Below are 143,694 nucleotides of genomic sequence, written 5' to 3'. Positions count from 1 at the left end.
GAAGCCAAGACTAAGCCTTAGCCTTCTGATTCCCGTTGTCCATCTGCCAGAGCTAAGAGGAAGCCATAGGAATGCCAACCAAGGATGCATCGAAGGAGAGCTCGCAGAATTGCTGGAGAACCAGGAGCAGGCCACGCAGCAGGAGCGATACCTGAACTAAGCTGCAGAGTTGGCCTGCGGGACACCCCTTCCCCCGCTGGCCAACACCAGACGCAATAGTTGGCACCGCAAAACTGCTAACACAGTTACCAACCGTAGCCCCTGGCCAAGGTCTCACACACACAGTAACTCCATTCTCCAGCGTCTTCTCTGGTTCCTGCCTCCTTATTTTGCTAACCCTTCACTCCAAATCTGGTTAGGTACAGGAGATCAGTGGAGTCCACGTCACGCACCCAGGTCCTACTGCAAGAGAGGCTGAAAGCAAGGGTCTGGTAATTTAGCTATTAGAGTGAGAAGTACCCGTGTCATCCATCCACCAGGACTCGAAAAGACGGTGAGTTTCCCAGACTTTGAAAGGGGATTCAAGTATCTGGTGGCCAGAACTAGGGTTCTTGAAATTCTGAGTGGGAGTAAATGCGGGCTCAGGAGCTGCTGACTCCCCACCAGCCCCTGCTCTAGGAGTCGGAAAGCAAATGCCGTTGGCCCCCCTTTCCTGCTTCCGGGAGGTTGTGCCCTCCACCAAGCCCTTCCAAGGCGCACTCTCCTCGGCTCTCTGCTCTTTGCAAGGTGGATGCAATCTGCGGCCTCTATACTGGGTCTGATTCACGGGCGTGTGGTACTGTATCATATTGTAACAAAAATACAGAAAAACCACAAGGATGGAGGCCTCCTTGAGCCCCCACTCTCTATTAGCAGCCTCAGGCTATGACTAGGGTTACATGTGGAGTCCACATTGCCTATGGAAGATGCTGGGGGCGGACTGCCTCTCCTGCTGCTGCCCACGTAAGTCTTTCTCCTCTTATCCTCCCCCAGACCTGACCCCCAAGGCAGTTAACCAGACATGGTTTGGAAAGGCAAGGGCTCCCCATGTAAGTGTGCAGGGACCTCACAGGACAGGAGCCGCCCCCTCTCTCAAATACCCTCTGCCTGCGTCCTGTCTGCAGAAAAGAAAGGCAAGGGCTCCCCATGTAAGTGTGCAGGGACCTCACAGGACAGGAGCCACCCCTCTCTCAAATACCCTCTGCCTGCGTCCTGTCTGCAGAAAAGAAAGGCAAGGGCTCCCCATGTAAGTGTGCAGGGACCTCACAGGACAGGAGCCGCCCCCTCTCTCAAATACCCTCTGCCTGCGTCCTGTCTGCAGAAAAGAAAGGCAAGGGCTCCCCATGTAAGTGTGCAGGGACCTCACAGGACAGGAGCCACCCCTCTCTCAAATACCCTCTGCCTGCGCCCTGTCTGCAGAAAAGAAAGGCAAGGGCTCCCCATGTAAGTGTGCAGGGACCTCACAGGACAGGAGCCACCCCTCTCTCAAATACCCTCTGCCTGCGCCCTGTCTGCAGAAAAGAAAGGCAAGGGCTCCCCATGTAAGTGTGCAGGGACCTCACAGGACAGGAGCCACCCCTCTCTCAAATACCCTCTGCCTGCGTCCTGTCTGCAGAAAAGAAAGGCAAGGGCTCCCCATGTAAGTGTGCAGGGACCTCACAGGACAGGAGCCGCCCCCTCTCTCAAATACCCTCTGCCTGCGTCCTGTCTGCAGAAAAGAAAGGCAAGGGCTCCCCATGTAAGTGTGCAGGGACCTCACAGGACAGGAGCCACCCCTCTCTCAAATACCCTCTGCCTGCGCCCTGTCTGCAGAAAAGAAAGGCAAGGGCTCCCCATGTAAGTGTGCAGGGACCTCACAGGACAGGAGCCACCCCTCTCTCAAATACCCTCTGCCTGCGCCCTGTCTGCAGAAAAGAAAGGCAAGGGCTCCCCATGTAAGTGTGCAGGGACCTCACAGGACAGGAGCCACCCCTCTCTCAAATACCCTCTGCCTGCGTCCTGTCTGCAGAAAAGAAAGGCAAGGGCTCCCCATGTAAGTGTGCAGGGACCTCACAGGACAGGAGCCGCCCCCTCTCTCAAATACCCTCTGCCTGCGTCCTGTCTGCAGAAAAGAAAGGCAAGGGCTCCCCATGTAAGTGTGCAGGGACCTCACAGGACAGGAGCCGCCCCCTCTCTCAAATACCCTCTGCCTGCGCCCTGTCTGCAGAAAAGAAAGGCAAGGGCTCCCCATGTAAGTGTGGCAGGGACCTCACAGGACAGGAGCCACCCCTCTCTCAAATACCCTCTGCCTGCGCCCTGTCTGCAGAAAAGAAAGGCAAGGGCTCCCCATGTAAGTGTGCAGGGACCTCACAGGACAGGAGCCACCCCTCTCTCAAATACCCTCTGCCTGCGTCCTGTCTGCAGAAAAGAAAGGCAAGGGCTCCCCATGTAAGTGTGCAGGGACCTCACAGGACAGGAGCCACCCCTCTCTCAAATACCCTCTGCCTGCGTCCTGTCTGCAGAAAAGAAAGGCAAGGGCTCCCCATGTAAGTGTGCAGGGACCTCACAGGACAGGAGCCGCCCCCTCTCTCAAATACCCTCTGCCTGCGTCCTGTCTGCAGAAAAGAAAGGCAAGGGCTCCCCATGTAAGTGTGCAGGGACCTCACAGGACAGGAGCCGCCCCCTCTCTCAAATACCCTCTGCCTGCGTCCTGTCTGCAGAAAAGAAAGGCAAGGGCTCCCCATGTAAGTGTGCAGGGACCTCACAGGACAGGAGCCGCCCCCTCTCTCAAATACCCTCTACCTGCGCCCTGTCTGCAGAAAAGAAAGGCAAGGGCTCCCCATGTAAGTGTGCAGGGACCTCACAGGACAGGAGCCACCCCTCTCTCAAATACCCTCTGCCTGCGTCCTGTCTGCAGAAAAGAAAGGCAAGGGCTCCCCATGTAAGTGTGCAGGGACCTCACAGGACAGGAGCCGCCCCCTCTCTCAAATACCCTCTGCCTGCGTCCTGTCTGCAGAAAAGAAAGGCAAGGGCTCCCCATGTAAGTGTGCAGGGACCTCACAGGACAGGAGCCGCCCCTCTCTCAAATACCCTCTGCCTGCGTCCTGTCTGCAGAAAAGAAAGGCAAGGGCTCCCATGTAAGTGTGCAGGGACCTCACAGGACAGGAGCCACCCCTCTCTCAAATACCCTCTGCCTGCGTCCTGTCTGCAGAAAAGAAAGGCAAGGGCTCCCCATGTAAGTGTGCAGGGACCTCACAGGACAGGAGCCGCCCCCTCTCTCAAATACCATCTGCCTGCGTCCTGTCTGCAGAAAAGAAAGGCAAGGGCTCCCCATGTAAGTGTGCAGGGACCTCACAGGACAGGAGCCGCCCCCTCTCTCAAATACCCTCTGCCTGCGTCCTGTCTGCAGAAAAGAAAGGCAAGGGCTCCCCATGTAAGTGTGCAGGGACCTCACAGGACAGGAGCCGCCCCTCTCTCAAATACCCTCTACCTGCGCCCTGTCTGCAGAAAAGAAAGGCAAGGGCTCCCCATGTAAGTGTGCAGGGACCTCACAGGACAGGAGCCACCCCTCTCTCAAATACCCTCTGCCTGCGTCCTGTCTGCAGAAAAGAAAGGCAAGGGCTCCCCATGTAAGTGTGCAGGGACCTCACAGGACAGGAGCCGCCCCCTCTCTCAAATACCCTCTGCCTGCGTCCTGTCTGCAGAAAAGAAAGGCAAGGGCTCCCCATGTAAGTGTGCAGGGACCTCACAGGACAGGAGCCACCCCTCTCTCAAATACCCTCTGCCTGCGTCCTGTCTGCAGAAAAGAAAGGCAAGGGCTCCCCATGTAAGTGTGCAGGGACCTCACAGGACAGGAGCCGCCCCTCTCTCAAATACCCTCTGCCTGCGTCCTGTCTGCAGAAAAGAAAGGCAAGGGCTCCCCATGTAAGTGTGCAGGGACCTCACAGGACAGGAGCCACCCCTCTCTCAAATACCCTCTGCCTGCGTCCTGTCTGCAGAAAAGAAAGGCAAGGGCTCCCCATGTAAGTGTGCAGGGACCTCACAGGACAGGAGCCACCCCTCTCTCAAATACCCTCTGCCTGCGTCCTGTCTGCAGAAAAGAAAGGCAAGGGCTCCCCATGTAAGTGTGCAGGGACCTCACAGGACAGGAGCCGCCCCTCTCTCAAATACCCTCTGCCTGCGTCCTGTCTGCAGAAAAGAAAGGCAAGGGCTCCCCATGTAAGTGTGCAGGGACCTCACAGGACAGGAGCCGCCCCCTCTCTCAAATACCCTCTGCCTGCGTCCTGTCTGCAGAAAAGAAAGGCAAGGGCTCCCCATGTAAGTGTGCAGGGACCTCACAGGACAGGAGCCGCCCCCTCTCTCAAATACCCTCTGCCTGCGTCCTGTCTGCAGAAAAGAAAGGCAAGGGCTCCCCATGTAAGTGTGCAGGGACCTCACAGGACAGGAGCCGCCCCCTCTCTCAAATACCCTCTGCCTGCGCCCTGTCTGCAGAAAAGAAAGGCAAGGGCTCCCCATGTAAGTGTGCAGGGACCTCACAGGACAGGAGCCACCCCTCTCTCAAATACCCTCTGCCTGCGTCCTGTCTGCAGAAAAGAAAGGCAAGGGCTCCCCATGTAAGTGTGCAGGGACCTCACAGGACAGGAGCCGCCCCCTCTCTCAAATACCCTCTGCCTGCGTCCTGTCTGCAGAAAAGAAAGGCAAGGGCTCCCCATGTAAGTGTGCAGGGACCTCACAGGACAGGAGGCACCCCTCTCTCAATACCCTCTGCCTGCGTCCTGTCTGCAGAAAAGAAAGGCAAGGGCTCCCCATGTAAGTGTGCAGGGACCTCACAGGACAGGAGCCGCCCCCTCTCTCAAATACCCTCTGCCTGCGTCCTGTCTGCAGAAAAGAAAGGCAAGGGCTCCCCATGTAAGTGTGCAGGGACCTCACAGGACAGGAGCCACCCCTCTCTCAATACCCTCTGCCTGCGTCCTGTCTGCAGAAAAGAAAGGCAAGGGCTCCCCATGTAAGTGTGCCAGGGACCTCACAGGACAGGAGCCACCCCTCTCTCAAATACCCTCTGCCTGCGTCCTGTCTGCAGAAAAGAAAGGCAAGGGCTCCCCATGTAAGTGTGCAGGGACCTCACAGGACAGGAGCCGCCCCCTCTCTCAAATACCCTCTGCCTGCGTCCTGTCTGCAGAAAAGAAAGGCAAGGGCTCCCCATGTAAGTGTGCAGGGACCTCACAGGACAGGAGCCGCCCCCTCTCTCAAATACCCTCTGCCTGCGTCCTGTCTGCAGAAAAGAAAGGCAAGGGCTCCCCATGTAAGTGTGCAGGGACCTCACAGGACAGGAGCCACCCCTCTCTCAAATACCCTCTGCCTGCGTCCTGTCTGCAGAAAAGAAAGGCAAGGGCTCCCCATGTAAGTGTGCAGGGACCTCACAGGACAGGAGCCGCCCCCTCTCTCAAATACCCTCTGCCTGCGCCCTGTCTGCAGAAAAGAAAGGCAAGGGCTCCCCATGTAAGTGTGCAGGGACCTCACAGGACAGGAGCCGCCCCCTCTCTCAAATACCCTCTGCCTGCGTCCTGTCTGCAGAAAAGAAAGGCAAGGGCTCCCCATGTAAGTGTGCAGGGACCTCACAGGACAGGAGCCGCCCCCTCTCTCAAATACCCTCTGCCTGCGTCCTGTCTGCAGAAAAGAAAGGCAAGGGCTCCCCATGTAAGTGTGCAGGGACCTCACAGGACAGGAGCCGCCCCCTCTCTCAAATACCCTCTGCCTGCGCCCTGTCTGCAGAAAAGAAAGGCAAAGGCTCCCCATGTAAGTGTGCAGGGACCTCACAGGACAGGAGCCGCCCCCTCTCTCAAATACCCTCTGCCTGCGCCCTGTCTGCAGAAAAGAAAGGCAAGGGCTCCCCATGTAAGTGTGCAGGGACCTCACAGGACAGGAGCCGCCCCCTCTCTCAAATACCCTCTGCCTGCGTCCTGTCTGCAGAAAAGAAAGGCAAGGGCTCCCCATGTAAGTGTGCAGGGACCTCACAGGACAGGAGCCGCCCCCTCTCTCAAATACCCTCTGCCTGCGTCCTGTCTGCAGAAAAGAAAGGCAAGGGCTCCCCATGTAAGTGTGCAGGGACCTCACAGGACAGGAGCCGCCCCCTCTCTCAAATACCCTCTGCCTGCGCCCTGTCTGCAGAAAAGAAAGGCAAGGGCTCCCCATGTAAGTGTGCAGGGACCTCACAGGACAGGAGCCGCCCCCTCTCTCAAATACCCTCTGCCTGCGTCCTGTCTGCAGAAAAGAAAGGCAAGGGCTCCCCATGTAAGTGTGCAGGGACCTCACAGGACAGGAGCCGCCCCCTCTCTCAAATACCCTCTGCCTGCGTCCTGTCTGCAGAAAAGAAAGGCAAGGGCTCCCCATGTAAGTGTGCAGGGACCTCACAGGACAGGAGCCACCCCTCTCTCAAATACCCTCTGCCTGCGTCCTGTCTGCAGAAAAGAAAGGCAAGGGCTCCCCATGTAAGTGTGCAGGGACCTCACAGGACAGGAGCCGCCCCCTCTCTCAAATACCCTCTGCCTGCGTCCTGTCTGCAGAAAAGAAAGGCAAGGGCTCCCCATGTAAGTGTGCAGGGACCTCACAGGACAGGAGCCGCCCCCTCTCTCAAATACCCTCTGCCTGCGTCCTGTCTGCAGAAAAGAAAGGCAAGGGCTCCCCATGTAAGTGTGCAGGGACCTCACAGGACAGGAGCCGCCCCCTCTCTCAAATACCCTCTGCCTGCGCCCTGTCTGCAGAAAAGAAAGGCAAGGGCTCCCCATGTAAGTGTGCAGGGACCTCACAGGACAGGAGCCGCCCCCTCTCTCAAATACCCTCTGCCTGCGTCCTGTCTGCAGAAAAGAAAGGCAAGGGCTCCCCATGTAAGTGTGCAGGGACCTCACAGGACAGGAGCCGCCCCCTCTCTCAAATACCCTCTGCCTGCGCCCTGTCTGCAGAAAAGAAAGGCAAGGGCTCCCCATGTAAGTGTGCAGGGACCTCACAGGACAGGAGCCGCCCCCTCTCTCAAATACCCTCTGCCTGCGCCCTGTCTGCAGAAAAGAAAGGCAAGGGCTCCCCATGTAAGTGTGCAGGGACCTCACAGGACAGGAGCCGCCCCCTCTCTCAAATACCCTCTGCCTGCGTCCTGTCTGCAGAAAAGAAAGGCAAGGGCTCCCCATGTAAGTGTGCAGGGACCTCACAGGACAGGAGCCGCCCCCTCTCTCAAATACCCTCTGCCTGCGCCCTGTCTGCAGAAAAGAAAGGCAAGGGCTCCCCATGTAAGTGTGCAGGGACCTCACAGGACAGGAGCCGCCCCCTCTCTCAAATACCCTCTGCCTGCGCCCTGTCTGCAGAAAAGAAAGGCAAGGGCTCCCCATGTAAGTGTGCAGGGACCTCACAGGACAGGAGCCGCCCCCTCTCTCAAATACCCTCTGCCTGCGTCCTGTCTGCAGAAAAGAAAGGCAAGGGCTCCCCATGTAAGTGTGCAGGGACCTCACAGGACAGGAGCCGCCCCCTCTCTCAAATACCCTCTGCCTGCGCCCTGTCTGCAGAAAAGAAAGGCAAGGGCTCCCCATGTAAGTGTGCAGGGACCTCACAGGACAGGAGCCGCCCCCTCTCTCAAATACCCTCTGCCTGCGCCCTGTCTGCAGAAAAGAAAGGCAAGGGCTCCCCATGTAAGTGTGCAGGGACCTCACAGGACAGGAGCCGCCCCCTCTCTCAAATACCCTCTGCCTGCGTCCTGTCTGCAGAAAAGAAAGGCAAGGGCTCCCCATGTAAGTGTGCAGGGACCTCACAGGACAGGAGCCGCCCCCTCTCTCAAATACCCTCTGCCTGCGCCCTGTCTGCAGAAAAGAAAGGCAAGGGCTCCCCATGTAAGTGTGCAGGGACCTCACAGGACAGGAGCCGCCCCCTCTCTCAAATACCCTCTGCCTGCGTCCTGTCTGCAGAAAAGAAAGGCAAGGGCTCCCCATGTAAGTGTGCAGGGACCTCACAGGACAGGAGCCGCCCCCTCTCTCAAATACCCTCTGCCTGCGTCCCTGTCTGCAGAAAAGAAAGGCAAGGGCTCCCCATGTAAGTGTGCAGGGACCTCACAGGACAGGAGCCGCCCCCTCTCTCAAATACCCTCTGCCTGCGCCCTGTCTGCAGAAAAGAAAGGCAAGGGCTCCCCATGTAAGTGTGCAGGGACCTCACAGGACAGGAGCCGCCCCCTCTCTCAAATACCCTCTGCCTGCGTCCTGTCTGCAGAAAAGAAAGGCAAGGGCTCCCCATGTAAGTGTGCAGGGACCTCACAGGACAGGAGCCGCCCCCTCTCTCAAATACCCTCTGCCTGCGCCCTGTCTGCAGAAAAGAAAGGCAAGGGCTCCCCATGTAAGTGTGCAGGGACCTCACAGGACAGGAGCCGCCCCCTCTCTCAAATACCCTCTGCCTGCGCCCTGTCTGCAGAAAAGAAAGGCAAGGGCTCCCCATGTAAGTGTGCAGGGACCTCACAGGACAGGAGCCGCCCCTCTCTCAAATACCCTCTGCCTGCGTCCTGTCTGCAGAAAAGAAAGGCAAGGGCTCCCCATGTAAGTGTGCAGGGACCTCACAGGACAGGAGCCGCCCCCTCTCTCAAATACCCTCTGCCTGCGTCCTGTCTGCAGAAAAGAAAGGCAAGGGCTCCCCATGTAAGTGTGCAGGGACCTCACAGGACAGGAGCCGCCCCCTCTCTCAAATACCCTCTGCCTGCGTCCTGTCTGCAGAAAAGAAAGGCAAGGGCTCCCCATGTAAGTGTGCAGGGACCTCACAGGACAGGAGCCGCCCCCTCTCTCAAATACCCTCTGCCTGCGTCCTGTCTGCAGAAAAGAAAGGCAAGGGCTCCCCATGTAAGTGTGCAGGGACCTCACAGGACAGGAGCCGCCCCCTCTCTCAAATACCCTCTGCCTGCGCCCTGTCTGCAGAAAAGAAAGGCAAGGGCTCCCCATGTAAGTGTGCAGGGACCTCACAGGACAGGAGCCGCCCCCTCTCTCAAATACCCTCTGCCTGCGCCCTGTCTGCAGAAAAGAAAGGCAAGGGCTCCCCATGTAAGTGTGCAGGGACCTCACAGGACAGGAGCCGCCCCCTCTCTCAAATACCCTCTGCCTGCGTCCTGTCTGCAGAAAAGAAAGGCAAGGGCTCCCCATGTAAGTGTGCAGGGACCTCACAGGACAGGAGCCGCCCCCTCTCTCAAATACCCTCTGCCTGCGCCCTGTCTGCAGAAAAGAAAGGCAAGGGCTCCCCATGTAAGTGTGCAGGGACCTCACAGGACAGGAGCCGCCCCCTCTCTCAAATACCCTCTGCCTGCGCCCTGTCTGCAGAAAAGAAAGGCAAGGGCTCCCCATGTAAGTGTGCAGGGACCTCACAGGACAGGAGCCGCCCCCTCTCTCAAATACCCTCTGCCTGCGTCCTGTCTGCAGAAAAGAAAGGCAAGGGCTCCCCATGTAAGTGTGCAGGGACCTCACAGGACAGGAGCCGCCCCCTCTCTCAAATACCCTCTGCCTGCGTCCCTGTCTGCAGAAAAGAAAGGCAAGGGCTCCCCATGTAAGTGTGCAGGGACCTCACAGGACAGGAGCCGCCCCCTCTCTCAAATACCCTCTGCCTGCGTCCTGTCTGCAGAAAAGAAAGGCAAGGGCTCCCCATGTAAGTGTGCAGGACCTCACAGGACAGGAGCCGCCCCCTCTCTCAAATACCCTCTGCCTGCGTCCTGTCTGCAGAAAAGAAAGGCAAGGGCTCCCCATGTAAGTGTGCAGGGACCTCACAGGACAGGAGCCGCCCCCTCTCTCAAATACCCTCTGCCTGCGCCCTGTCTGCAGAAAAGAAAGGCAAGGGCTCCCCATGTAAGTGTGCAGGGACCTCACAGGACAGGAGCCGCCCCCTCTCTCAAATACCCTCTGCCTGCGTCCTGTCTGCAGAAAAGAAAGGCAAGGGCTCCCCATGTAAGTGTGCAGGGACCTCACAGGACAGGAGCCGCCCCCTCTCTCAAATACCCTCTGCCTGCGCCCTGTCTGCAGAAAAGAAAGGCAAGGGCTCCCCATGTAAGTGTGCAGGGACCTCACAGGACAGGAGCCGCCCCCTCTCTCAAATACCCTCTGCCTGCGCCCTGTCTGCAGAAAAGAAAGGCAAGGGCTCCCCATGTAAGTGTGCAGGGACCTCACAGGACAGGAGCCGCCCCCTCTCTCAAATACCCTCTGCCTGCGTCCTGTCTGCAGAAAAGAAAGGCAAGGGCTCCCCATGTAAGTGTGCAGGGACCTCACAGGACAGGAGCCGCCCCCTCTCTCAAATACCCTCTGCCTGCGTCCTGTCTGCAGAAAAGAAAGGCAAGGGCTCCCCATGTAAGTGTGCAGGGACCTCACAGGACAGGAGCCGCCCCCTCTCTCAAATACCCTCTGCCTGCGTCCTGTCTGCAGAAAAGAAAGGCAAGGGCTCCCCATGTAAGTGTGCAGGGACCTCACAGGACAGGAGCCGCCCCCTCTCTCAAATACCCTCTGCCTGCGTCCTGTCTGCAGAAAAACAGTAGCCTCCTAGGCCCTGCACAAGCCCCAAAGAATACGTTTATTCAGAGAAGTGAGAAAAAGCAGGAGGACAGGAAAACGGTCAAGCAGGACAAAATAATAATAGTTTGGCCATGAAACAAAGTCAGGGACCTTTGGTTCCTCCTCGAGGGCTACGGATAATATTCTTGGCCATGCCCTATGAGCTGTTTGGCAGATACAGAAAGCCCCACCAGGTGGAAGATGTTAACCAGCATAATGACAGCACACGGACAGACCCCAGACCAGTTGGAACCAGAAGGTTAATGATTCTGATTCTCGATTACCTCACCACCAGAATCAGAAGAACGTCCATGAGCCGATCACGCATCCCACAAGCCCCCTTCCTCATTCTGTCTTCACAAACCTTTCCCTGAAAATTATCGAGGACTTCAGGTCTTTTGAGCACTCACTGCCTGGATTCCTTGATTATCGCCCGCAATAAATGCTGTGCTTTCCTTGAGCACAGCCTAGGGTCAGTAGACTGGTTTTACTGTGCAAGGCTGAGTGGCCCCAAGTTTCGGTCAGTAACAACCGGATCGAGGTGTGAATTTCCCAAGAATCCAGTAGGAGAGAGAGCACTTAGGAGGGAGAAAACCACACCTGTCGGTCAGTTGATGGCTCTTCTCGCCCCAGTCTATGGACTCTGCCTTGGCTCATGTCCTGGGGTGATAATCTGTGGCAGCTCAGTCTCCTGCTCCTTTGAAGACATGAGCTTTTGGGCACCTGATTTAAATATTTTAAACAGATTCACTTATGTAGAATCGATGGTGTCAGAAGCCTCCATCACCTGATGTCTCGTTGTCACCAAGTTATTATCCTTTGTTGTAAACGGGTAAACTCAATAAAGCAGGGAAATGACTAGCCCTGCCCCCAGCATGTGACTGGTTCATGAAGGTGCAAAGATTAGTACCTGGGTTTCCTGACTCCCCAGCCAGAATTATTGTAGACTCAAAGATTTTAAGTCAGAAGGGACCTTAGGATCCCTCTCATTTTATAGGTGAGAGCACCATGGTCTAGGTGGATTAAATGACTCAGCACACGTTGGCAAAAAGCTGGTGAGAGGCCCAGTGGACACCAGTTCAGGCACGCACTGTGGCTTTGAGAATCACACAAACTAGGTTCAGATTCTGCCTTCACCTCATTGCCAACCAGTCCATCCCTCTAAAATGGGGACTGTGCTGTGCTAAATCACTCAGTCGTGTCTGACTCTTTGCAACCCCATGGACTGTAGCCCATCAGGCTCCTCTGTCCATGGGATTCTCCAGGCAAGAAGACTGGAGTCAGTTGCCATTTCCTTCTCCAGGGGATCTTCCTGACCCAGGGATGGAACCTGAGTCTCTCAAGTCTCCTGCATCGGCAGGCGGGTTCTTTCCCACTAGCACCACGTGGGGTCAAAGGGGCATAGTCGCATCCATTTTGTAGCGGTGTTTAGCTACCAAAGGAAATACAAACTTTAAACTTCAAGCAGTAGCTAGCACGTAGCGGGCATGTCTTAGGTGCTAGCTCCTCTTTGCTCATCCCCTCTGGACTCCTAGTCCAGTGTTCTGGTGGCTGATTTGCCTTGATGGTCCCTAATACTCGAGACACCTCCCGTCCCCTGCCTTGTGGGGGAGGGTTAAGCCAACCTCCTCATTAACCACAATGACTGATTAAGTGTCAGCTGGTAATCCTAAAAACATCCCATTATTGAGACCTAGTAGAATCCCCAGTCGAAATCCAGGAAACTATCCTCAAAAGAGCCAGATGACCAAGCTTTTCCTCTTGTGTCTCCTGCACGGAGATTTTATAAGCGGTGATTATCATTGTCATTTTTTCCAGCTTCTCATTTTTGGGGGTTATTTACGGTCACATCCTACAAATACGTGCCTCCCGTGCATTCTCAGGGTGGTGACTCGGTTGAGTGTCCCTCCCTGGTCCCTCTCAGCTCTGATTTTTGGCTCAGTGATATCTCATTATATTCTAAAGAGCTACCCACAAAGCAGAGCACCACAGATGCAATTAAATCTGCTTCTGTAGCCACACCGCTCTTAAGCAAAATATATTGATCGCCAAAGCTTCGGACCCACTTTAATCAAGTAATCTAAACAAGGCTTAAGCCTCAGAAGCCGAGCGATGTGCCCGACTTCAAAGCGCTTTCTTACACTGAATTAATTTATCCAGGATGTACTGATGCTCCCCGCAGCCTCGTGGATTATAATGTTAGAGGTCGTGATCGGGGCTCTGATAATACCCTCGAGGCCCGGCCTCTATTGACTGTCATGTAAAAAGACACAAAGGGGAGGCGGTGCAGGGGAGGGGGGGGTTGATTGAGTAGGACTGAGCCGGCCCTGTCCCCTGCCCCCTGAGGGCGCTGCTCTCTGCCCCTGGCTCCACGGCTAGTTTCCGGGATGGGATGGGGAGTAGCCAGGGTCTGCGTCCAGAAGGGCTGCATGAACTGGGGAACTGCTGCAGGATGCCCCAGCTGAGGCTGAGTGGAAGCCAGAGGGATGACGAGTGTGTTTGTGTGTGCGTGTATGTGTGTGTGTGTACGTGTGTGTGAGCGCGTGTATGCGTGTGTGCGTGCGTGCGTGCGTGTGCGTGCGTGTGTTGTGGGCTGGGAGGGAAACCGGACGTCTGCTGTTCTGGAGGTCAAGCTGCCAGTCACCCTCCGGCCGTACGTGCCCCTCCCACCATTCAGCCGGAGAACTGCCCCTCCGGACCACGGTCCCGTTCCAGATCTGGAGCCTCCGACCTTGTTACTCACTCATTCAACAACGGATTGAGAACTTGCGATGTGCTCAACATTATTCTAGGGCCTGAAGATACACCCATGGGTAGGAAGGAAAAAACCCACAGTTTCGGACTTCTCCGGTGCCCCAGTAGTAGGGATGCCCCTGCTAATGCCGGGGACGCAGGTCCGACCACTGGTTGGGGAAGACCCCACACGCCACGGGGCAAGAGACGCCCCCGCAGTGAGGCCTGCCCACCGCGCCCAGAGAGTAGTGCCCACTCCTGCAACTGGAGAATGCCAGGCACAGCAACAAAGACCCAGCACAGCCCCGATAAATAAGTGCATATTCTTTTAAAACCCATGGTTAGGCGCTCAGTCGTGTCCGACTCTTTGTGACCCCCTGGATTGTACCCCACCAGGTTCCTCTGTCCATGGAATTCTCCAGGCAACAATACTGCAGTGAGTAGCCGTTCCCTTCTCCAGGGCTCTTCCCAGCCCAGGGATCGAACCCAGGTCTGCTGCATTGCAGGCAGGTTCTTTACCGTCTGAGTCACCAGGGAAGCCTCCCAGAAACCCATGGTTTCATGGAATTCGATTTCCACTGGAGCGGATGGGAGAAAACTGACATGTTACATTTTCACTTATTGATTTGGTGATAGGCTGACGTGGGAACATACCCTAGAGGAAATAAGACAGGACGCAGGGACAGGGGGTGTGTGCGTACAGGTCGAATGTCAGGGTGAGTTCAATTCAGTTCAGTTCAGTCGCTCAGTCATGTCTGACTCTTTGCAACCCCATGAATTGCAGCATGCCAGGCCTCCCTGTCCATCACCAACTCCCAGAGTTCACTCAAACTCACGTCCATCGAGTTGGTGATGCCATCCAGCCATCTCATTCTCTGTCATCCCCTTCTCCTCCTGCTCCCAATCCCTACCAGCATCAGAGTCTTTTCCAATGAGTCAACTCTTTGCATGAGGTGGCCAAAGTACTGGAGGTTCAGCTTAAGCATCATTCCTTCCAAAGAACACTCAGGACTGATCTCCTTTAGAATGGACTGGTTGGATCTTCTTGCAGTCCAAGGGACTCTCAAGAGTCTTCTCCAACACCACAGTTCAAAGGCATCAATTCTTCGGCACTCAGCTTCTTCACAGTCCAAACTCACATCCATACATGACCACTGGAAAAACCATAGCCTTGACTAGACGGACCTTTGTTGGCAAAGTAATGTCTCTGCTTTTGAATATGCTATCTAGGTTGGTCATAACTTTCCTTCCAAAGAGTAAGCGTCTTTTAATTTCATGGCTGCAGTCACCATCTGCAGTGATTTTGGAGCCCAAAAAAATAAAGTCTGACACTGTTCCACTGTTTCCCCATCTATTTCCCATGAAGTGATGGGACCAGATGCCATGATCTTTGTTTTCTGAATGTTGAGCTTTAAGCCAACTTTTTCACTCTCCACTTTCACTTTCATCAAGAGGCTTTTGAGTTCCTCTTCACTTTCTGCCATAAGGGTGGTGTCATCTGCATATCTGAGGTTATTGATATTTCTCTCGGCAATCTTGATTCCAGCTTGTGCTTCTGTTCAGTCAGTATGAAAATCTATGGGTCCTTATTGAAAAGGTGACATCTGAGCAAAGACCTGAAGGAGGTGGGGGAGGGGCAGCACAGACTTCTGCGGAGGAGCAGGCGCAAAGGCCCTGAGACAGAGCTGTCTGAGGGTTTGAGGGGCAACAAGGAGGCCAGGGTGGCGGGGACAAAGTAGGCAAGAGGGGAGGGAGGAAGCCATGACATCAAGGGCCAGATGCAAGCGAAGACGGCCAGTGTGTTTAGTTCCCTCGGCACAAGGACCGGTGCTCCTCTTTGGCTCCTCTGGGAGTTCTGATATTCACCTATTATTATCACACTGGTGTAAGGCCTGCATCCAATTCTGATCGCTTATAGCCTCGCCTCATAGACTTCTAAGGTTCTTAGTTGTTCTCAGTTATTAGACACTCTTGTGTATTATCATCACCTTGTATCCCAGGAGTTAGCAGAGACTCCCTGCCCTTTGAGATGCAAATGAAATGGAATCCAGCGCTACTCTGTGTGTGGTCACAGCCCTACTAGACTTCCTCCAATCTCTTCCACTCTCTGGGGAGTGAAAATGGTGACTGACTCGGTGTTCCTATTCTCCCCTGACTTCAGACTCCTCTGAGTTACTGATCACGTTGCTCAAGTGTGGGCCCCGCCCCCCGCCAGCTCCCATATTATTAACAACTCATTCTACGCAAGGCATTTGTAAGTAGAAGACTTCACTAAGGCTTTAGAGAGATGCAGGAAGGAAAGATGGAGGGAGGTAGAGGTCACTGAAAAGGGAAGGAAAGAAAGCACATATGCCTTTGCGTTTATTATTTGTCCATTTGCAACAGGAAGACTCTCCCTTGTGCCCCTTCTCAACCAAGCCATGTTCCTAAATAAACCCTTTCTCTTCTTCCAAATCCCTCACTCCTCACTTCTCCAGGTTCATTCCCTTTGCTTCTCATTCTCTCTCATCTTTCCAACTCAATTCCCAGTCACTTTTGCAAACAAAAGAGTTCTTCACCCCTACAGCTCAGAGCTTATCATCTGTAGGTCATCGGTGGGACAGTCGCTCCCGGTCCCTCTTTTGAGCAACGCAGAGAAACCGACCTGGCTTTGAACTTCATCCCACCCTTCTCCCAGCCACCGGTCTCCGCTATGCATGAGTGTATCGCCTGCAGGAGGAAGAATCTACCACAAGCAGCCTTGGTTTTAAGAGCTTTAGTTCTTCTCTTTATTATTAATGATGAGAAAACGGATGCGATGTGAGATTAGATGGATAAATAACTATCCCAATCTAGCACGGTTAGTAGCCAGGAGAGAGGAGATTTGAATCCAGGTGTGATGAAGGCAAATTTATGCCATTTCCACTACAGCATCACGAATTCAATGAAAACCGCGTTGTTATACCTGCCTAGATCAGCTACATACATTCACAGAGTGTTTCCTCAGCGGAAGCACCAGGCTGGGAAGGCTGATGGGGGCATGAGGATGGAGAATAAATGGTCCCTTCATCAAAGTGATCCTTCCTGTCACAGGGAGCCAGGCCAGATGGTCGATGAACTAAAGTGAAAATTCAGGAGATACAGGAGAGCAGGATAAAATACTCCAAAAATCCCTTGCTGCTGCTACCGCTGCTAAGTCGCTTCTGTCGTGTCCGACTCTGTGCGACCCCATAGACAGCAGCCCACCAGGCTCCCCCGTCCCTGGGATTCTCCAGGCAAGAACAGTGGAGTGGGTTGCCATTTCCTTCTCCAATGCATGAAAGTGAAAAGTGAAAGTGAAGTCACTCAGTCGTGTCCGACTCTTGGCGACCCCATGGACTGCAGCCTACCAGGCTCCTCCGCCCATGGGATTTTCCAGGCAAAAGTACTGGAGTGGGGTGCCATTGCCTCCTCCTCCAAAAATCCCTTACCTGTCTATTAAAGAAGGTGGCGCGAGTGGTTAAGAACCATCCTACCAACACAGGAGACGTAAGAGACGCAGGTTCCTTCCCTGGGTTGGGAAGATCTCCAGAGGAGGGCACGGCAACCCACTGCAGTCTTCTTGCCTGGAGAATCCCACGGACAGAGGAGCCTGGCGGGCTGCAGTCCATGGGGTCGCACAGAGCCGGACACGACCGAAGCGACTGAGCACGCACGAAGGAAGCGGGACAGCGGTGCTCATGAACTTGATTGTGAAATCCTGGTGAGTTACGTACCTGCTCTGTGCCTCATTTGTTTTCAGTTGTAAAATGAAGATAATAACGGTGCCCTCCGTACAGGATCACTGCAAGTTACGTGAACTAATACCCGTAACATACTTAGTGCCGGCACACAGCAAGCCCGCAGTAAATGTGAGCTGTTGTGATTAAAAAATGCATGGTGTGCTTGGCCAGGAATGATGTTCTTTGATAAATGTCACCGTCCCCTGTGGACGGGGAGGAATGAAGCAGCCTCCTCCACGCCACAGGGCCATTTCTGGCAGAGGCAGGGATAGAATGATGGCCTTTGGAGGCTGGTCTGCTATTGTTCCCTATGTTCCAACTGAGAGAAATCAACTTGAGATCATAGAACAGGGAAGGAAAGAAAGCAAATATACATCCCTCTGCATTTATTTCCTGAGAGAGCAGGAAAGACTGCCAGGCAAGTTTATAGAAAAGGTGGGGTCGACCTCTTTTAGATGATTTATTTATTTTTAATTCTTGATCATGTCGGGCCCTCTCTGGTTGCAGACAGGCGGGCTCCTCCTCGCCGCGGCGACTGGCTTCTCATAGCCACGCACCAGGCTTCCTGTTGCAGAGCATAGGCTCCGGGTGCGGGGGCCTCGGTGGTTGAGGTCCACGGGCTCAGCCACCTCGTGGCATGTGGGGTCTTCCTGGATCACAGACCAAACCCACACCCCCGGCATTGGCAGGCAGAGTCCCAACCCCCGGGCCACCAGGGAAGCCCGGAGGGACTGATGTGAGATGGAGCAGATCGTGTTTAGGAAAGCAAGTGTGAGGAACAGCAGCAGCAGCAGCGAATTCTGCACCAGACTCACGCTCCGCACTCTGAATGGCGGTCCCATTCGGACGCATGCTGGCCAGGTAGGGACTCCGTTCCCCAGTTCGCCTTGTGGCCGAGGGGGCAGCCATACTGAAACATTCTCACCAACGCAATGTGAGCAGAAGAAAGGGGTCCCCTCCCAGGCTGGCACCGTCAGACTTGGGGTGTGCCTCCTCCATGCCCCCTCCCCTCTCTCGCTGACAGCATTGATGGGTCAGGGCAGCAGCACCCTAGTGCCGGGCTTCTCAGGCTTCCTGGGGAGACGGGCTCCGCAGGCCCGTCTAGCTGGGGCGGTGCTGCACGCCCACAAGACATGCCTGTGCACCCGCTGTGTCTCAGATACGAAAGGATGACGCAAGGGCAACCCTTGCTGGATGCCTTATAATTTGCAGGCTCTTCGTATGTCTTGGAATAATTCAGATCCAAGTAAATGCATGTTCTGAGGCTCAAATGAAATTACAGGCATCGAAGTGCTTTTTGAAAAAATATGGTAAGCGAATTTTAGTTTATGAAGCAGCTAGAGGTGAGAGGAGCCTGAAGGAAGGGTTCAGGGAGCCCCATGAGGCCGCAGAGACCCTACAGGGCAGTGAGCAAAGGCCTAGACTTGGGAGTGAGACCAAAATGCTTTCTGCGCCCAGAGTCACAAATCCCAGCTGAGTGGCCTTGAGGGGAGGAACGAAGCGTACTCTCCATGAGGGAAGACTCTTATGGTGACAGTGCAGGATTGGTAAGAAGGTCTGCGAGAGGGTACATGAAGACCTGAGCGCTCCGGTGTGCCAGCCAGCAGGAGACATTCAAGCAGCTGGCACATCCAAGCGGGGTGATTTGAGAGACTGTGATAAAGAGCAGTTTACACCGGTGGGTGGAGACAGGGAAACGAAGGGACTGCAGTCTCGGGTCCGGGCTGAGGAGCAGCCCTTACTGCCCTAGGCCTGAAGTGGGGAGAAGCATAGTAACAGTCATCAGAGTCCAGAAGCTGCACTAATCCAGGCGGCAGGAAGGAGAAGGCCACGCAACAGGAAGAGTGGCTGGCACGCAGATGGACACTGCTGGCCTGTGGGGTCTCTGCGGGGAGAGGACTGGGGAGTACAGATGCCCACCTTCCTCTCTGCCCACCCTCCCACTGCCAGACTCGAGCGGGAGGCAGAGGAAGCCAGGACCCTTGATCAGCGCAGAGGAAGGAAAGGCACCGGGTCCAGGGATGCTGTCCCCCAGTCCAGCACACGGAGCTGCCTAACTTACAAGAGCACGAAAAAAAAGAAGAGGGAGGGAAGAAAAAGAATTTATAGTCTGTAGATGTAACTGCAAATGAGAAGTCCGCATGCTTCTTCCGAGGCACCACTTAGCTGAAAATTGGACCTCCCGGATGCCGGGCTGCAGGTCTGTTCTCACCTCGAGCAGAGAAGATGAGCAAAGGCTCTTTCTGTGCTGGCCTCTTGCCAGGCCCTTTTCCACCTCTTTATTCCTTGTTCTCTGCTGTCCTTGCCTTAGAAACCACCATCTGGCGGCAACCCGCCTAAAGGAAGGGATCGGTGAGCCGAGGACCCGGGGTGCGTCCCCCGCTGCCTTAAGAGATGATTAGTGGCTGCTTGTCGGCAGATGCAGCTCGGTGGCATTTTAATATCCAAATGTCCCCCCACCCTCAGGAGGGAGGCCGCGGATGACTGGAGGCGTTTCACACAGAGAGCGGTGATTGCGGCAGCAATAATTTCCTTCAACAGCCATTCAAGCACTTCTGAATGTGTTTTAAAAAAGAAAGAGAGGAGGAAAGGGGAGGGGGAGGGGCAGGAGTCCTCCCTGTTTCCTGGCAAAAATCAGCGTTCACGCAGCGAGCTTGAGTTGGATGGGACGTTAGCCTCAGCGTGGCTGTGGTTTTGAGTGCCTTGTCAGTGACTACCTTTCAGCCCGGAGACATGGGCAAGGGCAACTTGGAGATGAACCAGGGCTGTCCCCAGACCCCAAGATACAGCCCCGGCCGAGTCTAGCCGTCTTTAGGGTGGGTCACGCCTGGTCTGCCCGTGGGTCCCGAGTGATGCTGCGTCAGGCCTCCGGGAATAAATGACTCTTCTCAGTCGAGCCCCTTCAGTCCACAGAGCAGCCGGTTCTCTGGCCAGAGCCTGTGCTCGGACCTGTGGTCCATTTATCAAAAGGCAGGCAGAGTGTGGTTGAACTGTCATTCAGACTCAACAAATACTTACGGAGGGTCTACCTGGTGCCAAGCAGGGCTCCAGGTACTGCAGTTGCAGCAGGGAAGGTCTGCAGAATAGTAACAGCTGGCAAAGCCCCATGATGACCAAGCAGAACAGAGGTCTGGGACAGTGTCCTGGAGGCCCAGTGGGTTCGTGGAGGCCAGGCACCCACTCTTAGGTGCTGGATCATAGCAAGGCCAGGGGTCGTCTGGGTCAGGGTGCGGTCAGCTGTGGCAGCAGGGGGCACTGAGCCTCAGAACAGGAGCTGCCAGTTGGCCTGGAATCACGTCAGCCCCTTGCCAATTGCGATAGGCCCACCGGTACGTGGCAGCTGAAAAATACACAATGCTCTCTCCCATGTGGACTTTATGCTTTCTTTCAACCATCAAGAAGCAGTCAGCTGGTCTTTTCCATGCTTATTGCAGGGATGTTGTTTCAAAGTCTTGCCAAAGGTAGGGGCAGCTCTCTTTTCTGTGCCAGGTCTTCGGAGACTCACCTGCCAATGCAGGAGATGTAAGAGACTCAGATTCGATCACTAGAGGGGAAGATCCCCTGGACGAGGCATGGCAACCCACTCCAGGATTCTTGCCTGGAGAATCCCATGGACAGGGGAACCCTGGGAGGGTGGGGGGCTACAGTCCCTGGGGTCGCAAAGAGTCGGACACAAATAAAGCGATTTACAATACACACACGTGCTCGTCTGAATTACTCTTAGATCAAGTTGCCAAATGTCTCCTGAACATCCAAACGTGCCAACAGGCTTGTAAACAGGAGAACAGTTTGCAGAACAGCATATGACTCATTTGCATAAAAAGGAAGGTATGTACAAATGCATATAATCCTACACGAAGAATATGTGCACACACGCAGCTGCGGCGAATGTTGGAAGAAGACATGTTTCCGTCATTTCCTTCAGACTTCAGAGGCAGAAAAGGCTCTCTTACCTTCGAGAAATGTGTTATGAAACCTACCTGGTTTCCTTTTTTTTTAAATTAATTTATTTTTTAATTGGAGGATGATTTCTTTACAGAATTTTGTTGTTTTCTGTCAAACCTCAACATGAATCAGGCATAGGTACGTATGTGTCCCTTCCGTTTGAACCTCCCCCCCAGCTCCCTCCTCCCACCCCTCTAGGTTGGTCCAGAGCCCCCGTTTGGGTTTCCTGAGACAGACAGTGCATTCGGTGCCCCTCCTGGGGACCTCGGATGCCAGCTTGTGTCCTCATTTTCATCGTGGTGGGCGCCTCTTGAGAAGAGTGAGTCTCAACCTTGGCTGCAGTTAGTCTCACTTGGGCAGCTTGAAAAAGTCCTGAGGCCCCGGCCACACCCCAGAGCAATTAAGTCAGAACCTCTCGGGGTGGGGCCCAGACAACCTATTTTTGAAGGATGTGCAGCTGTGTTTCAGAACACTGCTCCAGGGACTGTGCTGGTAGTAGAGTGGATAAGAATCCAACTGCCAATGCAGGGGACTCGGGTTCGATCCCTGGTCAGGGAAGATTCCACAGGCTGGGCAGCAACTGTAGGCCGTGCACCACAGCGGCTGAGCCCATGAGCCACAACTACTGAACTCTGCATGCTTAGAGCCCGTGCACCGCAACACAGAGTAGTCCTGACTCACCCCAACTAGAGAAAGCCCACGTGTAGCAACAAAGATCCAGCGAAACCAAGATTAAAAAACACAACACAGCTCCAGCCTTAGGTCTGAATCCTGCCTTTCCCTCCCTTACCTTTATTGACATTTTCCTTGGATTTGATTTTTATTTATGTGTAATTTTTTCATTTGATTTTGGGTATCTGTAAATTGCCACAAGTCCTCTCTGGAACAAGATATAAAATAGACAAAAATTATAAATACATATTCAAATCACATGGCCAGAGCTGTGTAGTTTCAGTGGGGAGAATATTCTCCATATATGAGGGGATGTGGGAGAGCTGAAATCCCATCACGCACCTGGGCGTGGGACCAGTCTGCCCCCCCAGAAAAGCCCTCCTCTCGAAGATCTCAAAGGAAGACATCCTTTGGCCCAGTAGCCGCCCTTGTAGACACCGTATTTGTGGGTGGGAGTAAGGTCGAGAGAATTCAGATTCTGTAGGAAATAAGTTCCAGAATGCGTCAGCGTATTTTCTTCCTGGTTATTTGAGGACAACTTGACCTGCTAAATACAGCTCATGTGTGACTGGGAGAAGTTGGATGTGATGCCTTCCCGAGGGGAATCTCCCCATCGTCATTTGCTAAGTTCGGGGCTGATTGGGATAACTACCTCCCACGGGAATTATGCTCACTGTTTCTCAGGTGGGAGCCAGGGGGCTAGTGCCAGGGTGGGGGAAGCAGGTGGTCCATTCTCTCTTTCCACCCAGATTACCCTCTTTTGAATGTTCACCTTATGCATCTGCCCCTGGTATCTTGCAAGGAGTCCATGCCTTGTGGGTAAGTAGGGTTGGAGAGGAAGGCTGACTTCTGCCCTGAACTGCAGTTGCAAATTCAAATGCCCACGGAGGGCAGAGAAGCAGGGGTGCGGGAGTGAAGACTTAGGGTACAAGGACAAGGAGCGGGTGGGGTTGAAGGGATCACAGAGCGCTTGACGGAAGTGCCGCCTCCTGGTGAAACGGGGGTGGGAGCGGCTGAAGGGCAACAAGTAGGATTCTGGAGAGAGAGGGTCCAGAGGAGAAAAGCCCCCTAAAGAGAAGGGACAGATCCACTTTGAAAGTTTGCCCAAGGGCACCAGTTGCCATGGGCTCAGGTGGGAGCTTTAAACTCAGATGCCTCACACACCTGTATCTTCAGTCACAGGCAGGACCAGGCAAGGCAAGGGAATGTCGGTCAATAGCCCAGTGGCAACTGAAGAAAGAGTGCTCTCTGGAGCAGTAGGGACTCCGGCCACGTTGCTGCAGATTCCTGAAAGTCCTCCCAGGAGTCGCAACGCCCCTTGCCCACCAGGCAGCCAGTTCTTAGATAAGTCCTGGGCAGAAGTAACCAGGGCACCTGAAGGAAATCAAAGCTCACACTGCTGAGAGCAGGAACTTCCAGAACCCCTGAGACTGATGTTAGCCAGCTTATTGCCCAGGAGACTCTACCAGAGAACTTAAAAATAGCATCTTCTCTAATTGCTTGAGTCTCTGGGTGTTTAGTAACCATGTCTGGCAGGGACTATACCCGAGGCAGGCTGGCTGTGGGGAAAGACATTGTTAAAATAAAACTATTAGCTTAATAGGTTTGATGAAAAGAGTGGCGGATCGGGAATTTCCCCTTGCAATGTCTTCTCCAGTCCAAACAGTTCTTGAAACCAGTGGGCCATGTTAGTTGCTGACTAAAATGTCCCAGTATCTCTCAAGTTGTTTTATTTTTCTTATGAGCCGAACAACCATTACCTCTGAAAACAGCTGGAAGTCCCAGAGTTTCCAGTGTCAAATAGGACCACGTGTCACTACCTCTTTTTCACTCCTGATTTATTTATGATGCTTTGTTCCCTAGTGACTATGCACACACACGTGCACATCACAAGCATGTGGGCACACTCACATGTGCACGGTCTTGCCATCTTTCAGGGAAAAGAAGCATCTGCTGATGAACTGGAAGCATGGAGTTGTGAAGACGGTTGGCAAGGCCAAGGGTTCTGTGATGTCAACATACTGAAGAACGTCAAGCCAAGAATAGTCTGAGCATAAAGGATCAGGATGAGGTGAAATTCGCTGAGGGAGTGTATTAAAAATGAGTGCTGGGACTTGCCTGGTGGTCCAGTGGTTAAGACTCCATGCTTCCAATGTGAGGGGCACGGATTCCATCCCTGGTCAAGGAACTAAGATCCCACATGCTGTGAAGCAAAAAAAAAATATAAGAAAGATCATCATAGATTGCTCATATTTTTTTTAAAAAGTCCTTTCAGGTCTACTTTTGATGGGTTTAAAGATGGCCCAAAGAGTGTCTGCGAAGACAGGTAACGATTACTGTCTTTACACCACCACGCTGCTGGTCAGTGTCTCCAAAGAGAATTACGTGACCTGTCAGGCCAGAAAGGGGAATAGTTTTGTTTTTCAGTGGCTCAGTCGTGTCTGACTCTTTGCAACCCCATGGACTGCAGCATGCCAGGCCTCCCTGTCCTTCACCATCTCCCGGGGTTTACTCAAACTCATGTCCATTGAGTCGATGATGCCATCCAACCATTTCATCCTCTGTCGTCCCCTTCTCTTCCTGCCTTCAATCTTTCCCAGCATCAGGGTCTTTCCCACTGAGTCAGTTCTTCGAATCAGGTGGCCAAAGTATTCGAATTTTAGCTTCAACATCAATCCTTCCAATGAACACTCAGGACTGATCTCCTTTAGGATGGACTGGTTGGATCTCCTTGCAGTCCAAGGGACTCTCAAGAGTCTTCTCCAACCCCACAGTTCAAAAGCACCCGTTCTTCAGTGCTCAACTTTCTTTAAGGTCCAACTCTCACATACATACATGACCACTGGAAAAACCATAGCCTTGACTAGATGGACCTTTGTTGGCAAAGTAACGTCTCTGCTTTTTAACATGCTGTCTAATTTGGTCATAACTTTCTTTCCAAAGAATAAGCATCTTTTAATTTCATGGCTGCAGTCACCATCTGCAGTGATTTTGGAGTCCAGGAAAGTAAAGTCTGTCACTGTTTCCATTGTTTCCCCACCTATTTGCCATGAAGTGATGGGACCAGATGCCATGGTCTTCGTTTTCTGAATGTTGAGCTTTAAGCCAATTTTTTCACTCTCCTCTTTCACTTTCATCAAAAGGCTCTTTAGTTCTTCTTCCCTTTCTGCCATAAGGGTGGTGTCATCTGCATATCTGAGGTTATTGATATTTCTCCTGGAAATCTTGATTCCAGCTTGCGATTCATCCAACCCAACATTTCTAATGGTGTTCTCTGCATGTAAGTTAAATAAGCAGGGTGACAATATACAGCCTTGACGAACTCCTTTTCCTATTTGGAACCAGTCTGTTGTTCCATGGCCAGTTCTAACTGTTGCTTCCTGACCTGCATACAGATTTCTCAAGAGGCAGGTCAGGTGGTCTGGTATTCCCATCTCTTTCAGAATTTGCCACAGTTTGTTGTGATCCACACAGTCAAAGGCTTTGGCATAGTCAATAAAACGGAAATAGATGTTTTTCTGGAACTCTCTTGCTTTTTTGATGATCCAACAGATGTTGGCAATTTGATCTCTGATTCCTTTGCCTTTTCTAAATCCAGCTTGAACATCAGGAAGTTCACGGTTCATATATTGTTGAAGCCTGGCTTGGAGAATTTTGAGCATTACTTTACTAGCGTGTGAGATGAGTGCAATTGTGCGGTAGTTTGAGCATTCTTTGGCATTGCCTTTCTTTGGGATTGGAATGAAAACTGACCTTTCCCGGTCCTGTGGCCACTGCTGAGGTTTCCAAATGTGCTGGCATATTGAGTGCAGCACTTTCACAGCATCATCTTTCAGGATTTGAAATAGCTCAACTGGAATTCCATCACCTCCACTAGCTTTGTCTGTAGTGATGCTTTCTAAGGCCCACTTGACTTCACATTCCAGGATGTCTGGCTCTAGGTAAGTGATCACATCATCGTGATTATCTGGGTTGTGAAGATCTATTTTGTACAGTTCTTTTGTGTATCTTGCCACCTCTTCTTAATATCTTCTGCTTCTGTTAGGTCCATACCATTTCTGTCCTTTATTGAATCCATCTTTTCATGAAATGTTCCCTTGTTATCTCTAATTTTCTTGAAGAGATCTCTAGTTTTTCCCATTCTGTTGTTTTCCTCTATTTCTTTTCACCGATCTCTGAGGAAGACTTTCTTATCTCTCCTTGCTATTCTTTGGAACTCTGCGTTCAAATGGGTATATCTTTCCTTTTCTCCTTTGTTTTTCCACTTCTCTTCTTTTCACAGCTATTTGTATTTTAATTTAGCACCCTTTTAATTAAAGACAAAAAGATTATAGCCAAAAATAACACAAAGGCCACTTAGGGTCGAAGAACACACTTGCAATATTTATTACCTTTGATAGAAGTGGAAATGTAGCAGCATAAATGTTTGAACAGGTACATCTTCCCCCTTCAAATATGAACATGTCAAGAGGTATTTTAAAAGCCCTTCCTCCTTGATTTTGTAATTCACATTTCACCCCTACATCTGAGCAGCTTCAACATAAGATCATAGTAAACCATTTCCTTCTTATTTAGTAAGTCAGGAATTAAGGCATCAGTTATATTTGAATACAGCAAGAGCTTGCAGAGCAAGAGAGGGGGACTTTTAAGTACTTGGTTGTTGTTGATCTGTGGAAGAACTCGGCTCCTGCCACTCACCAGACACATAAAGGTGATCGGGAGGAAGGGCTCGTGGTGGAGATGACCTGCTGTTTCCTGCGTCTGCTGAAAAAGACTTAAACTGCTGGGAGATGAAAGGGTTTCTCATCAGTGAGAGCTGTCAAGCACCAGGCTCAGCGCGAGTGGTGATGAAACGCTTTTGCATATGTGTGTTTTCCAGAATAGTTTGGGAATAGCAATTTTTGAAGGCAGGAAGTCACAGCTTCATTATTCCTGCTACATGTATTAATGAGTCACATTTCATTTATTTTTAAAAGGAGCTATAAATAAAGCCAGGGCATGGTTCCAGTACTGTTTATATTGAAAAGTTATATATATATATTTTTTTCATTTTGGGGGGGAATCACTGGAATATAAAAATACTTCATATTCACTGGAGTTTGTAATATCAACGATACTCCTCCCCTCAGGATTTTTGTAACTTTAAATACTCTTCCTTTAGAAGACAGTATTTTGGGGACTTCCCTGGCAGTCCAGTGGTTGAGACTGAAAGTTTCCACTGCTGAGGGCTTGGGTTTGATCCCTGGTCAGGGAGCTAAGATTCTGCATGTTGTGTGGTACGGCCCAGAAGAAAAAAAAAAAGACAATGCTTTGGTCTGAAATATATGTACACATAATACTTAAATATATATGGAGAAAAAAAGTCAAGAAGTGGATGTGTTAGATTACCATGTTGGTTCTTTTTCATAATTCTGCCATCCCTCCCCATTCTTGCCAAAGTTCCCTGACGCAGTCTTCTGTCCCACGCGGCCATACTGTTTCGGCTAACATCAATAGAAGGTGAAGTCAAAACATAGGCGACGGCCAACAAAAAGGTTTTACATGCTGTTTATGTGCATTGGCTTGACCGTTTGCGTTCCTATCTGGCAGCGTGAGAAGAACCTGCCCTAGGTAGTGGCTGATCTTAAAAGATCAGATCTTGGTCAAGACAGATGAGGAGCAGACTTGGATTTGACTCGAAGCCTGAGCCAAGGCACAGCAGCCAACTCACAAACCTCTGAGTGGGGATAAACACTCGTTGTTGCAAGTCACTGAGATTTTTGGAATTGTTACACAGTAATAACTAATAGAGGAGGCTTCAGATGATTTTTAAAACTTGTTTTCTTGTTGTACATCTGCAGTTCCGTGCTTTATACAATGAAAAAGGAATGTTATTTCATTCAGTCAGCCAATAGTTATAAATGAATCACCTCCTGCATGCCTGCCCCTCTGCTGGATACTAGGAAAAAACAGGTGATGGAAAAACAGTTGATTTACATGTCCTCATAGAACCTGGAGTCTAATAGGGCAGATGGACGTTCGTCTAATCACAAATGTACACACACAAAAGTTAACTGCCGCGAGAATAGCGCTACAGCAAGGCAGTGCATGCGGCTAGAAGCGCATGGAAAATGGAAATGTGACTTAAGCAGAGACGCCGGGAAGGGCGTCACAGAGGAGGTGACAACTGAGCTGAGATCCGGAGAATGAGTAGGAGTTAACCGGATGGAGGGGGTGTGAGGGAAAAAGAAACTTTTGGTAATAATAGCTTTGTTTTTATTTTTCAGGTCCTGTCTGACTGCCATAACAAGTAATATTTAGCCTGAGGACCAAATTACCATTGATCTTGATGCCAACAGCCTAGAGCTATATAGCGGGAGCTCCTAGCTGTCCATCAAAACCCGTGGCCCCTCTCCCACAGTTCGGGATGTTCCTGCAACGTGGCCACCCTGACGGACTCGAGCATTTCGCAGCTCCGCAGCTGTGTTCAGTTGCCGCTGCTCTTGCCGGCGGGCCTGAACCCCAGTGATGGGTATCACTTCTGGACCAGGACTATTAAGAAGTAGCTGTGCCTGCCCCTCCTGGCTCTTTCCCCTCACCCAGCAGATGAAGCTGACAACAAGAGGGCTCTGAATGACCCCCTGGAAGAAAGCTGTCCACCACCTGGAGACGCCTACCTTGGGATACCTGCTCACTGTTCTATTCACAAGAAATCAACTGTTATGTCAAATCGCTGAAGTCTGGAGACATATTTGTTATAACAGTTGTATTATGATGAGTAATAAACTTCACAAAATTTTATGCTAAACTTATTCAAGATTCCACATTGCATTTAGTTGCATCGAACAGCTTTGGCTGCATGCTACAAATTCTGATAAATCCTCTTTTCATTTTTATTCTGTTACAAATATTTTTTATTTTTCCTTATTACAGCTTCTTAGATATACCCAGGGGCTTCCCAGGTGGCTCAGCGGTAAAGAATCTGCCTGCCAATGCAGGAAACAGAAGAGAAGCGGGTTCGATCTCTCTGGAGGAGGAAACGGCAAGCCACTCCACTAGTCTTGCTTGGAGAATCACACGGATGGAGGGACCTGATGGCTTACAGTTCACGGGGTTGCAAAGACTCAGATACAACTGAGTGACTGAGCACACAGCACAGATACAGCCATCATTTAAAAGCGGACATTTAATTTCTAAAGGCATGGGGTTTTTCAAGTATCTTTCATATCAATTTCTCACTTCAGTATTAATTTCTCATTTAAATGCTTTCTTCTCTGGAATCAGTCTCTGTGTTTTTTCAGTCTCTTAACTTTATTGAGGCTTCAATGGCTACATCAAAGATCTCACACCACACTTGAAAATATATGGGTTGTTCCCAAATATCTTTTGACATTGATTTCGATTAGAACATATATTTTCAAAATGAATTCAGCATTTTCCTGATTCGCACGTGCATACAGTCAACCTTTTAACTGAGCGGAATATTTGCTTTGTGTAAATGAACTTCAGGCTCAATTTTCATCTTACCCCCCAACCCCACCCGCCAGACACCCGGTAGGAGCTGTGTTGTGTGGTGTGTGGGGATCCTGTTGTCTCAACTGATCGGTGACTTTGATAGAACTGCTTGATTTTATATACTATTAATTTTGTTTGCTTCTCCACTTTTTATGGATTCTTATGGGTGCTACTGGCATTTTCAGGATGAGGAATGTTTTCCACAAATCAAGGGTGTTCTGCTGGAACCTGAGACACATCGCCTTGAAAGAAATGCCATATTTACTCACATAAATCTGAAAGGCTACATTTGTGAGGGTGGGTGCCAGACGGAGGAGCCTGATTTGAGAGCCAGAGGGGAGCCATTGTAGGTTGGCTAGTGGAGGAATGATATGACTGAAGAGGTGTTTTAGGAAGATGAATCTGATTGTATCACAGAGAAGAAATGAGAAAGAAAATAGCTCAGAGGCATGGGGACCAAGTGTTGCAATAATCCAGCTGTGAAATAAAGAGGCCTGGCTCGGGATGCAGCAGTAGGAACGGAGAGAAACAGGTGACTAGAGGCTGAAGAAACGAAGGAGCAACATGAGACCACTGTTCCCAGCTCATCAACTGCTCGTACCAAAGCCCCGCGGTTCCAGGTAGCAATTCACAACTATGGTTCCATCAGCACCATCTTCTCCACAAAAATAACAGTACAGTCATTAAATGTACAGTGAAAAATGAAAGTGTTAGTCACTCAAAGTCACTCAATTCTTTGCAACCCCATGGACCATAGCCTGCCAGGCTCCTCGTCAGTGGGATTCTCCAGGCAAGAATACTGGAGTGGGTTGCCATTCCCTTCTCCAGGGGGTCTTCCCAATCCAAGGATTGAACCTGAGTCTCACACATTGCAGGAAGATTCTTTACCCTCTGAGCCACTGGGGAGGTTGTCACAGAAAAAAAGGAGTAATTGCTTCACTAATAGAAATGAAACAAATGAGCTATTTTCCAAAATCATGTTTAGAGCTGACTACTCTCTAGAGAGGAAAGGATTGCACATCTTGGTTGGAAGGGAAAAATGACTTAAATACATTTTTAAGAGAAAAGAAATAAGCTAAAGGCTAGGAGCTTAGCATGAGAGGAGAGAGCATGCCTGAAAATGGTGTTGGGGAATGTTGGAAAGTTGCATCTGTGTGCGTTTTGCTGGAGTAATGATCAGACTGAGTCCTGGCCTGCCCTCCTCCCTGCCCTCCACTCCCACCACTCTGCCCTGCCCACTGCGCTGTAGAAACAGGCCTGCTTTTTCTTTCTTTGGCCGAGCCCTGTGGCATGCAGGATCTTAGTTCCCAGACTAGGGATCGAACCTGTGCCCCTGCAGTGGGGGCACTGAGTCTTAACCATTGGACCACCAGGGAAGTCCTAGAAGCAGGTCTGCTTTCTGCTCCTCAAACGTGCATGTTCATCACTACCTTAGGCCCCTTACCCAGCTCTCTGCTAGGTCTGGAGCACTCTTCCCACTGGCTTCTTCCTGCCACTTACACTTCACCTTAAAGAGCCCCTTGGAGAGGATTTCCTGGCCCCCTAACCCAAAGCAGCACCTCCACCCACCCCCCATTTATCCCCGTTTCACTGTAATCCTGTCAGAGCATCTATTCTAACTGCTGTCCTCTCATTTACTTAATTGCTGGTTGTCAGTCTGTCTGGCTAGAGTTTAAGCCCCCTGAGAGGGCCCCTAGACAATCTGATTCCCCACAGGATCTAGAACAGGCCTTCACTTTAGTATGAGTGCAATAAATATTTGTACCTCACTTAAAAAACTAAGACCATGGCATCTGGTCTCATCACTTCATGGCAAATAGAAGGGGGAAAAGTGGAAACAGTGACAGATTTTCTCTTCTTGGGCTCCAAAATCACTGCAGACAGTGACTGCAGCCACAAAATTAAAAGACGCTTGCTCTTTGGAAGGAAAGCTGTAACAAATCTGGACAGCATATTAAAAAGTAGAGACATCACTTTGCCAACAAATGGCCGTCTAGTCAAAGCTATTGTTTTTCCAGTAGTCATGTGCGGTTGTGAGAATTGGACCATAAAGAAATCTGAGCACTGAAGAATTGATGTTTTGAACTGTGGTGCTGGAGAAGACTCTTGAGAGTCCCTTGGACTGCAAGGAGATCCAGCCAGTCCATCCTAAAGGAGATCAACCCTGACTATTCATTGGAAGGATTGATGCTGAAGCTCCAATCCTTTGGCCACCGGATGCAAAGAACTGACTCACTGGAAAAGACCCTGATGCTGGGAAAGATTGAGGGAGAGAGGAAAAGGCCACAGCAGAGGATAAGATGGTTAGGTAGCATCACTGACTCAATGGACATGAATTTGAACAAACTCCAGGAGATAGTGGAGGACAGGAAGCCTGGTGTGCTGCAGTCCGTGGGGCCACAAACAGTCGGACACAACTTCACAGGTGAACAGCAACAACTTACTGGATGGACCAGTGATGAGAACACTGAATGAACCACCCCCCAAATAAATTCTCTGTCCTCGGAGGAGATTATTCAAAGAAAGGTTTTTCCCTCTGTGGTTACATTTGATTAAGAAAATATTTTCACAATTATGACTGAATTTTTCCAATCGGTATTCGGATCAGACGGCTAGACTCTAAGAAAATGTAAGGTTCCTAATCAAGGGGGGAGAAAAACCTGAACATGTTTAAAATCATCTCTGGGGAATTATAACCTGAAGCGTAAGTCACGAATTTTAAGCGTTGTCTTCTTTGCTACTAATTAGCTTTCTCTCACTTGTTAAAGTTATAGTATCTTCTTGGTAGGGTCTATCACAGGGCTATGCACGCATTCGAAGTTTAGAAAACACTGATCAAGGATGAGAAGTTTGCAATCTGTGCGTCTGGGTGTGTCTGAGAAATCCAAAACATCCTGCTTGTCACCACCTCGGGGAAGCCTTTCTGATTTTCCGTGTGGAACTGAGTTTTTTTCTCTGCTTTCATATCACTATTCTTTTGACTTTCTAATCACCCTGGTGTCCAATACCAACGAGATGCTTAATAAGTACTTCATTGCTGCTGCTGCTAAGTCACTTCAGTCGTGTCCGACTCTGTGTGACCCCCTAGACAGCAGCCCACCAGTACTTCATTAAAGTGATGCGAAAATGAATACAATGTAAATTGTACAAGAAAACCATCTTCAGAATTGGGACGGGCTTTAGAACTCACCTAGGTAATGTTTCCCAAAATGCAGTCATTTGCACCTCTCATGACAAGTTTTGGCACACTACTAATTCTTACAGGCTTCTTGAAACCAGCCTTTCTACCACTTAAATATGTTTATATTTTAAGAAAAATGTGTACATAATCATAAATGGAAAGCCAGCAAGGCGTTAGTAAAGAACTGTCACCCTTCCAAGACCAGTGAACACTAAATATTATCCTTAAAATCTAGTTGGGTGTTATTTGCTGAACTGATCCCCCTTTCCAAGTTCTTATGTTGAAGGCTTGGTCCCCCAGTGTTTCAGAATGTGACTATATTTTGAGCAGAACTCTGGAGGTAATTAACTTAAGCCCCGATCCAATCTGACCGTGGTCCTTGTGAGAAGAGGAGGACACACACAGAGAAATAGCAGACACACAACGACGTAAGCAACTGAACACACGGCAAGAAGACACGCCGTCTACCAGCCATGGAGAAGCCAACCCTGCTCACACCTTGAGCTTCCAGCCTCCAGAACTGGGAGCAGATAAATTTCAGCTGTTTAAGCCCCCCAGTCTACGGCTCCCCTGGTGTCTCAGATGGTAAGGAATCTGCCTGCAATGCAGGAGACCTGGGTTCAGTCCCTGGGTTGGGAAGATCCCCTGGAGAAGGAATGGCAACCCACTCCAGTGTTCTTGCCTGGAGAATCCCATGGACAAAGGAGCCTGGCGGGCCACAGTCCACGAGGTCACAAAGAGTCAGACACGCCTGAGGGACTAACAGCCGATGGTGTTTTGCTACGACAGCAGTAGCAGATGAATACCCTGGGTGTTACTGCCAGCTAAAGATGCTGAGCCCGAACTCTGCTATCATTCAGCTGAGAACTGAGATCGTAAGAGTCAGAAGACTATTAAAGGCCTACCATCCATAGCAGAGACTTTCTCCTTGACAACAAATGAGAAGAATGAAGTAGAATTTAAAAGGAAATGACTTTAGATCAGTCGGGCTGGAATATGCAGTACCTTTTTAAAAATCTCAATGTCTTGGTATTCACTGTGCTAAGTCGCTTTGGTCGTGCCCAACTCTTTGCAACCCCATGGACTGTGGCCCACCAGGCTCCTCTGTCTGTGGGATTCTCAAGGCAAGAATACTGGAGTGGGCTGCCATACCCTCCTCCAGAGGATCTTCCCAACCAGGGACCGAACCCGTGTCTCTTACGTCTCCTGCGTTGGCAGGCGGGTTCTTTACCACTAGCGCCTCCAGGGAAGCCCCAGTGTCTTGGTACAAGGAAAGCTCACCTGTTCCTCATGCTCCGTGTCCCACACGGGTCCACAGAGGCCCTGCTCTATCCAGTCACTCGGGGTCTCAGGCTGATGAAGGCCTGGCCTCCCTCACCACATGTGTGGAAGAGAGTTTGGAGATTTGTGTGTGGGCTTCCCACGTCTCAGATCGGAAGCAGTACACCTCATCATTCCTGCTCACATCTCATTGGCCAGGACTAGTCACATGGCCCCACCCATCAGCCAGAGAGCCGGGAAGTGTCAGCAAGCAAACACGTTCTTTAGAGTGTGTTTCTGTCTCTTCCACAAGGTCTTCTGCTTCTTCATGTCACCTTCCTGTCCTTAAAAAGTCATCCTGAGTACATCTCAAGGATGCATCCCATGCTTTGGGGGAAAAAAATTAAAAAATCTGGGCCAGTCTCTTCATCGCATAACTGAAGTCCACAAGGTAAAGCTAATTTGCTATTCCATACTTTCCACCAAAGAACTGATGCTTTTGAACTATGATGCTGGAGAAGACTCTTGAGAGTCCCTTGGACTGCAAGGAGATCAAACCAGTCCATCCTAATGGAGACCAACTCCGAATATTCTTTGGAAGGACTGAAGCTGAAGCTCTAATGCTTTTGCCACCTGATGCAGAGCTGACATTGGAAAAGATCCTGACGCTGGGAAAGATTGAAGGCAGGAGGAGAAGGGGCTGACAGAGGATGAGACAGCTGGATGGCTTCACTGACTCAATGGACATGAATTTAAGCAAGCTCCGGGAGATAGTGAAGGACAGGGAAGCCTGGTGTGCTGCAGTCCATGGGGTCATGAAGATTCGGACACGACTGAGAGACTGGACGACAGCAACACTTTGCTAGCGCTGGATTTGAGGCCAGATCTCTGGTCCCTTGAGTCCTGTACTTAACTCTCTTTCCAGTCAACCCTGTGAACACAAAAACGGCAGCAACTGGAACACTTTGTATGTCTGTTTCTGGTGGAAGAGACTTTCATCGTTCCAGTAAGATCATAACTGGAAACATCTAAAGACTGATACTGCTATCTGCCGGGGTCCAGCCCCGGTGGATCCAGGGAATTCGAAGTGGGGACGGCGTCGGCGAGGATCAGGAAACAACTGCTTAATTAAACATTAATTAAGGATATAAAGAGGAATAGAATAAGGATAGCTCAGTAGGAAAATTCAGTGAAGAAAAGAGGCTGAAATAAGGACAGCTCAGTGAGGAAATTCAGTGGAGAAAAGAGGCTGAATAATTCAGCCAGAAGGTGAGAGAAAGAACGACATGGGGAGACCAAGTTTCGGTGAACAAGGCCCGCACTTTATTTTCCAAAGTAGTTTTTATGCCTTAAGTTATGCATAGAGGATAATGGGGGAAGGGGTAGAGTCATGCAGCAAGCCAGGCTTTCTTCCTGCACACTTATCATATGCAAAAGCTTAGGTGATTTGCATCATCTTCTGGCCCGGAGGCCTGTTAACATTTTAAGACCCTTTCTTCAGAAAACTTATTTTTCTCTAAAGGTGATTGGTCAGGAGCCACCCTCCAAAAGCATTAGATAAAGTTGCATTCCTACAGAGCAAAGGTGTGGTGGGCTATAACAAGAAAGAGAATTAACTCAAGGGTCCAAGGTTACAAACATTAAAGCTACTACTTACACCAATTATATTAATCAATACACTGCCAGGGACACAGCAGGTAAGGGATATGGAGACTTAGCAGCAAACATTGGCCCAACAAGTGAAAAGACCTTCACCAATACAATTTCTAATCAATCTTTTAACTGCTCAAAGGAATCTGTATTTAGACAGTTTAGAACATCTCATGCCTCTCACAGTTGGGAGGCTCTGAGCAATCACATGTGGCCGGAAAAACCTATTCAGGCAGGCTAGAGGACTTCCAAAGGAGTTTGTAGGTTGAAACACTGTCACACCCAGGAATTATTAACTGGAGCTGTAAGCTAACTCTTTTTTCAGAGAGAGGTAGTGGGGGACAACCCCCGGTAAAGTCAGAGGTGTAGGCGAGAGCACAAAGCAGAAAGTAGGCAGACTCTGGTTTTGGGGGTAGATGCTCGAGAATTTCCAGGGGGACTCCTGAGGCTCAATCCTGTCTTTGCGTATGCCGAGCCTCCTTCCTCATGACCTTTGTCATGGGTGGAGCTCGCTCCCAGCAGCTATCGAAGAACTGGAGAGAAACTTAGCCATTTAACATTTCCACCGGAACACGCAGGGACCTTTCCCACTCATATTTGAGACGAATACATCTGTGGAATCAATGAAAACGTGTGATTGCTCAGTGTTGTCTGGTTAGCATCCAATTATGTACAGTGTATTTATTTTAAATTTAGAAGACACACACACAGGAGATTTCCAGGAACAAAATGAGAAGAAATTGGCAGCATGCTGAATGGAAAAAAATTAATGACATGAATTACACAGCCTGTGAATTGAAGCCAATGAGCGGGGGCTGGCAGGGGAGAGAGGTGGGCGCTGTTGTTCACGCAGCACCCTGCCTGCGGTCCTGATCCGTGCTGAAGAGCGGTCACCCTCCAGGCAGCCGTCGCATCCTGTATCTTTACCGCGGTCACACGTGTGTTCCCAATACAGGAGTACAAAAGCAAGGCCCCCAACAGACTTCAGCAGCCAGCTTCCTTTTAGAGAATAGACCCAGCCTTTTTTTTTTTTAATCTGGCCATGCAGCATGTGGGATCTTAGCTCTTCGCCCAGGGATGGAAATCATAGCCCCTGCGACCCAGCGTGGAAAGCGAGGAGGAGTCTTCGCCGCTGGACCACCAGGGAAGTCCCTAGGTTCAACGCATAAGTTTAAGCTTGATCGCTTTGTCAGCTCAACGGGGCCAGAGGGAGGTGGGGAGGAGGAGGGGAGGAGGAAAGGAACACGGCTGGGCTTCGGACACCTCCTCCGAGTCCCCACTAGTACCGTGTGTTAGGGACCTTCATGCGTCTCGTGCTGTTCATCCCCAAGATCATCAGTCATTTTAGAGGCAAAGAGACTGAGGTCAGAAGCCGCTGATTCCCTTGTCCCAGGTTGAACTGTGGATTCATATTTGGAATTCATATGTGGAATTCCTGGTCACCTGGAGAAGGAAATGGCAACCCACTCCAGTATTCTTGCCTGAAAAATCCCATGGACAGAGGAGCCTGGTGGGCTACAATCCATGGGGTCACAAAGAGTCAGACACGACTGAGTGACTAACACTTAACACTTTAGACTGTGACCTCACTTGAGAAGGACCTTGAAGATACAATTCGTTAAGCTGGGGTCACACTAGAGTGAGCTGGGCCCCAAATGCAATATGACTGGTGTCTTTTCTTCCCCCTGCCACTTTTTATTTGTTTGGCTGCACTCTGGTGACTCAGAAGGTAAAGCGTCTGCCTGCAGTGCAGGAGACCCGGGTTCGATCCCTGGGTTGGGAAGATCCCTTGGAGAAGGAAATGACAACCCACTCCAGTACTCTTGCCTGGAAAATTCCATGGACTGAGAGGCTCCTCAGAACCTGGTAGGCTACAGTCCTTGGGGTCGCAAAGAGTCAGACACGACTGAGCAACTTCACGTCACTCACTTTGGCTGTACTGGGTCTTAGCTGCAGCCTGCGGGATCTAGTTCCCTGACCAGGGACTGAACCCGGGGCCTTGCTTTGGGCCTTGTGTGGTGTCTTAGCCACTGGACCCCCAGGGAAGCCCCACGAGGTGCCTTAATGAGGAGGGAGATTTGGGACACAGACACGCACTCAGCAAGGACGCTGAGCGCAAAGGAGGTGGGGATCGTATGATGCTCCTACAAATCAAGGAACGTCCCAGAGTGAGAGGCTTGGGACAGATTGTCCCTCAGGGCCCACAGAAGGAGCTAAGCCAGCCGGCACCCTGATCTCTGACTTCTAACCTCCAGCACCGTGAGACAAGGCTGTGGTGTAAGCCCCTCAGACTGGGGTACGTGGTTCTGGCAGCCCCAGCAAAAGAGCACCACGGGGTTATGAAGCAGAGGGCTTCCAGGCTCCTCTGAGTCTAAGCCTCAACCGAGCATGCAGGGCCCGTTTCCAGGCACCTGCCTGGGCCCCTGCCGCCTCCCGGGCCCGCAGCCTGTCTGACATGCCAGCACCTCCTCACTCTACAGCAGGCGGAGGCTGAGGCCCAGAGGGCTCCCTGTCCTGTCCCAGGCTGCATGGCCAGGGGGTTTGGGGAGGCAGCAGGTCTTCCTGGGCTTCCCCCTGCCCTGTATCATGATGCTTCCCTTCATCACTCACCTTGCAGAGTGTTCTCAGCCAGCTTCTCACAATGCTGGTAAATCGGGAGCAGAGAGCAGCAAATGAATGTTCCTGGCCTGAAAACGCCAGAAGCCCTTTCAAGAGGAGAAGGATCGGGGTTCTGGCTGGCTGTGATGTCAGCCCTGAGAGGTAATCTCAGAGCCTCGCTGAGTCAGACAAAGGGGCTGGGGGCCGGCCATCCCTTCTGGGCCTGGCTGACCCCCACCAGGGGATGGGGGAAGAGCGGACAGTGCCTCCCTGCCCACTGCCCCAGCCACTGAGTTAAAGCTTGCTGCAGATGGGGTGTCACAAGCCTTCCCGTTTGGGAGCCCTCGTGACAAGGTATATATATGTGATATGTACTCCTAGATACATGAGAGAGAAAGGCACCCACTCCAGCGCACAGCTCAGGGACCTCTCCGGCTGCATGCCTCTGAGTGCCCAGCTCCCAGACCCAGAGGGGGACCATGACCTCACCACCCCACTCCAGGGGAAGCCTGCTCCTGACGGCTAACAGCATGTGTTTATTTTACCCCTCTGGGTACTTGATGTAAATAGGATCCTGTAGGCTCCCCTCCTTCGGGCCCAGTGGTACCTTTCGTTCCCCATTTGGGAAATGCAGCCACGTCTGGGGAGGCGGTCATGCAGAGCACAAAGCCTTCCTAGTTCTGACTCAGCCACAGTGCATCCATCTCTTCTACTGTGGATGGACCTTTGAGCTGTTTCCAGCATGGGGCAACAGCGCGCCTCTGCTTTCATACCTGGGCTTTACAAAAAGAGCCAGTTACTCTGCAGGAGATGCTGGACACATGGGAGAGTCATTCATTCGTTTAGACTACATCTTGGAGGACTTGGGATGTGTCCGGCGTGTGGACAAAACCTGGGGCCTGACAGAGAGCAAAGTCACCGTGACCCCGTGCCGACCATCTGTAAGGCAGATGGGGGTGTGGACAGACAGAACACAGAGAGGAGGGCTTGGTCAAGGGTGGAGAGGAGCCCAGTGAAGGAAGGACTTGAGAGGAAACACGCGAGGGGGGCTGGAGAGAGTCCGTCCATGGTCGAAGGAGGGCTTGTCCAAAGCGTGCATTTGCGAAGCTCGAACATGCCTGTTCCTGGGGTGGGGAGCGGGATGAGATGGACGGCAGAGGTAGACAGGACAGGATTCAGGAGGATTTAGAGGGGCCAAGGAGCCCTTGGAGGACTCTTCTGGAAGACAACGAGGCTCCGCCCACCTAAATTGACCAGCAGCAGGAAGCACTTAGCCTTTCAGAAGTCCTTCCGGCTGCGGCGCAGGGTGCCACCCTTCTGCAGGCAGACGGAGGAGGCTGTGGGCCGTGGACCCAGCCCCAGCCCCAGCCCTGCCAGCGGACGTGGGCCACAGAGCGAAGCCTACAGAGTGATGGATTTCTAGAAAGCGAGACCAGAGGGTCCTGCCTAGGACACGCTTGCGGAGGGAACCCCGAAGACTTCTACTGCTCCCCTAGGCTGTTCAGTCTGGAACCCGCCACAGTAAGCTCCCGTCTGACCTCTCCGTGGGTCTGTGTCTCCTCCCCCTCAGAACCCTGACCCTCCGTGGCCGTCTGCCCCTGAGTCGCCCGGCCCGGCTCCCCCGAGGCAGGAAGTCTGGGAAAGGCAAGGCTGGATGTGGCCTCCAGGGAACGAGGTAACTGCCGGCCCGGTCTCCTCTGCCTCGCTCATTCTGCATTTGGGGGCGAGCTGTTTTTGTTTGATGTAAGCAGAGCAAATCCATCCATAGCAAAATCAGAGAAAATAGCTTGTTGATGTGTAAACCAGGATGTCACAAATAACCCTGTTTGTTTAATTATAGCAGGCTGAGTGCAGGAAGTCGGGAAGGGGTGCTGATGGAGGGGAATTCAGGGCACCATTGCCGGTGTCCTAGAGGCCCGCGGGTGAGGTTTGGGGGAGATGTGAGCGCCCGGAGCCACGTGGGTAAACATATGGTGTGTGAGTCAAGCTCAGCTGAGTGGGTAGATGGCTTTCCGAGCTATGGGAGCTTGCTGTAGGAGTCACTAGACAGAAAAAAATAAATCACAGGTGAAAGAACACAAAAAAATATGCCTGGAAATAATCAGTCTGAGAACGTAGGAAATTTTGACTTTATGAGTAATTGCTTTACAAAGACAATGTGTTCTTTCCCATGAAACACACCGATCTGGTAGAGGACAAAGGGCATGGGGCATCAGAAGAAGGGACTTGTGCCCACCCCACCGCACCCCACCGACCACTGCCTCCCCCTCCACTCCAGGAGGAACACGGAAGCCGGGGCTTCAGAACAGCTGGAAGCCATGTGGGGCAGCATTTAAGATCCTGGCCCTGGATTTGGGTTGGCCTGGGTTCAAGCTTGGGTTCAAGCTTCCCTTCTGTCTTATGTGAATGTGGGAGTCAGCTCACCACTGAGGGTCTCAGCTGGTGGTGAGGGGCTGGGGAGAGCCAACTCTAGAGGCCTGGACAAGTTGCTCTTAGCTTGCCTATACCTGGCATGGAGGGAAATACCAGGGAATGAGGCGTAGGTATTAGGATGAGAAATGAATTAGAGGAATAGGATTGTGGAGGGAATTCCATTCCAGCACACGCCAAGCCATCTCTCACCCCTGCCTTACCTCCTGGTGGCTGCCCCATGTCCCCATTAAGCCTTTAAAGAAAATTGTTTTTTGATTATTTATTTAGCTGTGCTGGTCTTTCTGGCAGCATGCAGAATTCTCAGTCTTCACTGCAGCACTCTGGATCTTTAGTTGCTGCAACATGTGGGATCTAGTTCCCTGACCAGGGATCAAACCCAGACGCCCTTCACCGGGAGCACAGGGTCCTAATCACTGGACCACCAGGCAAACCCCCTAAGCAAGCCCTGTAGAGACTCAGTTGCTGCTCAGGGAGGGTTACACAGTGATGCCAACATGGGTGCACAGCTGACTTTTCTGGAGATGACAAAACGAAACACTCACCTTCAGAAATGTGAGAAAGGGCTTTGAGGGAAGGAGATGCAGGCAGGACCATATTATAACTCTCCTGGGTTCAAGGCACATTTGCCTTCATGGGCCTTGTCTTCCTTAAAAAAAAAAAAACACAAAAACTAAATTGCATTGTATGACTGCATTGGTATAAAGATGAGTATAATATAGCTCGGACTCATGATCATATATTAAAGCAACTTTCATTATTTTAACTCAGTTTTGAAAGAAATTAAAATATTTTTGCCGGCCTCTAGGCACAGTGCCTGTTGGTGGGTGGGAGTTGGGGACAGGGAAAGTAAATGCATTTTCTACCTGAGCGACGTTTTTGTGAAAAGAGGAAAATGTATCAAGCTTTGTATAAAGCTACCTGTATTTAAATAAAAGAGAACTCTCTGTTTGGATAATTTCTATTCTGTTTTTGTTCCTTGTTTAAAATGGGCTTTCCTTCAGGAAATGATCATGAAATTACATAGTAATTGTATTTATCTTATTTTATTTAATGTACTATTAATCTGACAAGATAAAAACAGCTCTGGGTTCGCAAATTACTTTCGTTGGCCCGGGCTCCTCCCTTGCTTTTTGTAACCGCACTCTTCTGTGGAGCTGGCCTCCCCCACACTCAGTAATTCTGATTGGAGCGGGGCTGCCACACCCCTGTGAGCTGGTCTAGCCAATCAGAGCAGAGCCCTGAAGAAGCAGAGCATCTTCTGGGCATGGATTGGCTCGATGTTGATGGGCACTCGATTGCAGACTGGCCAATGGGAGTCAAACTTGGGAGTCTGGCTGGTGATGTGGAAAGGAAGCGTTCTCTTCCTACTAGGGTTCTTGGCTATCAAGGCATTTACAAGTTTCCAGCTCCCAGACCCTGCTGAGTGTTAAATGGCCACCTAGAGTGAAGCATCCCAGAGGAAAACAGAGCCGAGAGAGACGGGGCCCTGATACAATCATTTGAATACCTGGGTCCTCTTAGGCCTACAGTTAACAACCCTTGGGGTTTAAGTTACAGGGGATCAATAACACACCTTTTTTTGGCTCAAGTCTGTTTTAATGTAGGGTTTTAAAAAGCTGAAACAAAGAGTTCTGTCTAATCCACTTGGCAACCTCAGAATTTCTTAAGTGGTTTATGAAATGACCTATGAATGTCAGAGAATGCTTGTTTTATGCCCGAGTAAGAGAAGGTTGTTCCGAGGCATGGTCTACCAGCGTTTCCACGTGAATGGCCTGGCTTCTGCAACTGCCCTCCTCTTCCTTTTACTTAATTTAAAAAATACTTAGGACATTTCGGGCTTCCCTTGTGGCTCAGCTGGTAAAGAATCTGCCTGCAATGCGAGAGACCTGGGTTTGATCCATGGGTTGGGAAGATCCCCTGGAGAAGGGAAAAGGCTACCCACTCCAGCATTCTGGCTTGGAGAGCTCCATGGACTGTATAGTCCATGGGGTTGCAAAGAGTAAAGCAGGACTGGACGACTTTCACTTTCACTTAGGACATTCCTTCATCAGAAACAGGCTTTCTTCTTCTTCCTTTTTAAACAGTGTTAAAGACAGCTATGTGTTAATGGCTAGAAAAGTTGTGCTTATGTAACTTACCACCCTGGGACATTGTGGCCTAGGTTGTTAATATGGTATTAGGTAGACTACTGGAGATTTTGTTGTTGCTGTTCAGTCACTCAGTCATGTCTGATTCTTTGTGACCCCATGGACTGTAGCCCCCCAGGCTCCTCCATCCTTGAGATTTCCTAGGCAAGAATACTGAAGTGGGCTGCCATTTCCCTCTCCAGGGGACCTTCCCAACCCAGGGATCAAACTCGTGTCTCCAGAAGCAGGCTTTCTTGAACAACATTCTTCTGAATAAAAATTACCTCTTCTTGGTAATCAGGAATTTGTAGGACCTTCACTGGGTCCCAGAACTGTGCTCTTCAATAAGCACGAAAAGAAAGTGGAAAATCACCGAATACTCACAGTTGTGTGTAATGGGGCAGATTCATTCACCACAGGCAGTGGTTCTCAAAGTGTGGTCTCTGGACCACATCACCTGGAAACTTGTTAGAAAGGCAAACTTTTGGTCCCCATTCCAAACTCACCGAATCAGAAATTTGACGGTTGGGCCCAGCCATCTCTATTTATACGAACCCTGAGAACCACTGGCTTCGGGGTTTCCTCTTACACAGTTACTGAAGGAACAGCTGCTGGGTGATTAAAATCAAACCTGAGTTACCTTTGTAGAAGCACTCTGGTTTTGAGCATCTGTTTTTTTCACTTTGAAGGTAGGGGGAAGACGGAGTCAAACTGTAATAGATTTACTAGTTTCTTTTTTTCCTTTACTACTATTTATCCTTTAGTAGTTTGCTAAATCGGAGAAGGCAATGGCACCCCACTCCAGTACTCTTGCCTGGAGAATCCCATGGATGGAGGAGCTTGGTGGACTACAGTCCATGGGGTCACTAAGAGTCAGACATGACTGACCGACTTCACTTTCACTTTTCACTTTCATGCATTGGAAAAGGAAATGGCAACCCACTCCAGTGTTCTTGCCTGGAGAATCCCAGGGATGGGGGAGCCTGGTGGGCTGCCATCTATGGGGTTGCACAGAGTCGGATACGACTGAAGCAACTTAGCAGCAGCAGTTTGCTAAATATACATTCTGATTTCATTATTTTCTTCAAGCATTTATTTTTTACGTTTTACTTAGCATAGCTGAGTGTATATATTTCCACTGATGTTGAAAAGCAAATAATATGTATTGTCTATCCTCATTCAGAAGGCTGGACCTCAACATTTTATCATTTCTTCCCTCTCCATGAATTCGCCCTTCACCAATTCCCAAGATTTGTTGAAATCTTTTTGAATTGAACAGTTGGAATTTTCCCCCAACTATTCACTAAGCTTCATAGCCATATCTTTGGTGATGTGGGCTTTCCTGGTTTTACTAGCTTCTTTGTACGTCACTGTTGCTTGCATCCTGTTTCCCTCTTTCTTGGATTCATTTTCCCTGCTGTTGGAGTACATCCTGTAGAGAATCTTTCAGAAAGGGTTCATGGAGAGATACCTCCTAGGTCCTTGCCCCTCTAAAATTAATTTCTTAGATAATGTTTTGCTCACAGAATTCTATGGCACTATAACTTACAGAATTTTATACTCATTGAATTTGAGAAGGCTGATATCCATCTGTTTCTTCTTCCTTTGATGTTAAACTATTGAAATTTTTTTCTGTCTGGGATTTTTTTCTGTGTTCGCAAAAATGTTACTAATACATCCAGTGCTGGATATGCCAGACTCTTGCCCATGTTTCTTTTCAATAGCTTTTTGACTTCATACTAAAATGTAAAGACTTGATACTCTCTTTAGCTTTGAAAATTGGGGGTATAATTTATTTTATTATTTTCTCTATACATTCGCCTTCTGGATATTCTTTGAGACAGAGGTTGGAACTCATGGTTCTACCTTAAATGATTCACGGTTTTTTGTCTCCCACTTTTCAATGCCTGGAATTTTGCTCGATGTCTGATTGGATTGCTCTTCTCTGTATTCCATTTTGGCAATAAAGTCTCTATTGTATGTATTTCTTTTTATCAGTCCATCTACTGTGGGGTTTTTTGGGGTTTTTTTGACAAATTTATAAGCCATAGAAAACAGCAGAGGATAACACCATGCGCCTATCCCTCAGAAACAGCAAATGTCAACATTGTGTCATACTTGCCTCGGTTCCTTTCTGATAAAACAAATATCAGTGGTAAAATTGCAGTTTCTTCCTCTCCTGCAGAGGCCCGTACTGGCCTTTCTTGCCCACAGGCTTTCCTCTGGCTGCGGTGTGCGGGCTTCTCACTGCGGTGTTTTTCTCTGGTTGCGGAGCTCTGGCTCTGGGGCGCTCGGGCTGCAGTGGTTGTGGCATGTGGGCTCAGCAGTGCAGTTTGCAGGCTCTGGGGCACGGGCTCAGTCGTTGTGGCAATGGGCTCTGTTGGACCGTGGCTTGTGGGGTCTTCCCAGATCAGGGATCGAACCCATGTCCCCCGTATTGACAGGCAGATTCCTTACCACTGAGACACCAGGGAAGCCCCTTCCCTGGTTTTTCAGCATTTTAAGATAAATGCTATCACAGTGGATTTATCTTTCTGTAACTAGCTGTTTTTCATTCAGCAATAAATTTTGAGAAACGTATTTGGGTTGTTGCATATCTAGTTCATTCACTTTAACCGCAGTGTAATAGACCGTTGTAGGAATACGTGCAATGCATTTATTTATTCCACTCATGGTGGATATTTAAATTACAGCTCAGGTTTTTTTGCTATGAGAATCAGCACTGCAGACAACACAGTGTGCTTCTCTGCTCTTACATTTGTGAGAGTTTCTCTAAAGTCTGTACCTGGAGAAGGAACTGCTGAGTCAAATGATACACGCAAATACCACAGACTGGTGGCTCAACACAACAGAAATTTATTTTCTCATAGTTCTGGAGGCTAGAAGTCCAAGATCAAAGTGCCGGGGCTTGGCTTCTCCTGTGACCGCGCTCCTTGGTTTGTGGATGTCCATCTTCTCCCTGCATCTTCACGTGGTCATCCTTCTGTGCAGGTCTGGGTTTGATCTCCTCTTCTTAAATGGACACCACTCATACTGCATTAGGGTCCATACTTACAGCCTCATTCTAACTTAATCACCTCTTGAAAGGCATTATCTCCAAATGGTGTCACATTCTGAAGTACTGGGTTAGGACTTTAACATATGAATGAGGGAGGAGGGGGCATCCATAACAGTGCTATTCTAGAGTTTTGCTGGGAAAATTTATCTTTTTTTTTTTTTTTTTGCCAAAGATCTTTCTTTATCCTATTACCCTATCGACAGACTGGTTCCAGATCGGAAAAGGAGTACGTCAAGGCTGTATATTGTCACCCTGCTTATTTAACTCATATGCAGAGTACATCATGAGAAACGCTGGGCTGGATGAAGCACAAGCTGGAATCAAGATTGCTGGGAGAAATATCAATAACCTCAGATATGCAGATGACACCACCCTTATGGCGGAAAATGAAGAGGACCTGAGCCTTTGATGAAAGAGGAGAGTGAAGAAGTTGGCTTAAAACTCAACATTCAGAAAACTAAGATCATGGCATCTGGTTTCATCACTTCATAGCAAATAGATGAGGAAACAATGGAAACAGTGACAGACTTTACTTTCTTGGGCTCCAAAATCACTGCAGATGGTGACTGCAGCCGTGAAATTAAAGGATGCTTGCTCCTTGGAAGAAAAGCTATGACCAACCTAGACAGCATATTAAAAAGCATAGACATTACTTTGCCAACAAAGATTGGTGTAGTCAAAGCTATGGTTTTCCAGTAGTCATGTGTGGATATGAGAGTTGGACTATAAAGAAAGCTGAGCTTCAAAGAATTGATGCTTTTGGACTGTGCTGTTGGAGAAGACTCTTGGGAGTCCCTTGGACTGCCAGGAGATCAAACCAGTCTATCCTAAAGGAAATCAGTCTTGAATATTCATTGGAAGGACTGATGCTGAAGCTGAAGCTCCAATACTTTGGCCACCTGATGCGAAGAGCTGACTCATTGGAAAAGACCCTGATGCTGGGCAAGATTGAGGGCAGGAGGAGAAGGGGACGATAGGGAATGAGATGGTTGGATGGCATCACCGACTCGATGGACATGAGTTTGTGTAAGCTCCAGGAGTTGGTGATGGACAGGGAGGCCTGGCATGCTGCAGTCCATGGGGTCACAAATAGTCGGACACAACTCAGTGACTGGACTGTCTAATTTATAGCATAAAACTGGACAGTCTTATATGAATGTTAAAAGATTTTTTATTAATTTTAAAAATGTGTAATTGAATCCTGTAATTAGATATTTAACTGTACTTCCCTCTCCCCATTCCTTTCTATTGTAAACAGTCTGGGTGACAAGCATCTTGTGGCTAAATAGGGTAGAGACTCTGCCTGCAATGCGGGAGACCTGGGTTCAATCCCTGGGCTGGGAATATCCCCTGGAGAAGGGAATGGCAATCCACTCCAGTATTCTTGCTTGGAGAATCCCCATGCACAGAGGAGCCTGGTGGGCTACAGTCCATAGGATCGCAAAGAGTCGGACACGACTGAGCAAAAAAAACCCTAACACTTTGACTTTCACTAATACTTCTACACGAATTTCAGAATGAGCTAGAGATGTGACAGATGAATTAAGGAAACTTATTATGGAGATTTCTACTGATTACAACTCAAATACCCAGTGAAAATTAGCACCAAAAAGGTAAGCGAAAACACTGCGGGACAATCTGGAATGAACAAGGGTGCTCCTGGGGACACGGTCAGATCAGATCAGTTGCTCAGTCGTGTCCGACTCTTTGCAACCCCATGAATCACAGCACACCAGGCCTCCCTGTCCATCACCAACTCCCGGAGTTCACTGAGACTCATGTCCATCGAGTCAGTGATGCCATCCAGCCATCTCATCCTCTGTCGTCCCCTTCTCCTCCTTGCCCCCAATCCCTCCCAGCATCAGAGTCTTTGCCAATGAGTCAACTCTTCACATGAGGTGGCCAATGTACTGGAGTTTCAGCTTTAGCATCATTCCTTCCAAAGAAATCCCAGGGCTGATCTCCTTCAGAATGGACTGGTTGGACCTCCTTGCAGTCCAAGGGACTCTCAAGAGTCTTCTCCAACACCACAGTTCAAAAGCATCAATTCTTTGGCGCTCAGCCTTCTTCACAGTCCAACTCTCACATCCATACATGACCACAGGAAAAACATAGCCTTGACTAGACGAACCTTTGTTGGCAAAGTAACGTCTCTGCTTTTGAATATGCTATCTAGGTTGGTCATAACTTTCCTTCCAAGGAGTAAGCGCCTTTTAATTTCATGGCTGCAGTCACCATCTGCAGTCATTTTGGAGCCCCGAAAACTAAAGTCTGACACTGTTTCCACTGTTTCCCCATCTATTTCCCATGAAGTGATGGGACCGGATGCCATGATCTTTGTTTTCTGAATGTTGAGCTTTAAGCCAACTTTTTCACTCTCCTCTTTCACCTTTATCAAGAGGCTTTTTAGTTCCTCTTCACTTTCTGCCATAAGGGTGGTGTCATCTGCATATCTGAGGTTATTGATATTTCTAGAGCTCTGTTTTTGATGTTGGTGCTGGTGATATGGCTGCATCCAGTTGGTGAAAATGCACTGAGCTATACACTTATGATACAGGTCTGTACGGATAGTGTATGTCAACGAAAAGTAAAAGAGAGAGCCCTTGGTAAACCAGCTGCAGAAGAGCACGGTGACTCAGTGCTGGTTGCTCAGCAGGCACTGTGATTTTTAAAGACAGTTATGAATTATGTGCTGGCTGGCAATTTACTTCAATGGTCTGGTGGTTCTCCACTCCAGCTGCACAGTAGAACCGTTTGGGGATGTGTTTTAAAAATACTGCTGTCGGCCCCACTCCAAATCAGCTAAATCAGAACCTCTGCAGGCGGGGCCTGGCCATCAGTATTTTTACAAACCTCCCCAGTGACGCTAATGTGTGGCCAGGCTCAAGCAAAAGTGGTCCAGAAATGGGATTATTTTTGATCTCCTGTGTTCTGTTTACATTTGCTCAGTGATTTCAGATTTTGGGGGTCAGTTTAGATGAACTGCTTCATTTTGCAATAATAAAAATGCACACATAATGTATTTTATTACCCAAATTCCTGCAGGGAAAAAAGTAACTTTCTACTGTGAACCATACTTTAGCACTGACCCACCTATTTTTCTCTTAAACCATTGCAACAGCTTCTTTAATAAAGTTTTTTTTTTTTGCATTTTTTTAAATTAAAAAAATACATTAAAAAAATGAAGTATACGGCTCAGTGATAAAGAATCTACCTGCAGTGCAGGCGCCAGGGGTTTGATCCCTAAATCAGTGGACATGAAGGAAGAGATGCTATTCCATGTTACCACCTGCATATTTCATGCATCTGTCCATAACCTGAGTCGGTGAGAAGATAGCACGTTATCTTCTCCCAGTCCCCTACGGTAAGGAGAAGTGGCCTGAGCCTGGCGTCAAGGTTACTGTTATTATTTTTGTTTGTTTGTTTTCTATTTTGGGGCCACAACACGAGGCATGTGGGAAGCTAGTTCCCCAGCCAGGGATCAAACCCATGCCCTCTGGGCGTCGTGGAAGCACGGTGTCCCAACAGTGGGCCAGCAGGGACATCTCGATGACTATTATCATTAAAGGGCTAAGAATCAGGATCCCTGATTTCTTTCCTTTGGCCTCAGGTTCCCACATGCAGCGTGGCTCAGCACTGCCACAGACCTTGCTCCTGCCTCACACGTGTTCACAACACAGGAGACTTCTGGAGCATCTTTTTCCTCAGAAGAATGATTGCCCTCCACTTGGGCTCTAACGAGGATTCCAAGCGTCTGGAAAGGTCACATTCCAAATGCCAGCTATGTACAATTTCCTGCTTGCTCCAGGCCGTGGGATCCTCAAGCGGAGGGTCTGTTTCTCACCCGTCAAATTTTGGTGCCACGCTCAGGGCCTAGACCCAGTGAGCCTCCTGGAGAAGTCTTTTGCATGTTTGACAGAAGAGACATAAGAAAGTTACCTGCTTGATTGCTTAGAGGAATTAGGGATACGTGACAGCTGTCAACACTGCAGAATACAATGGCATCGGTCAGTCAGTCGGTTCAGTCACTGAGTCATGTCTGACTCTTTGTGTCCCCATGAATCCCAGCACGCCAGGCCTCCCTGTCCATCACCAACTCCTGGAGTTCACTCAAACTTATGTCCATCGAGTTGGTGATGCCATCCAGCCATCTCATCCTCTGTCCCCCCTTTCCTCCTGCCCCCAATCCCTCCCAGCATCAGGGTCTTTTCCAATGAGTCAGCTCTTCACATCAGGTGGCCAGAGTACTGGCATAGTACACAGTGGCATAGCACACTTATTTAAGAGACCAGGTAGATGTTAGACAAATATTAAGCCCCATGTATTTTTGGGCTCCAAAATCACTGTGAACGGTGACTGCAGCAAGGAAATTAAAAGACGCCTGCTCCTTGGAAGAAAAACTTTGAAGAATCTACACAGCATATTAAAAAGCAGACACTTTAGTTTCCTAACAGGTCTGTGTAGTCAAAGCTATGGTTTTTCCTGTACGGATGTGAGAGTTAGACCATAAAGAAGGCTGAGCACCAAAGAATTGATGCTTTCTAACTGTGGTGTTGGAGAAGATTCTTGAGAGTCCCTTAGACTGCAAGGAGATCCATCCAGTCAATTGTAAAGGAAATCAGGCCTGAGTATTCATTGGAAGGACTGATGCTGAAGCTCCAATACTTTGGCCACTTGATGTGAAGAGCTGACTCATTGGGAAAACCCCTAATGCCAGGAAAGACTGAAGACAGGAGGTAAAGAGGATGACAGAAGATGAGATGGCTAGATAGCATCACCAAGTCAATGGATTTTGAGCAGACTCCAGAAGATAGTGAAGGACAGGGAAGCCTGGCATGCTGCAGTTCATAAGGTTGCAGAGTTGGACATGAGTTACAGACCAAACAACAATAAGGCCCCATTAACTTGCCAAGAAGAAAAGGCAATTGTGACCCTCTAGCCTAATGATGCTCTCTTGGTTATTTTAATTAATTCCCCAGTGGGGGGGGGCAGCTGATGGAAATCCAACCACCCTTCTCAGAAAAGGTTTGCCACTCAGTCTTGATGACTCTGCTCAGGCTCCTGGTATTGCCTCGGAGCTACGGCTTTAAATCCTATTTCTCCTCCTCAACAGTCACCAGGTTTACGGCAGGTAGATTGTTTTTGCGCTGCCTCTGGGGCACTGGGAAGGTGGGAACACTGTACATACTGTTAACTCGCAATGGAATCGGGCACCGGTGCATTCAGACAAACGGGCTCTCACCTTCCTACTGACAGTAGCGGACACACTCGCCTATGGGGCCATTTAAACGGCTCTGACTGCGCCCTCTTATTTGCTTCTGGTCCCCAGGCAACCTGAAATTCCTCCTGTGGCTTTTAAACAACGCCTGGTGGAGGTGGGTGGAGGGGCAGTTGGATGGGGAGGGTGTCTGTCTTTCACCCTCTGGCTTCCTTATTTTAAATACTGTGAACACTGGAAATTTAGTCACACTCGGATACAGAACTCAGTGAAAATCCCCAAATAATTCTCTGTGTGTTTTCATTCATGCCGTGATTTTCTTTATTTGGTGTAGCAGGCGGAAGAGAGATCCCCTCAATGAATAATACTAATGGATATCAGGTAATAATCTCTGGGGCATGCACATGTTGCCTTATAAAGGTTTCTTTTTTTAAAGAACTTTGCAGAAGTGATTAAGCTAATGATCTTGAGATGGAAAGATGATCACCCCACATTTCCATGGTGAACCCTAAATGCAATAACATGTATTGCTTAAAATAATGTCTGTGAATTCTGGTTGCACCACATACTCCATTTTTTTAATGTATTAACATATTAATTGATTGATTGGGGCTGTGATGGATCTTCGTGGCTCCATGGGCTGTCTCTGGTTGGGGTGGTAGGAAGCTGATTTTCGTTCACTGAGAGGGCTTCTCACTGCAGTGACTTCTCTTGTTGCAGAGCAGGGGCTCCAGGTGTGAAGGGTTCGGTTGTTGTGGCTTGTGGGTGTCGTTGCCCCGCTGCATGTGGAATCTTCCCGGACCAGGGATCAAACCTGTGTTCCCTGCACTGGCAGGCAGATTCTCAACCACTGGACCCCCAGGGGACCCCAAGAACGTGTATAAGAGGGAGGTCTTACTCCTACACATTAGAAGGTCACGTGCTCATGGAGGAGAGATCTGGGAGGTGCAACCTCAGACCGAGGGATGCGGGAACCCCCAGAAACTGAAGGAGCAAGGAGCGGATTCTCGCCCAGGACCTCCGGGGGGGTGGGGTCGTGTCCTGCCCACTCCTTGGTTTCAGTCCAGTGATGCTGACTCTGGACTTCCACCCTGCAGGATTATGAGAGAAAGTATTTCTGTGTTTTAAGCCATCCCATTTGTGGTACTTTGTTGCAGCCCTAGGAAACAAATACATTTGGTATATAGCTGACAACTGATAACATACATTCTTCATGCATTCAACAAACTTTAGCTCTGGGGCAGGCACGTTTGAACCTAGGAGGCAGGCAGCAGAGGGCTGGGGGGTGCTCGTGAAGCTCTGCCACCCAACCTTGATCGTATGCAAAACGTTCCAAAAGGAGAAGTTTTGTCCTCTGCATCCGACTCTGAAAGGGGCTCGTGCCACCCCCACATTAAGGAAGCCTTGATGTAAATGTTGAGGGTCAAAATTCCTTCCTCAGCTAAATGACGTCCCCTGCTGCAAGACCTTGAGGGCAAACAAAGCAAAGTACATCCTTTGCCTCCCTTAGGAGAATGGGCACAGAGACAGAAATTTGAATGTTGACTCAATGTCTGTACTAAAATTTGAGATCACTTATTTATGCAAATATGTGCTGAGCGCTCAGCCTAAAGTGAGCTCTTGGAACGGCTCCAACCTGCTGCTACTCTGGGCTCCAGGGACACGGCGGGGCACTGAACAGACCAGGACAGTCCTGCTCTCATGAAGCCGATACCCTAGATGAGGAGCGCAGATGAAAGCCCAGATCAACGTATAACGACACAGGAGACATTAAGCGGGAACAAAGGGGAGTAGAAGCTGGTGGTGGGCACCAGGCCATGCTTCATTTAAAGACTAGTCTGGGCACGAATCTGCGAACGTGACAGAGGCACAGAGGACTGAAGGAGTGAGGAAACGGGCCACGAAACCCACAGGAGTATTTATCCTGCTCCCTCTGACTTGTTTCCCCTAGCGTAGTATCCTCAAGGTTCACCCATTTAATGCCAATCGCAAGCTTTCATCTTTTTATGGCTGAATAACATTCCACCATGTATGTATGTATATATATACATACAGACATCTTCTTTATCCGTTCATCTATTGATGGGCACTTAGGTTCTTTCCTTGTGGCTCAGATAGCAAAGAATCTGCTTGCAATTCAGGAGACCCAGGTTCAGTCCCTCAGTTGGGACGATCCCCTGGAGAAGGAAATGGCAACCCACTCCAGTATTCTTGCCTGGGATGTCCCACGGACAGAGCCTGGCGGGCTACAGTCCAGGGGGTCTCAAGAGTCGGACACGACTGAGCGACTTCACTTTAAGTTGTTTTCAGACCTTGGCTATTGAAATTAATGAGCATAAGAGTGCATATGTTGAAATCAGTGTTTTCATGTTCTTGGGATAAATATCCAGAATTTCTGGATTATATGCTAGTTATTCTTAATTTTTTTCGGGAACCTTCCCACTGTCTTCCATAGTGGCTGCTCCAGTTTACATTCCTACCAACAGTGCAGAAGGGTTCCCTTTTCTCCGTATCCTCATGTACCATATGACTTCACTCAAATGTGAAATGCAAAAAGTCAAACAAACAAAGAACGAAAACAAACGACCAAACCAAACAAAAACAAACACTTAGATACAGAGAAAAGAATGATTCCGAGAGAGAGGAGTGTGGCGGGTGCGGTGGGGAGCGATGAAATGAGCAAGGGGATCAACTCTACCGTGATGGGTGGGACCTTCTTGCTGTTGATCACACTGTAGGGTATGTGTGGTCACTGTCACTAAATTGTGTCAGACTCTTGCGACCCCATGGGCTGTAGCCCGCCAGGCTCCTCAGTCCATGGGATGTCCCAGACAAGAACACTGGAATGGGTTGCCGTTTCCTTCTCCAGGGGATCTTCCCGACCCAGGGATAGAACTGGCATCCTCCTGCATTAGAAGGTGGATTATTTACCACTGAGACATCAGGAAAGCCCAGGGTATATAGAAATAAAATATTATTATAGAAATAAAATATTATTGCACCTGTGTAATTTATATAATGTGATAAACCAATGTTACCTTAATTAAAAAAAAACTCCATGGGGAAAAGTAGTTCTCAACAGAGGGAAAAGCTAGTGCAAAGGTGTGGAGAGAAGCAAGCTTGGTGAACAGCAGGTAGGCAAATGTATTAAACCTAGTTGCTGGCTTAGTTTAGCTGGTAAACAGACTACAGTAAAGAGAAGGAAACCTTTCAAATAAAAGAGAATTTTTCCCTAGTGAGTTTAGATCTCAGTGACATGCATTAGACAGTGAATTGTCATAACAAGGAGGAGAGGGCATCTCTGTTGCGCGGTTTACAATTCTTCTTGGGAAAGGAAGAAATCCACACAGGGCATTAGGCAGAGCCAATCCGGAAAGCAAAATGGGGTGGGCTTTTAAGCAAACGTGAAGGAATAACGAGCTGGCCCGAAAAAAGGAGTGGGATATGGTTGGTTGGACACTTGTCAGATTCTTTAGAAATTAACTGACGAGTGTGTTTTTGGCTGCACGCATCTCCACTGCCGCACTCAGGTTTCCTCTGTTGCGGCGACCAGGGCCTGCCCTCCACTGTGGGGCGCGGGCGGCGTGTCCGGGTGGCCTCCCCTGTTTGGAGCACCCGCTGTAGAGTGCAGGCTTCGCAGTGGCCGCTTGTGGGATCTTCCTGGACCAGTGATGGAACCCGGGTCCCCTGCACTGGCAGGTGGATCCCTAACTCCTGCAACCACCAGAGAAGTCCCTGTCAGATCGTTTCGTGTGCATTTGCTTTCAGTATCTTGTAACTGAGCCTCAGGACTCTGTTCCCAACTTCGTTATTAGACGCCAGTGGGAAGCAGTTGTTCCTGTTTTCAGGTTCAAGATAGACACCAGGTTCGGGAAGCTTCATCAGGGAAAGTGACTGAGGGTATGACCCGGAAAGATCTCCCAGCCAGGGAACTGGCTTCTGGAAGCGCATTTCCAAGGACCTAGAAAGTGTGAAAAAGCACTGCTCCCTGGAGGGCCTGGACCAGCAGAAATGAGATTTCCAGGGCCCTCGTGTCTGAAATGCTGTTAGGATGCTCGCGTCCAGCAATTTGAAGGTAATAAAACTGATTCAATTCCTCAAATGGAGACAACTGAGCGGCAGCAAAGGGTGGTGATAGAGCGCTTTGGCTCAGAGGCAGAGCAGACCCAGGCTCGAACCTCTTACTCCATGACCCTGGGAAGCTGATTTTCTGACTCTTTGCGACCCCATGGACTGTAGCCCACCAGGCTCCTCTGTCCATGGGATTCTCCAGGCAAGAACACTGGAGCAGGTTGCCATGTCCTTCTCCAGGGGATCTTTCCAACCCAGAGATGGAAGCCGCATCTCTTGCGTCTCCTGGACTGGCAGGCGGATTCTTTACCACTGCACCACCAGGGAAGCCCTGGAGTGAAGGGTGTCCTCCCCAAATTCATGTCCACTTGAAGGCCATTCATGTGGCCTTATCTGGAAATAGACCATCCAGGCTTGGGGTGAGACCTGTATCCAAGGACTCATGTCTTTATAACAGAAAGGAGAGGAAATTTAGACATGGAGAGAGACAAGGGAGAGGCCCTGTGACCGTGGAGGCAGGCTTGGAGGGATGCGACTACAAGCCAAGGGCAATGGCAGGTTTCAGGCTCCCAGCAGAGCCTGGAAGAACAGGCAGGGGTCCTGCGCTGGGGGTGGACCCTGCCTCCAGAGGGGGCAGGGCCCTGCCGCGGCCTGGATTTCAGGCTCTAGCCACCAACGCTGTGGGAGGGCACATCGCGGCTGTGTTCAGTCACCACGAGGGTGAGCGTCTGTTCCCGCAGCCCTGAGAGATGAGCACAGCATCTTCACACATAAACTGAGGAAGAGAGACTGGCCTGTGTGCTGCGCTGACACACAGCAGGCACACAGAAAGCAGCATCTGAAAGGGCTGGAACACCCTGCGGTGCGTGGGGCTGGTTGACCTGGGGTCGACCACGCATCAGCAGGCGCACATTCTGGTGGGAGACCCTGACGGGAGCCAAATAAAACACGTAAGTACAACATGGAACCAGGCAGTGATTAGCACTATGAAGAAAAATAAGATGGGACAGGGGACAGAGAGGGATGGAAAGCAGGGCCTATGTGCTATTCTAAAATCGGCTGATCACCGACTTCCATGGAAGGCCATTGGTTAAGACCCTGTGTTCCTGGTACAGGGGCAAGTGTTTGATTCCTGGTCAGGAAACTAAGATATTGCATGCCACACAGCTCTGCCAAATAAGTAAATAATAAAAATACTTTTTTAAAGGTGGTTGTACCATTAAGAAAAATAACATAAGATTGGCTGGCCAGGGGAAGGCCTTTCTGAAAAGGTGACATTTGAATAAGGACCTGAATGTTGAGTGGGTGGCATGTGGTCAGTCAGTTCAGTTCAGTCACTCAGTCGTGTCTCACTCTTTGTGACCCCATGGACTGCAGCACACCAGGCCTCCCTGTCCATCACCAACTCCCGGAGTTTACTCAAACTCATGTCCATTGAGTCGGTGATGCTATCCAACCATCTCATTCTCTGTTGTCCCCTTCTCCTCCCACCTTCAATCTTTCCCAGCATCAGGGTCTTTTCAAATGAGTCAATTCTTCATATCATGTGGCCAAAGTATTGGAGCCTCAGCTTCATTGTCAGTCCTTCCAATGAATATTCAGGACTGATTTCCTTTAGGATGGACTGGTTGGATCTCCTTGCAGTCCAAGGACTCTCAAGAGTCTTCTCCAACACCACAGTTGAAAAGCATCAATTCTTCGACGCTCAGCTTTCTCTATAGTCCAACTCTCACATCCATACATGACCACTGGAAAAACCATAGCTTTGACTAGACGGACCTTTGTTGGCAAAGTAATGTCTCTGCATTTTATATGCTGTCTGCTGCTGCTGCTAAGTTGCTTCAGTTGTGTCCAACTCTGTCCAACCCATAGACAGCAGCCCACCAGGCTCCCCCGTCCCTGGGATTTTCCAGGCAAAAACACTGGAGTGGGTTGCCATTTCCTTCTCCAGTGCGTGAAAGGAAAAGTGAAAGTGAAGTTGCTCAGTCGTGTCTGACTCTTAGCGACCCCACAGACTGCAGCCCACCAGCCTCCTCCGTCCATGGGACTTTCCAGGCAAGAGTACTGGAGTATATGCTGTCTAGGTTGGTCATAACTTTTCTTCCAAGGAATAAGTGTCTTTGGTCAACCCTCCATGAATCTTAGTGAGTGTTATAAATATGACAGCTATCATTAAATGGGCAGATGTGGTATCAAAAAATGTGTTTCAAATCCAGGCTCTGAATAAGCAGTGTTGTGGCTTTCTCTGAGTCTCCTGGAAAATAAAGATGGTGATACTGTCATAAGGTAAAAAAAAAATTGTAAATCAGTAATTCAGGGACCATCTTCGGTATATTTGATGGGAAAAGTTTACAATTTCTAATCTAGTCAATTTTATCATTCTTTTCCTTTATGCTGGTATTTTTCTCTTGTTTAAGAAATCCTTTTTCACATTGAAGTCATACAGATACACTTCTAGAGAATGAGTTTCTAACCTTTTTTATGCTATGGATCCTCTAGTGCGTTTTTAAGTGGCTAAGATAAAAATTATAGGATTACAAAGGAAATCAATTATGCTAAAATTCAGTAATTAATTAAAATTTATGACATACTATGATACATAGTAAATGTGCTTCTTTTTAAAATAACAAGATTTAGCAGGAAATCTAATAGCTACTATAAATTTCCAAGTACTGATGAACATAATATTTTGAGATACTTACAAAGACTGTAGTGTAATATAAAAACATATGTATTCTTATTAATGACTAAATCATAGGTACCAAAAGATTACTGTGGTCTGTTGTCTACATTGATTGCTGAATTTCTAAATTTTAGTTCAGTTCAGTCGCTCAGTCGTGTCCGACTCGTTGCGACCCCATGAATTGCAGCACGCCAGGCCTCCCTCTCCATCACCAACTCCCGGAGTTCACTCAGACTCACGTCCATCGAGTCAGTGATGCCACAGAGCTAGTGAAAATAAATATCAATTATTTTCCCATCCACATGTTCATGAACTGACCTAATTCTACCCACCGACACACTGTTAGTTTCTCAGTCTTGCCCAGCTTTTTGGGACCCCATGGACTGCAGCAGGGCAGGCTTCCCTGTCCTTTACCATCTCTGGAGTTTGCACAAACTCAAGTCCATTGAGTTGGGGATGCTATCTAACCATCTCATCCTCTATGGCCCCCTTCTCCTCCCGCCTTCAATCTTTCCCAGCATCAGGGTCTTTCCCAGTGAGTCAGCTCTTCGCATCAGGTGGCTAAAGTATTGGAGCTTCAGCTTCAGCATCAGTTCTTTCAGTGAATATTCAGGACTGATTTCCTTTAGGATGGACTGGTTGGATCTCCTTGCAGTCCAAGGGACTCTCAAGAGTCTTCTCCAACACCACAGTTCAAAAGCATCGATTCTTCGGTACCTAGCCTTCTTTATGCTTGATTATATGGACCTTTGTTGGCAAATGATGTCTTTGTTTTTAATATGCTGTCTAGGTTTGTCATAGCTTTCCTTCCAAAGAGCAAGCGTCTTTCAATTTCATGGCTGCAGTTACAGTCAGCAGTTATTTTGGAGCCCAAGAAAATAAAATCTGCCACTGTTTCCATGTTTTTCCCATCTATTTGCCATGAAGTGATGGGGCCAGATACCATGATCGTAGTTTTTTGAATGTTGAGTTTTAAGCCAGCTTTTTCACTCTCCTCTTTCACCTACATCCAGAGGTCCTTTAGTTCCTCTTCACTTTCTGCCATTTGGGTGGTGTCAACTGCAAATCAGGCTTCCCAGATGGTACTAGTGGTAAGAACCCACCTGCCAACACAGGAGATGTAAGAGATGAGAGTTTGATTCCTGGGACAGGAAGATCCCCTGGAGAAGGAAATGGCAACTCACTCCAGTATTTTTGCCTGGAGAATCCCATGGACAGAAGAGCCTGGCGGGCTATGGTCCATAGGGTTGCAAAGAATTGGGCACAACTGAAGTGACATAGCATGCATGCATGCATCTGCATATCTGAGGTTGTTGATATTTCTCCCTGCAATCTTGATTCCAGCTTGTGATTCATTCAACCCAGCATTTCGCATGATGCACCCTGGCAAACCACTTCAGTCTTGGAAGAAGCTCCCGAAAGGACTGCAGAAAGATCCTCTTCCCACTGGGGAAGGGAAGCCCTCTGCCCAGCTGCATGATGCTCTACCCCCCAGTGCAATCATTCTTGTGAGGAAAAAGATGCTCCAGAAGTCTCCTGTGTTGTGAACACGTGTGAGGCAGGAACAAGGTCTGTGGCAGTGCTGAGCCATGCTGCCATGTTGGAACCTGAGGCCAAAGGAAAAAAATCACGGATACTGATTCTGTCTTTATTTAAAATTTGGATATTTCAGTCATCGTGGAACTTTACTCAGTAATGTGTATTTTTTAAAAATATTGCATTAAGGGAATTCCCTGGTAGTCCAGTGATTAGCACCCAGAGCTTTCACTGCAGGGACCCTGGTTCCATACCTAGTCAGGAAGGACCCCAAAAACCAGTCTGTGCAGCCAGAAAAAGATATTTTTCAATAAAATACAGCATTAAAATATGAATTATTTTGATTGCTGACTTGGGGGGAGAACTCCCTTAAATTTTGCCTACTTGACTTCACTCTCCTCCTCACCTTCATTCCTGCCCTGGTCTGTGAGTCTCTATGTGAAGCTATTTTCTCTAATGATAGTTTTGGAAGGACACTCCTGACAAAAGTTCAAAACTTTATCTGTAGAGAAACACAGCCGTCAGGATTTACTGAGATAACAGGAAAGGAAGGCCACCTCCCAACCTCGAAACTGCCCATTGTCCAAGTGACTCTTGGCTGCCAATTGCCTTCTCCAAGAGAGAGAGAATAAACTAATTTCAGTTCAATAAAGTGCTTTGTCCTACCTCCACCTCCAGTGATAAGAGAGAGACAGTTTCTCTCCCGTTGCTAAGCAACGGCGAAAACAGTGCGCAGCATCTGTACCGGCCCGACCGGCTGATAGGAATCAGTGTCTAAAGTTCTTGTGTGCGTTTTGAAGTCAACAATAATTGCAGTTCTCTATTAGTGTTCATTAAGTTGGTTTAGGCTGGACCCACTCCAATCCCCACTTGGCGAGTCGACTGCGTTGTCCTCCTCGGGAAAGAACTATTTGGCAATAAAAACCCTGGGCTGGTTTCCTCCACTCATTTCCCCTCGAGAGGCTGGGAAACTGTGGTCTCCAGCCCTGGAGAACAAGGCCTCTGTTGAAGGTTCTGGAAGAGTGGGGTGGAGAACAGGGCGGGGAGGAAGACTCTGGTCTCCTGGAGCTGGCTTCTGTCCGCTCTGTGCTAAGAGGAGGCCAGTGGAGCAGAAGTCCGTTGTGTGAAATGAGCCGGGGCTGCACCCTGGCCCTGACGCCAGCCCCGAGGCTTCGAAAGCACTTCTGAGCCCCCGTCGTGGACGAGCTCCAGAGAGGGGCACGGCCCAGGGCCTGGGCAGCTCCGGCCTCTCCAGCCGGGGAAGGGGTCAGACAGCGGCCTCGGTGTGACGGTAGGAAGTTCCAGCCCGCTTCAGAGTCGTCCTCGGACGCCGCTTCCCAGGGCTTGACACCCCGGGCGGCTGCCGGCTGCCAGCCGCGCCAAGGAGCCCGCCCGCCACCTTACGTGACCTGCCCTCGGTCCCCGGCACTCAGGGTCCAGGTCTGCTCTGAAGACAGAACCAGAAACCAACGCACGGCCGTTAGCGAGGCTGCCCCTCTCCTCAACCCCACTCCCCAACCCCTTTCGTCTCTCCGCGCTCCGCCTGGCCCGCACCGTCTCGTCTCCGCGGGTGAGCGGCTGAGGGCTGGGCGGGAAAACAAGCCTGCCTGCGCCCCCTAGTGTACACGGGAGCCCAGCGCCGCTCGAAGCTGCGTTCCGGGGAGGCCGGCGGGCCGAGAGCGATGGTGCAGACCGGTGAGTGACTGCGGTGGGAGGGCCTAAGTCCATGGGATTACCGGGTCCGGTAAGAGGGAACCGGGTTTACACTCGAGATTCAGTTCGTGACCCAGCAAACTGTCCTTCTGGAGTCCTCGCGTCTCTCCTCCTCTGGGGTATGAAGCCAGAGGTCCTTTGGGACTCCATTACTGAGATGAAGGGACGACCAAGCCATCAGAGTACTCTCATCTTCCTGGGGAGCTAGAGAATGGCCTTTGTTATTGCTGTTCGGTCACTAAGCTGTGTCCGACTCTTTTTGACCCCATGGACTGCAGCACACCAGGCTTCCTTGTCCTTCACTATCTCCTGGAGTTTGCTCAAACTCATGTCCATGGAGTCGGTGATGCCATCCAACCATCTCATCCTCTGTTGCCCTCTTCTCCTCCTGCCCTTAATCTTTCCCAGCATCAGGGTCTTTTCCAATGAGTTGGCTCTTCGCCCCAGGTGGCCAAAGTATTGTAGCTTCAGCATCAGTCCTTCCAGTGAATATTCAGGGTTGATTTCCTTTAGGATTGACTAGTTTGGTCTCTTTGCTGTCCAAGAGACTCTCAAGAGTTATAGAATGACCTTGGCTTGTGGTTAATATGTGCAGAAGCCCAACTGTTGTTAAGAAGATAATCCAACAGCTTCTCTAAGAAATTCTGAAAGTCCAAAGTCGCTTGTTTTGCTATAGTTACTAAAATGCGTACTCAGTTCTATACAGAGATACTTTCAGGCCATGATTCCCAAACAACAGACCAGCTGTGAAAGCGTGGGAAGATCTGAACAGCAAGCTCCTTTCACCTCATAATTCTGCAGATCTTTCTCTGAAAGATGCAGGAGAGAGCTTGTGCACTCAGGTACTCAGTCGTGTTCAAACCTTTGCGAGCCCACAGACTATATCCCCCCAGACTCCCCTGTCCAAGGAATGTTCCAGGCAAGAATATTGGAGTGGGCTGCCATTTCCTACTCCAGGGGATCTTCCTGACCCAGGGATCAAACCTGTGTCTCCTGAATTGGCAGGTGAATTCATTACCACCATGCCACCTGGGAAGCCCACAGGAGAGAGCTTAGGTAAATGTGAAAAAGGATCTGCTCTCAAGGTAAGCCAAGGCAGGGAGGCACTGGAGTGTGTGGTAGATACCAAGAACCATTCATTAAAAGAAGAGGTGACTGTAACTTATCCCAGGGGTAACCAGGAATCTCACCTACCTAGCAGCTTTAAGCAAACAGTTGTTTAAAAAATCTCTCCAGGTTAACTAGTTTGATTAAAAAGTCAAGAACAAACACAAAAAACCAAACAAACAAAAATGTCAAAAATAAGAATGGGAAATAAGTTTAACTTTATGTACTAACTTTTGTCAGCTGAAGAGCCTGACACATAGAGAGTGATCCTGAAGGTTCAGTCTGAAGAAAAGTATCAGGATCTATTAGTAATGTCTGCCATGAGCACCCGGAAGGACTAGTGGTCTGCAAGGTCGGGATCAATTAATAATGTCTGCCATGAGCACCCGGAAGGACTAGTGGTCTGCAAGGCAACTAAGCAGGAAGAAAAGAGAGTAGACTATAAGAACTATGTTAATTATAAGAAACTGTTAAGAAATCTAAGCCACCTCACCTTTTGATGCTGTCTTTGGTCTTTCTTGTACTCAGGGATTGTGATGATGTGGTTTTCCCCCCTTCCTGTGCTAGGGAACAGGGTATGTACTGATCCCATCTTCTCCCTTCTTGGTTTGCCTAACTTCCCAGCTATCTTGAAGGCTGATGGGCAACAGTAACAGAATGGAGGTGAGGCTGCATTGGAGTCCCACCTTTCCTGAAATTATGGAGTGATGACTCAGTTCCCAAGTACTAATAGAATGTTGACCATCTACCCTGTGGGGCTACCTTAGTAGCTCAGTTGGTAGAGAATATGCTTGCAATGCAGGAGACCCGGGTTTGATTCTTGGGTTGGGAAGATCCCTTGGAGAAGGAAATGGCAACCCACTCCAGTTTTCTTGCCCAGAGAATCCCATGGACAGAGAAACCTGGCAGGCTACAGTCCATGAGGTTGCAAGAGTTGGATACGACTTGGCAACTAAACCACCACCACCCTGTAGGCTAGTAAATGCTAGGGGTGTGCAGAGAAAGAGGGCTGTGTGCAAAAAATTCGAGGTTTACACGCCCCATAGTTTCTTGACCGGCAAGAAGCAATTAGAACAGTGCCATGGCCTGCAAACCACACTCTCAGAAGAAGCAGGGCTAGGTAGAAGGTGGGATAGCCAAAGTCTCCTCTCTCTGACCCTGTAGATCCTTATGCAGTTGTGTATTGGAAGGAGATCACCCAGAAGCTGTGCACCCTGTCCTGAGGGCCGCCGTATAGCACCGTGGAGTCCTGGCCAACTCCTCCCAAAATGTGCCTTGAGCTTCCCACTTCTCTTCATTGCTGCCCTCCTGTTCCAGTACTGGACACTGTCACCTCTCCCTGGACAGTGCTGGGGCCTCCTAACAGCTCTCCCTGCAACTGTACCCCTACCTTCCACGCCATCCCCTGGTTCCCCTTTCTGGAGTCCACTCTTTAAACAAGTTAGTGGCGTGATCTTTTAATACATGAATCTGACTCCATCATCACACGCTTAATTCTTCTTCCCTTGGGGCTTCCCATTTCTCTCTTGAATCTCACACTTAGTGGGCACACTGGCCTTTAGGTGGTCCTTTGCAGTACACCTGTCGCTGCGGGGTCATCATGCAGACCCTTCTCACCTAAATCACCTCCCCTTCCTCTCCTTCCTTCTTTACTTTATTAACACCCACCTCCTGCTCCTTGTTGGTTTGAATGTCACCTTCCGGGGAATCCAGGCAAAGTAAGGTCCTGATTGTTACAGTTTTGCAAAACACCTCATACTCTCTTCAGAGACAGAGATTAAAACTGTAGCTAGTTATTTGTAGAATTATTTGCACAATGTCTCCTCCCTGCTAGACCGTAAGCTCTAGGACAAGAGGTCTTTTTATTGCAGCATCTCAGGATCTTAGTATAACCCCTAATGCAGCTCTTGGCATGTGCTTAATATTTATTGAATAAATTAGTAAATGGAAGGGGACAGTGATGGGTGGATGGATGGATGGATGGATGAGTGGATGGATGGACAGATGGATGGATGAGCGGATGGATGGACAGATGGATGGATGGATGGATGGATAGATGGCTGGCTAACTGGCTGGGGCTTTCTTTGATTAAAGGTGATTTCAACTCCTCTTTGGTATCTTTAGGAAAAGCAAGTATAGGGGAGGAAGGTGGATGGATGGATGAGTGGATGGATGGATGGATGGGTAGATGGATGAGTGGATAGATGGAAGGATGAGTGGATAGATAGATGAGTGGATGGATGGGTGGATGGATGGATGGGTAGACGGATGGGTGGATATGTAGTTCTAGATTGTGGCTTCATTTCCCAGGAATCTGAGCTTTGTCTCTTCAGGACTCCAGAGATGAGTGTCTAGAATCCCATCCCTCAAAATGTTATTTAAAAAGGAAAAAAATAAAAAGCAAATGAGAGCTTAATAGATCAGAGGGAAGGAAATAAAACTTTGAGCATTCATTTATGTTGCAGGGAAAGCTGGATGAAAGAAGACACTTGTGTGACTGCTGCTTGCCCTTCCAGTGCATTGCAGCAACCTAACTGCCACATGATGCTGCTTTTCCCTGGGACCTCCTGAAATCCAAGCAGGCAGGTGAGCCCAGTAGTTTCACAACCTCACTTTTACATACACATGGCAGACTCCAAACACTTCTACTCACTACTTGGCCCTGTAAGTTGCTACTTTGTGTATCAGTAGCAACACAAGGGAACAAGGGGAAATGGAATATAACATTGTTCTCCGCTCTCTTAGATCGAATCTAGGTATCTTACGCCTGTGCTGCCCATGTTTTTGGTGGCACGAGAGCTAGGGAATGGGGCATGAGAGACTCAGCAGCAGAAACATCCAGTGGGTCTTCCAAAGACTGCTCTTTGGGACAAGTTCAAGGATTCACCCATGGCTTCCCCACTCCCTGTGATGGCTGGGTCTCTGCTCTCATCTTGGTAATGCATGTTGCACTGAGGTTTTCTGTGATTGTACCAGGGGTGTGGGCTCCATTAGGCCACCAAGGCCCACCCAAAGGTGGGCTGATGGACCCGAATAGCATGGACAAGTCTCGGGGGATCTGATAACCGCAGCCCTGCAGGACCATTGTGTGGACCGGGGAGCATCCTTTCCTAGGGTGTGGCCCAGGACAGCTTTACTCCGTGCTCCCACGGCACCCCTGCAAGGGTCCCCAGCTGATCGGTGCCCATCAGTTTTGGGCAGAAATCTTAGGGGCCAAAGGGAACCACCTGGGGCTCCTTAGAGCCGTGCCCCAGTGCCTAGCACCATGAAGACACTTGGTGAGGAAGAAGTAACGAATGACGTTTCAGGGATGTGAATATGGGCTGAACATCAAGCAGAACGTTCTGGTCATTAGAACTGCCTGTGATGGGATGGCCTGCCTTGGGAAGCACCAGTGGGGGTCAGCAAGTCCCCGGTACACATTCTGGTTAGACTGGAGCAGCGAGAAAGCATTTAGTGACGGGGGCCTGATGCTGAGTCCAGGGGCTCAGACACACGTGGGGTGAGTCGTGGCTCCGCTACATCCAACTGTGTGGGACTTAAAGGCAGTTGGCCTCGATGACCTCATCTGTGAAATGGAGGTAATAACCCACTCTCAGTTCTCTTAAAGCAGCAGCTGAGACAAGGGCATGAGCCCAAGGCATTTGTTTGGGAGGTGATCCAGGAAGTCCAAGGGAAGCAGCAGTGAGAGGCAGACAAAGGAGTGGGTGAAGTCTAGCAAGGGCGCCTTAGTAAGCCCTGCCTGGCCACTGGGGCTCACTCCTGTCGGGGAGCCTCCACAGAGCCCAGTGGAATGCCCTTCTCTGAAGGATGAAAGTGATGTCCAGCGGCTTGAAGCAGTTCTTCAGTTCCCGGCCAGAGATGGAGGTCAGGCTGCAGCCGTGAGCATGCTGAATCCCAAGCCCTGGACCAGTGGTCAGGGACAAGGCCCCCGCAGCTCTGCCGAAGGTGAATTCCCATGAAGAAATGGGGAGCAGTGCTTGTCAGGAGGAAAGAGAGTTCATGTGGATAGACAGATGCACGGACTCAGAGTGTCGCCCACGTGGCGTTTTATGGGCCATTCTTCTGGGTTTCCTTTGCCCAATCATCTTGCTTTCCCTGGTTCTGAGTCTGTATTTGGGTCTCCCCATTAGCTCAGTGGCAAAGAATCTGCCTGCCAACGCAGGAGACGCAGGGGATGCAGGAGATGTGGGCCTGATCCCCGGGTCTGGAAGATCCCCAAAAGGAAACGGCAACCACCTCCAGTATTCTATACCCTGGAGGATCCCACAGACAGAGGAGCGTGGTGGGCTACAGTCCCAAAGTCACAGAGTCAGACACGACTGAGGGACGGAGCACTCACACACGAGTCTGTGTTTGGGTTATCCCACGGGTGCGGGCGCACCTCTTAGCCAAGACGGATTCTAGTGAAGAGGCCTGTGGGGAGCTGCGTCACTTACTCTGAGGGGTCGCGCCCTCCCTTCTGAACTCCAAGGCGCCTTCCTGTGCACCTTAGTTGGGAAGGTCTCCCATACCTTGAGAATGAGAGAATCGTAGTCTCTTATCTGGGTGGGGCTCAGCTCTTCCTGGTCTTCATCCTGGAATTTCCGCCCATGGGGACACACCCCAGCTGTTCAGCCTGGAGCCCATCTATCTCTCGCCTCTAAAGGCCCGCCGTCTCTCCGCCACTGCCCATCGCCAGCCTTCCGGGCAAACCCACCTGCTCTTCAGGGCAGACCCAGCTTCCTCTCTCCCCAAATCAGAAGCCACTGGAAGTGGGGAGTGGTCCCTCCAGCCACAGCTGCGGTCAGAGGTGGACAAATGTTTCCAAAGTTACAGGATGGAACAGGAGCTCCATGAGAGAGGGACTTGTCAAGACAGTGGTCGCTCAATAAATGTATTTTGAATTAATGCATATTATAGGGTTAAATAAAGTAATACTCTAAAATGTTCAACGCTCTACCCAATAGTAACCAGTTGCTACACTGATTTCTTTTTCTTAATAGACAGTGGTACTTTCCAAGAGGAATGGAAACCATTTGGGGTGATGCTGTAACCTTTGGGCTTGTGTGTTTGCTTGGAGGACTCTCTGTTTTGGAGAAGATGGAAATGGTTCTGACCTACAGAGTGAAAGCTTTGCAGGGATCCGGGAACAGTGGAGTTTCCCAGATGGCTTTTAGTGAAGTCACTTCCTTTAATACCCGCTGACATGCGGCCTAATGGTTTTCTGAGTTAAACTGACAGTTTTAAAGCTGGAACAATAGGGCTTGTGCCAGGGAGAATTACCTGGTGACTCCCAGATGTCCAAAGTGTGGTCTAACTGGATGGATGATTTAAAAAAAAATACAAAAAGTTGTGCACTCTCTCACCATTGAGCTCAAACCCTACCCCAAGGTGCAAAAAATCAAGAAGCTGAAGCATTCTTATCCTGTGAATCCACGCTCTGAACTGTCTGAAGCCGCTTCAGCCATGCTAACCATCATGTGCCTCCCGGATGAAGGAGGAGCCCCACGGCAGGAGGAGACGAAGAAACAGGCAGGTGGGGTTTCTCGTTTTCCTGTCAGAGAAGCCCTGTTCTGCAGGGCTGCCTTTGAAAGCTGTGGTCTTGACCCGGATCTGTTTCCTAAAGGAAATCTTTTCTCCACCCTGAACAAAGTTGGCCTCAGGGAAGAAGGCAGGTGAGGTGCCCTGGATGACTGGTGTGCCCAGGATACCATGGAGAGAAAAAAACAGAAAGGGTACTTTAGAAGGAGCTCAGGGGGACTTCCTGCCGGCACCTTGGCATGGTTCCCTGCAGCTTCCTGGGGACTGACCCTGGGCCGTGACAAAGAGCCGAGTCCTCAGCCCTGGCCCCCAGGGGACTCGTCCCTGCAGCTTTAGAATCCCCAGCGGCAGACCCCTCCTGCAGGGATGGCAGCTTGGGTCTGAGCCCTCCTGGCCTCTACACTGAGGTTTCTCCCATCGCCCAGCTAGCGTTTTCACACTGCACGTGTCCGCACCCTATTGAAGACTGAAGTTCTCATTTTCAGGCATTTGATGTTCTCCTGGCCTGGGAAGATGGGTTCCAGAAGCCAGCTGTCTTTTTTTTTTGTCTCCTGTGGTCTAAGGTGTCCAACCTCCTCTTCCTCCAAACAAATGCTCCTGGATCACACTGCAAAGAGCAGCAGAAGAAAGAGTTTTAAAAATACATTGGCTTGAGCTGCCCTGTCGATACTAATGCATTCAGGAAGCTGAAGGTGGCTCCCAGGACAGCTATGTCAGGTCTGGCATTCAGATATTTAGTGGCCAAGTAATTACTGTAATAATTAATTTCCGTTGCTTAATCCAGCAATCAGGCATGTCGCTTTACACATGGGAAAATGTTGTCCCTGTAGGGGAGCGTGTGTGTGTGAAATACAGAGCAGCAATTGTTACTTTGTTAAGATCTGGAGATCTGTTTATGGAATAAATAAGATGCTTTTAGATGGGTTTTGCAGTCATAGGTTTGGGAGAAAAGCAGGAAAGTAAATAGAGAGAGGAAAACGTCCCGGGGCTTTCCTGGTGGTCCAGCAGCTAAGATTCCATGCTCCCAGTGCAGGGGACCGGGGTTCAATTCCTGGTCAGGGAGCCAGATCCCGCAGGCTGCAACCGGAAAAAAAAAAAAAAAAAAACAGATCCCACACCTGGTGCAGTCAAAACAAATAACAAATATTAAAAAAATTAAATGTCCCAAATTTCAAATGCTGCCCTTGTGAGAATATCTGCAAATTAGTGTGTTAGTCACTCAGTCGTGTCTGACTCTTTGCGACCCCATGGATTGTATCCTGCTAGGCTCCACCATCCATGGGATTCTCCAGGCAAGAACACTGGAGTGGGTAGCCATTACCTTCTGCAGGGAATCTTCCCAACCCAGGGATCAAACCCCCGTCTCCTGCACTGCAGGCAGATTCTTTAGGTTTGGCCAAAAGTAACGCTTTGCAGCTTTGGAAATAGCAATGTGAAATGAATTAAGCTTTCACAAATCCTGCCCTGGGCTCTCCTGATCCATGATGCTCCACGGAAATATTCTGCAGGACACAGATGTCATTTTAACTTTTCTAAGGCCGCACATTTTAAAAGTACAAAGAGATAATGAAATTATTTTAAAAATGAAGTTCACTTAATGTACTAGATCTGAAATATTATGGCCTTAAAATCAATAGAACAAAATATTACTGGGACAGTTTGCATTTTTTTTTCATATAGACTTTGAAACCTGATGTGGTTTTTTCACTTGTGGCATATTCCAGTTTAGTTCAAAATTTGGTTTCAGTCTCAATGGTCACATTTAAAATGCCCAGCAGCCACATGTGACCTGCGGCCTCTCTGCTGGCCAACACGGAGATCCAGGGTGCTGGTCAGAGGCCCTTCTATGAAGCCACTGCTGATACAGAAATGTATAGCTGACAGTGTTGTTTCAGGGGTCAAAGACGATGTGATTCAATTCAAGTGGTTCCTGGACACTTTGACAGACTGAGGTGGAGACTGGCATTTCTTTCTCAGCTTTGAGCCTCCCCTTGACGTCTCGTGTCTGTTTTCATCCTCCCCGGGGGGGAGTCCATTTCGAGGACCCAGGCATACTGAATGCCTCATCCCACACCATGGGAGCGGGTAGAGAAAAAGAATTCAGGTTGACTCTGAACTCAAGGGATTTGCCATCAGGAAGAAGAGGCTGTATCAAAACAAAAGGATGGACAAGTCCCATCAGACAGTACAGAGTCTGAGGTCAGGTGAAATGTGCTTAAACGCCAGAGTGAAAGGTGCATGGGGTAGAGAGGGTGGCCGCACTCACCGGGACGATTTCTAGGGGAGGGCAGGGTCCTTCAAGGCTGACTAGGGTTCCCTGCGGGCCCAGAAGAAGGACGTGTGGGGAAGGGGAAAGGTGCTGTGGAGACGCAGAGAGCACCCCTGCTCCACGCTCACAAAGCCGGGGCTCAGTCTGCACCTGCCTGGCCCTGCTCAGTTCAGCTCAGTTCAGTGCAGTCGCTCAGTCGTGTCCGACTCTGCGACCGCATGGACAGCAGCACGCCAGGCCTCCCTGTCCATCACCTGCTCCTGGAGTTCACTCACACTCATGTCCATTGAGTCGGTGATGCCATCCGACCATCTCACCCTCTGCCATCTGCTCTGTTTGAGGTCAGCCCAGAATTGCTGTGCCTATCGGCCAACCAGCTTTGCCTTCTTCTCTGAAATTCTCCATTTCCCTTTTTGCCCTCTGTTTCAGACTTCCCTTTCTTCGCCCGCTATGTAGCCATGAGTGCAGCAGACTAGCTCCCCATCTTCTGGGGGGACTGTACTTCTTGCCCCCATGTAGCTGGGTGGGGCCGTGTGACCAGCTGTGGCCAGTGACCCGAGAGCAAAAGCGGAGGGGCTCGCTCCCAGGCCAAAGCTCTCAACTGCCGGCGCGAGGCCTCCAGAATGCCCTTCACAGAGATGGCCTGAGACGGCTGCTTCATCAGCAACCACAGGGATTCAGCCTCTGTGCTGACTTCGAACAGGCCTGTTCCGGGAGGCAGGACTGTATTGTGGGGGGTTTCAATTCTGTCCCATAGATGTTGAAGCTAAAGCTCCAATCCTTTGGCCACTTGATGCAAAGAGTCAACTCATTGGAAAAGCCCCTGATGCTGGGAAAGATTGAAGGCGGGAGGAGAAGAGGGCAACAGAGGATGAGATGGTTGGATGGCATCACCGACTCGAAGAACATGAGTTTGAGTAGGCTCCAGGAGATGGTGAGGGACAGGGAAGCCTGGCGGGCTGCAGTCCATGGGGTCGGACACAACTGAGCGACTGAACAAGAACCACTGAGAGAGGTTGGGGTGCAGGGATTGGTCAGAGGGGCCAGGAGGGCAATGTCTAAGTATACATCAAAAACCTTGGGATGCCTTGCTCTCTGCTGAGGGAAATCCCTTCCACGGTCACCTAAGACCTTAGGAGGTTCCTTCCAGGAATCGGAGGCTGGGGATGAAGACAGACCCAGGTCCGGTGCCCAGCCCATTGTCCAGCCCCTCCCACGGGAGCCAGGCAGGGTCAGCACCCAGTGATGGGTGCCTGGGGTGGGCAGGAGGACAAGACCCCAGATCTGTCTCAGAGAATGAGAAGGAAGAGGACGGGCTCAGACATTGGTGCTGAAGGGAGTGGAGGACGTGGAGCCAACGTGGTTTCCCTGGACCACCGTCCAGAAGGTCCCTCTTCCTCCGTGGGGCTGCAGCCACGCTCCTTCCCAAGCCCTACCCTCCCCGCTCACCCCTCCCAGACCGTCCTTAGTCACCTCCAAGGTGAGGGACGGGTCTCCCACGTTCAGTCCGTCATTTAACACACAGGCGTTGAAGACCTCAGTGGGCTTGGCTTCAGGATACGGAAGTGTGCCGATGTACTTCTTTCCCTGAGGAATTCCATCTGGTGGGGGAGAGAGATGTGCTCTAAGCGCTGGGAAAGACCTCCGAAGGGGGTTGCTGGGAACACAGAGAAGCACAGAGCAGTCAGGGAGGGCTTCCTGGGGGAGGTGAGGCAGCAGCGGTCAGGCAGAGTTAAGGGAGGGGCCATCCAGGCACAGCCAGCAAGGAGGACACAGGAGACAGGGCAGAGCTGGGCCATTCGGAGAAGGCTAAGTGTCTGGGCAAGACCGGCCCAGAAGGCCCTGTGGGCGAGCAGTAAGATATTAGGCTGGAATGGAGGGGGCAGGACCTGGTCACCAAGGGCCCGGTAACCATGGCAATGGGATGCACACAGGCCAGCCAGGAGCTGCTGCAGAGATTCAAGCAAAGGAACATCTTGATCACATTCGTGTGCAGTTGGAAGAGGGTGGGGGGAAGAGTTATTTTGTGACCTGGCAGATAGGAAGTGACCTTTGCTGAGGGTTTATTTGTGTTTGTGTGTTTATTTGTGTTCAGCAAAACTCGCCCTGGCACAGATGGTGGGGAAAGATGAGCCCTGAGCAGAGGGCAGAAGGCGGGAGGAGGACGGGAGATGACAGAAGACTTTTGACAAGCTGCAGGCACTTGGTTTGCTCTAGGTGAGGGGCCGGGGAGCGATGGGAGGGGTGGGATGGTGGAGAGAAAGACCCCATGAGATGGAGGAGTCAGAGGCAGAGAGGGAGCAGCTGGGACAGAAACTCTCCAGGCAGAGGGAAGGCAGCGAGGAGGCGGCGCAGAAACGGGGACCAGCCTGGACTCGGGATGGCTGAGTGGTGCGCTGTGTGCTGCTCCCTCAGGCGTGTCTGACACTTTGCGACCCCGTGGACTGTATGTAGCCCATCAGGCTCCTCTGCCTGGGATTCTCCAGGCAGGAGTACTGGAGTGGGGGTGCCATGCCCTCCTCCAGGGGATCTTCCCAACCCAGGGAGTGAACACTTGCGTCTCCTGCATTGGCAGGTGGGTTCTTTACCGCCAGCGCCATCTGCAAGGAAGGATGTTTAATTTTATTTTATTTAGCGTGTAAGTCAGTGGTCCCCAGTCAGGGGCCGGTCTCACAGAAGGCAATTTTTCCACGGACCGGGGTTGGGAGGTGTGGGGGTGCAGGCGGGGATGGTTTCCAGAGGATTGAAGCACACTACGGCTACTGTGCACGTCATTCCTGTTACTGTTACACTGTCATACATGATGAAGTGATTACACAGCTCACCATAATGCAGAATCAGTGGAAGCCCTGAGCTTGCTTTCCTGCAACTAGATGGTCCCATCTGGGGGCGATGGGAGAGGGACGGGGAGCGGCTGTAAACAGATGGAGCTTCACCCACTCGCCTCCTGCTGTGCAGCCTGTCTCCTAACAGGCCGCAGATGACCAGCGGCCTGGAGGTTGGGGACCGCTGGTTTACACCATTAGCAGCACTGGGCTTCAGGGTCCTCCTACCCCAACCCCGTCGCCCACCAATCCTCATCAAAATGACTTCTCTGTGGATGTGGGTCACAAACACAGGTCCAAAGAGGACCCAGAGAAGGCAAGAGAAGCGAGAAACGGGGGCAGAAGGAGACACGGATAAAGACAGGCCCCCCACGGAGGATTACTAGAGACCCCGGCGGGCGGAGGGGTCTCATCATGTGAGCCAAATTTATTTATTTATTTTAACATTTTTGGCCACACCCCATGGCATGTGGGACCTCAGTTCCCTGACCAGGGGTCGAACCTGGGCCCTCTGCAATGGAAGGCGGAGTCTTAACGACTGGACTGCTAAGGAAGTCCCCAAATTTCTTTAATGTAATAAAGAAAATGATGACCAAGGTGATAGCCACTTGGGCTATAACAATAATTTGAATAAGAAAATACAGGTAAAACATTATCTGTATTTTCTTTAAAACACCTCAGTACAGACTTAAGAGGTTTATGTATATGCAGTTTAACTTCAACTGATGACCAAGGTGGAGGGAGGGAGGTAGTAAACATGGGAAAGACCCCAGGTTTCAAATGTCGCTTCCTAAATCTTCCCCGGAATTTAATTAAGAAATATGAAAAGTACATCTTTTGGCTAAGCGAGCAGTGTCCATGAAACGTTCATGGCTAGAAAGATACATACAAGCGAGTCTTCATGTTCTCAAGAAAGCAGCGTTAGAATCTATAGCTTTGGGTCCAGAAACTTGGTCTTGTCCTCTCCTCGCCCCATCCCCAGTACTCTTAGAGGATTCTGTCACCTCATTCGGTAAAACAGTTAGTTCTGCCATGAGAATATTACTGCATTCGCCTCAGAGGAACCCAAGGTAATTAGGGTAGCTAACCGACAGCTCCTTCCTTCCACCCCAGAATACAGGGCTTAAAGGATAAGACTACTCTCTCAAATAACCACCTCTATCTAGATGGAAGATCAAGTTGATTCAGGGATGCGGGTTCCTTCCTGGTACTTCCTTCTTGGTACTGTTTCATCCCCTAGAGTATTGCCTTCTCAGGCCAGAGCTGAGTTGTGGGATCTCCTTGTTTCTCCATTTTTCTTTCCCTTCCTACAGAAAGGGAAAAGAAGGAAATCTGGGTGCATTCGGTCACGCTGGTTGACTTCTAACTTGGAGTAGAAGTCTTCGATTGTTGTTTCGGTTGGATGAGTTGGGCTGTCTCTCAGAAGACAGCCTGGGGGTGGATCACCTCCCTTATGATCATTGGCTCAGACTTCGTCATGAACCCCACCCCACCCCGGGGTGGAGGAAGACTGGAGAGAAGTGAGGTCCCAGGTTCAACAGCATCCACGTACATTCAGGTCCGTTACCGCAAAAGAAGGGAGAGTGGGCTTCGGTCTCTGCCGTAGAGCTCTTCCTCAGGGTTCTCACTGAAGGGTGTAAAAGGGCAGAGGGTCGGACTTCACAGGGTCAGGCAGCATCTAGACTCGGTGCCTGTGACGTGCGCATCTGCCTCTTTGAGGCCCGGTGGACATAGCCTGCCAGGCTCCTCTGTCCATGAAATTTTCCAGGCAAGGATACCAGAGTGGGATGCCATTTCCTACTCCAGGGGCTCTTCCCAGACCCAGGGACTGAACCCACATCTCCTGAGTCCCCTGCCTTGGCAAGTGGATTATTTCACCACTGGGCCACCTGGGAAGCCCTAATGTCTGTAGGTGTGGTGGGATTTGGTCTCAGAACTGCTTTCATTATAATTTACTTGATGGCGAGGTTGTGGATAAGAGCCGGCTGCTCTGAGCATGGGGTGACCAGCATCACTTGGCAGCTTGTTAGCAGTGTGGGAGTGGGGGTCCCACCCCTGAGCTGCTAAGTCAGAAACAGCCCTTTGACTACATTGCCAAGTGATTCCTGGAGAAGCAGAGTCTCCCCGCACCTTTACTTGATCTTGACTTTGGCCTCTTACACGGACAGTTTTCCATTGATTTTTCCAGCTGGAAGAGTCCAGGCAGCACCCATGACTGTTTTTCAGACTGTAACTGAGGACCTACTAGTGAGCAGTGACATCATTTTAGCAGATCCTACCAGTATTGAAAGAAAGGCAGGAAAGACAAAATAAAAAAAGAAAGAGCGTCACACTAGTTGAAGATGAGCATTGTTTTCAGTTACAGATACTTGGAGATGTGTCAGGGTAGGTCACTGCCAAAAACTACAGAGTCATTTGAAAGTCACAGATGTAGGAGGCAGGGGTGTGGGGCAGGGAGTTCACAGACAGTGGCAAACAGTCCTGGGGTTGAATACCACCTCTGAACAGCCGTGACTTTGGTCAGTATTGAACCTCATTTCCTCGTATGTGAAATGGACTTCCCAGGTGGCTTTGGTGATAAAGAACTCGCCTGCCAACGCAGGAGACATAGGAGACACGAGTTCGATCCCTGGGTTGGGAAGATCCCCTGGAGAAGGGCAGGACAACCCACTCCAGTATTCCTGCCTGGAGAATCCCACGGACAGAGGGGCCTGGTGAGCTACAGTCCATGGGGTCACAAAGAGTCAGACACGACTGAGCGACTGAGTGACTAAGCACAGCAAAGGGCATCAATTTCAGCCTCTCGGGTTGCGGGCTCACCACGCAAGGGCTGGGCATGAATCCCTTGCGGGTCTCTCTCTCCCCTTAGAGGTATCCTCTTTCTTTTAGGAGCAGAGTGGCTCGCCTGGAGCCTCAATGAGTCAGGATCCCTAACTCTCTGGGTCTCAGTTTCCCTGTTTGTAAAGGAAGGCACCTTAGCCTGGAAGGTGCTCTGTGCTGGGGTCCGTCAGGGAATGCGTCCACAAGGCAGGTGCACGTGGCGTGCGTGCGTGCGTGCGTGTGTGTGTGCGTGCGTGTGTGTGTGTGTGGAAGGACCCTCCTCCGGCCTCAGGGCCCTGCGGGCGCCGAGCTGGCGGACCCCACCCCGGGGCGGGGACGAGCGGGCCTCCCCGGGGGCCCCGGGCGCGTCCGGCGGGCGGAGCGGCAGCGCCACCGTGTGGCCGCGCGGCGTCATGGCGCCGAGCCTCGCCGGGGGGGGCGCTCGCCCGGCCCACCCACCCCGGCCACCCTGGCCCGGTCCCGCCGCCCCTCTGCAGAGTCGTCCGCGCCGCCTTCAGAGTGTCCGGAGCGGGTGGCGCGCCGTCCCTGCGCTCGCAAGGTGGGGCGGGCGCGTTCCCCCTGGGGTCCCCACCTGGGAGAGGATGAGGATCCCGGCCAGAGGCCCGCATCCAGCCCCGTGTCTCCTGGTAGGAGGGCGCTGGTCTTGTAAGGCGGGGGGTCCAGGCTTCCCGGCCCAGCCGCGCCTCTGGCTTTTCCCTTCTCTGTGGATCGAACCACCGCTCCCAGGGTTCGGGCTCTGCGTTTCCTCTTGGGTCCCGCAGGGGAAGGCGGAGCCGTGGGCAGCTCCCCGCCAGGGTGTCCAGATGCACTTGGCTCGGGGAGTGCAGCCTGGAGGGTCCCGAGCTGCGGGAAGCCCAGCCTCTCCTCAGGCAGCAGAGGCGCCCAGGGGCCCTGATTCCAGGAATGATGGCCGCCCCCCCCTCCCCACCTCGCCGCCCCCGCCACCCCCGCTCCCCATGCTCTCCAGACCCCGGAGTTTTCAGGTGCTTTGGCCTCTGAGGTCAGAGATGATGCAAGAAGACAAGAATTCAGAGACACCCCAGGCTCCCCGCCACTGTGGGAATGCACCCTCCTTCCAAGCCCACGTTAGCTGCTGCTGCTGCTAACTTGCTTCAGTCGTGTCCGACTCTGTGCGACCCCACAGACGGCAACCCACCACGCTCCTCTGTCCCTGGGATTCTCCAAGCAAGAATAATGGAGTGGGTTGCCATTTCCTTCTCCAATGCATGAAAGTGATAAGTGAAAGTGAAGTCGCTCAGTCCTGTCCGACTCTTAGCTACCCCATGGACTGCAGCCCACCAGGCTCCTCCATCCATGGGATTTGCCAGGCAAGAGTACTGGAGTGGGTTATCATTGCCTTCTCCAAGCTCACGTTAAGCTCTTACTTACTGACGGTCACCCTGGGCCTAGCCCTTGTGCTAAATTCCCCTCAGAAAGGAATCTTTTGGGCATTTAACAAAGTATAGCTGAGAAAGATGAGGCCAAAAGACAGTAGGTCATTTGCCCAAGGTCACCCTGTTAATAAGCCTTCCCAGGTGTCACCAGTGGTAAAGAACCCGCCCGCCAAAGGAGACATAAGAGATGCGGGTTCGATCCCTTGATTGGAAAGACCCGCTGGAGAAGGACATGGCAACGCACGCTAGTATTCTTGCCTGGAGAATCCCATGGACAGAGGAGCCTGGAGGGCTACAGTCAATAGGGTGGCACGCACCCTGTTAGTAAGTAACAGACAAAACCCCAGGTCGGTCGTCTTTCTCCCAAGCCCATCACCATTCGAAGGACATCTTTTGCTTCTGTACTCCTGGCCTAAGCGGGGGTGAGGAGCTCTTTACTGAGCCGAATCAGGGAAACCCAGGAGCTGGGAAGAGAGCTCACATCTACTCTTCCAAGAGAAAGGTCTTGGTGAGGGATGGGCCTTGGCACCACGCCCCTTGCAGGAGCACCCACCCCCCACCCACCACTGCCTCATCTGCAAGATGGAAACCCAGGAGGGGGCTTGTTGCCCGTCTTCTCTCCTACAGCTGTCTGTCTTGACCATTCCAACTCCCGCACGTGAAGGAACAGGAGAGAGAAGTGCCCACTGAAACCTGAGGTTAATCACCTGGCCTGTTGGAGGGATTCTGGAGGTTACTCTTGGGGGTAGTGGTCGTGATTAACTCTGGACTTGGTGCAAGTTAAGTATTTACAGCTTTCTGAGTCTGCTGTCCCTTGTGACTACTACTAACAACTACTGCTTTTAAGGCACTTGTCAAATTTAAACAGAATCTGTGAATTATCACAGTGCTCACAAAACATCATAAGTGGTATTATTAGCCTCGTTGTCCATAGGAGGGAATTGAGGCTGGAGAAGTCAGATATCGTGCCTAGGACTTTCCTGGTGACTCCGCAGTAAAAGAATCTGGCTGCAATACAGGAGAACCAGGTTCGATCCCTGGGCTGGGGAGATCCCCTGGAGAAAGAAACGGCAACCCACCCCCGTATTCTCGCCTGGAGAATCCCATGGACAGAGGGGTCTGGTGGGCTACAGTCCACGGGGTCACAAAGAGTCAGACGCAACTGAGCGACAAAACAACAAGCAACAGCAAAAGGCCCCAGAGACAACAGGCGGCAGAGTCAGACCTCGTTCCCAACCCTCCCGGCTCCAGGCGCCCCTCCACCCACCGCGCTGCATGGAGACACCCAGAGCCTCGCTAGGGCTTTTCCGAAGCCAGAGAAAGCAAAGCTGTGCCCTCAAGGAAACAACAGCTTTTGTAACCGTTCTGTCAGAGTCCTTAGAGTTTTGTTCATCCCGTTCACGAGAGAGAGAAAGGAACCTTAAAAATGAATTCTCCCTTGTGCCTCTTCCTGAGACTTCCTTGTGGAAGAAAGACACTCTCTCTTCTTGAAAGTCGTATCTTTTCATCCTGTGTGACGTAAGACAGAGATCAATGCAAAGTCTCCACCCTCCCAAACACTTCAGTCTTTTTTTCTGCATGGAGCTATATTGCTGTCTTGATTAAAAAGATACCCACCCTTTCCTAGCTTTGTAAACAACATCAAATAAACCAAAATGTCAGTGTATCTCTGTGTACTCCACCAGGAACAGTTAGGTTGGGCAGCAGACTGTACTTTCTAAAAGTGATCACCCCAATGCATCCCATCACCGTGGTCTTCAAACGAAACTGGGATGCTCCCCTTGAACCTGGGGGACCTGGGCTAACTTATCTGTCTGCCCTCCCCTTGACCCTGAGTGGACTGCTGTGGTTACCTTGACCTGTTAGTTATGGCAGAAGTGATGGTATCCATCTTTTGAGGCTGGACCAGAAAACTGCCGTGCGAGTCTGCCTGGTTCCATTAGGACACTCGTTTCTGGAATTTGCTGCCTGTAGCCCCAGCTTTCCAGTCCCCACCCCGACCCCCGACCCCCCCGCCCCCCGCTGATGGAGCAAAGATAAGCTGACCCTACCAAACTCTGCCCAAACTGAAGATTCATGAGCAGAATAGGCGATTATTGTAGTTGAAAGCCATCCGCCAGGGAGGTTTGTTACACAGCGATACATGCCTGGCCTGAGTCCTCCACCCGTTTCGCCCTGTTGGGAACTGTTCTGCAGTGGACTTCTTTAGACCGGTCGCCTTCTGCGCATGCCTGAAGCTTTCCCCAGGGAGACATCTAGAAGCGGCATTGCTGGGCTCTGGTGTGTCGTTAATGGAATCACACATGGAATGAAAGTGTGAAACCACACAGGGGAGTGACCCACTGGAGTATGAGCCCTGACACGTGCGTTTTCTCGTGGTAACACAGTGCCTAACTTCAGCTTCCATTGCTGAGGCGTCCACTCTGACAAAGGTGATCTTGAGTAAACACATGGCCAGATAAAGAGTCAGCCTGCCTACCCTTCCTGAAGGTCTTTAGTTGACTTAGGTTTCTTTTTGTCGATGCTGATAACTCACCACTTGGGCAATTTGTTTTCTCTCTTCCTGTGTTTCAAATGGGCTTCTCAGGTGGCAGAGTGGTAAAGAATTCGTCTGCCAAAGCAGGAGACGTGAGTTCGATCCCTGGGTCAGGAAGACCCCCTTCTCCTTTGGAAGGAGGGAATGGCAACCCACTCTAGCATTCTTGCCTGGGAAAGCCCATAGATAGAAGGGCCTGGTGGGCTACAGTCCATGGGGTCACAGAGTCAAACACGACTAAGCGACGGAGTATGCATGCACGTGCCTTGAATTCCTGTCCTTGTGTTCTAAATTCACCAATGAAGAGTGGCCCTGTAAACCCCAGGCCCCGTCTTTGGCCCCATTATAAGCAGAACTCCAGCCTGTCACCCTCTCTCTACCTGTGACTTCTCTGTGTGGACCCAGGTGTGCTGTGTAATTTCCGAGTCCTATAAATAGCAAACTGATTTTTTCTAAAATTTCCTGATGGTTATTCAGTTCAGTTCAGTCACTCAGTCATATCCAACTCTTTGTGACCCCACGGACTGCAGCATGCCACGGCTCCCTGTCCATCACCAGCTCCCGGAGCTTGCTCAAACTCATGTCCATTGAGTCAGTGATGTCATCCAGCCATCTCACCCTCTGTTGTCTCCTTCTCCTTCCACCTTCAGTCTTTCCCAGCATCAGGGTCTTTTTCAATGAGTCAGTTTTTCCCTTAGGTAGCCAAAGTATTGGTTGTTATTGAAGGGCAGCTTGCAATTATAATAAAAACCTCAAGGGCCTGTCTCACCATGGCATTTGTTATCGATAGGCTGAGATTGGCATGAAGCATGCACATGAAGGGTGAGTGGGAAGCTCTGACAGTGTCCAGGGAGGAAGAAGTTTTTCTCTACAATACGAGGTTCTTCCGGCTTGTCTAAGAGCTAAGTTGACTTGAGACTTATTGACAAGATAAAATCAAACAATGGCTTTGTTTCAAAAAGTCAAAAATCAAACAACATGTATACATAGGCGAGACCTGGCAAACTGAGTAATCACTAAAATGGCTCAAGCCCTCACGTTCCACTAAAGATAACAGAGGATCTGGGGAGTGTCTGGGACTCCGAAGGGGAAGAAGGCAACTCACAGGGAGATGGGGATGCAAACGCTGAGGAGCTAAGAGTTTGCTGGGTCACGAGAGGCGGTGGGCACAGAGCGGGCTCTGGTCTCTCAGAGTGCTCTGCACTATGCCTGACCTATATTTTTTGCATATTTCTCTGTCTACATTCTTTTAGGCAGTTAGGGGAAGGTCAGAGTTTTTTTCTGAGTCTTTTGGGCCTTAAAAATAACCAAATTAATTCTTGTGCCAAAGAGACTCATTTTGGGGTGGCAAACCGCACATCAGGGACCTCCAACCTGTCTGGCCCCAGGGACCGTTTCCGTGGCAGACAATTCTCCCACGGCCGGGAGGTGGGCGTGGTTTCAGGATTCAAGCACACTGCAGTTATTTCGCACTTTATTTCTATTGTTATGACATCAACTCCACCTCAGATCACCAGGCATTCGACCCCAGAGGTTGGGGACCCCTGTCCTACAGTAGAATCTCTAATATTTCACTTCTTTAAAAAAGAAAAGAAAAAAAAACCCCTGAAGGTCTGATGCAAATACTGTAATGCTAACATCTCTTAAATCTGGATGTGCGGATGTATGGGCATTGCTATTTAATTTCTTTCTTTTTATTTCTTATATGTGCTATATGTTGATATTAAGTTATTTATAACTGTGTGAATATTTTATTATTAAAAATCTCAACTCTGATCTCACGGCATCTTTGTCCCTTGTGATTTTCTGTTTCATTTGTTTGATCACATCCCTAATTGATGAAATGAAGACCTTTGGCCTTTGAGGGATGGATGGTTCAATTCAAATACCACACACACACCCGACCCCCCTCCCTCCTGGCCACACTCACAGCCTCTCTGTTTAGGAAACAGTCAGCCTCCTTTAGCTTCCCTGCCCTCACAGGAGGTGCTCCTTCTGGAATAATAAACCCAGAGATTTCGCTTCACAGATTATCCTCACAGGCCTCATTCGATGCGCACGGGCTCCCTGTAACAGCAATAAGAGTACCAGTTACTGGGTGACTAAAATGTCCCGGGTACTGTGTCAAAGGCTTTATGTATGTCTTTTTAAAAATAAGCTCTGTTGTGTCTCTTTTTTGAGAGCCCAAAAAAAGCTGGGGCGGGGGGAACTTCCCTGGTGTTCCAGAGATTAAGAATCCACCTTCCAATGCAGGGGAGGAGAGTTCGATCCCTGGTCGGAGAACTAAGATCCCACATGCTGAGGGGCAACTGAGCCAGTGCGTCACAAACATGCACGTTCCTGCATGCTGCAACAAAGACCCAGCACAGCCAAAAACAAAGATAAAACAAAAAACCACTTTGCGTCAAACATCGTGCGTGCATGCTAAGTCGCTTCAGTCTCGCGACCCTACAGACCGTAGCCCACGAGGCTCCTCTGTCTGTGAAACATCGTGCGTGCATGCTAAGTCGCTTCAGTCGTGTCCGACTCTTTGCAACCCTACGGACTGTAGCCCACCAGGCTCCTCTGTCTGTGGAAGTCTCCTGGCAAGAATACTGGTAGTGAGCTGCCATGCCCTCCTCCAGGGGATCTTCCCAACCCAGAGACTGAACCCGTATCCCTTCTGTCTCCCACGTTGGTAGGCGGGCTCTTTATCACCAGTGCCCATTTCCTTTCTTCTTGACTCGGGCATTGCCACATGGGCTGGAGAAAAGGCAGCCATCCTCTGACGATGAGGCATCAGGGCTGAGGGGGGAACCCCACCCTGCTGCAGAGAGCAGAAAGGACAGAGGAGGCTTGTGCTGGGCCAAGAGCCAGGGCGGGGACCACTGCCTGTGGGCGGCGTTGTTATTTCCTGAATCTTGACCGCAGGGCTAGAGTCGAGCCCAGACCTGTTCAGAGCCCACACCTTCCGCCTTTAGACTGCCCTGCCTCCGGGGAGGAATCTGTTCTTTTTATTCTCAAAGTGCAGAAGAAGGTTCTGAGAGTCTCTCTCCCTGCCTGCCTGATGAATTATTCATCCTCCGAGAGCCACAGGAATTTCACTCTGTCTGGGCAGCTCTCCTCCGGTCCGTGCGGCCCACACCGCACCATCACAGAAGGACGTCTGTATCCTGGCTTCAGCGATGCTGGTCAGTGAGTGCCTTAGAGGCAGAGACTGGCTTCTGCACATTTACATTCCCACCACCTAGCACAGCACCTGACTCATTCTGGGTGCCTCCTCTTTCCAGAAATGAATATTGATTTGCACCTGCCTTGTTCAGTCCCCAAGTGGCACACACGGCCAGCAACTCCGGTGAGCCACTCATTCCTGCTGTGCGCACAGGGCAAGGTTTGTGCAAAATGGCTCCCAGCCGCTGCACACAAACCACAAACCCTCACTCATCTTTACCAAAGAAATCCAGCCCAAATGCTTGCCCAGCATGAGAAACAGACGATGGATACCCTGAAAGCTCCCTGATAACAACAGTAGAATAAGCATGCATGTGTTTGGGCATTTAGCATGTGCCGGGACTGTGCTAAGTGATATACTTGGGTTTATTTTTTGCAAACAAAACAAAACTGCTACTTTTCTTTGTTCAGTGAGCTCTGGGTTTTATGTCAGTGAATGTCCAAATCAGAATTTTCAGGGGAGGTTTGGAGGAGAGAATAGGAAGTCTTAACTCAAAAGCTTTGTCATGTTGTCATCACAGCTAAGACAGCTCCCGGAGGGGCAGCTTCTCTGAGCTGAGGGTGGCATCTGTCACTTCCTGGGGGGTAAGCGTGGCACTGACGTTTTATGATGCCAGCACGCCACGCTTTGTCAGAATTTCTCTTCAAACAGCATCAGGCAGCGCTCTGTGGCGTGATCTGCACTGTGACATCAGTTCAGTTCAGTCGATCAGTCGTGTCCAACTCTTTGCGACCCCACGGACTGCAGCATGCCAGGCCTCCCTGTCCATCACCAACTCCCGGAGTTCACCCAAACTCACGTCCATCCAACCATCTCATCCTCTGTCGTCCCCTTCCCCTCTTGCCCTCAATCTTTCCCAGCATCAGAGTCTTTTCCAATGAGTCACTTCTTCACATGAGGTGGCCAAAGTATTGGAGTTTCAGCTTCAACCTCAGTCCTTGCGATGAACACCCAGGACTGATCTCCTTTAGGATTGACTGGTTGGATCTCCTTGCAGCCCAAGGGACTCTCAAGATTCTTCTCCAACACCACAGCTCAAAAGCATCCATTCTTCGGCGCTCGGGTACTGACGAAGTATCTTGCATCAGCCTTACTTTTCTCGCTGAGTTTGGAAGGAAGGTTGGCAAGGCTCTCTTTCTTCTCTTCCGACCCCAGGAGGAGTCCCTCATTCACACCCCTCTGCCGTGCTGTGCGCAGGAAGCTGCGGGTCCCGGGGGGGGGGGGGGGGGGTTGCAGGGACGCCAGTAGGCCCGGCGCTCCGGGTCTCAGGGTCCTTCTGGTCTACATGTGGGGTCATAGTCTCCTCTGCTGCTCAGAACGTCCATACACTAGGGCGTGTGGTGTGGACAAGCCAAGTCTCACGACGGACAATTTTGCCTAAAGAGTTCATTCTTGGGTAGGTTGATAAGGAGCCTGGGGCCCTCAAGGAGGAGAAAAGGACAAACGTTTTTTCTACATTGCTTTCTCTTAGGCGATGTAACAATGTATCTTGCTCGAGGACAAGTTTCTCCTTAACAAGAACCTTCCGACTATTCTTGTTATCTGAAGACCTATGGAGTGTTAAGACCTTCCTGTTGTCAGTTCTAATCTTGTTAATTTAAGATGCATGTTGTGGGAGTCGGGTAAAAGTATATGAGGCCTTGATAAGCTAGTGAGTGGGGGCACTCTCCGACCCCCTTCTGCCGTCTGTGTCAGAAGCTTCGTCTGTCCCTTTTTCACTTTAATAAAACTCTGCTACACAAAACCTCTTGAGGGATCAAGCCTGGTCCCTGGTCCTGAAGCTGAATATTCTTCAGAGATCATGAATCCAACATCCTTCACGTAAGCTATCATTGCTAAATGGCAGAGATTACTCGTAAACTGCATTCATCAAGTCTTTGCTACACGACAAAGATTTTACCTGGTTCTCTGGAGGTTTCAAGAGAAATTTAAGGCTTGGTCTCTGCCCTCAAAGAGCTGACTGAGTAGGTAAAATGAAAACCTATGAAAAACTCACAAAACAGATGAGTTGAGAGCATGTCTTATACCCAGGCTCAAATGCCGATGAGTAGAAATTAAGGCTGAAAAAGGATGAAAAAAAAATCCCATTCTAACCCCACCTCTCTCTCCAGAGGGCAAAAAAAAGAATCTGATCTGATTGTTATGAAATTCAACTTTTGATATTCCAGGCCCTCAAATCACCCACAGTTGCGGGAATGAGCCCTCAAACATCAGAAATGCAAAGACATCCCCTGTTCTGGTTGGAAAGACACAATATCATCAAGGAGGCAATAGTCTGCCAAGTAATCTACAGATTCAGCACAATCCCTGTCCCAATCCTAGCTACGCTTTCTGTAGATTGTGACAAGCTGATCCCAAAATTTGAAAGGCAAGGAACCTAAGCCCCTAGAAGACAGTTCAAGTAGGGGCCAAGTGGAAGACCAGCTGGAGCCAAGGGCTAATGAGAAAGGATTCCTCGTCTGCTCTGAGATGTCTCAAAACCATCAGCTAGGCTAAGGCGTTCCTTGCTTGGACCTGGTACTAAGGCTAGTGAAGTGGTCCAAAGAGCCATCTATCACCAAGCGAAACAATGGAGGGAGCTCTAGAAACCGCCTTCGTCTCCACAGGATTGTTGCCGTTGTCCAGTCGCCCAGTCGTGCCCCACTCTTTGCGACCCTTGGACTGCAGCACGCCAGGCTTCCCTGTCCCTCACCATCTCCCGGAGTTTGCTCAAGTTCATGTTCATTGCATCAGTGATGCTGTCCAACCATCTCATCCTCTGATGCTCTCTTCTCCTTCTGCCCTCAATCTTTCCCAGAATTGCAGTGATGCTGTCCAACCATCTCATCCTCTGATGCTCTCTTCTCCTTCTGCCCTCAGTCTTTCCCAGAATCGGGGACTTTCCCAGTGAGTTGTCTGTTCGAATCAGGTGACCAAAATACTGGAGCTTCACCTTCAGCATCAGTCCTTCCAATGAAGGGTTAATCTACAGAATTCACATTTGATAAAATCCAACATGCTCTGATGATAAAAATGCTAACATAAAGAACCAAAAATGCACAAACAAACAACCGAGGAACAGAAGGGAACTTCCTCAACCTGATAAAGGACATCTGTAAAAGAAACAAGCTAATGATATGAGTGACTGCTTTTCCCTTTAAGCTCAGAAGCAAGAAAAGGACGTTCATTCTGCCACTTGTATCAGCACTGTGGTACAGACTCTAGTGAGGACAATTAGGGAAGGAAAAGATATAAAAGGCATCCGTATTAGAAAGGAAGAAGATGCATAGGACATGATCTCCTGTACAGAAAATCCTAAGGAATCAACTAAAAAAATGATTAGAGTTAATAAATAAGTTCAGCAGTCTTGCAGAGCACAATATCAGTGCACAAAAATCAATTGTATTTCTGTACACTAGCAATAAACACTCCAAAAATGAAATTAAGAAAACAATTTCACTTATAATAACATCAAAAAGAATAATATACTTAGGAATAAGTATATTCCTAAAAAAGTGCAACTTTCTTACTCTCCAAACAAACAAAATCATTGCTAAAAGAAGACCTAAATAAATGGGAAGACAGCCCATGTTCTTGTTGCAAAGACATAATCTTGTTAAGATGGCAAGAGTCCCCAGTCCCAGGCAAGAATACTGGAGTGGGGTGTGATTTCCTACTCCAAGGGATCTCCCCAACCCCGGGATCAAACCCGCGTCTCTGGCATCTCCTGCCTTAGCAGGCGGATTCTTCACCACCAGCGCCACCTATGGGCTTCCCTGTGGCTCAGCTGGTAAAGAATCCGCCTGCAATGCAGGAGACCTGGGTTCAATCCCTGGGTCAAGAAGGGAATGGCAACCCACTCCAGTGTTCTGGCCTGGAGAATCCCACGGACAGAGGAGCCTGGCGGTCTACAGTCCATGGGGTCACAGGGAGTCGGACACGACGGAAGGACTAAGCACCAACAGCAGGCCACCTCGGAAGCCCAGAGTCCCCAGAGCCACCCAGATTCAGTACACTCCCGACCCCAGCGACGCTTTCTGTAGATTTTGACAAACTGATCTTAAAATTTATATGGAAAAGTAAGGGAAACAAATCAGCCAAAACAGTCGTGAAAAAGAACAGAAGTGGAAGATTCACATTTTTTATTCCAAACTTACAATAAGCTCGAATAATCAGACAGTGGGGTCCTGGCAGGAGGATAGACGTATAAACCAGTGGAATGGAGCTGGGAGGCTAAAATAAACCCTCACAGGCAAGATCAGCTGACTTCAAAGAAAAGTGTGGAGGCAATTCAATGGAGAGGGTAGTCTTTTCAACAAACGGTGCTCAGACAAAGAGATATCCCCATGCAACAAACAGAAAAAAAAAGACGAAATGGACTTCATCAAAAGTTAAACTTTTTGCAGCAAAGGACATCATCAAGAAAATAAAAAGACAATCCACAGAATGGGAGAAAAAATTTGGAACCACATATCTGGAAGGGGACTTGTATTTCAAATAAATAACTCTTACAACCCAATAATAAAAGGAAATCCAATTTCAAAATGGGCAAAAGATCTGAATAAACAATTTCTACAAGTTGTACAAATGGCCAATAAGCAAAGATGCTTACCATCATTAGTCATTAGGGAAATGCAAATCGAAACCACTATGACATACCACTTCACACTCACTGGGCTGGCTAGAATAAAAAAGACAGATAATAACAAGTCTTGGCAAAGATGTGGAGAAACTGGAGTCTTCATACAGTACTGGTGGGAAGATAAAATGTTGCAGCCCCTTGGGAAGACAGTCTGGCAACTCATAAGAGTTACCTTATGATTGACTCAACAATGCCAGTTCTACCTAGGTACCCAAGAGAAATGAAAACACAGGTCTGCATAAAATGTTACACATGAATGTTCATAGCAATATTAATCATATAAAACCCCCCAAATAGAAGTAACCATCAACTGCTATAGAATATGTAGTATGTATATGTAGGATATATATGTAGGATATACAAAATGTAGTATATTCATAAAATGGAACATCACTGGGCAATGGAAAGGAATGAAGGACTGAGGCATGCTGCAACCTAGACGGACCTTGAAATCACCATGCTAAGCGAAAACAGCCAATTATAAAGGACCGCTTCATGACTCCATTTGTAGTTCCAGAACAGGCAAATCTTTAGAGGCAGTGAGATGAAGGAACGAGAACTAAAGAGCACAGTTCTTCTTGGGGTGATAAAAAGCTCTTTTTGTAGTGATGGTTGCATAATCTGTGACTATACTAAGAACCATTGAACTGTTTGATTTAAATTGGTGATCTGTAGCGGCTCAGTGGTAAAGAATCTGTCTGCAATGCGGGAGACCCGGGTTCCATCCCTGGGTCGGAAAGATCCCCTGGAGGAGGGCATGGCAACCCACTCCAGTATTCTTGCCTGGAGAATCCCCATGGATGGAGGAGCCTGGTGGGCTACAGTCCATGGGGTCGCAAAGAGCTGGACACGACTGAGTGACTAACCCTTTCCCTTTCATAGTATGTGAATAAAGCTTCTAGTGTTAATAAGGCTGTTGAAAAAATTCACTGATATCCCAGGCGTTTTTGGAAACGAAAGAAGTATAATAGCAAATAAGTATCACACTAATCAGAAGACACAGTATGATTTCAGAAATGTTGCAAAGTGCCATCTTTGAATTGAAAAAAGTTAGTTTTATACTCATTTTGTAGCTGAGGAAATTGTCTTAGAGCGTTTCAGAACTTGCTCGTGGTTATCTAGTTAGTAAATATAGAAACCGGGACTTGGGTGAGTGAATTCTTCATCTCAGATTTAGTCTAAAGAGACTGCACAGCGTTTATCTTTTTAAACATTTGGTGGAGTGCCATTTTGGATTGGACGGTGGATACAGGGAGTGAGGAGATGCTGTCTCCCTTTGGCACCTGGCCACACTTCTGCCCGCCTTGGCACTGTGTCCAGGGTGGGCACAAAATGTGGTGAAGAGAGGTCGCATCCCAGGGAGGTGCAGGCTCAGATGACTCACGCCTGGCCTCGGGGGCCTGGGAAGCTCTGAGCCCACCCCCAGGCCTGGGGCCGGGCGGGTTTGCCTTCCGGGGGCTGCGGCTTTCCTCCTGGCCGTCTTTTGTATTTGCTTCCCCTCTGACTGCGGGTTCGCTGTGTTCCAGTGGCTCACTGTGAGCAGAGAACGGCGGGTTTTGTTTGAGTTGCAGCAAGCCGGTTGGTTCAGTATCATAGTCAAGAGGCCCCGGGTTTCTAATAGACTTTTCTCTTTTTAATTTAAAGAGGTTCTCAATGTACCCCCAAGGTTAATTAAACCATGCGATGCCTTGTCTGTTAACTTTATGTTTTACAAACTAGAAACCCAGGCACTACAGGCCACGTGCCTTATTCTGGGAGACGTGCAGCCATGCGCTCTCGAGACTCTGCACTATTAACCCTGCAGAGCTAAGCTCTGTAGATTCCAGGGGCTCCCAGTCTTCCAGCTCCTTCTACCCTGTGACTGTGAAGTCAGGACCATCCCCAAGCAGGGTATCTGCCTGAGAATCACCATCGATGACATTCTTGTTTTCATTCTGATTCTCACTTCAATCCTGTGCTTACAATGCTGTTCCTATCTCTCAGATGAGGAAACTGAGGTTCAGAGTGCTCCTGTGGCTTGTCCAAGGTTGCATAAGCAGGGTTTGTATCCTATGGAGGGTAGCCTCCAGGCTGAGACTCTTTTCCTGGATCCCTGCCCAGCTTTGGTTTGTGGCCAGGACGCATTACTGATGTTCCCCTATTCCCATCCTCAGCAACCCCCCCCTACCTCCCCATTTGTCAGCTGGTGAAAATAATTGGTGTTGGAGAAGACTCTTGAGAGTCCCTTGGACTGCAAGGAGATCCAACCAGTCCATTCTAAAAGAGATCAGCCCTGGGATTTCTTTGGAAGGAGTGAGGCTAAAGCTGAAACTCCAGTACTTTGGCCACCTCATGTGAAGATTTGACTCATTGGAAAAGACCCTGATGCTGGGAGGGATTGGGGGCAGGAGGAGAAGGGGACGACAGAGGATGAGATGGCTGGATGGCATCACCGACTCGATGGATGTGAGTTTGGGTGAACTCGGGGAGTTGGTGATGGACAGGGAGGCCTGGCGTGCTGTGATTCATGGGGTCTCAAAGAGTCGGACACGACTGAGCTACTGAACTGAACTGAAAATAATTTGGCTGCAAAGGACACAGGAGAAAGGAGACGAGAATGGCAATGCAGGCCTGTGAGGCGTGTGGGGACCAGAAAGGCAGGTCTTGGCCTTGGTGATGGGGGTGTGGGAGTTGTGGGGCAAGACCAAAATATGCAAGTGCCGCGGGCAGGCTGAAACAATTGCCGACGCTCCCACACCCGCGGTCTCGCTCGCTTTTTCATTAACTGTCTTTTTTTTTTATTGAAAAGTAATAAATGTTCATGGTTAAAAAAAAAATCAAATCTACTTCTACTTCATACCTCCAACCTCCCAGTCACCCTCCAAGGAAGGACAAACTGTCTCTTTTCTCCTTCAGGGATATTCAGATATTCTAGAGACACACATGCATTTCTCCCTTTCATTTTCACAGAGAGGAACATAATCCACACAACGTCTTGTACCTGATTTTGTCCTGAAGACTCTTCCGCACCAGCTCACATAGGTCTGTCTCATCCTCTTCCTTCTCTCTCACGACTCACAGATTCCATGCTACGGACGGTCCTTCATTTATCCAGCGAGGCCCTATTGCTGGGGTCACTTGGGGCTGAGGCTGTTACACACAGTACCAGGGAAAGAATCCTTGCCCATTCATTTTCAAGTATATCTCTACAGTGAATTCCTAGAGGCTGAACTGATGCAGGAACTGCTGAACCCATGAGAAAGAATGTTTCACTCTGTATCAGAGATGCCGAGCTGTCTTGCATCAATCTGAACTCCTGCTTCCAGGGAGGAGTACCTGCTCCCTCTCAGTGTGACCTGATTTTTCAGTCTATATTAGACGGCGCCATAGGCTGAATCCTGACCCCTAAATATATAATCCCTGGATCCTGCACATGTTACATAATGTGAAATAAGCGTCTTCACAGGTGTGACTAAGCTAGAAACTTTGAGAGGGAGAAATTAGCCTGGAAATTACCCAAGTGGGCCCAGTGTCCTTATAAGAGGGAGAGGGACATCTGATTTCAGACAGAACGGAAGAAGATCCTGCCTTGGAAGCAGAAGGAAGCAGCAGGGATATTACACGCTGGCTTTGAAGATGGAGGGAGGGACGAAGAACCCATGAGCGCAGCTGGAGAATTGGGAAATGCACCAACAGTCTTCCCCGGAACCTGTGTCAGGAAGCACTCTGAAACACCGATTTTAGCACAGTAAAACCATTTTGGATTTCTGGCCTCTTAAACGGTAAGAACTGATGCTTTTGAACTGTGGTGTTGGAGAAGACTCCTGAGAGTCCCTTGGACTGCAAAGAGATCCAACCAGTCCATTCTGAAGGAGATCAGTCCTGGGTGTTCTTTGGAAGGAATGATGCTAAAGCTGAAACTTCAGTACTTTGGCCACCTCATGCAAAGAGTTGACTCATTGGAAAAGACTCTGATGCTGGGAGGGATTGGGGGCAGGAGGAGAAGGGGACGACAGAGGATGAGATGGCTGGATGGCATCACCGACTCAATGGACATGAGTTTGAGTGAAGTCTGGGAGTTGGTGATGGACAGGGAGGCCTGGCGTGCTGCAATTCATGGGGTCGCAAAGAGTTGGACACGACTGAGCGACTGAACTGAACTGAACTGAAATGGTAAGAGAATAAATTTCTGTTGCGTGAAGCCGCTTAGTCTGCGGTTATTTGTTACGGCAGCCATAGATCGGTAATACCAGGGGGGAGGCTGAGTGCTCAGGTGGGGGTTTGGCGGAGCGCTGCCGTCTCCACTCACCTCCACGCTGGGCTCAATCGTCCAAAGCGTCTCCCCTTAGCCCGGGCCTGTGCCTCTCACCCAGCAGAGCAAGGTCTTGCTTATCAGCCCCCCTCTTGGGAAAGGGGCTTAAGCAAACAGCTGTCAAGCACCATGTGAAAAGATTTCCTTCAGCCACCCACAGATCTCACTGAGAAGATACGGACAAATAACATTTTCTTCAACTTCATGTCTTTTCAATGCTGTTTGGTCACCCCTGTAGATTACCCAGAGGGGACCTCACGTGTTCATAAATGAGGAAGTTTTTCAGCAGTAGCTTTGTGACTCCTTGCCGCAAAGCATCACTATGGTGGGAGGGGTCCAATTCAACGTCATGTCAGGACCCCATGCCCAACTGATTTCTGGAAGGTGAGCGGTCCCTTTCAGATGGGGCTCTCTTGGCCTCTGGAGTGAAGAAAGCAGTCAGTGTTCATAGCGATTTCTGTCTGGGAAGAGGTGTGAATTGGGAGGAATTATCTGAAATTTGATACATGCTTTCAAAGGTTCAAATCTGGCTGTGGGCTCCTTGAGGAAAGGGAAGGAAGAAAACTGCTGAGCAAATAAGCTCCATCTCATATAAAGCCTTTTGAGGCAAATGAGTTATGGAAGGCGCCTGTAATTTGCACATAGATGCTTGATTAAAGCCCACCTTGACCATTTTTAGATGCTGGGAATATCTCTCTGCCTTCCCCCTCCTCTTAACCAGTCTCCTGCTTCTGGCGTATCAATCTCTGCTCAGCACCAAGCCCGTGAGACTTACAGGGGGGTCTGCTCCCTAAACCACCTGTTAGAGTAATCCAAGGATCCTCGACCTCCCCCTCCAAGGCAAGTGGATCAGGCCATGCAGCAGGCTGACAGTCTAATTATTCCAGCCATCAGAGGCGTCTTCTGTGTCTCTAATCTACCTTGACAAGACGGTGGTTTGTCACTTGAGGCCTCTTTAATTGGCTGCGTGATTGACACAAGTGTAGGGGGCTCTTTATTTTAAGAATTGAAGAGAGCCTTTGCCTTCAAAATTAGCTCAGTTACATGACGCCAAAGACCTAGTTTGCACCCTCCAGAGGCTAGAATCTGAGTCTTGCAGTCGCTCCGCCTCTAGGTAACCAGCAAGAATGACTAGAAGAGACACCCAAGCAGCTTTCCGTTTATTGTTTACCTTTCACGGAAGGTCTCCTCAGCCCTAGGTTGGCCTGCCACCCTCTTTCAATAGCATTATGAAACAGGCTGCTACAATCTTAATGTAGGCGGCCCCTCAAAAATGCACACTGTTTTGGTTGCAAGTGACAGAAATCTAATTTTTAAAAAAAAAAATCAGAGTTCATATACATTAGAAGTCCAACAGCTGAGCTCTGCCTGGGTTTGGGTGCCTAAACAGTATGGACAGGGCTTGGTTACTGTCTTTGAGGCTCTCAGTTCTACCCTCCTGCTGGGAGAATCTTCTCCTCACATAGTAGGAGAGATGACCTGCGGCAGTGCCTTACCGGATGTGAATGGTCCTCTCTCCCAAAGAATCAGCACAGAGCCCACGTTAGCACTGATGGAGGGCTCTGACTGGTCCAGCCTGGGTCACATGCTCTCCTCCTAGATCAATCACTGTACGCAGGAAAATGAAGCTCTGTGATTGGCCAAGCACCAGTCATGTGACCAAGAGGCTGCCCAATGGGCTGTGCCTGGCAGAACCTCCTGAAATAGGAAAAGTTCCCTTCCCCGATGGCAGAGGGGGCCAGCCAGAGTGAGAGAACAAATCCTGCACAGACTGTAGAATTGAAACTTTCAAATCTAGTGCCCTGGTAAGTTCTGTGTCTCCACCATTTCCTCTGACTAGCCTCTCCTTGTCCAACAGGATAGCCTATCATGAAAACCAGCCTGGAGTTGTCAGGAGGGAGGGTTCTGAATAGTCGGGAAACTGGTTGGGTTGCTCCACCCTCAGGAGGCTGTGCTAGTAGATGGGAATGGATTACTCTGCCTCTGGACACGGAGACCTAACTGATCAGAAGCGATTCTTGCCTCCTCCAGAGGATGGCAAAAGCTGGGGGCTCCTTGGATGGGTGTTGATAAACCCAGGAAGGGAGCAGCAGTCACGCTGACAGTTCCTTCCTAGACCTGCACCCCCTGCCAGGCCCGCCTTCCCTGTTCCCTTGTCTCCCTTGGCAGGCTGGCTGGCACTGGCCCAACCTCAGCTAGGACGTCTAAGGCTGGGAAACTTGGATGTTTTCTCTGGGCTGGCCTCTTGTAGGTTTCAAAGACAGCCTTTCCTCATTGGACTTTCTTTGACTGTTTCATGGGTTTTTAAGCACAAGTCCTGACGTGATCATCGCCTGCTGCAGTTCTAAAAACTTTAAAGAACATTTGGTTATCACTTATTTAAAGCTTCTTAGTGTGTCTTATGTGTGAAATTAAAGGACGCTTGCTCCTGGGATGAAAAGCTATGGCCAACCTAGAAAGCATAGTAAAAAGCAGAGACATTACTTTGCCATCAAAGGTCAGTCTAGTCAAAGCTATGGTTTTTCCAGTAGTCATGTATGGATGTGAGAGTTGGACTATAAAGAAAGCGGAGCACTGGAGAATTGATGCTTTTGAACTGTGGCGTTGGCGAAGACTCTTGAGAGTTCCTTGGACTGAAAGGAGATCCAACCAGTCAATTTATATTCATTGGAAGGATTGATGCTGAAGCTGAAACTCCAATACTTTAGCCACCTAATGCAAAGAACTGACTCATTGGAAAAGAGCCTGATGCTGGGAAAGATCTAAGGCAGGAGGAGAAGGGGACGACAGAGGATGAGATGGCTGGATGACATCACCAACTCAATGGACATGAGTTTGGGTAAACTCCGGGAGTTGGTGATGGACAGGGAGGCCTGGTGTGCTGCGATTCATGGGGTCGCAAAGAGTCAGATACAAGTGAGCAACTGAACTGAACTGAACTGTCTGTGACTTAATCATGTGGCTGAAACAGATTATGTCTGAGCTTGTTACTGAGTTTTTTTCTCTCTTCTCCCACTGGGCAAATTTAGCTCGCCTTGCCTAACCACTCAGCATGGTGTGTGTGCAGATCAACCTCTCCCAAGCATCCCTTTCATCTTACCATCTCATGGTCTTTTACCTGCAGAATGAAGGACGACCTCCTCAACCATTCGGCCTCCATGATCCTTCCCATCCTGCCCCACCCGTGCCATCAGGAAATCTTCTGAACTACTCACACAGTTGTGCCTCCATCATCATGGTCCATTTTAGAACATTTTCCATTACCCCCGAAAGAGACCCTACAGGCCTCTTATCCACCCCCCAGCCCGCTGCCATCACAAGTTCCTCCATCTCCTCCATTCCCAGGACACCACTAACCTGCTTTCTGTCCCTATCGATTTGCCTGTTCTGGACATTCACATGGATGGAATCATAAAATATGAGGTCCTTTGTGACTGGCTTCTCCCACTTCGCATGAGCTTTTCGGAATTCATCCACGTTGCGGCACGCACCAGTCCTTCATTCCTTTTCACTGTCTGGTGACGTTCTATTGTAGGGATGCCACATTGACTTTATCATTTAACAGTTAATGGGCATTTGGGCTGTTTCCATTTGGGGGGGGTTTATGAATAATGCGACTATGAACATCATACATGCACAAGTGTTTGTATGGACATGTTTCCATTTCTCTGGGGTCCAAACCTGGGAGTGGAGCTTCCGGGTTGTGCTGTAGCTCTATGCTTAATCCTTAGAGGAGCTGCCATACTGTGTTCTAAAGGAGCTGTGTGGTTTTACATTCCCACCAGCAGCGTATGAGTGTTCTAATTTTCTCCACATTCTTGCCAACACTAGTCATTATCTGTTCTTTTTATTATAACCATCCTGGTGAATCCAGCGCAGTATTTCACTGTGGTTTTGGTTTACATATCCTTGATGACTAGTGAACATCTTGGCTTATCGGTCATCTGCTTATCTCCTCTGGAGAAATGTCTAGTCGGATCCTTCACCCATTCTCCAACTGGGTTATTTGTCTTTTTATGTTGAGTTGCGAGTGTCCCGTTATCACAGGTGGGATTTTCTAATCTCTTCTCCCATTTTGTGGATTCTCACCTTCTTGATTGTTGTCCTTTAAAACATATAAGCTTTTAATTTTGGTGAAGTCCAGTGGATCTATTTTTTTCCTTTTTTTCTTGTGCTTTCGATATCTAAGAAGCCATTGTCTAATCCAAAGTCACAAATACGCATGGCTTTGTTTTTATTTACAAGTTTTTTAGCTTTAGCTCTTACACTTAGGTCTGTTATTCTTTTTGAGTTCCTTTTTAAAAATAAGGTATGGGTCCAACTTCATCTTTTTGCATGTAGATACTGAGTTGTCTTAGCACCTCATTTTTTTTAAAGATTATTCTTTTAAAAGATTATTCTTCTAGAAGATTATTCTTCACTATCTTGGCTCCCTTATCAAGCAACTAGCCGTTTCTGCCATTTTACTCTTTTTAACTCTTCTCTCCTCCGTGTTGTGCTACCAGCCAGGCCTGGACTGATTGAACAAGAGCCTGCTGATTCACATGCTTTTGGACATTTGTCTTCTTTGGAGAGATGTTTATTCAAGTCTTTCACCCAGTTTAAAAATCAGGTTGGTTTTTGTTGTGTTGTTGTTGAATTGTGAGAGTTCTTTATATATTCTGGATATTATCCCCTATCAGATATATGATTTGCAAATATTTTCTCCCATTCTGTGAGTTGCCTTTTCATCCTACTGAAAATGTCTTTGATGCACAGAAGATTTAAATCTTTTTTTTTTTCTTGTAATAAATTCTGTTTTATTCAGATAGCAAAAGGTTGAGGACCGAACATGTTTTGTTTTTTTTTTTAACCTCATTTGCACATCTTTGAAACCAGAGGAGGAGAGGACATCCCTGGGCTAGTCATCTGGGGTGACCTTGGCTGATGGACACCTGGGTGAGGGATCTGGCCCATCCTCACACTGTCCTGCTAAAAACTAACACCCCAGGAGCTCAACCCCAGCTTCCAGGGAAAAAGCCTGGAATCTCCTTCTCTGGAAGCCTCCTTCTCTGGAGGAGATTGCAATTCAACCTATCTGGCTAAGACAGGATTCTGGGGTCCCTCCCTCCGTTCCACCTGGTCTCTGTGGCTATTATGGAAGTTTTTAATTTTGATGTTTAACTACCTTTGTCTTTTGTTGCCTCTTTCTTTGGTGTTATATCCATGAGATCCTTCCCCAAAAGCTGCATTGACTTTTGAACAGCCTTCTGGTTTCCCAAGCCTTCTGATTTCCCAAGTTTGCTCCAGTTTTTATGGGGCTTGACCTACTTGAGACTATCAGCTTCCTATTTCCATGTTTGCCTTATTAATAGAGCACCATCTCCTAAGGTGACTTGGGTATATGTCTTTACTGTTTGAAAATTAAAAATGGAACCGAAGCGTCTGTCATCTACCAGATTGAGATGCTCTTCTGTGCTACGGGGCCGTGTTTTCAGTCCGTTCCCTGAAGCATCTAATTGCACATGGTAAGAAATACGTGCCCAAATGAGCATGGGAGGTGCCATGGTCTACCTCTTGCAGATCTGGAACGCATATTAGTGCGTTAAAGGTTCTGAGAAATCCTGTGATAAAGAAGGCCTCTTAATTTTGTTGAACAAGCCCATTTACTCAGGGGAGGGCCTTTTTGCCTCAGCACACTGTTAACTTGCCCAGGAAGGTTTTCCCTAAACGCCCTTGGAAAGCTCGGTCTTCAAGAAAAGTGAGGCTGAAATGCACACGCGGCTGGAATAAACATTACTCTTGATCTAACAAAGCTCTCCTTTATTTTTTGTGTCCCACATTCCTGATGCTTTGTTCAGTGCAGGAAAGTTTTCCGACCTACTCGAGCAGGTCATTTGACTTTTCTGCTCACTTTGGAATAATCAAGTACTACGGGAAGTCTCAGAGTCCAAGTTCAGGAATTTGAATGCTCTATGATACTCAGCTCGACTTTGATCTTGACTTAGCTCAAGCCTGCCGTGGGAACGTGGGGTCACTGCCTGCTCCTCCCTCTGGCTCTCTGTGTCCCTCCTCACCACTCTTTTCATTTACCTATTTTTTATTTTTTCTTTTGGCCGTGCTGGGCTGAGTCCTCACTGCATCCCTCAGGCTTTCTCTTGCTGTGGACGTGGGCTCTGGGTCTCCTTGTGGCACGGGGGCTTAGTTAGTCTGCGGCATGTGGGATCTTGGTTCCCCGATTCAGGGATTGAAACTGTCCGCTGCATCAGAAGGCGGATTCCTAACTACAGGACCACAGGGAGGTCCATTCTCCTCAGAGACTGTTTACTGCAGTTTGAACTTTTCCTCGAGGGAGGGAGGAGACTCATGAGAGAGGGCAGCCCACACTCTTCTCTGCGACTCTGCTTGTTCTAAGCTCACTCTGCTCATTGCACAACAGGCCCATCAATCTGAGAGACGAGGCATTGCGGCAAGGAATAAGACTTTATTAGAAAGCCAGCAGGCCAAGAAGATGGCAGACTAATGTCTCAAAATAACCATCTTATCGAGTCTAGATACCAGGTTCTTTTCTAGAACAGGGATGGGAGGGAAGTGAGGAAATAAAGTAAAAAGGTCATTAATCTGATAAATATCCCCTAGAATGGCAAGCCTCAGGTAGAGGATGTGTTCATTTCTTCCTTCCTGCCATCCACAGGTGAACAGGGTCCTGAACAAAGGCACTTTAGTTTAACAGTCAGGCAGAGGGCAAGGTTCTCTGAGGCAGGTGGTTATGAATGATTCTAACAAAAACAGTGAAAAGCAAGTCAGAGTTCCAACATGTTTGGTGGCTCAGTGGTAAAGCATCCACCTGCAATGCAGGAAACACAAGTTCAATTCCTGGGTCAGGAAGATCCCCTGGAGAAGGGCATGGCAACCCACTCCAGTAGTCTTTCCTGGAGAATCCCGTGGACAGAGGAGTCTGCCGGGCTAGAGTCCTTGCGGTCAAAAAGGAGTTGGACACAACTTAGCGACTAAACCACCACCACCACCATAATCAGAATTGGCTCTTCCCTGCAAGATGCTCTCTCTGGGCTTGGGGATGGTCAGGGCTGGCTCTTATTAGCAGGCATCATTTTGGAGAAGCCCTGCTGAGCCTTGTCTCCTGCATCCCGTTGGCTTAGGCTGAAGCATCTCTGTTCTGAGGGAACCCTCCTCAGCCCGTAGGTATGCAGTAGGCAGTTCCGTCTTGTACCTTCTCTTCAGAAGACAGTAGAGCTTCAGAGACCAACTGATCCACTCTCCTTTACAGGTGCAGCCTCTGATGGCCTTGACCCTGTGCACTGAGGTTACTGTGACTTTCTGGCTCAGCCACCTCTAGTTGGGGGGAAACGCTTCCTCAACCCTGCTCTCACCATCCCTGTAGGAGCAGCAAATCCCAAGTGTCAGCCTTGCCCTGGGGCCCCAGAGCGGTTAGTCAGCATTCCGTCTGCCCAGTACTCCCTGGGTGGCACGAACGCCTCATCTTCCATCCAAGTCCATGTAAGATTCCTCAATCACATGTCAGGCCCCATTCCTCTGAGGCTTCAGCATTTCAAAGCCCTCAACTTGGAATCAGAAGCTGGTACCTGTATCCTTACCTCTAGAGGCTCAGCGAGGTCACAAAGAAGTCCTCTCTCTTCAGTTGGAATTCTTGGTCTGCCAAGGCATCGAGGAACAGAATATTGTGGTAGGTTACACATCTGCGTGTGGAAAGTATCATTCTCATGGTCCCTTTGGGATCTTGATCGTGTCACATGGGGTCACCAGTTGAAACTCATGCTGGGATAGTGTTGTTCTAACATTCGGTCACAGAGGGTAAACCTCTAGCATTGCCTAACATACGATAGGTGCTCAGAATGTGACCTTTGTTTTGTCTTCTCTCTTCCTCTAAATCAAAGCCTCCCCATTTTTCTGAAGCCAGCTCCAATAATTCTCCTCTGCAAGTCCTCTAAACAATGTAAAGAAATAGGGGAAAACAACAGAATGGGAAAGACTAGAGATCACTTACAGAAAATTAGAGATACCAAGGGAACATTTCATGCAAAGATGGGCTCGATAAAGGACAGAAATGGTATGGACCTAACAGAAGCAGAAGATACTAAGAAGAGGTGGCAAGAGAATACACAGAACTGTACAAAAAAGATCTTAATGACCTAAATAACCACAATGGTGTGATCACTCACCTAGAGCCAGACATCCTGGAATGCGAAGTCAAGGGGGACTTAGGAAGCATCACGACAAAGCTAGTGGAGGTGAGGATGGAATCCCAGTTGAGCAATTTCAAATCCTAAAAGAAGATCCTGTGAAAGTGCTGCACTCAATATGCCAGCAAATTTGGAAAACTCAGCAGTGGCCACAGGACTGGAAAATGTCAGGTTTCATTCCAATCCCAAAGAAAGGCAATGCCAAAGAATGTTCAACTACTGCACAATTGCCCTTACTTCACATACTAGCAAGGTAATGCTCAAAATCCTTCAAGCTAGGCTTCAGTAGCATCTGAACTGGATTTAGAAAAGGCAAAGGAACCAGAGATCAAATTGCCAACATCCATTGGATCATAGAAAAAGCAAAGGAACTTAAGAAAAAATCTACTTCTGCTTCACTGGCTATGCTAAAGGTTTTGACTGTGTGGATCACAACAAAATGTGGAAAATTCTTCAAGAGATGGGAATACCAGACCACCTTATTTGTCTCCTGAGAAACCCGTATGCAGGTCAAGAAGTAGCAGTTGGAACCAGACATGGAACAATGGACTGATTCCAAATTGGGAAACGAGTATGTCAAGGCTGTATATTTTCATCCTGCTTATTTAACATATATGCAAAGTACATCATGTGAAATTCTGGGCTGGATGAAGCACAAGCTGGAATCAAGATTGCTGGGAGAAGTGTCAATAACCTCAGATATGCAGATGACACCACCCTTATGGCAGAAAGTGAAGAGAAACTAAAAGCCTCTTGATGAAAGTGAAAGAGGAGAGTGAAAAAGTTGGCTTAAAACTCAACATTTAAAAAACTAAGATCTGGCCCCATCACTTCATGGGAAATATAGGGGGGAATAGTGACAGGTTTTATTTTCTTGGGCTCCAAAATCACTGCAGACGATGACTGAAGCCATGAATTAAAAGGCGCTTGCTCCTTGGAAGGAAAGATATGACAAACCTAGATATTGTATTAAAAAGCAGAGACGTCACTTTGGTGACCGTGATCCATGACCATAAGGTTCGTATAGTCAAAGCTGTGGTTTTTCCAGTAGTCCTGTACGGATGTGAGAGTTGGACCATAAAGAAGGCTGAGTGCTGAAGAACTGATGCTTTCAAATTGTGGTGCTGGAGAAGACTCTTGAGGGTCCCTTGGACAGCAAGGAGATCAAACCAGTCCATCCTAAAGGAAATCAACCCTGAATATTCATTGGAAGGACTGATGCTGAAGCTCTAATACTTTGGCCACCTGATGCGAAAAACCAACTCACTGGAAAAGACCCTGATGCTGGGAAAGATTGAAGGCAGGAGAGGGGGATGACAGAGGATGGGATGGTTGGATGGCATCACTGACTCAATGGACATGAGTTTGGGTAAACTCTGGGAGTTGGTGATGGACAGGGAGGCCTGGCCTGCTGCAGTTCATGGGGTTGCAGAGAGTCGGAGACAACTTAGCAACTGAACAACACCAACAAGTCTTCCAAACCAGTCACCCAGGAGTGATTATAGTTAATGGTGTCTCAGATGCCTCTCACCAGCAGGCGGCCGTGATACGTGGCTTAGGTGTTGGCTAAGCTCTTGAATAACACAGTTTGTAAAATTCCCTACAAATTTTGGGGCTGGTCTTTTCCCCCCCAACTCTGTTTAGGTAGAATTGGTATTTAACATTGTGGAAACTTAAGCTGTACAACATGTTGAGTTGATACAATCACACATCACAAAAGAGCTACCACAGTAGTGGCACCTAACGCCTCTCTCTCCTCACCCAATTATTATGTCTTTTTTGTGGCAAGAATATTTAAAATCTTAGTTTTTATGTATATAATACAGTATCTTTAGCTATAATCACCGTGGTGCACGTTAGATCCCCAGAACTTACTGAGTTTTTAACTGCCGTTGAAGACTTTGACCCATCCACCCCCCAAGCCCCCGGTAACCACTACTACACTTTCTGTTTCTCTGAGTTCAGCTTTTTTGGCTCCCATATATAAGTGGGGTCGTGCAGTGTTTGTCTTTCTCTGGCTTATTTCACTTATCGTAGCGTGGGGGAGGTCTTCGGGGCTAGGTCAGGTCTTAGCTTCAGCACCCAGGATCCTCGCTGAGTTCTGCGGGATCGTCTGTGCAGTGGGTGGACTTTTGTGCAGTTGCGGTGTTTGGTCTCAGTGGTTGCAGTGTGGAGGCTCTCGAGCTGTGACCCACGGGCTCAGGAGTTGCAGCACGCAAGCTTAGCTGCTCCACCGCATGTGGGATCTTAGTTCCCCGACCAGGGATGGAACTCGTGTCCCCTGCATTGCAAGGTGGATTTACTGCACCACCAGGGAAGTCCCTAAATGTTCTTTTAATAAATGAACAAGCTGATCATATCAAGCAAAGAGCGAAGGTGAAGGGGAAAAAAGGTGTGCGTCCAGGCTCAAAATTACTGTAATAAAGGTATGTGATGTCACTTCCTGGAAAAAGCTCAGGTTCTAGAGTTATACTGACTCTACCATTAACGACCCTATAACCTTGGGGAAATTTTTTTATATTAATTAACGTACCATTTTAACTAATATGACAAAGACTCGCAGTAGCAACAAATTGAATTTGTTTCTCTCACTTAAAAGGCCAGAAGGTGACCTGGGGCTGGTGAGGTGGCTCCTTGGTCATCAGGGATCCAGGCTCCTTCTCTCTCGGTGCTCTGCCATCCTTCAGTGGGCCTTCCAACTTGTGACTCAGAAAAGTGTTCGGCTTCTCTTATGTCTACTTTCAGGCTGACAGAGAAGGGGATAAGTGAAGAGGAAGACCGGCCCCTCCTTTAAGGGCTGGGGGCTCAGAAGTTGCACTCAATACCCCCATTCACACCCCATTGGGTAGAACTTAGTCACATGGCTACATTTGACTGCAAAGGAGTCTGGGAAATTCATTTTGGGCTGGAGAGTAATATTCTAAGCCAAGAAATCCTATCATCCCAGAAGGAAACGTGCACAAATAGCAGTCTCTGCTTTATTCTTTTTTTCCTTAATTTTAAGATTGATTGATTTGTTTGTTTGGCTGCACTCAGGCTTTCTCTCGTTGCAGCAAGTGGGGGCTCCTCTTCGCTGAGATGCACGGGCTTCTCACTGCAGTGGTTTCGCCTGTTGCGGAGCTTAGACTCTAGATATGCTGGCTCAGTAGTTTCAGTTCTCAGGCTCTAGAGTGCTGGCTCAGTAACTGTGGAGCACAGGCTTAGATATCTCATGGCCTATGGGATCTTTCTCGACTACAGATCAAACCCGTGTCCCCTGAATTAGCAGGCAGATTCTTAACCACTAGACCACCAGGGAAGCCCTTTGCGTTATTTATTTATTTATTTTTGCCACCATTCCACTCCCAGTCCTCCACCCTATCCTGTTCTTCATTTATAAAACATGTGCTTCACTGTGTTACAATCAAATTAGATGAGTTATTTGGAAGTATCTTGTAATCCCCAAAGTTCCATCCAAACACAAGTTAACTGATGGTAAATAAGTAAAGAATACCAACAAAGGAATCATAGAACAAGGGAGATTCATTCTAGGTGAAATGATAGAGTTTATGGAGCGGGTAGTTTTTAAGTTGCACATTGAAATATTGACTGGTACTTCTAAGGAGGAAAACAAAGGAGGTTGTGGGGGAAGTAAAGAAAACATCCCAGGTGATTGGCAAAGATAAAGGTGGGGAGGTGAGAATTTGGATGCATGTTTGAGATGCTTCGTGGGGTACAGTTTGGGGAGTGCAAGGGCAAGAGAAGGAACTGGACCAGAGCAGGCAGAACACTTTGGGTGGACTCTGGGAGCTGGTGATGGACGGGGTGGCCTGGTGTGCTGCAATTCATGGGGTCCCAAAGAGTCAGACACGACTGAGCGACTGAACTGAACTAAACTGAGGCAGAACTCTGATGCCACGCATTCTCTGGGAAGGAGTGGGAAGCCAGTGCCCGCCTCTGCTAAGGGTTGGATGTGATTTTCTTCACGGAGGGCCTGTGCCTGGAGGAGGATGGCCTTGGAGACTGGAAGGCCACTTGGGAGGCTGGGATGAGAGTCCCCGTGAGATGGGAAGGGGCCTGAACCAGAGCCATGAGAATGGAAGGGTGGGGATGGGCCTGGGGACCACTCCACAGGTAGCAGAATGGATGGAGTGAAGACTAGGTACCGAACGGGGTTTTACCCAGTGACCAGTGACCCAGAGAGCGGGGAAAATTCAGGAGGAAGAAAGTAAATTCAGAGCCTGCAGATGTGAGTCTGAGCACCTCCCAGCAATGGGAAGTTTGAAGTGTGCTGATAAAATTGATGTCAGAGAACTAAAGAATTTACCAAAATGATAAAGATGCTTAATCAAATGTACTGTTGCCTCTTAGAGGATGATCTAATGTCTAAAATTTCAGACAGCCTAATTAAAATTCAGTCTTGGGGAATAACTTCTTTTCCCCCTGAACTGTTGTAACTCACTCTTTGCACACAAGCACGCCAGGGCTGTGTCTCACTTGATACACAAAGGGCATTTCCAGAAGCCCTGCCGGGTTAGGGGTGCCTCTCACCAGAGCGTGGGGAAACATTTGACCATTTCTTTTCTTTTCCTCCCCAACGTCCTCCTTTGATCTGGAGATATCCAGACCTTAGTCTTCAGTCCAGCTGTGAGAAAAGCTTTCCAATTTGTGTTCACAGTGGCAGGAAGAGGTTAAAAGTATCATCCTGAGCTGAATCGCAGATCCACAATGAAAACCGAACAGGAGATGGCGAGTGAGTTTTTTCCCCTTTCAAAATTTTCCATCCTTGTCATAAATTGATTATGCAAAAAGCATAAACCATTTAAACATCACCTTGAGAGTTCGCAAGGACAGTAAAAGGTGCTGGGTGGAGGTGGAGCCTGGAGATCTTCCCCAGCCATGCACGGTCATTGGCGGCACCATCTCACCCTGCAGAGCTTGGAGTGACTGTCACCTGGTCCTGAGGAATTCAGCTCATCATGCTGTAGGTTTGACCTTGAACATCCTGAGCTGGGAGGCGGAATTTATCAACTGCTCTAGCTATTGTTATGATTATTTTCCCTACACATTTGGAGACCCAATTGGCCCAGGCTAAGAACAATGTTACATTCATCATTCAACAAAATGAAGTAATTAGAATGTAGCTAAAATCCCACAGTGCATTTTGTGGAGAACATCAGTGGTTTAGCTCAAACATAATCTCTCATGATGCTTTGTCCAAGTTCTGTGGCCACAGGGGCCTCAATAACACCGCCGAGGACTTCACTGTCCCCACACTGGGCGAGGCTTCAGGTGCTCTGCTTCTTGGGGACCGGAGAGTGTGGCCAGTGGGTCTGTAGCCAACTCATTGCTGGGCTGCAGGGCTGGGACTAGGGAGTCACAAGCTAGGACTGCAGGGATTCCTGGGAGGCTCAGTGGTAAAGAATCCACCTGCCAATGCAGAAGATACAGGAGTTCAGTTCAGTCACTCAGTCGTGTCCAGCTCTTTGCAACCCCAAGGACTGCAGCACACCAGGCCTCTGTCCATCACCAACTCCCGGAGTTTACTCAAACTCATGTCCATTGAGTCAGTGATGCCATCCAGTCATCTTATCCTCTGTCATCCCTTTCTCTTCCCACCTTCAATCTTTCCCAGCATCAGGGTCTTTTCAAATGAGTCACTTCTTCACATCAGGTAGCCAAAGTATTGGAGTTTCAGCTTCAGCATCAGTTCTTCCAGTGAATATTCAGGACTGATCTCCTTTAGAATGGACTGGTTGGATCTCCTTGCAGTCCAAGGGACTCTCAGGAGTCTTCTCCAATACCACAGTTCAAAAGTGTCAGTTCTTCGGCACTCAGCTTTCTTCCCAGTCCAACTCTCACATCCATACATGACATGGTTTGGACTAGAGATGGTCAGTAGACACTGTCAGTGGCCTTGGAATGCTTCCTGATGCACTGCTCCAGGCAGCCGCTGTTAAATGGTTGGAGCTACATGTGAGCTGCCAGCAGTGGTGTGCTGGTAGGTGTTTAACCACTGGCTCTCTGGGAAAAGCCCTGGTTTGTCACGTTTGCCAATTTCTATGGTGTAAACACTCCTCTGTGGCTGATTTCAAGCTTCCATCACAAAGTCACTGACCACACCATTGGGAATAGACGATCTTCAAAGAGCTTTTTATTTTCAGTCATCTCTGATTCTGAATCAAACTGTGATCTCTAACACCTCTTAGAAAGTTGCATTCCCCTAAGTCATTGCTTTTTTAATTCCTCTCAAAGCAGATACATGTGAAGTCTTTGTTGGGAAAGTGAGAGTCCAGGCAGCAGAAGTGGAGAACAGGGGAATGCTCATCAGGGAGGAGGAAGATGCAAAGCCAGGGTGCATTCAGCGGGATGGGCTGCCCCGCCTGTTGGACTGGCGGAGAAGTCACACTGAAGCCATGTCACTCAGACTGGGACTTGAGCTCTTGCACCGGGACTGGAGCCCAGCCAAAACCCAGGTTGCGACTTGAACCCCTGGTCTTTTAACTGAGATCACACAACTGGTCTCAGGACTTAATGACGCTCAGGTTCTTGATGTCCCATCACAGAAAGAATTCAGTGAGAGACAAAGTGATAGGTAAGAGGTGGGTGTATCTAGAGAGATACACATTCCATAGACAGAAAGTGGGCTGTGCCAAAAGGCGAGAGTGGCCCCAAGGCAGGGGTTGTCTTGGAAAGTGAGAGCGTTCATGGGAGAATCGTGCTCCGCAGACAGAGTGTGGGCCATCTCAGATGAAAGCGACCTTGAAATAGGATGTGGTTAGTTTTTATGGGCTGGGTAATTTCATAGGCTAATGAGTGGGAGGAGTATTCCGCTATTTGGGGGGAAAGGTTGGAGGTTCCCAGGAATTGGGCCACCTCTCACTTTTTGGTCTTTGATGGTCGCCCTTGGAACTGCCATGGCTCTGGTGGGAGTGTCCCTTAGCTCCTGCTAATGTCTTACAAGGAGCGTGTGATGAGGCTCAAGGTCCACTGGGAGTCAGATATTCCACCATCTGGGACCTGATTGGTGCTAACCAGTTTTCGTCATATCTGACATCTTTTAAAAGCGGTGCCCTGCCCCGGTGCCTCCTGTTTCACTGTGAAATGCATCTGTGGGACTGGTTGGAGGGAGGAGAGACAATGCCTGTGTCCATTCCTGCTCTGTTTCAAAATGGGCACAACTTTGACCTTGCGTTGCTCTCTTCTTTCTTGGGGTCCTTTCTCGTGGTCCTTGGACACCAAGTAAATCAAGCCAGTTGATCCTAAAGGAAATCAACCCTGAACATTCATTGGAATGACTGATGCTGAAGCTGAAACTCCAATATTTTGGCCACCTGATGTGAAGAGTTGAGTCATTGGAAAAGACTCTGATGCTGGAAAAGATTGAAGGCAGGAGGAGAAGGGGATGACAGAGGATGAGATGGTTAGATGGCATCACCGACTCGATGGACATGAATTTGAGCAAACTCCAGAAAATAGTGAAGTTACAGGGGAGCCTGGCGTGCTGCAGTCCATGGGGTCGCAAAGAGTCGGGCACAATCCAATGACTGAACAGAAACTCTTGTGAAATCTGTCTTCAAACAGCTTGGTACCTGCTTGGAATTCCTGTGTCTTGACTTGTGGGGCAACAATGGTTCTAGCATAGACCTGAGGACCACTGCAAGGGTACACAAGGCGTCTGGGTGTACCCCCATGCTTATGGTAGGGCATGGAATGGTGGGATCTTGGAAAGGAGAAAGAGAAAAGGTGAAGGAGGAGGACAGGGCACTAGACAGGTGCAAGGAGGGGCGGATGGTGGAGGAGAGGGGCGTGTCGCTGAGGAGGCTGGTGGACCACACCAGGTGGCCCGGTCTTGCTGACTCACTTCCAGGGAGGCCTTGGATGACGCTCTCCCTGCAGGAATCTGATGAGTCACGCACACGCAGTCAGGTAGGGCGCCGGAGGGTGTCTGCCTTCCTCCTTCATGGCAGGAGACGCCAGCTGGATTTTGCCACGTCTGACTTTGATTGAAACACCACTTCCTGTCAGGTTCTGTCCTAGACTCTGGGAACATGGGACACTCCAAGTCCTTGCCCTCAAGGAGTCAGAGTCCATTAGAGGACAGAGTTTGAAACAGTTCAGTCACTAGTTATGCTTTCCAAGGGAGGTGTCAGCTAAAATTTAGGAAGAAGCTTCTGAAATAATTAAATATGTGAGTGGGGTGATGGTGGGGCTTGGGGGCAGAGGAGGGGGGAGGAGGAACCTGACTGCATGGATTTAATTAAAAGAGAAAACACCGCCATTGATTTTGAAAGCCCTTGGCTAATGTTCATTAACCATCTGGGACTGATTTGATGGTTGACTGTAGAGACTTTGGTAAATAAAATGAAAACAAATATTTCCAAATTGAGCATATTTTGCGTCTGATGATTGGACCTCAGTTAGAATACTTCTGAAGAGATTGAAATCAACTCAAACTGACTTAAGTAAAAAGGGAATTCATAGGCAGATGTAACTGAGGAGTCCAGGTCTGGGTTGAGAATACAGATAGATTTCAGACTCAGACACATTCAATGAAGATTCAGTTTTTCTTCATCTCTAGACCCTGCCTTCCACCATATTGATTTCACCCTCATGTTTCCCAAGATGCTGCTAACTTTGCTAAGCTCTCCCCTCGTGGTGGCAAGGTGGCTGCATGGCTCCAGCCCTCGTCCTCTCAGAGTCGTTTTCCTCTAGCCTAGCATGCCTTTCAGATGTCTCTGGTTAGGCCACGTGCCCAACTCTGAAGCTTTCACTGTGGCTGTTGCAGGACTGATCAGCTGGCTCAGGCCTATAGCATGTGGAGCTGGCGTGGTGGAGATAGGGAGGCTTGATCCAACCATGTGGACTGAGAGAGGAGGTTTGGATCATCACCCCAAAATTGGGGATTTTCTTCAGAAAAGGAATGAATGCTGGGGAATACAATTAAATGGCCCCACAGTGGCCCAGAAACGAGACAATAGGAAGTCCTGGGGGCAGTGGAAGGCAGCTCAGCACATAAAGGGAGTCAGGCTAAAGTGGTTCTGAAGTCAAGGTCAAGTTGGCCTCATTGCCAAGGCAGAGAGGCTTACAGACCACCGTACGTATCTCTGTGTGTGTGTGTTTCCCCTCCCATTGTAGAGGGTGACAGCCATGGAGGTGCCCCATTCTTGTCTTTTTTCAAGAAATAGTTGTCATTCAGCTCCAAACAGTGTGATTAGTTTGAAGCTAAAGCCATGCTCTCCCAGGGCACCCTCAGCTAACGACTGAGCTTGGCAGGGGTACTAGAGCTGGTACTAGTCCTGCCCCATGTGGGACTCCTCTAACAGGCAATCTTTGCTCTGGGTCTCCCTGTCCTGTTGGCTGAGACCATCAGATCTGCTTTGTTTGATCCCTGAATCACTGTATGGACGGTCTCCCGCCGATCAGGAAGACCAGTAGGCGAAAAGTATTTTTGATGGTACTCTTTTACTAGGGCACAAATCCCATTCAGGAGGGCTCCACCCCTTCCAAAGTCCCCACCTCCGAAAACCATCACACTGGGGATTGAGTTTCAACATGTGGATTTGGAGGGTGGGGAGATGGGGATACAAATATTCAGTCTATGGCCTCTGTCTTTAAATGGCTGCCCTTAACAACAGCACAAAGCAGCTCTGTTAACCCAGCTGTTGGTTCAGTGTTTCAAATAATAATTTTATAGAAATGTGACATATATAGAAAGGTGCACAAAACGTGAATTCCTCAAGATCAATGAATTCAGTTCAGTTCAGTCACTCAGTCATGTCCAACTCTTTGCGACCCCATGAACTGCAGCACGCCAGGCCTCCCTGTCCATGACCAACTCCCAGAGTTCACCCAAACTCATATCCATTGAGTTGGTGATGCCATCCAGAGATCTCATCCTCTGTCGTCCCCATCTCCTCCTGCCCCCAATCCCTCTCAGCATCACAGTCTTTTCCAAGGAGTCAACTCTTCGTATGAGGTGGCCAAAGTACTGGAGTTTCAGCTTTAGCATCATTCCTTCCAAAGAAATCCCAGGGCTGATCTCCTTCAGAATGGACTGGTTGGATCTCCTTGCAGTCCAAGGGACTCTCAAGAGTCTTCTCCAACACCACAGTTCAAAAGCATCAGTTCTTCGGCACTCAGCTTTCTTCACAGTCCAACTCTCACATCCATATATGACCACTGGAAAAACCATAGCCTTGACTAGACAGACCTTTGTTGGCAAAGTAATGTCTCTGCTTTTGAATATGCTATCTAGGTTGGTCATAACTTTCCTTCCAAGGAGTAATGAGTTATCACAAAGCAAAACACCCCTGCACTCACCATCCAGTTCAAGGGAAAAATCATTTCCTCACCCCAGCTGTCTCCAGCCCCACCACAAATCCATTCTCAAAATTCTTACAAGTTTCTCATTCTAAGTTTAATAGAGGAAGCAGATTCATCCAACCTCTTTAGTCAATGGAGTGGCAAACTGGAAAAAGGAGAGAGACTTCATTTGGTTTTGTTGGCTCTAACCTTAAAAAGCAAGTTTTATCTTTAAGATGTTTTCAAGACACGAATATTTTCCAGATTTTGCATAAGGAAACGGGGAGGTGGGGAGGCATGAGTTCAGTTTTGTTCTATCCTTGTTCAGAAGTCTGATCTTGATAAGCAAAGAATATAATTAAAATGGATTACAGACTATTAAACGCAAACAAGAACAAAATGATTGCAGTGTGTGTAAGCCAGTAATTAAAGCTTTAAAAGAGGAAGAAGTCACCATCACTTAAAACGTTTATTTGTCAAGGCTAGTAACAAATATTGACACGAGAGCTTTTTTCTTTTATTTCCTTCTTAGCATCAGGCTCTCAGCAATTAGTGGTGCATATTCCAGAATCAATACAGCCTCGGGTCTGAAGCAGTAAGATCCATACATTTTAAAATTAGGTGGTATGATAGCAGACTGGCTCCATAAAGCAGACTTCCTGGCAGCGTATTTCAATTAGTGCTTATTAGATGACAGGCTGAAACAAGGCAGGAGCGGCACCTCCTTAAACTGGTTTTATCGCAAAGATACCCTTACGATGACCGTCAGGGAGAGAGGCTTTTTGGTCCCCTTTTAATTTTTTAAATTTCTTTTTAACTGTTTTTAAATTGAAGTATGGTTGATGGAAATATTACATAATTTGCAGGTTTACAATATACTGAGTCACAGTTTTTAAATGTTATACTCCATTTATAGTTACTACAAAATACTAGCTATATTCCCTGTGCTGTACGTATATCCTTGCAGCTAATTTTATACCTAATAGTTTGCACCTCCTAATACCCTTCCCCTATTTTTGTCTCCTCCTTCCTTCTTTATGGGCTTTCCTGGTGGCTCAGATGGTAAACAATCTGTCTGCAATGTGGGAGACCTGGGTTCGATCCCTGGGTCAGGAAGATCCCCTGGAGAAGGGAACGGCAATCCACTCCAGTATTCTTGTCTGGAGAACTCCATGGACGGAGAGGAGCCTGGCGGGCTAAAGTCCATGGGGCCACAAAGAGTTGGACATGACTTATTGAATTAATCTATACTCAATTAATCTATAATTAATATCCCTCTTTCCACTGGTGACCACTAATTTGTTCTTTATATCTGTGAATCTACTCCTTTTTGTTAGATTTACTAGTTGGATAGTATTTTTAGATTCTACAAGAAGTGATATCCTACAATATTTGTCTTTTTCTGCCTGGCTTATTTCATTTAGCGTAATGCTTTCCAAGTCCATACAAGTTGGCAAAATCTCATTCTTTTTTATGACTGAGTAGTGTTTTACTGTGTGATATATATATGTATGTATATATATACATCACCTCTTCTTTATATGTGATATAAATATATATTTATATATATGTGTGTGTGTGTGTATATCACTTCTTTATCCATTAATTTGTTGATGGACACTTAGATTGCTTCCATATTCTGGCAATTGTGACTAATGCTAATGCCATGCTTAGTCACTTAGTCATGCCCAACTCTTCTAGACCCCATGGACTGTAGCCCATCATGTTCTTCTGTCCATGGGGTTCTCCAGGCCAGAATACTGGAGTGGGTTGCCATGCCTTCCTCCAGGGGATCCTCCCAATCCGGGGATCGAACCCAGATCTCCTGCATTGCAGGCAGATTCTTTACCATCTGAGCCACCAGGGACGCCCAAGAATACTGGACTGGGTAGCCTATCCTTTCTCCAGGGGATCTTCCTGACCCAGGAATCGAACCAGGGTCTCCTGCACTTCAGGCAGATTATTTACCAACTGAGCTACCAGGGAAGCCTGACTAACACCTAAAATCCTCTAAATTCACTTGCTTGCACTCCAGGAGCTTTAGCCATTAAAGCTGCACGTGGATTAGAGCCTTCTTTGGACGCAAATGCCTCCTGTAGGTTTCCAGCCTGCCCAGCGGAGGCTGGGTCTTATCACAGGTGGAGACCAGCATCCCAGGCAGGGCTCTGACCCTGGTGGCCAGGAGACAACAGTTCCCACTCTTACCTGCCATCAGGCTTGAACAGTGTCCCTGTCTCCCCTGGGACAGTTCAGGCCCCAGATATCATCAAGCGCCAGGCACAGGGCCTGTGGAGATGCATAAAGCCAAAGTTCGTGACCTCAAGTTGTCTTTGAGGAGTTAGTATAAATAACCCTTAGCATTCTTCCTACTCCTGTTTCCCTAATACTGTGAAATCCCTTTTATCTGGCTTTGTAAGAGGTGATGGATGGAGCCTGGAGCGCCCTGCCTGCCTGTTTACAGGCCTGGACTCTGGCTTTCACAGGCGGTTTGCCCATCCAAGCAGCAGAATACTTGTGGGACCAGTGTGTCTGTGAGTTTGAACCCATGCAGGGTTATAAATAAGTCCCTCTCTCCAGGGCTGTAATGAGAATTAATGAGGTTTAATTCTACCAGGTCTTGCCGAGCAGGGGTCAGGCCATCAGGGGTTTCTGCGAATCACAGAACAGATTGTGTTTATCAGGACTGATCTCCTTGGAGCATCAGGACAAAGGGAAGCAGCCTGGTTCTGCCAGGCTGAACCAAGAAGGCTGAGGTGCTGATGGCCAAAGCCCAGAGTCGTTGGTAAACGGAGGGAATTGCTGGCAGGGCTGACCCCCAGCCACTGGGCAAGCCAAGGCCAGGCCCAGAGTGGGCTCAGAGCAAGAGAGAGGTCAACTGCCTCCCAGAGGCCTGGCGTGGGCTCTGGTGCAAGCCAGCAGAATGTGAACACTTGGGGATGGGGAACAGACTGGGCCCAAGGCAGGGTCTGGAGGGTATCCGAATGAGAAGTCTGTACCATCTGTAGAATGGGGACTTAAAGATAGTCATCCCTGGGTCCTCATGGGGATTAAAGAAATGTTGACTGCCTCTGGCTACAAGCAGCAGAATTTGAATTCGTTCATTCAACCATCTTTGACCTGATCTGTTTTATACTGTGTGGGATGAGTTTTGCAAAGACCTTGTCACAATTTTTGTCTGAGGACCTGTGGGAGGTCTCTGAGAGGTAGGAGGGTAAACCCCCTACAAGAGCATCATCTGTTTCCATGGCTACACAAGGACGCAGAGTACCAATGCATCCTTGGCTTGGAAGATCCAGGCCCTGGATGATGAGGGGGACCCTTGTGAAGCCAACTCCATTATCAGCCCACTCTGCCTCTAAAATGTACCCCGATCTGACCACTTCCCAAGACATGTGATTGCATCAAGCAAGAACAGCTCTAACCCAGTGCTAAGACTTCCCTGCCTCAGCTTTGGCTGGACGGAATCTCTGGATGCTAGAGCCAGAGGGACCAACATGTGGTAACACATGGCAACGTCTGGGGAAAGAGACACTTCTTTCCATTTGTCACATTTTACTGAGGAGGGAGACCCTTCCGAGAAGCTCCCTATAGTGTTCCCCTTGGGGATCATTGGCTAAGATGGGAGTCACGTGTTCTAACTGCAGGGGAGCCTGAGGAAGCAAGTTTCTGCTTTTTCAACCCTTGGTTGGCTACACAGCCAAGAAGGAGGAGATGGGAAAGAACTGTTGATGAGGCTGCAGAAAAGTCTATTAAGGGGCCCTGAACTGTGCTTGCCACACAGAGCTCAGTACCTGTTCATAGCCTTTCATCCTCTGATCCCACCGTTACCAACCACCATCTCATCCTGTTGGAACCTCATCCTGTTGGAATCATCATTGGTGGTTGGTTGGTTGGAATCATCGATGGTTGGTTGGTTACCAACCACCATCTCATCCTGTTGGAATCATCATTCAGTGATTCTAATTTCCATCCCAGAACTGGCCTCTCTCCTAAGACAAAAGATACAGCATGTCTGATCAGCGAGTTAACACCCATGGGTACATGGCTTTCTTCAGACCCAGGGAGGCCATTACGGTGGGCTACACATACCCACAGGGGTTTGGCTTTCTCTCTCCCCTTGCGTGAAGTTAAGAACCAGAGAACAAAAGGGAAAGGAAAGGAAAAGTCGCTCAGTCATGTCCGACTCTTTGTGACTCCACGGACTATGCAGTCCATGGAATTCTCCAGGCCAGAATACTGGAGTGGGTAGTCTTTCCCTTCTCCAGGGGATCTTCCCAACCCAGGGATCGAAGCTGGGTCTCCCGCATTGCAGGCAGATTCTTTACCGACTAAGCCATCAGGGAAGCCCCAACTACAGAATAATGCCAGGTAACTTCACCTCAATAAAAACATTCACACCTCGTTGGTCAACATTCAGGCTATAGGCCCTCTTAGTAATGCAGATCCCCAGGCAAGCTCGCCACCTGAATTCCCACCTGCTGAGGTGACTGTATGCTCATTATTAAAGCCCCACAGGGCAGCTTTTTCTCCAGGGAGGTCATGCCCTCCAATTAATAACATATATGTCAAAGCCCATTAGGGGCGACTCCAAGATACCTTTCAAAATGTTTTGTTTCAAGGAAATCAGTTCCCTTGGAATACAGCCTGAAACAAGCCAGCTTCAGGCTGAGAATTAAAATGCTTGCTGCATGTACTATTAAACAATACTTTTACAAGTTGCAAAACATATAATCACATTATAGAAAATGTCGAGGATAAGAGAAAAGACAAATAAAAGCCCCAATAATTCTACCACGCAAATAAAGCCAGTGTTGTCATTTTGGTGTAATACCTTCTCAACATTTTTCCTTTGCTTAAGTGTTTTTAAATAGTTGTCAGCACGGCATACATGCTATTTTTATTGTAGTTTTTCAGCTTATAGTTAAGAAGTGTTTACTGTGTGTTATGGCACCTGTCTCCAGGTTGGATGATAAGGGTTCAATGAGTACAAGACAAGCAGGGAAAAGACACACGGCAACACAGCAAGTGAATGGAAGTGGGTGGCAGGGGGTATGCAGGTGCTCAAGGAAGGCTTCCTGGAGGAGGCACTCTATAATCTGAGGCCCAAAGATAAGAATGAGCTCAATGAAGAGGAAACGGGAGGAGTGGTCTCTGCAGAAGGAAGTGTTGTTCACAGCATGGGTAAGACCCAGCTGGGCGAGTACACGGTGTTTGGAGGACACGATGTGAGAGTAATTCAGAATGATGGGAGCTCAGACTCTGTTGTATACTGAGTCTCCCCAAATTTCATATGTTGAAGCGTCAACCCCAGAGTGTGAGTATATTTGGAGACAGGGCCTTTAAAAATAATTAAGATTAAATGTGGTCATAAGACTGGTGCCTTAATCCAATAAACCTGGAAGAAAGAAAAAGAGAATGAGATTGATTATAAAGAAGTAACTTGCATGGTCATGAAGGCTCGTAAGTCCAAAATCTGCAGCGCTGATGTCCCAGTTCAAGTTCAAAGGCTGGAAGCTGCTGTGGAGCCACGAGGAAGCAGCACTCCATTTTGAAGACTCAAGAGGGAGAATTCTCTCTTTTCTGTTCTAGTCAAGCCTTCAGCTGACTGGGCGAGACCCACCCACAGTACGGAGTACAGTCTGCTTTACTCGGTCCACTGCTTAAAATGTTAGTGCCATCCAAAAAAAGAGTTCTCCCAGAATCACCGAAAATAATGTTTGACCAACGACGTGGGCACCTCCTGGCCCAGTCGAGTTGATACACACGAGGAACCATCACAGGCTCTATGATGAGGATGACGAGGGGAGAGGCTGGGAAGTTTGTCAGGGGCCAGAGACCGCAGGCCCGTTAGCTAAAGTCAGGGTTGGTGCTCGATTCTGAAGCCAAAAGAAAGTTACTGAATGGTTTTAGCCAGTGAATGTCGTGTTCAGTGTTGTCCATTTCAAGAAAAAGCATTGAGGCTGCAGGGTGGGAAACGCGCTCAGACTGCCCTGCACAGTTGGGCAGGGTGGGTAGGACCCAACTCGCGGGAAAGCACCGCTTCCATTCCAGTCTATGGGAACAGCACCTCCTGGAGCCGTGCAGGGTAGCATCTGAGCCACTGTCTGTCGTGGTTCTGAACGCATTAGAGACCGGAGACACATCAGGTAGGAGGGCACTGCAGCACCGTGGGTCTGCAGAGTCTTCAGATCTTGTACATAGTCGTGATTTGGTGGCTTTCTCCTTACTGATAAGCCATGATTTGCTTAACCTTCTTCTCGTCATGTAAAAGTGTCATTTTGCCACAGTGATGTCAGACGCAAAGAAACTCCCTCTGTATCCTCACACGTGGCCCTGTAACACTTCATCTCACCGAGCTGCTGCCGCGCGTGAAGGTGTAGTGAGTGACCACACTGGGAGAGCAGCCGTACCCTGCGGGTGTCCTGGGCACCCCAGGAGGGAGGACCACCCTCCTCCTCTGGATTTCAAGTCTGTCCCCCAGGGAGGTTCATATCTGAGAGAATCGGGAGCTAAATGCACAAAATGTACTTGCCTACTGTCAGAAAACTTCAGTCTTTTTCTGTAGATTGAAACCCTGTAATTTTTGTGTTTCAGTAAAGCAAACTGTACTGTCTACATTTATTTACATTCCCTTCACATCTTCAGTAGCAAGAGATAGCTGAGAACATTTCGTTCTCCTCCCACTAAGTTGCTATGACTTCACAAAGGCTTGTTGCTTTTTTCTTGAGCTGAGAGTGTCTCCTGAAGGTCTGCATCAGGGCTTCCAAGCCTGAGAGAGCAGAGGAGGAAGAATAATGACCCTTCTCTCTTGCACTTGGAGGAAGACAGGAGGAAGGAGGAAGAAGATGAACTATCAAAATGATGTCACTTCCATAATTATTTTTTTTTTTACTGGGGGTGGCAGAGGATGAGATGCTTAGATAGCATCACCGACTCAATGGACATGAATCTGAGCAAACTCTGGGAGATGGTGAAGGACAGAGGAGCCTGGTGCGCTGCGGTCTGTGGGGTTGCAGGGTCCGGCATGACGTAGCGGCCAAACAGCAACAGCAACTGGGGACGACTTAAAGGCCCTCCTTCTTTTTTTGTTTAATATAAATATATTTATTTTAATTGGAGGTTAATTACTTTACAATATTGTGTTGGTTTCATGTTGATGTGTGGCAAAACCAATACAACATTGTAAAGGTCCTCCTTCTAACGTGCGGAGACTCGCTCCCCGTCTGCACCTTTGCCTCTGACTCCAGTAGAGCTATTCGAGAAAGATTCAAGAGGCTTCAGTTGTGTGGCCGGTATCATATCAATAAAAGATGCCAGGGGTTTCTTTGTAGATTTGAATGGACCACTTAAAGAAGCTCCACTCGGCATAAAGGGAAGCTACCCCTAAAAGAATGTGGCAGAGGCTGCTAGAGCTCACCAACATTCTGTTTTTTTTTTTTTTTTTAATATTTATTTGTTTGGCTGTGCCGGGTCTTAGGCGCGGCACACGAGATCCTTTCAGTAGCGGCATGTAGAACTTTTAGTTGGCAGCATGAGACTCTTAGGCCCCTGTTGAACTAAGTGGGGTCTGCTTCTCTGACCAGGGATCAAACCTGGGCCTCCTGCATTTCAAGCATGGAGTCTTAGCCACTGGGCCACCACAGAAGCCCCAACATTCACGCTCTAAACTTCTCTCTGGCAGCTGTGCTGTGTTCCCCATCCTCTCTTAGACTTGGATGGGGGCCTGTCACTGAATTCTGGTTGGTGCTATGTGAGCTGAAAGGATGACCACCACTTTCAGGCATGATCCGTGTAAACACCCTGCATGCAACCCTTGCTCCCTGTCCCCATCTTCCTACTGGAAAGCACTCTGAGATCCTAGGTTGGATGGAGCCGCAGGATGGAAGGGACCTGACTCCCTGAATGACTGCCTGGGGCAGAGCACCCCTTCCTGGCCCGGGGCTGCCTCGGAGGGACAAGCACACAGGTCCTTCCACTGTGTGGATTAGCTGTCAGAGAGACCTGACAAGAACACCGCGAGCAAAGAGATTCACTTGAGTGAATATTTATTGAAGACATCTGCATGCACCCAATTTGCCACCTAACAGGAAAGAGTGGTTTTGTACAGAAGACTTCAGTTGCAATGGCCTCCAACCCCACCTGCTTCCTTAAGTGAGTGGCGTGACCTTCCTCCAGACTAGAAGGGTTTTTTCTTTGCTTGTTTTGTTTTTAATGTAGTTCTTTGGCTGTGCCTGGTCTTAGTTTGGCACGTGGGCTCTTTGATCTTCATCGCGAGTGAGCAGAGGCCTGCAGTGAAACGCCATCCCGTGTCAAAGAGAGGAGGTGGAGACACGGACTCATCTCAAGAGTGGACACGAGACAGGCCCCTTCCCCTGAACATACCAGAGGAAGAGGGACTCTCCATATGGGTGGTGTCCTCGAGGACTTTTAGCTGTGGCCTGTGGAATTTAGTTCCCTGACCAGGGATTGGACCCAGGCTCCCGGCGTTGGGAGCTCAGAGCCTTAGCTACTGGGCCACGAGGGAAGTCCCCAGAAGGGTTTTTATTCAGCAAAATTCTTGGTGAGCCATTTGGTGGTAAAAAGACTGTCCTTAACATCAACCCCAAAGACATGTAAAAAGGAGAACTAAAATGACTCTTCATAATAAAAAAACAAACAAACAAACAAAAAACACAAATTGGAGGTTAAGGGAGAGCACTTAGGAAGAGTGGATTGGGAGAGAAACAGCGCTGAGCAAGATGGCAGGGGCCAGGCAAGCAAGGCCCTGGAGGTGGGGCTGCAGGCTGGAGGGCTCCCGGTCAGTTCAGTGGCTCAGTCGTGTCCACACATCACCACTGGAAAAACCATAGCTTTGACTAGATGGGCCTTTGTCAGCAGAGTAATGTCCCTGCTTTTTGATATGCTGTCTAGGTTGGTCATAACTTTCCTTCCAAGGAGCAAGTGTCTTTTAATTTCATGGCTGCAGTCATCACCTGCAGTGATTTTGGAGTCCAAAAAATAAAGTCTGTCACTGTTTCCATTGTTTCCCCATCTATTTGCCAGGTAGTGATGGAACTGGGTGTCATGATCTTAGTTTTCTGAATGTTGAGCTTTAAGCCAACTTTTTCACTCTCCTCTTTCACTTTCATCAGGAGGCTCTTTAGTTCCTCTTCACTTTCTGCCATAATGGTGGTGTCATCTGCATATCTGAGGTTATTGATATTTCTCCCGGCAATCTTGATTCCAGCTTGTGCTTCCTCCAGCTCAGTGTTTCTCATGATGTACTCTGCATATAAGTTAAATAAGCAGGGTGACAATACACAGCCTTGGCGTACTCCTTTTCCTATTTGGAACCAGTCTGTTGTTCCATGTCCAGTTCTAGCTGTTGCTTCCTGACCTGCATATAGGTTTCTCATGAGGCAGGTCAGGTGGTCTGGTGTTCCCATCTGTTGAAGAATTTTCCTTAGTTCTTGTGATCCACACAGTCAAAGGGTTCTAATGGGCCACTTTTAAGGTGTCTGCTGTATCTGCCACAGTAAAAGCCCCTGTGCTGTTCCCCAAATGATCCGTAAAGCAGCTGTTTGCTCAGCCCAGAGTTCACGTGTCCTCAGAAGAGATGGAGATGGGGCTCCAGCCTGGTGAGCAGAGGCTGTGAGCAGTGAGACACCAGCCAATGTCAGAGAGAAGAGGTGGAGACACGGATTCTTCCCAGGAGTGGACATGGGACAAGCCCCTCCCCCTGAATATACCAGAGGAAGAGACTCGAGATGAGTGGTTACCTTGAGGTTCCACAAAGATGGCAAAATAGATTATAAAGAAGGATCAAGTTCCTCACTGCTCAGGCAGGAAGCCCTTTTCTCTGCAGATCCATTCTAAACAAGAGCGAATGCCAGCCTGCCAGCTAGGATTGTAAGGATAGAGGGCCATTGAAAGACACGTTGGTGAGCAGAACGGACTTCCCAAGGCAGAGGTCCTTGCTGGCCAGGGGTCGGGCAGCTCCCCGAGGCTGGGGACTGAGTGTGTGTGCACTGCTCGCCCAGTGTTCCTGGGCTGGTGTCTGCTTTTTTGAGAGCCTTCTGGCTGTGAGGGAGGGAATCTTGGAGCTCAGGTTGTCTGGTCATGTCACGAGAAGGTGGAGGGCACCATCTTGAATGAAATCTAATCCAGCCTTTTGATGCCCGGCCCTCCGCGCAGGCAGGGCATGACCCAGGTCAAGGTGATGAGGTGGTGCGGGCAACGAGCCGACGGCCAGTCACCGGCCCGTCTGACTCACCAGCCGCAGTGCCCTCTAGGTGACCCCTGAGCGTGCTCCCCAGATGCCCCAGCTCTCTCCCTGGGCACTGGGCCAGCTCGAGAGGAAAATTCTTGTGATCTGCAGTTGCAGGAGATAGTGACGCATACAGAAAAAGGGCCCTGAATTCAGTGTTTTCCTGCCCTGGCTGGGACACTCGAGGGCCCTGTGACTTGCTGGCTGGCCTCTTGAGCATCCATGGAGGCCCCGCACAGAACCAGGCTCTCCATGCGCTCCATGAATTGTGTCTTCTCATCTGCTCCCTCTGTGTCTTCTTCCTGCCACAGCTGTTGCCGCCATCAGTCAATGTCTGATACCCAGTTCTGCCCAGGATGAGGCCAGCCCCCTCGCTGCTATGAATGTCTTGGTTAGTCCTCCTGCCCTTCTATGAGTAGACCTCGGCCCTGAGGAAAGCCAGATGTCCTCAGAAGGGCTGTGATGCCCAAGTGATGCTTGATGTGGTAACGAGTCTCTGGGAATGGAGCTCTGAAGGAGACAGCCTTCGATGTTGAATGTGCATTGGAAGGACTGATGCTGAAGCTGAAGCTCCAGTACTTTGGCCACCCGATGCAGTGAGCTGAGTCGTTGGAAAAGACCCTGATGCTGGGAAAGATTGAAAGCAGGAGAAGGGGACGACAGAGGATGAGATGGTTGGATGGCATCATCGACTCAATGGGCATGGGTTTGGGTGGACTCCGGGAGCTGGTGATGGACAGGGAGGCCTGGCGTGCTGCAGTTCATGGGGTCGCAAAGACCAAACAACAGAGCAGCCCTTGTAATCAAGAACCTATTTTGTTCATTAGCATCTTATCACTCGTTCTTCCATAACTTCTCCCCCATCCATCTCGTGTCAGCGTTCTCCCTGACAGAGGCCACAGGGCCATCTGCCCAGGCCCAGAGCAATAGCAGCTGCTGCTTTAAGAAGTGGTTTGACAAAATTCTGTAAAGCAATGATCCTTCAATTAAAAAATTAATGCATTGGCAAAACAAACAAAAATAAAAGAAGTGGTTTGAAAGAGCAGGGGCTTTAGCTTTGTTGGCTGTTGAGGAAAGCTTCAGCTTTGCCTTGGCAGAGTCTCATGGCCCAGGGTCTTCTCCTCAGGATTGCATTTTCAGAGGATCCAAGTTACTCAAACTCTCTGAGTCTTGCTTTCCTCATCTGTAAATGCAGTTAGTTCCAATCTGGTGCAGTTGTCATAAATTGAGATCAGATCTGCCAAGTGCATGGCCGAGAGCCTGGTGCCAACTGTGATGGGCGAATGCTTAGTTGATGTAGAAGTTCTACTGATGATCTTGGTAGTTAATCCAGAGTTTATTAAACTCAAGCAGAACTGATTCCATGTCACCTGCAAGATTCTGGGCCAACTGACAAACTAGTGTGCTAGAGATAAGGAGTATGTCAGCTGTATAGTCTAGAATGTTCAAGTCCTGGAGCATCTTTTCCAGTGCACTGCTGCTGCTGCTAAGTCGCTTCCATCGTGTCCGACTCTGTGTGACGCCATAGATGGCAGCCCACCAGGCTCCTCTGTCCCTGGGATTCTCCAGGCAAGAACACCGGAGTGGGTCACCACTTCCACCGCACAGAGCCCTGCAAGTCTGCACTGGAGCACGGTAGACGTGTAAATCCAGGCAAAGAGTATCAGCTGATGTTTAAGGGGATCGATGATAAGCCACTTTACACCCCAGAGTCACTCTCTCCATTGCAGGGATGAAGGCGAGGGTGCCGGACAGACTGACTAAGGCCCTCTCCGCAGGGTGCTCTGCTCCGGACTTTGTGGTGAGCCCGCCCTTCCATGATGGCTGCTTCCTTCAGCCTGCCCAGCTCCCATCTCCCTGTGGAGTGGCAGCCTGCTCCAACGACGTGGGGGTCCCCAGCCTGCTCCCAGCCACCGCCCCCCGCTTGGACTGGTGGCTCCCAGGCCTCCTGGACCGTACATTCACAGATCGTGCCTGGAGATGGGGCATCTTTTGCAGGTGGCTGTCATTATGGCTTTGATATTGGCTTTTAGAGCTTTCATTCTCACAGAGTAACCTTTTTTCCCCAAGTTCTATGGGCTCCTAAGGCTCTGTATACTGAATACACACCCCATGCAATTATGCTCATTCTTTCTATATAGAAGAGGCTTTTTTTTTGCCCCCAGGAAGAAGTTGAAGGGCAGCGCTAGAAGCTCAGGAGTTGGACATTTTTGTTGTTGTCGTTTTTATTATTTTTAAGTGAAACAAAGATGAATATTTTTAATGATAAAATGTACAATTCACACAGAAGATAGACATCTTAAACCATTAGATACCTAACAACAAAGAAAGATAAATAAAGCAAAAATCAGAAGAAATACAAGGGAAAACAAAAAGATGTACAATCGTAGTGAGACATATTAACATTTTTCTGAGGACGTTTTATCAAATGTGGAAAAATGAGATTAGGAGCATCTTAAATGATGTCAAATAATTTAAATAAAATAGATTTCCATTTATATTAATCTTATGTCCTACACAAATATATTTAAATTTTTGTATCCCATACATTGGCATTAGATATAGGAGTTGAACCTTTGACTGTCTTCTCCTTTGAGGCCATGTGCTGTCCATTTTAAACACTTTCAGGATTTTGGCTGCCATCTTTGACTCCAAACTCTCTATCTCTACTCTCAATCTCTGGTGGTATGCTGGAGCTGGCTTAAATGTACTCATAATGATTAATCATTAACTATTTAAGAAATGTGCAAGCTAGCTTTTAAGCCATTGGTAACTTGAAATCAGTCATGGTAGACATATTTACCTTTGAAATCGGCAAATATTATAAATCAGGGTTTTGTTTGCTTTTCAGAGAGTAGGCTTACCAGAAGATCCCTGGTAAAGATGATCTCCCTTCTAAATTCCAGGACAGCCAGTTGCCCAGTGGACATCTGCACGCAGATGACCATGGACACCTCAAACTCAACAGCCGCCAAACTGAGCTGTCTTTTCCCATCAACATTGTCATCCTCTTACATTATCTGTTCCTATCAAAGGCAGCAACAGAGGCCAAGGGTCAGGGAATTCAAAATACAAAGGGGATGAGGCATGAGATTAGGCAAAGGGCTAACTTCAGAGACAGGGAAGACCCTCCTTCTCTGTACCCTGAGGCAGGATGGCAGCATGGATGGGTGAAGAGTGAGTCCGTAAGTAAGGGCAGAAGTTCCCTTTCTCAGCCATAAAGTAAAGGTAATGATTTCACTCTAAGCGGAAGGGGTGAATAATGCTTTAGCAACCACTCAAATAGGAGCAGAGAGTATCTGAAAACGGTTCATTCTTAGCTGTGCGGGTCTTAGGTGTCCCCAGCCAGGGATCGAGCCCAGGTCCCCTGCATTGGGAGTCCAGAGTCTTAGCCACTAGACCACCCAGGGAAGTCCCAACAACAGTTCATCCCTTCCTGCAGTAGCATCTGGCTGAATCTATGTGTGTAAGTCATCAGTCGTGTCCGACTCTTTGCGACCCCGTGGACTGTATCCCACCAGGCTCTTATGTCCATGGGATCCTCCAGGCAAGAATACTGGAGTAAGTTGCCATTCCCTTCTCCAGGGGATCTTCCCAACTCAGGGATCGAACCTGGGTCTCCTGAATTGTAGGCAAATTCTTTACTGTTTGAGCCCCTGGGGAAGACCAGGTGAATCTATACTGCAATTATTTTCACTGAATCTTAAGATATTCAGGTTGCTGAATACTTTAGCCTGACCTAATAATGCTAGGAGAAGGCGGGCAGAGGTTTAAGGGACTGTTTCACGTGGTTTACAAATGTCCCTGAGACACAGACGTTCTGAGAAGCAGAGAAAGGGGCAAGGAGCTCTGGGGCGGTGCCTCTGGACGAGCTGGTGGCCAGTCTTCCAACTGTGCTTGCTTGCTTCCAGCAGTTGCTCATCTTTCTGCCTTCCACGGTTCCGCTCTCCATGCTTATGTCGAAGCACACGTTGTTAATCAACTCCAGCACTTTCCTCACTGAACCTGCTAGCACTCTAGGGTCCTTTCCAGCAGCCACCACTGCGACCAGCCCTGCCCTAGTTCAAAAGGAACATGTGAGGAAAGAGGGAGGCTTCAGGACTCACAGGTAGTATGTTCACCACTTGTTTTGAAACATCAAAATGATTCATTCATACCTGAAAACGGCCCTGTGTTTACTACACACACTGAAGCATAGTTTTCCATAAAAATGGACACCATTTTCCTCCTCTGCTCAAAAGTAAAAGAAATACAAAAATTCCCAGAGTGCAGTTCAATCCAGAGTGCAAGTATGTTGGCCCAAACTGGCGTTTTTGTTGTTGATGATACAAGGTAGATTCACGCAGTAGGAAGATGGGATTTAAGACAATCCACGGGTGATGCTCAAACATGCACCCACTGCAAAGAGGAATCAAGCGGGATCAGGATGTAAGACTCTGGACAAGAAGGGGGTCCTCAAGGGCTCTGCCAGCTCTAAATATTCTCATCCTATGATTTGCAAAACAAGCCAGGGTGAAATCAGCCTCCTTTTGTTATTCATATGAAGCCAGGGGCATGAGGAGCAGGCCCAGGAGCCTGTCCTTATTCTCCAGGTAATGGGTGAGGCTCACATCCGTTTATACCTTCTGAAATCCTGAGATCCAGCAGCTTGCACCAAGGTACTCTCAGGAGCAATAAAGGGTGAGGTTAAGGTTAATGGAACCAAGCACTGATGACGGGAAACACGGATGTGCGTGTCAGCGCAGCCTTGTAGACTCGGTCACAGACTCTGTGTGTGTTTGCATCTGCTGTGACTATGCCTGTGTGTGGGGCGGGGTGTCTGTCCCGGTAGTACAGCGGCCTCTGTTAGGAATGGCTGAAGACCCCTTGGGTGAACAAGTTGTCCTTGAAGTGGGGCTAGAAAGTCATGCTTTAGGATTTCAAAGAGGAGTAGCAAATGAAGGACTTGGGGACTGCAGGTGTAGACTACCCACATAAGCCTGGACCCAGAGTACCTGCCGTGGAAGGCTCGCCTCCCCCACCTCCAGTAAGCCCAGCTCGCTCTCCGCAGCGGGGAGCCGTAGAGACAGCGCCCCCACCCGCCGCGGGCCCTGACAGCACGCGCAAGGGTGGGCCTGGCGGCTCTCACGGAACCGTCAGCCCCTCAAAGCGGAGGTCACGCACGGCCGGGCCTCGGGCGGACAGCAGTCCTGCCGGGAGCCCCGAGGCCTGCGTCCAGCCAGGCCCCGAGTCCCCGTCGGGCCGGCTCCCCGCCGGGAGGCCTGAACTCCCTGCGGCCCATGTCCCCGTGAGCGCCTGTCCCCGCCATCACTACAAGGAGTCGTTCCACTTGGCCATTTTCTTTTCTTTATCTTTGGGCGCCCCGGGTCTTCAGGGCTGTGCCGGGCTCTCTCTGATTTCAGGGCGGGGCCGCTCTCCAGCTGTGAGCCGCAGGCTCCTCGCAGCGGAGCCTTCTCTTGCTTTGGACCTCCGCAGCTCTGGTGCACGGGCTTAGCTGCTCCATGACACGTGGGATCTTCCCGGACCAGGGATGGGACCTGTGTCTCTGGCACTGGCAGGCGGATTCTTAACCAATGGACCGGCAGGGAAGTCCCTGGCCGTGTTCCGTGGTGAGCAGCACATGCCTCTGCATCCTCAGCTTCTTTGTCTTGTACCTCCGTTCAGTTCAGTCCAGTCGCTCAGTCGTTTCCGACTCTGCGACCCCATGAACTGCAGCACGCCAGGCCTCCCTGTCCATCACCAGCTCCCGGAGTTCACCCAAACTCATGTCCATCACGTCAGTGATGCCATCCAACCATCTCATCTTCTCTCATCCACTTCTCCTCCTTAGTTACACACAGGCTTTTCCTGCTGCAAACCTCTAATAATGAGCAGAAGGGCCATTTGCCCAGGTGGACTCGGGTCCTGGAGGGGGCCCAACCTTCCATTCAGGGGTCCACGTGGCAGAGCTGCTCCTCCTCTTGTGGAAGCTTCTGCCCCCGCCGGCTCATCCCTCCCCACCAGCTCTCCCCCAGTCTCCTGGCTGCCCCTCCCATCCTTCAGCCTCTGGCTCCAGGGCCTCCCTCTCCTGTCCACGCCGGCATCCTGAAAGGCGCTAACCACCCAGTTCCCCGGCCTCCAAGTTGGCCTCGACCTCAGTAACCTCTGCTTCTCTCACTTCTCCCCTTCATCCTGTCCTTGGTACTCCATGAACTGCTCTCAAAGTCTAAAGCTTTCAAAGCCCACACCTTGAACAGTCCCTGGACGGGGTCTTTCTGAGACCCCTCTCTCTAGAGCCGTGTACCTCCTCAGTCTCCAAGAGACCCCGAGTTGCTTGTTGCTCCATTTCTCACACACAGCCTAGCCCCACTCGCCTCCCCCTCCAGCCTCGAATTGCAGCCCATACGCCATAAATCCCTGCTGGACACACACTGTCACCCCCAGGCAGGGCGCGAGCCCACGGTCCCGCCTGTTACGGGGTCTCCACACTGCACTGACCTTGACTTCTATGTCCAGATGGATTCTATAAAATTGGATTCTCGTCTCTTTTCTATTTCTTGCTGTCACACCCCCGTGTCTGGATCAGTGTGACAGCCTGCCCTCTGCCAAAGCTGCGGAGACACAGACGGCCACCCCCACATGGCACCTCGCCAGCCGGGTGGGACGTTGGGATGCCTCCTGTGTTCACTGTCCTTTGAGCTCCCTCCCTGGCTGTGCCAGGCGCTCACCGCTCTCCTCACATCACCCGTCCATTCCTGTTCTTTCCCTCTAACCAACTTTGGGAGAAAATAAGAGGCTCTTCACCATGCAATCCCTAAACTTCCTCCTCTCCCACGGTCATCCCCTCAAACTCATTTTCCAGGACACACGGCTGCTCAGTGAGAGACCACCTTTCCCAGCCTCTCTGCAGGTCAGTGTGGCCACATGTCTGGTTTTCTTTTATTTGTCTGCACCCCTCAGCATGCAGGAGCTTAGTTCCCCTGACCAGGGATCAAACCTGAGTCCCCCCGCCACCCCCCACAGTGGAAGCCAGGAGTCTTAACCGTTGTACAGCCAAGGAAGTCCCTCTAAGTTCTTTCCAATAGGAGATGAGAAAACCGGCGTGGGCCGGACATTTCCTTAAAGAGCTCAGCCCGGATTGGCTTGTCCCTTTTCTTCCCAAGGTCTGAGGATGACCTTGAGGCTGGTGTTGAGGATGGCCACGCTGCCTTGCTGGGCCGGGCCTCTGCCTCCTCTGCCTGGACAGGCAGGTGGCGGAAGGTTCAGTCCTGTCTTTGAGTCACTGGTCCTGGGGCCCTTTGTTGCAGCAGCCTGGCCTTTGCCTGGACAACCTCCTCAGACCTCTGTCTTTATGGGCACTTTTCCTGCCTACCCCTCACCTGTCGCAGAGGTCAAGGTGAACCTCTGTTTGCCAAGGTGGATTCCTCCACCCCGGTGCTCCCCTTCTTTATTTGTGACTTGGCTCTAGCGAATGTGCACTCTCTTGCCTAAATCTCCATGTGGCCCCTTTACTGGCTGAGCTCCCTGCACCTGTAAACTGCTGTCCCCTCTCTCCCTTCACAGCCTCAAAGCAAGCCCTCTGTGACGCTCATCCCCCAGCCAGCCCCTCCTCTCTCCGGCTTCTCTGCCAAGCTTCTCAAAGAAGCGGTTCCTGCTTTCTGCCTCCCCTCCTCACCCCCATTTCCTCCGCAGCCCGCTGGCCCGCACGCTCCCCTGTCAGTGGGAAGTGCTTTCAGAGGCGCCCCCAAGTTGCCTCTGGGACTCTGATCCCCAAAGAGGCCTTTCCCCTCTGGCTCCTGCTCATCCTCTCAGCTCCGAGGAAGCCCAGGGAACAAGCAGCCCCGGGGCGGCCGGCTCCTTCCCAGGTCCACTCCCTGAACATGGGCGGCTCCCAAGGACTCCATTCCTGTCTTTCCCCGCCACCGGCTTGACCTGGACAAGTTCCTGGCCCCCCGTAGTCTTGACCGCCAGACGACAGGTCAGATGAGACGTCCACCCTTCTCATTCTTCCGAATCTGACCCACACCTCCAACTGCTGGCTTGACCTCTTGGGTACTCCACGGGCACACTGCGAGCAGCCTGTCCAAGCCCATGTCTCTTCCGTCCCTTTTCCCAAACGGCCTCCTCTTCCTCCTCTTCCTCTCTCCCTCGACCAGTGGTGTGACCAGTTCCCCACCCAGCCACCTGGACTCAGAGTGGTCGTAGACCCCCTTCGCCCTCCACAGCTCCTTGCCCATGTGTGCGTGCTCAGTCACCCAGTCGTGCCCAACTCTTTCTGACCCTATGGACCCGCCAGGCTGCTCTGTCCATAGAATATTCCAGGCAAGAATACTAGAGTGGGTGGCCATTTCCTTCTCCTGGGGACCTTCCTGATCGGGGATCGAACTCGCATCTCCTACAGCTCCTGCATCTACAGGTGGGTTCTTTACCCCTGAGCCACTGGGGAAGCCCCACAGCTGCTTGGGAATTCATTCTCCTTCTTTGGCTTCCAGATGTGTCCCAAACCTGCCCAGCCCTTCCCACCCCAGCTCGAGTCTCCACTATCTCGCGCTTAGCAGCGGCGTCCCTGCCTTTAGGCCTGCCCGCCTCACCCTACCCCATGTGCTTGGTCGCTCTGTTGTGCCCGACTCTCTGTGACCCCGTGACTGTAGCCCGCCAGGCTCCTCTGTCCGTGGGACGTTCCAGGCAAGGATACTGGAGCGGGGCGCTGTTTCCTGCTCCAGGGCATCTTCCCCACAGGGACTGAGCCCGTGTCTCCTGCACTGCAGGCAGATTCTTTCCTACTGAGCCACCTGAGCAGCCCACCCACCCTCACCTTGCTGCCAAAGCTGCCCTTCGGAAGTGCACGTTCCTGCCGTGTCTCTGAGTTCCCCCGTGCTCCCCTGTAAGACCCCAGCTCGTCAATGCCCGCCACACCCTCCCCACTCTGGAGACTGACCCCTGGGCTCTTCCCTGTCTTCAGACCCCATGTCCTGTGTCCTGGGGATCACTCTCACTCCTCACCCAGCGTGTGTTTGTGCCTCCAGGAAGGCTCCTCCCAGCAGCAGTCAGCCTCGGTTCCCCTCTGCCCTACTTACTGCTCCTGGAACTCCTGTGCATGGCTGAATGGAGCGCTGCCTTAATATCCCGAAACACACACTGCATTGCTCTGCAGTGGACCTCTGTCCCTCTTCTGGATCACCTAGCATCTGAACCTTCTTCCCACACTTGGGGCGTCTTCCGCTTCTTAGAAGCCTACCTTCCCCTGTCGAAACAGAAAACTCCGGATACCCACTCTCCCAGCTCCTTTCACTGAAACAAGGGCTCCTGACCTGTCTTCTCCAATTGGATATTCACCCTCGGCTTGACTCAGAAATGTGCGGCCCAAAGAGACCGAGCCCCTGGGGACCCCATGCTGACAAGCGGTTGCAGCAGTGCCAGATGCTTCAGAGGCCAGGACTGGGGTCTTGTGTCCCTGGCAGCAATGGTACAAACCCGGGCATGCTTTTGAGCCTTGGTCCTGGTCCATGGCCCGTTATGTAAGCCCTGAAATATCCTTCTCTCCTCATTGTTAAAATTAATTTTTATCACAAGATAGTTGCTTTACGATGTTGTGTTGGTTTCTGCTGTACGGCCAAGTGGATCAGTTATACATACACATATTGATGCTTTCAAACATCAGTTTGGTGCTGGAGAAGACTCTTGAGAGTCCCTTGCACTGTAAGGAGATCATGCCAGTCAATCCTCAAGGAAATCAACCCTGACTACTCATTGGAAGGACTGATGCTGAAGCTACAATACTTTGGCCACCTGATGCGAAGAACTGACTCATTGGAAAGACCCTGATGCTAGGAAAGATTGAAGGCAGAAGGAGAAGGGAACGTCAGCAGATGAGCTGGTTGGATGTCATCACTGACTCAATGGACACGAGTTTGAGCAAACTCCAGGAGACAGTGAAGGAAAGGGAAGCTGCCGTCCGTGGGGTCGCAAGGAGTTGGACACGACTGAGCGACTGAACAACCACTCTTTTTTAGATTATTGTCCCATGCAAGCCATTACAGAATACTGAGGAGAGGACCCTGTGCTGCACATTAGGTCCTTATTAGTCATCTATTTTTAAAGATAGTTTTAAGTTTTATTTATTCATTTTTTAAAAAATATCTGTTTAACTGCACTGGGTCATAGTTGCTTGTTGCAGAGTCAGTAGTTGTGGGGTGTGGGCTTAGTTGCACCATGGCATGTGGGACCTTAGTTCCCAGACCAGGGATCGAACCTTCATCCCCTGCATTGGAAGGCAGATTCTTCACCACTGGACCAGCAGGGAAGTCCCCTGTGATTTGTTTTTAATTGGAGGATAATTGCTTTACAATGTACAACAATGTGAGTCAGCCATAAGTAAACATGTGCCCCCTCCCTTCTGAGCCCCCTCCCACCCCCCTCCCCTCCCACCCATCTAGGTCGTCACCAGGCATCGGGCTGAGCTCCCTGTGTTAACAGGAGCTTCCCATTCACTGTCTGTTTTACAGATGGTCTTCTAATGAATCCTTTTCCTGCTTGGCTCATCGAGAACTGGGTTCTGTTGCCACCAAGAGCCCCGACTGTCTCCGGCCGGCTGAGACAGTGAGCCCGGCCTCCGGGGCAGGAGTCGCTTCCTGCCTTTGTTCCTGCACCCGCAGCACGCAGTGGGCATTCAGCAGTTGCCACATTTGTGCACAGACTGCCAGTTATGTCTAGGCCCAAGTCAAGGAGACATTATGCTTTCTAGCATCGCCGTCCTCCTGCTTCCAAGGAGGCAGCAGTCAGGGCAGATGATAATGATCTGACTCTTGCATGCGCAGATGCTCCCCTGCTCAGTGGAAGGTCTGTCTCCATCGCCTCCATCCCCGCTGACCCCTGCTTCCTCGGCGGGCTGAAGGCTCCCTATCCCTATGACCCAGACTAATCAGAAACAGGAGGTGAGCTCTTGCCATGGTTAAACCATCGTCCCCTCCCTCCTTTCCCTGGGAGAGGAAGGATGAGATGTCCTTCCTTGTGGGCCCTGGCTAATGTATCCCATCCAATATTTATGCTCTGCACGTACCTGAACTTCCCAAGCTGTGCCCTGTTTATGCATTCATGAGCAAGTGCTCAAGATAATGTCATTCCTTCAAACGGAGCTGAACCCATGGCTCCTCTTTATGAGGGATTACAGGCTGTTTTTTCTTTATTTGTAAATGCGCCAGCCTAAAAAAAAAATACCGTGTTTTGTCAGAGACAGCTGATTAAACACCTCTGAGTATCTGTCAGTGCAAACCGCGAGATCATTAATTTATGCTGTAAAAAGAATAGCTGGGGAAGTGTGACTTAGACAGGTGTTGTTCCTTTCCTCGTTTGAAACAAATAACATTTGCATCTTTGGAAAGAACGTTGTGAAAACATCACCCTAATGGATCAGGGTTTTCCAGAGTGACATCGGTCGTGTCCCTTTGACGCTCATCTATTTCAAGCCTCAAAGTGGATATTTTAGTCTTAAACAGCAGGTGTCCTGATATGGAAAAGCTTCTAAATTTGCATGGGCTTGGAAAGCCTTCAATCTTTCTCTTGGCTCTCTCCCTTCCTGCCTGCCCGCCCCGCCTCTTATTTCCTCATCGTCTGCCGCAGTCTCACCATCACTGCATAGTTTCCAAATAATTTCTGCATCTTGTGAATATCTTGGCCTGAATTTGCAGATCAAGGGGCTGCTGCTCCTGGTGGAGTTCACCTGGTGGGTTTGTTTTGAGTGTGGATTTAAAGAAGCGTCAACTAGTGATTTTTTTTTAAACAAAAATTTAGCAGGAGACAATGTTCCTTCCGGAGATGTAAAGGCTGCATTTACTAAGTTGAACAAAGTGTTTATAAAGTGGAATGTTTGCACCACTTTAATTGTAAAAATACCTCACAAATCTTCTTTTGGTATAGCATTTGTATGAAATCTGTTTTTCAAATCTGTTGCCATTTCCAAAGACACTTTCCTGTGGATTCTGCAGTATATCCTAGTCTGCAGAGACAAATACAGAGACCAGTCAATTCACACCATTAAAACTATACAAGGAACAACTTGATTATTTCATTTGATCCTCATAATAACTCTTTCAAGACAACCTGACCCTATTTTGCAGGTAATGAAGCAATCTCAGACTTTTTTGGAGGGAAAGGCTTAAGACTGTATAGAATTTGTACATAGTTCAGCTCAATACACAATCTGCTTGAGTATGGTGCCAGGAGCTTGGGACATAAAGATGGACTAAATGCAACCTCTGCCTTCAAGCTCAAAGTCGAGCATCTGTGGAGCCAGGACTTTAACCCAGGTCTTCTAATTGCAAACCCTTGTCTCCCTTTATCATCTCAGCTCCAAGGTTTGGGCCAGCTTTAGGGAAAACCATCAGATATAAGAAATTTGCTTTCAGTAAGCAGCCTTCTCCCTTTGGTACCCTCCTTTCTTCTCAAGCACCAAACACCCTCATGCTTCCCAAAGCTCTCTCTGACATTTGCCTTCCAAACTCCCCAGTATTACCACTCCCTCCTTTTCTCTCCCAAACTCAGCTTGCCTGGGTCTTACTCTGGCTCACAGCTACTGAATCTTAGAAGTCTTTCTAAACTTTTTGACCATGACTTGTGGTGACCGGGCCACTAAATAAAGCTCACAGGGCTTCAGTGAGAGAACTTTTAAAAAGTGTCCCTTCTTCAGGGGAGTCACAGCCCTCCACTGGGCTTCACAGCTCTGCAATCAGAAGACCCCTTCACCCCCTTAACCAGGCAGTCCTAGAGCAGAACCTGTGGAGCAGTATGGGGCAGTCTGTAGTAAGAAGTGTATCTTGCATCGTCTTGGTGGTCAAAGCCAGAGGAGCTCGCCTGCCACTGTCCATGGTCCTGAACAATTCCTCCATGCAAGGACAAACGTCTTCTATCCCTGGGTCCCCAATGGTCCTTGCTGAATGCTGTTACCATATGTAGGTTTCCCTTGTTTATTTTTCCTCTTGATGAAAAGTCTGCCCTTTTATTCCATCACAACACAAATAGGACCCATGATTTGTGTCGCAATTTCCAAAGAGAATGAATACAAGCAGCCTGGATTTGAAGGCCAGGCCCACATTTACTAGTGGGATCTTGGAGAGGCTACTTAGTCTCTCTGGACTTCAGTTTCTCCACCTTTAAAGTGAGGGTCAGAACATTCAAATAGCTCACAAGATTGCTCTGAGGGTTAAATGAGATAATGTATGCGAAATAGTTGGAGAGTATGTTTGTGGAAAAAACCCAGCAAATGCTTTCTAGTAATAGTAACAGTTCTGAACATAATAATTAATGTAATTTCAGGAATTATACTTTTAAACAGACTCTTCCTTATCACCTGGAAACATGTACCCCTTCTCTACCTGTAAGACAGTCAAGCCAAAAACATGGAAAACCAGATTCATTATTTCAACAGAGAATATTATATAGTGAACTTGTTAAACAAATGCTGAAGGAAGAATACAGCTAAAAGAGAACATTGAGGTAACTCAGAGAGTAACAGCAGGAAGCAACTCCCAATCCTCAGGGTCGAAGAGACAAAGAGGACATGTTGTACTTCAGAGTCTTGAAGTTTGGACGAGACACCTCTCTGCCCAATGATGTTATTGATACATGCTAATAAATTGATAACTGGCAGTAGCTTGGCAAACTATCAGTCTAGTTGACCAAGAAAGAAAAGCCTTTCTTTAATATGTGCGTCAGTGTATTATCACCTCTATACTCTGCAATTTGTCTTGAGACAACATTTTACATGAGAAAACTGTTAAGAAAAATTATTCAGAACTTGGAAAAAGATAAAGAATGTTGCATATCTTTTCATATCATATTGGGGCATTGTCCAGCATATACTCCCAAGGACTACTAATTCTCTAGAAAAACATATCTTTGTTTCATGCACTATTAATCAGGCCCTAGACTGTGCAGAGTTCTATGTTAGCTTGAGGAAAGATTGATAAACTGCAAATAATTTTGTTCAGTAGAGATTTGAGTTATTACTGTCCTATAAAAAATATCCCCAAAGATTGCAGATTTGCTTCCCTGTGGAACATTCAATAGTTTTGTATCTAATGTAGCAGTTTTAGTTCAGCTTTCTTTTCCCAATGGACCAAATGTTGTCATTGTTCAGTTGCTAAGTCATATCCGACTCTACAACCCCATGGACTGCAGCAAACTCATGTCCATTGAGTTGGTGATGCTATCTAACCATCTCATCCTCTGCTACCTTCTCCTCCTGTCTTCAATCTTTCCCAGCTTTGGGGTCTTTTCCAATGGGTCAGCTCTTTGCATCAGGTGGCCAAAGTATTGGAGTTTCAGCTTCAGCATCAGTCCTTACAAATAAATATTCAGGGTTAATTTCCTTTGGGATTGACTGGTTTGATCTCCTTGTAGCCCAGGGGGCTTTCAAGAGTCTTCTCCAGCACCACAGTTCAAAAGCATCAATTCTTTGGTGCTCAGCCTTCTTTATAGTCCAACTCTCACATCTTTACATGACTACTGGAGAAACCATCACTTTGACTATATGGACCTTTGTCAGCAAAGTGATGTCTTTGCTTTTCAATATGCTGTTTAGGTTTGTCACAGCTTTCCTTCCAAGGAGCAAGATATCTGTTCCTATATATCTTGAGTACGTATCTGGTTTTGAATACTCTTTGAATCAGCTTTACTATCCTGTAGATTTCCTTCTTAATAAATATATTAATCAGTGTTCTCCCAAGAAACAGAACCCATGGAATATATATAGGTAAAGAGAGAAAGAATGAGATTTATCATGAAGAATTTGTTCATGTGACTTTGGAGGTTGAGAAGTCCAATGCTCTGTCATCTTCAGGCTTGAGACTCAAGAAAGCTGGTGATGCAGTTTCAACACCTAGGAGTTGGAGAGTCAGTGGTGTGGATTCCAGTCCTAATCTGAAGCCCTGAGAATCACGAGTGCCAAAGGCTAAAACAGATCACTGTCCCATCTCAACCACACAGGCAGAGAGAGAGAAGGGGAGAATTCTCTCTTCCTCCAACCTCTTTCTATTCAAGCCCTCGGTGGATGGAATGAAGACCACCCACCCAATTTGGGAAGGACCATCCGCTTTACTCATTCCACTGATTCAATTGCTAACCTGTTTTGGAAACACCCTCACAGACACACCTAGAAATAATATTTAACCAGATATCTGGGTATCCTGAGATTCAGTCAAGTTGACACATCAGATTAACTATCACAATGAGTTAAATAAACCTCTTACCTGAGTTCACTATATACTTGTAAGATAATCACATTTTTACCTATTACATTTTGACAGGAACCGGAATGGGAAGCGTGCTGCCTTCAGCCAAAGTCACACAGAAAGTCAAGGCATCGAGACCTTCATTCAAGTCTGGCTGCCTCCAAAGTCCACATTGTGACCTCTGGGTGCCATTACTCCAGAAAGGTCTGTTTAATAGGGAAACTGTACCGGGGGTTGCTGCTAAGCTCTTGCTAAAGTTTGACAAAATCGGGCAGCAGCTGGAGTGATAAGCCAGTCTGAGACACTCGAGGTAGATTTATGGATTGAGATAGGTCAGAAAAGGTCGAGTGCCCATGTAAAGCAGGGAAGCTAATGAAAATGGTAATGAGAGTCTGAGAAGGATGGCTGCCGTGTTGACACAGGCATGAATGTTAAGACAAACACTAGTCTCCAGCTGTCTGAGGCCTGGACGGATAGCCAGCCACTCCTGCTAAGCCCACCTGCCTTCCCCACACCCCCATCCTAGGCCACCACCCGCGGGCTGCAGGCCCAGTTACAGAGGCAGGAAATGTGAGGTAACTCCACCAGGCTTTCTAATAAATTCTTAAGGCATCTCCTGCAGAGCTAGGAGGAAAGCTGCTATTTGGAAATAAAAAGAAACAGCAGCAGCCTTGCAGGCAGCAAAAGCAGACTCATAAATTTCACTTAAATTTTTTAATACCCAGAATTTAGCATTCAGTCAACTTTACAAAAAATATGAAGACCTCCTCGGTGTAAAGCATTGTGGGAGGCATGAAAAAATTAAAAAGCTATTGAAAGACATCTTAGAGATTGCCATCTCTCAGGGGTCAATCTTCCTTCTCTTGTGTGAGTCAAAAATTTCATTGCTTCTTCTGTGCACTAGGTTCTGTTCCAGTCCTGAAAATACAGCAGGAGATGGGAAGTCCTTGCTCTCATGAGCCTCATAAGCTAGTGAGAGAGACATAATAAATTAATAGAAGATGCAATTACTAAAATATATTAATGCATACATTCTATATAATATATTGATTATATTAACATATAACACAGGTTTCACTTACTCCCTGGTGGTGTCAGTGGCAAAGAATCTGCCTGCAAATGCAGGAGACACAGGTTCGATCTCTGGGCCAGGAAGATCCCCAGAGAAGGAAATGGCAACCCACTCCAGTACTCTTGCCTAGGAAATCCCATGCACAGAGGAGCCTGGTGGGCTACTGTCCATGGGGTCACAGAAAAGGTAGACATGACTTAATGACTAAAAAATAATAATATATAACAAGCAACATTCAATGATATTAATGTATTTCATATTATATGTGTATTAGTTAGTTGCTTAGTCATGTCCAACTCTTTGCAACCCCATAGACTGTAGCCCACCAGGCCCCTCTGTCCATGGGATTCTCCAGACAAGAACACTGGAGTGGGTTGCTATTTCCTTCTCCAAAAGAAACTATAGAAAGAAAGAAAGTGAAGTTGCTCAGTTGTGTCCGACTCTTTGTGACCCCATGGGCTGTAGCCCACTAGGCTCCTCCATCCATGGAATTTTCCATGCAAGAACACTGTAGTGGTTACCATTTCCTTCTCCTCATATTATATAGTATTATATTAATATAATCTCAAGATCAATTAGTGCTATGGAAAAAAAGAAAACGAAATAAGAGGATAAAGTGCTGGATTTGAGGTGTGTGGTCAGGCTACTCAAGATGGCTGTTCTCTTGCCCTCTGGGCCTCTCGTCTGGACCAGGGCCGGGTTCACCTCTACCCCGCATGCATACCTGCCCTTCTCATGTACTGGCACTAAGCACCAGTTAGTGGTAACTTATTTAAGGGGTGGTGAGGGAGCCCACCTGACTTCAGCTTCCCCTGGACCTGGGAATCTCCCCTTCCACTGGGGAGCCAAGAGCACACCTGCCTGCCTCTGACGCACACGGTGGGGTGTCGCTCCAGGACCTTCCTTCAGACGTGGCAGCCCCCCATCCAGGAAACCACTGATAATGTGTTGCTGGTTCTGGGCTCTTTCTTCGGTCTTCAAGCTGGGCGAGCAAAGGCCTCGCAGGCCTGTGAGGTGCAGCTCAACAGAGCTGTTCTAGAGCAGTCAGGACGACCCCTGTGAGAGCTGAAGGGAAGGAGCAAGCTACTTGAAATCCTTAGAGAAGAACATACCTGGCAAAGGCAATCGTAATTTTAAAGGCTCTGAGGAAGACGTGAATTCGGCAGTTGAAGAAGAGCAAGAGACTCATGGGGCTGGAAGTACCGGTGGCGTCAGTGAGAGGGTAGGACCGGCTTGTAGACCAAGCTGGTTTGTTGGCCAGGGCAATGAGCTCTGACTTTATTCCATACCTTTCATCCCAGTCTGTTTGTCCTGCCATTTAGCAAATGAGGATGCTGTGGCCCCTCGTTTATGAAGCAAATACTACACAGTAAATGTGACTGTGATTCTGCCCTGGTCAATGTGAAAGTTCTACAAAGATACAAAAGGAAAGATACTTGCTTTGTGGGACTCCCCCACTGGCCAACAGAAGGAAAATGTCAGCTCCTGAGCCTCCAGTAACAGAACCCTCATTTCCCAGTTGCTCAGTCAGAAATCTCATTTGCAATCAGCCACTAAGCCCCTTGATTATACTAGGTTGGGCAAAAAGTTCATATGGGTTTTTCTGTTAGAAGTTTTTCTGTAAGAAACCCAAACAAACTTTTTGGCCAACGCAATACATTCTAACAAGCCTCATGTATCCGGGCCTGTTCACCCCCCATCACCAATGCCTGGGTTACACATTGTCACCATTTCAGATCTGGACTTTCTCAGTGGCCCTGCAATGGCTCTCCCTGATCCAGGCTCATCCCACCTCCATCCAACCCCTGACTGTGTGCATGCAAGCCTACTCAGTCATTCAGTCGTGCTCCGCTCTTTGCAACCCTATGGACCATAGCCTGCCAAGGCTCCTCTGTCCATGGGATTCTCCAGGCAAGGATACTGGATGGGTTGCCATTTCCTTCTCCAGGGGATCATCCCAACCCAGGGATCGAACCTGCGTCTCCTGGATTGGCAGGTGGGTTCTTTACCGCTGTGTCACCTTGGAAGCCCAGGGGCCTGATTAATCTTTAAAATGCAAGTCCAATCATGTCCCCGCTACTCGGAAAAAAAAAGCATTTAGTAACTTCCTGTTACCCAGGGGTCGCTGAAGTGCAAATGTCTGCAGGCCCTTCAGCCCTTGGCCTCAGACCCCCTTTCTGACTCCACACTCGGTCTCGTCTCTGCGGATTCTTCTTCTGCGGCCACACTGAGCTCTTGCCATCTCCCAATGCACCATGCTCTTGCACACGCAACTCCTCTTCCCGATCTCTTCCATTTGGATCTGAAACTGAAGATCTTGCCTTGTAGTTTTGATCTCAAACTGCAAGCTTCTTTTCCTGCTCTGGGAAGAGATCCTACCCAAGGTAGAAGAGGATGAGGCCAACGCGGAGAAGGAAAGAGAGCAGAATGGATGCACAGAGTGATAAGACTGAGAACATCACTTGAATTCCTGGATCCCGCCATGCCTGAAGCCAGTGTCACCTAGGAATTCACTTTTGTAAACCAAAAAGGAAGCCTAACGAGTTGCAGTGGGAAATAACCCTGTCTGGAGACATAGGAGACTGCGAGCATGTCGATCAACTGGATGTATCTCATAAGGAGCCTTGAGACTACGCTGGGCCCACTCAGATAACCGAGGATAATCTTTCCAGCTCTAGATCCTTAATTCCACCATATCTGCACAATTCCTTTCTTCACGCCAGGTCATACAGTCACAGGCTCAGGAGGTTAGGGCCTGGATGTCTTTGGTGGGAGGAGTGATGGGCATTATGTTACCTACCATGTGGAGAAAGTGCCCTCTGAAACCAGCAGCAGAGGAAGGGGGCGTTCACTGAGCACAGTAAGTGAAGGAGGGCAGGGAGTATCCCCGAAGAGGAAAGAGTGTGAACAAGGCTCCTGGGGCTGGGAGGAGAGTGGGGAGTCGAGGACTTTGAAAAAGGCAAGTGCAGCTGGCGTGCAGGGGCCAGGAGCAGAACAGTGAGCAAGGAAGCTGGGGAGGAAGGAGGCCAGGCTTCTGCTGGCTTGGAGAGGACTCGGACTTTGGCCTTTCCTTAAAGCAATGTGGGGATGCAATCAGATGGATCTCCTGAAGATTCCACCGGGGAACCTGGGTTGGAGGGGCCATAATGGACACAGGGAGCCCTATGGAGGCCTGAGGGAACGGGAGCCACTTCCGCCACCACCCCAGTGCCCTGACCCTTCCAGGTAGCATGTGTGAATCATACACGCCTTGCTCAGGAGCTTTCACGTTAACTTGAATATGGAAGATTGCAGACACATACAAAAACGGGTCCACTGAAGGCCCACGCATCCAACTCCTGGCTGTGATGACTGATCAATTCACGGCACCTCCCACAGCCTCTGTATCCCCTACCCCAGGATTATTTGAAGCAAATCCCAGGTATCCTATCATTTCATCTCAGTTTATTTCAACCTGTAGCTGCAGCTGTGTTAGGAATTCTTTAAAAAATAAAACCCATAATCGTCTGGGAGCTAATAAATCCCTGTGCTCGCTCACTTCATATCTGTGGAAGGAATGAATAATTTGGCATTTTGATAGTCTTGTAGAAAAAATATATTGTTTCTCATCTTTGCCTGAATCCCAAAGCACTCTGTGTGTCAAAATCCGCATCCCCTCTGAGCACAGAATGTCCCTACTTGTGAATGCCAAGCTGAGTCTGGTCCCACCCCACGCCTTCTCTTGCCAACTGCTACGCATCACTGCGACAAGTTGCAGGGCGCCTGGGGAAAATGCGTCCTGTTTTTCAGAGGGGCCGATAAAGCCCTTGCCCCAGCCCAGCTCCCAGGATGGCCGAAGCCTTGGGTTGGGGTTCATCTGGCTGGCTTCACGATGACAGATGAAGTTTGGGCAGCCCCATAACGCACGTGCTCACTCTGCTCGTCTCAGGACACCTGCTGCTGGGCCTCCTCCCCAAACGAGCGAGCGTGGGAGCGGGAGCAGCCTCTAATTACACCTTTCTTGCCGTCTCTGGTTCTGTGACTATTTCAAGGAGGAGTGGAATGTTGTTGACATCCTCACTCCTCAAAGATTCCCCTCTCTGCCCTCCTCTCCACAAGAACCTTCACTGCCTGGCACCGCTCTGTTCTGGTCATCAACTGCTGTCGATACGGACCAAGACCCTGAAACACAGGGACTCAAAATAACAATCACTTCACTGTGCTCATGATCTGCAGGAGTGCTGGGGGCGATCCTGCTCCAGCTGGTACTGCGCTGGCGCGCGCTTTGGCCTGGAGGATCCAGGAAGTGTTCGCTCGCGTGTCTGGGGCCTGGGTGAGCACAGGTGGATTCATCTTTCTGTAACTGTGGTCTCCGGCAGAAGAGGCAGACATCTGACATCACAGCTCGGGACCCCAAAAGCACGTGTTCCCAGAGACGGAGAGTGGAAGACATCTCCCTTCAGGCCTGGAAACTAGCAGAGTATCACTTACTCTGCTGCTAATGGTCAAGGCAGTTAAAGGAGGCCGTGAAACTGGATAATTAGGTAATTAGGGTTCTTTCTGCTGCAAATGACAAAAATGCTGTTCAAATTATCTGATACCAAAAAGGGAATTTGTTGCATTATATGACTGCAAAGCTCGAGGTTAGGTTCAAGGGCAACTCGATCCAGTCGCTCAGACGATCATCAATGATTAGGCTCCACCTCTTGCTCTCTTTTTCCTGTGTGTTGGTTTTATCTCTACCAGCCCCACCAAAATGCAGTGGAGGGTTAGTTCTCTAAAGAAAAATCTGGGTACCACCAACAGAGGAAGGCAAGGCATTCTGAAAATGCAAAAGTAATAAATACCGACCATAATCCAGCCCTTGGCTGCGTCTCTCATACCCCAACTCGCCCCTAAACCCAGCTTCACAGGTGCCCTGCCCTCCAGGGTGCTACAGCTCGTGTGCAGCGATAGTCAGCCACCTCATCCTCCAGAGAGACAGCCAAAGTCTGTCCTAGTTGCTGTATCTACGGCAATCCTAGGCTTTCTTGGTGATGTGTATTCCTCTCCGTTAGATCTCACGTGGCTCCTCAGGGTCTGCAGCCTTTGAGTAAATGACACGGTTAACCATCCACCAACATACCCAATAGACACCAGTGGATGAAAGATGGGATGTGTGCTCAGTCGTGTTGGACTGTAGCCCGCCAGGCTCCGCTGTCCATGGGATTTCCCAGGCAAGAATACTGGAGTTGGTTGCCGTTTCCTCCTGTAGGGGATCTTCCCAACCCAGGGATCAAACCTGCATCTCCCGCCTTGACAGGTGGATTCTTTACCACTGAACCATGGGAGTAGCTAAAAATTGCTACTAAAACATTCACTTGAAAAAGGGAAAGAAAAAACGATGGTCGTTAACCCTGGGCGTTCACCATATCCTGTTGGAGGGGGATAGAAAAGCTAGCTTCCTGCTCTGGCAATGGGATGAACTCCTTGACCAGAAGCTGCCTTTGGTTCTGATCTCCTTGATGCCCTCCAGAAACACAGGAGAGATGGACCTTTGGGTGAATTGCTCTGCTGGGAATGCAGTTCTTTAGTAGCTGGTTTCCCGTTGGTGTAAGTGTGTTCATAAGAAATGCACTCATCAGCAAGGAACAGAATGCCTGGCTAACAGTGGCTTAAACAAGCATGTGCTTATTTTTCTCACACAATAATACTTCTAGAGGCAAGCAGGCACCAGGATTAAATCAAGGGTCAATGAACTGTGATTCCTTGGCCTCTCTCCACAGGCGGAGTGCTGCAGCTCTCGCTTACATCAAGGGAAGAAGGCGGAAGGGCTGTTCCAGTGTATCCATCTCCTTCTGTCATGAAAAGCAGAAGCCTTCCCAGAAGCCCTCCTAACTTCCGTTTAGATCTCTTTGGCCAGAAGTGTGTCTCGCGGTCCCTTCCGGGTGGAAGGGAGGTTGTGAAAGCTAGTCCCTTTTGTCCTGTGTTCCCCAAGCAGATCTGAGATTTAGGAGCAAGAAAGGCCTGAAAGCTGCCTTGGGGACTGAGAGCTGGGGTATAAGGGAAGGTAATGCTTTTAAAAAGGAAGTTAGGGATCGATGACGACAAAAGGGGGTGTTGCAGAAACCAAGCACCAGACTCGCAGAGTTGAACTCAGGTTTACTATGCCGGCAGGCCCAGAGGAGTTAACAGTCCAGGCTCTGAGCCCTAAACAAAGGGGTTACAGAGTTTTAATAGACCTACTCTAGTGGGCAACACGAATAGGCTGGTTTAAACTAAGGGGTTTCACGCTCTCAGGAACAGCAGTCAAGACGGGGAGGGGGATGCCTGACCTTCACATGGACAGGCAAGATTAAGCAGGTTTGCAGGGGCTGGGCGGCTGCAAAGAGCAGGACAAGGTGAGTGAGATAAGCTCCAGTTCCTAGTATTGCAAGTCCCCGCTTTCTGAGACTACATGACCTGTGTGATCCGGACTTTTCAAGGAGCAAGCTGAGTTACAGAGGCTGAAAGAGCAGGAGATTATGTAAAATTTTAACTTTTCCTCTTCGGGAGGAAGGGGTACCAGGTGGAGGAAAACAGACCCAATCTGTTTCTTACACTTGTTTATTGCAATTATCCCAATTGCTATTACAATCCCTAATCCACTACTTCTGGCTCTAAAAGTCTTTGTTCTTAAGGGCATACATTAAAAAAAAATTATCTCTGAGTATAAATGTGCTGTGCTTAGTCACTCAGTCATGTCCTACTCTTCGTGACCCCACGGACTGTAGCCCACCAGGCTCCTCTGTCCGTGGAATTCTCCAGGCCAGAATACTGGAGTGGGCTGCCAGTTCCTCCTCCAGGGGATCTTCTGAACCCACAGATCGAACCCAGGTGTCCTGCATTGCAGGTGGATTCTGCACCAGGTGAGTACCAGGGAGCATAACTAAAATGATATAATAAGAATAACATCTCAAAGGAATTCTAGAAGTAAGATCAATGGCAACTTATTTTTAAAATAACACCTTCTTGCGATAACAGATAATGATAACTCGTGGCTTTATCAGTAGTTTTGGGAAGGATGAGAAAGGAGGCTTGACGCGTGCTGACGTGTGTCTTGCCATCCTCCCGTGTCGAGGAGCCGGGGCTACCAACCACTGACACCATCTGAACATCCCCTCCAGCAGCTTTTGAGTCCGAAGGGGCTGGCTGTGTAATCGACATGCCTCCTAAGGCTCAATGGCCCAGAGCCTCTGACGCCCTCTCCCCCACCCCCATCCTGCAGTTAATATCCCGAGGTCCAGGGCTAAGAAGGCTTACGAGAGATTTTCAGATGAGTTGCGTTATTTGCAGGCCGGATTAGTTGGTTAACCTCATGTGAGCGTCCAGGTCCTCTTAGAGTCCCCGGCCAGGGGCCCCCACGTGGTGGTCCCAGGGGGCGCCTTTGGGAGGGTGCAGTCCAGCGCATGAAGTGGGTTGCAGTTCTAGGGCAGAGGAGCCCTGGAAAG

At 49.2% G+C, this 143,694-nt stretch overlaps 1 long non-coding RNA gene across 1 annotated transcript; it reads left to right on the top strand.

Annotated features, from left to right (window-relative positions):
- The first annotated feature begins 38,240 nt into the window (after positions 1–38,240).
- LOC101907140 (uncharacterized) lies at positions 38,241–142,920 on the top strand. Its single transcript, XR_003036930.2, has 6 exons — positions 38,241–39,302; positions 58,715–60,601; positions 64,192–64,312; positions 104,096–104,170; positions 135,250–135,378; positions 141,991–142,920. It is a non-coding gene; the product is annotated as an uncharacterized lncRNA (long non-coding RNA).
- Positions 142,921–143,694: the final 774 nt, after the last annotated feature.

This window comes from Bos taurus, chromosome 10, assembly GCF_002263795.3.
Source record: "Bos taurus isolate L1 Dominette 01449 registration number 42190680 breed Hereford chromosome 10, ARS-UCD2.0, whole genome shotgun sequence".
NCBI lineage: Eukaryota > Metazoa > Chordata > Mammalia > Artiodactyla > Bovidae > Bos > Bos taurus.
This window is presented reverse-complemented; position numbering and strand designations above follow the sequence as displayed.